This window comes from Sipha flava, unplaced genomic scaffold (genome assembly GCF_003268045.1).
Source record: "Sipha flava isolate LNK unplaced genomic scaffold, YSA_version1 64_pilon_pilon, whole genome shotgun sequence".
Classification (NCBI taxonomy): domain Eukaryota; kingdom Metazoa; phylum Arthropoda; class Insecta; order Hemiptera; family Aphididae; genus Sipha; species Sipha flava.
In genome coordinates this window covers 376158-478831 of record NW_020273604.1, presented here as the reverse complement: position 1 = coordinate 478831, position 102674 = coordinate 376158, and the positions used below count along the sequence as shown (strand labels likewise).

The following is a 102674-nucleotide window of genomic DNA, read 5'->3' as shown; positions in this document are numbered from 1 at the left end:
AAAAACCATGGATTAGTTCCAGCTAATGCGTACCTCCCGTATCAATTAATATCCCGTTTTTATTCAAATATTTGTCTATTTATTTCTGTACATTATAGTTTCATGTTTATCTGTTGTGTTTGAAAAAAAAAAAACGGGCACTTTTTTTTCTAATAAAAAAAAATTAAATAAAAAATAATTGGACGCTCAATTTTTTTTCGTTTTATAGTCACGTCCTATAAATTCGTACACGGTGTTCTTAGTATGGCTTCGAATCAAAAAAACACAATCATCGCGAAGAACACGAAAACATTAGCATTTAGCATTGCGTTTGGTTAAATAATATATATTATAAGATATTTTTACTTTCAGCAATCACATTTAAAGTTCACGTTATTACATCTCACGCATAGCTCTTCGATTCGTTATTCGGAACAGATAATAAATTGAAAATAATTACTTGCAATTTACATACTTGATACTTACAACCAACGCGTATGTAGACGTATTTTATGCGTTCGTGCATAATGATAACATACATTATCGTAACTAATAACGACAACTTTGATTATTTTAAAAACATTTATGTTAACCGGGATTAAAATGTTTTTTACATACTTGTATATTATACCCACGCAAGAAAATAGGAATGGTTTTGGTTGATAAAATTATAAAACCAGTATATCTTCTTCTAGCTATAAATTCCAGCGAAGAAGAAGATAGTGAAATTATAAATTAATTTATAATTTATTACTTAACCTCCAAAACGAAATTAATTGTTTCAATTTTTAAAACCCATTAGATACCACGTGCACATCGATAACATTATAGAATTAGTTGGATTTCTATAATTTCACAACTATATAATCATTCCAACGGTATCAATTAGTTTTTAGAACCCGGACAAAGGGTTTTTCTTTATTTCGGAAATTAAACACAAATCCATGTTATACTTTTCAATTTTCTCGGTACTTCAATACGTGAAACACTTTAATTACGATATTCATATTAATATTATTAATATATATATTGGGTACCCGATGGTTTTTGATATACGTAAATGGTTTAACTAAGTTTTAACTGCTAAGAGATAATCAGTATTAAAATATACATTACACAATTATTCGAATAAAAAATATTAAAATATTTCCTCATTTAAATTAACAAAATTACTTTTTAAAAATAAAATCTTAAATATTTTATGTGAGTGTTATTAGTAATATTATATTTCAATAATTAGTTTATTCAAGTTTAATGTCGAATAACATGTTAAAAGTTATTATATTATAAAGCCTATATTTAAATCTTGGAGATAACGGATATAGTGGCCTTATTCGTTACCTTTTATTTGTATAGTTACGCAGATAATAATAAGTAATCAAAATCAGTGGAATACATATGGGGGGGGGGGGGGGGAGGAAATAAAGAAATATGCACATAACTCGGGCTTTTATTATACATTGTAACACATCTACAGTCAATTAGAAATTACCTCAAGGGAGACGAATGGAGCAGAAGTCCCCTCTCCAGGGTTTTATTTCGTCAAATGTTTGCCATTTATTAGTTATACTTGCAAAATACATAAATGTAAATGCATATATATGAAGTTCACCCCAACCGCTATAAAAGGGTCTAGGGATGCCCCTGCAGTCAGTCAGGTACGCTTTTGGTGTGTACAGTGTTATTCGACTATCGGTTCTTCCTCTAAATCTTAAGAATTGTGTTCGTTTTATGCGGATATGTTCTAGAAAAAAAAAAAAGAAGTGCTGGATAAATATAAAACGTCTAGTGGCGATATTTACCTTTACAACAACATTATTTTTTCTTCACTTCGAAGCAGCGATACACGGAAAACGTGCACGAAAAATTTATCGACACGCGACTAAAATACTGTACACGTATTGACACCGCGTATTGTGAATGATACACAACATTATGTCGGATCAATTGTTCAAGTCGAAAAGCGAAAATAATAGTACACAACACGCATCTACGACGATCGTCCGGTGAAATTTTGAAAAGTAAACAAATTTTTACCGTGTTCTCAAAAGGCGAAAAATTACCTTGAAGACATCCTTCGGAGAACAATTTTGCACGTACAATGCATCGTACGGAGCGTAATAATAACGTTTGGGATCACGGGACAGACATATGGGGATACATTATACATTATTAATTTATGACTTTCAAATTCTTTTAAAAACGTTATATGGCTACAGGTACACAGCCGCATTATTGTATATCACATCCTGTCAATCGTAAAACGCCAGAAGTGCTCTTGTCTGTATGGCTACGATATTTGGGTCAACCATAATGGATTAAAGTGCGTAAAATTGTGCCTTTCTTTGGACCGTACAAGACGAGACGAGATGGGAGTGAAGAGAGAAAGAAAGAGAGAGAGAGAGAAATAACAAAAAAAACCATGTGCGATTTCATAACGAATTTTATTATTCGGCTACTGCGCAGTTATCCGAAATCCTTGAACGCGCATACGATTATTCAGTTTATACACTTATATAGTTGTATAGTTTACATACTGTTATATCGACTAGGAAATCGATCGATATTATAATGTCATGCTACCCTCGGTAATTGTTATTGTTGGTCTACGGACAGTTTTTATTTTTTTTTCGTTTTCGTCGCTTTCGAAGAATTCCGTATTTTTTTCTTTCCTCCGACCATTTCACGTGCGTAATAGAATTCATTATTTACAGATTATCGATTAATAGTTAATCATATCTGAATAAATTAATATTTTAAATTGATATGTCTAGAAAATTCTTAAGCCTTGTATAGAGCGTATACAAATTGTTTATGAAAGTAAGAAAGTTTTGATTTTTTTTTTTGTTTTTTATTATAAAACAAAACAAGACATTCCTAGCCATAGGCTATCTATATCTATAGATATTTAGACAATTTAACAATAGTTTTAGCAGATGAACATGATAATTACAAATATTTCTATGTGAGTACTATAAGATAAATTTATATTTTAACTTAAACAAAAGGATCAATAAATTTACAGTAATCTATGTAATCTAATAACTACAAGTAACAACAGAGTGATTAATGTGTAAGAGTACATTATTAGAAGTGTTTGTGTGGTATGAAGATTTAAAGTTTATAAGTGGCTTAGCGTAGAAGGTCGTGAGGACGACCTCGTTTTAATCGACGTTCAGTTGGGTGAGTGAGGGAGATTATAGTGAATTGCAACTGATGAGATTGGAGAACAGCAATGGAAATTTTATGTTAAGGTTTTTATATGATTATATTTTCGATTTAATGTATTTAGAAGTCTTTGTGGAGATTTGCAATAATTCTAAGGGCTTAGTTTTGGAAAATTCACATTTTTTTTTATGTGTGAGGATGTTCAATTACCACATATCGGACAAGCGTAGTTGAAAAGTGGACGTATAATTTGTTTTTGTAATTTAGGAAAGAGTATTTTTTTTTTTTTTATTTTTTATATAGTTGAATTTTTATATAGTTGAATTTTTGTTCAGAATAGAATAAACCATTAAGATGCGCTGATATGCTCGTTGGATTTTGATTGAAATTTGAGGTCATCACGTGAGTCGTTTGTTGAGAATTATTCCAAGATATTTAACCTTCGTTTGCCAGGATATATTTTCGTTGTCGAAATTTAGTTGTGGGGAAGTACTGTTAAAACGTAGACTAAAAATAAATCTAATTCTCTTTGAGGTGTTGATTTAGATCCTCCAGTTTTGACACCAAAGTGAGAGGGTATTTAAGTGATCATGCAGATTAGTAGTTATTCCTTTGTTGTTGCGTAATTCTGTAAAGATAGTATCATCAGCGAAGTGAGCAATATGTGTATGCGGTGATCGAGAAGTGTCGGAAATGTATAAGTTAAATAATATAGAGCCAAGTTTGGATTCTTGGGATATACCAGCAGAGATAGACTTGAGGTTAGAGGAACTGTCGTTTATTCTGACCAAGTATTGTCTACTCGACAGGAATGAGCGAATAATATTAAAAAAGATATGGTGGAGTATTTATATTTCGTAGTTTAAAAAGAAGATCTTCGTGCAACACCATCGAAAGCCTTTGATATGTCAATAAAAATAGCGTCAGTGTGATAGTGCATTTCAAATGCTGAGTTGATGTGTTCCGTGATTGGTAAAATTTGTTGAACGGTAGAGTGGTTAGATCTGAAACCAAACAGAAATAGTGTCCGTGATGTTCAAATAGACAAGAAGATTTGTGAGTATGATTTTTTCAAACATTTTGAATAAGGATGTTCAGGAGGCTAATAGGCCTGTAGCTATTGGGGTTGGTGTTTTTTTTCACAGGTTTCTTGATGAGAATTATCGTTGCTATTTTCCATTTAACGAGAAAATAACCATGACGCAGCAGAGAATTAAATAAGGTAGTTAGAAGGATGAATCTTTTAGATGGTAATTTTTTGATCATGAGATTCGTGATTTTATCGTTAGAAGAATTTTTGGTAATTTGCTTAACTTCATTTGGAATTGCATGTCCAATAGGCTTTTTGACTGAGTAGTAAGGTAGGCCCAGTGTACGCTTAAGTCTTAAATCGTTGTTGAGATTATCTATATGATTAGGCGAGAAAGTGTGCTGTAGAATTTCTGAGAAAACGTTACTTACATTTATCTATGTCAGATATTACTAGATTTGAGTCTGTGTGGAGAGGAGCGATAATTTTAATTTCTTGATTAAATAATATTTTTGTTTCTTTCCATAAGTTTGACTGACCGGGGTGTATGTTTGACAAAAATGTATCATAAGATGACACTCTGTACTCTTTTAGACCCATTTGATCTTCTTTAGTGAGTTTATTTAGAAACTTTTTATCTGTTGGATTTCTTTGATTTGGCCAAATGTACCTAATATTATGTTTGCGTCGTATAAGTGAAGAAATGGATGGTGGTAAGATACCGAAACTAGTGTGTTGGATGATACAGCGTTTGAACAAGTAAGCGCTACATCCGTTAAGACGTTCATGAAGTGATTTGTTCAGCGGTTTGAATCAGAGAAATAATTTTAGCTATTTTTAGATTTTAGTGCACACTGTTAGAAAATTTGATCCAATCTTTATTCCAAGCCTTTAATTAGTGGGATGTTATACTGGTTAGGATTATATTTGAGGAGATGAATTTACAGTTATTTTTACCGGGACATGATCTGAGTCGAGTTCTGCAAAGGGTTTTTACATGACGGTATATCCGAGCGTGCGCATGCACCCAAAACCAATGTAGAATACGAGAGTACCTATCACTGCCAATGCATTGGGCATTTCAGTATTTTTTTTTTTTTTTTGTTTATCCACATAAACACGTAAATTTTATCACGTTAGAGGGTTCTAAAAATCTATATTAATCACCGTAAGTACACTAAATTGTATCCGCTCGGCTAATACAAGCACTCGCGACAATTTACAATCGATTATTCGATGGTTACTATACACCCTAAAAGGAAAGCCGTTGCGTACAAAATTGTTTGAAACGTTCCACCACGGTAAAATAATACATACATGTTTTCTAATCATAAATTGAACTTGAATCAGGCAAAACCGGTTTGAAACAGATACTGGTTGTCTATGTCGGCGCGTATCGCTAATATATTCACACAAATACGTACAATACGCCAATATATATACACACACACACACACACACACACACACACACACACGTGTAGTTGTACGTTTTGAAAGTGATCTATATTGATAGGTTATAATATATTCTACAGGCCGTCCGCGCCGATAGACAGAAGGTCGACCGTATAGTGTTTATGGTGACCGGAAGCGACAACTAGTTAATGTATATTTTATTGACCTATGGAAGTGAAAAGTTTTTGTTATTTCGTGTTCGCGGTAAAAGAAATGAACAACGTACGTTTTGTTGCCTAACACGTTAATCCTTAAGCACGTTGTGAGAGTCAAGTTCATGTTGTCCGGCCGCCGTTGGTACACTGCAGTATGCATAATACATATTATTGTAGTGCGTTTATTATGGTCAGGGATGGATAGACCAATAGGGAAAAAGGGATTTTCCCTGTGGGCCCTCGCTCTACATCACGTCGGTGGCCCCCTCGATACCATTAATTTTTTCATGGAAATTTAAAATCAAATATAAAGTAAATGTAATACATTTTTTAAAAGCAAATTTTTTTTTTTTCATTTTGGGTGGACCCGTTAAAATATTTCCCTGTAACAAAAAAACTACCTATCCACCTCTGATGATGGTTTACGATAACGTTTCATTAATTTTTAGCGGGTTTCGTGTTTTTTTTTAAAATTTTTTTTTTTATTCGCGCGCATTAACCGTTATATTACTACACCACGTGTGTTATGGACGTTGTTTGAAAATAAAACGCCGTATCGGAGAGAACGCTAACACCGCGTCGTAACAGTGTCCGGTGCGCGATTAATAATAATCTCATGGCGATTATGATACTCTTAGCGGTGGTAGGGGTGGGCAGGTGCGCTACAAAGGAGACATGGGTAAATTCAACGGTGTTAGGCGATACTAATTTTCCGCATCGAGCCGGGCGAGTTCGAATCCGTCCAGATAATAACTAACGTTCGGTGGTAATTGTCGCCCGACTGTTGGTCTCTCTTTTTACGCCGTCGTCGAAAGCCGCCGACGTTTTGCGGCTGAACGCCACGGTTCAAAAACAGCGTATAAAATTTCAATTTTCACCTCGGCAGAAGTTTTCATCGACGACCGTCGCGGGAACTGGGACCCACGCGCGCGGTTTTCCACGAAAATCGCAAAATCCGTTTCCCGCAAACGAGCGATTGGTTTTTAGCGTCGGAACCCGTCAACTGTGCGCTGCGACGTGTTTCGTCCGCTACTCGCATCCCTCGATTCCAACGCAGCTGTAGGTACCGACAGTTTGCCGGCATTCGTTCGCCAGGAACTATCATTACGCGCGCGGTCGCTATATCGGTTGCGCAATAAAGTATAAAAAACGGCACCGCGGAACGAAAACCTTACGGCGGTGTTAACATTTACCTACGTCGTTTTTGACAAAGGGTTCCTAAGGGGTCTCCCGCAAACGTCGAATCATCGATGTTTACTCCGCTCGTCATTGCAAACGTATAACGACGTTTGCCTTACACTCGACCGATGCCTGGTAAATCTTTTCGATTTCAGACAATTATCATACTGTTACGAGTGTCGTTGAAAGTGTAAATACGTGCACACATACGCGCGCGCACGCACACGTCGGAGCTCGGTCACACGAGTACCTATACGTTATGCGTATAGTATAGCAACGAAACGTTTCGGTGCGCGCAAGTGCGAAACAGTACCGGTCGACCTACATTTCGGACCGATACGCGTTGAACTTTTTAAGAGAAGAGAGGCGAAAATTCGCACGTCGTCGTCGTCGGAGACAAGACGACAAGACGGAACGACCCACTTAATTAGTGAACGACGAACTTAAAAAAAAAAAAAAAAATGATAAAAGGTGCGCTAGCGTGTATCGGGCGCATATGTGCGCGCACGGTACGTTTATAATAGATTCTGATTGACATTGTGAAACTGTTGCATTTTGTATATTATTATCATCGTTTTTATTAATATTATTGTGCTAAGAGATCATTCACCTTGACCAGAGAGGCGGTGCCCTGTATATGTATGTACGTGTATTTATATACGTATATGCACCTGTGTCGCGTGTAATGTGCGGTTCACTCACGCAAGACGGGTCCGGAGGAAAAAAAAAAAAAATCGAATTCGCACAATCACGTTAAAACGCAATTAGTATCTCGTGAATATTATATGTGCTCGAGCGCTATTATTCTTATACATCAAATAACCTATTCGTATATTACTGGTTTCGACCTATCGCGCGCACTTCGTTACACACACACGCACACGCACACACTTGTGCGCGAACAGATATTACATTGTTTTAGTTTTGTTTTTAATCGCCCGGTTGTAATGCGTAAACTATTATAATTAATTATTTTTTTTCCGCACACGTTTCACGACTTCTGTGCCATCGTGTGCCCCGCGTATTAGTTTGTATTCATCTCGGGACGATCGTTGACGTCAGTATTTTTCCTCCTCTCGAACTGGTATTTTTCCACCGTCATTAACATAATGCTCCGTACTCGTAGCTCTTTACTCGAGGGGTCGGGGGGTACCTTATATCGCGATATCAGTGCACGTAGGCCTGACGAGAAGGGAGAAAAGGGATGACCCTCCCGGGTCTAGAATTTTTGAGAGTGCCCGGAAATTAGGGACTACAAAACCATTAAAAATTAATTTAATGAACACTGCAGAAAAATTAAGATATACCCCTGGGCCCGAGTTTCTCTATCCACGACCCTGGGTGCACGTCGGCCGACCACTTGTTGCGCAGAAATTTCCGCGTACGGTAATGATAATAATATTTTTTACGTAACATCGCGTATCGACCGCTCATCGGATTGCGTAGAGTAATAATTCAATTTAACGTTACCACCACGAACCGAACGACCGAGTGTACACGTCCTCGAGAAATGATTCAACGATGAAAATGTGTAACGCGTAGTGCAGTGATTTTATCGTGAACACGAGAAGAGGCTCCGGGCGGTAATCTTTGTGTTATATCATTTAAATATCTCGACTGTTGGATGCTCAGGAACGCGCTCGACGATGGACCGACCGATTTCGTATGGCAAACAAAACGAGTTCACTACGTCGTACGTTCATGCATAAAACCGAACAGTCGGTTGAACGTGAACGAACGGTTTTTGCGGAAACATCACACGTTCTGACGAAAATGAATTCGACCGGTCTGTTATCAAAAAAATATTGTACGGCAAACAGATAACGTTTTACGCGGACACACGTGCTTACCTGAAGACCCGCGGTGAAAACGATATGGAAATCGACCGACGAAGCGGGAACAACCCTAAACGCTTAACAGAGGGTAAAAGCTCCTTACGGACGCACACGGATGGTTTTGCACACGACCACATACGGTGTCATTGGTTGACTTTGCCGCAGAACGTCTAAAAGTCGCGGTTCTCGTGACAGAACGTGTTTTTAGATCGGGGTATCACACGCGACTGCAATCGCACGACTATATTTGTAGCTCGTTGGTGGTGCGATTAATCCGTGTTAACGAGTTGTTCAATTGTTATCATTTTAATTTCAGTCTTTATTAATCAGTAATTCGTAGCGCAACTGACGCGCGCTGCTAAGGAGCTACACGTGAAGGGACCCTAACAACCGTTCCGCATAGGATGTTTGGGCCGGGGCAGACGGGGCAGGTACGAAACGTGACGTATAATATATTGAACCGGAGTGTACGCGAGCGACCAGTGTAGGCGACTATAATATTATCGCGACCATTGTTGTTGACACGCGTACTGCGCGCAAGGGACTTGGACGTGGAAAACAATCGATGCGACGCGAAGAGTGTGTTAAGAATAAATTAGAATTATTTTTCGTGAAACCGCCGCGCGACGTCAGCGTCAGCATAACGTTGGGCCGTTGGACGCAGGCATGTTGATTTCGCACGATCAGGGGCGGCTCGTCAGTGGAGACTTTGAGACTGCGTCTCCCCTTAAGAAAAAAAAACAGCTACTTGTAAATAATTACTATTTAAAAATGTGTAGAAATATTTTTATTTTTATTGAAAACATGCTATAGCGTTTTCTAAATTTATTATTATAAATCTAAGGCCGCGAAATATAAAACCTATGAATAGTTATTTCGATGACGGTCTCCGTTTCAGTGAAACTGACGTGCGACAGGTTCAATCGTAACGTGTAATGGTTTGGATTGTGAGACGGGGAGAATTATCCGTGTATTATAGACACGCTATTGAAACTTGTTCGCGACATTAATTTCCGAAACCATCGCGCCGTCATTAGTCGCTGTACACCGCCATCTGCGAATTCGCAGATAAAAAAAATTGCAGAATTGAATTGGTTCATAAAACAATTTATAATTGAATTGAGTTAAAAATACTTACTAAATATTAAATTAAGTATTCAAGTATAATTAATTTTCCAATAAAAGGGTTTTTCTTGTTCGTTGTTGTATGGAGTCTATGTTATATAATTTAAGTCACCCCAGAACATTTACTTACGAGACGGCTGCTGCGCATGATACGCGCACCGTTTACCGTGTAGGATATTTCGTTTGGGTTTCAAGGATTTCGCGTGAACTACTTAGTGCGATTTGACAAAATGCCAGAGAAATAGATTGTCATATTTTTCAACCTTGACCGTCATTCGAGGAAACGTCGGTTTTACATGCAAATTTAACACCTTGTTTTCGATTCGACCCTGTGCATATTTGCGCGTGTTCTTCTGATGGGATCGCAGAACGAAATCGGCGAGCCAATATCGTTGATGACCATGGTTGTTCGCGAATAAAAACAATATTTTTCATTGAAAATATGCACACTTCCGACGTAAAGGCGTCCTCGCCACCTTAGGTACGGTACGGTTTTTTCTGGTCCGTGCTGGGGAATGTACGCTTTATGACTCATGGTTGTCGGACCGCCGGAATAACGATCTATTATGCACTTGGTAGTGTACAATAATATTCGACGATTCCGATTCTGTTCCGATCGGTAATAAACGACGTATTTATCCCGTATTGTTTTCACGCATCGCACAGGGACCATCTGAGTTGACTTACTAACACTAATGTTCTTTTGCGAGCGAACAATAATATGATTGTATATAAAATGTATTTTAATTATTAATGACACAACAGATTTTTAAAAAATCACCTGTATAATGTTCAGTGTTGAGACTCCTTAACGTTCGGTTTAGCGTTCGTATATGATACGGTACGCACACATATCATACTGTTAGAACAAGTTCATGATTATGCGGAAAAACCAGTCAAAGACGGATTATTCGAAGACTTGCTTAAGGATATTTGGACACTGTGTTTGGCCTCGAAATCGATTTGGTTTTCTCTATGTAAGTATAATAAGCACATTTAAAAATAATTTTTCATTCTTTTATTCGGTTTTAAACGCATTCTAGTTACAGTCTTACTACAGTAAAATCTCGATAAGACGGAACTTCGGTAAGACGGAAACCACGGTATAACGGAACATTATTTTGGTCGCATTTCAAATTACATACATTTAACTAACCCCGTCAAGACGGAAAAATATGGTCCCAAACGATTTCGTCTTATCGAGGTTTTACTGTACTAATATTTTTTTATTTTTTTTTTATGAAATCGAACATATTGTACGTAAAATAATCTGCTGCCTAGGGTCATTAGTTTTTTATGTTCCCCTTGTTCTTCCAGTACGAACAATATGGAGGAAGAGCTATGGAGTCGGATCGGATCAAAGCGCTGCGCCCCGAGCCTTACCTAACAGCCCGGATCGGGGCAGGAAGACTGGACGGTCGTGGAAACTATTACGATCCGTACTCACGGATCTATATTTTCGAGACTCTTGAGTTGGTCCCGAGATATTTAAGTGCTTAAAAAAAAAACACGAGTTGAGTCCGCGTTGTTAATTAATAATACTCGAATTGGATCCATGGTCACATTTGATAATACATGAATTGGGTCCACGTTTGATTTTATCTGGTTGTGATCTTAATTACCCAACTCATGTTTTCCCGATGGAAGATGTGTGTCTTAAATTTCTTCCGTAATTTAATCTATATAATTATAAATAAACTACTAGTGATAAAAGTAAAAATAAATTAAAATTTTATCTAAAATCAAGCCAACTCAATCATTTTTCACACAAAAACAATTCTAATTGACTAATAATTTTAATATTTTAATAATGTTTACGTCATACCGTTACCATTGTATAATATAAACCAAATTTTTTGAAAGATTTTCTAGCTAACCTCCACATGATGTCTTCTGGGTATCGCTAATAGGCCCAACTCATGTAGTCGATAAAATATATGAGGGCCCAACCCATGTACTCAATAAAATACGTTCGGACTCAATACATACTATTTTTGAAATTTAGGACCCGACTCGAGGTTATCCATATTTTCACACAAATTAAAACTCTTATAAATATGTGCCTCTATTTCCTTGACAGTCACCTATTTCGTCTTCCTCTAGTCACGGCACTGAATACGCACAACAGCACTGTGAAAAAATGGTGCAACACCTGGCGGCCAGTTGCTGCGAAGTCCACTGGTCAAATCGTTAAACGCGAAAATCACGATCGTTGCATGAATCTTCTATGTAAATCTATATATCTTCTACGTAATGCATCGTGATTGCCTACTTATTCGTTACATTGAATTGTGATATTTTTACTGTCGATCAGGTCTAGCGAAGCGATCCATTGTCGGAAATAGATCCGAATAGTATGTTCTACTTGCGTTTGTTTATAATAATAAACAGTTTGTTATTTTTATTTTGAATACTGTATTATTTTACGGAACAAAACTTTTTTTTTTTTTTTTAATATTGTCACATTATATAATTCTATATATATATATTGTCAATAACACACTGTTCGAGGTCTGATAGTACAATTTGTCATCAAGCCCGGAACAATGACCGGATTTGAATACTCTTGGCGAAGGGCCAATTAATTAAATTTTCTCGTACATGCATATTGAATTGAAAAAAAATAATTATTTTTTGGTTATTACCTATGCTATTTATATCATTTGAAATGCTTATCATTTTCATTAACCGAGCAATATTCGCGTGCGTATTAATTATTTTACAATTAATTATGATTCGTGAGGTTTTTTTTTTTTTTTTTTTTTTTAATCTTATATAGTTAGTTTATTACGTGCATCATTAAAAATAATATTTTCAATGGTTCGAAAATTCTTGAACCACGGTATACGAACCTTATACTTTTGGTTAAGTTATGACAATACGTAACCAATACAGTGGCACGCAGAAATGCCTAGAAAAATATTCTTATTAAACGCTGCCGAACACCGTACGGATACATCTATATAGGCACGTCTATAAACAAACAAAAATAATGAATAGAAATGCTAAGTAGTAATCAACCTGCTAGTTTTAACTCCTTGTCGCACTTCAGACGTGTTAAATTCATCGGCTCGACATATTATATACACTTATATTTGACCAAAACGGAACCGTATTAGTTTTATTATATTATCATGAGCGGTCGGAATAAGTTTGTAACTTCTATTCGTTCTATTGTTTTACATACTCGAAAACATATTTTGTGCCTTTGATTTTAAATCGATAGAGACGAGAGGCTTCTTTGAAACGTTTTCAAAATGAATTAGACGTATATATATATATATAACAGGCATATCCGAAGTACGCGGTAATCCGAACGGACTTGAGAATTATTGCATAGAGATGTACGACGTACATCATACGTGTGTTAAAAAATAACTCAATGTTTTAAAAGAATATGTATGCGTGTAATTTTATAATATACATACATAATAATTTCAATTGTATTCGTTGTCTTTATCAATTATTTATGAATAAAAATTAATTTCAAAATTTAAATTAGAAGAAAATTGATTTTTCCGAGTTATCCGAACAACCTTTATTCCTAATTTCGTACGGATTTCGTTCGGAAAAAACAATAAATTGTTATTATCCATGTATTTTTTTAACCGTTCAAAATGGACATAATTTTTTTATTAACATTTTAACATTAAATTATTATATTTCAACGGTTATTCTTATATCTATAACTATTATTATTATCATGGCATTTACATATTTATCCTACATTTGAATTATAAAGCCCATATTCCTTATATTTTGAAGTCGGAATGGAAAATGAAATTATTCAGTGTTATAACAGCGGATTGTGTGTGTCTATTTCGATTTTTTATGACACGGTCCGTTATTTTTGGGATTTACTTATTAACAGTTGTTTTATGATAGTATAAAAATATATTTGTACATTGCTTTGTCTGAAATGATTTGTATGAATGAACAAATATTAAATCCATAACAACAAGCTACGAAAATGAAAAAATTTTATCAAATCGGTTAGAAATATCTAAAATTATAATTAAGTTTGTACTCATACAGCCGGAATAGGCAATATACTGTAAAAATTGATTATTAATTTAGGTTACTTTCTTAAACTTGTTTTTTTTGCACTTGTTAATTTAATTTCGTTATAATGTAATTATTAGTTACATATAATCACAATAATGAATAGAATGCCTTCAGGTTGCATGGATTTTTAATTTCATTTAGAAAGTATTCAAGTATATCAAGCACGCTTACAAATGATACGTGTAAGTCATGTGTTTCATACAGGGGTTTGTATTTATATTTTAATAAGCAAAAATAAGTTTATATTGAATTTTAATACGTAGTTTCAAAACTTTTTTTTTTTTTTTTTTACAAAGCAAAATCAATTTTTGCCAATATTTGGCGATAAATCCAAGTATAATTCTCGAATCATTCATAACGTACATTTATGTGAAAAAAGCTTTCTTACTAAGACAATAAAATGGCACTAAATAATTTTGCCGCAAATTTTTTGAGTTATTTTCATTGAGACAATAAAATACACTGTGTGTACTCAAAAACTTGAAACACAATTACTACGTTTTGTGTATATTATTTTTGTTTTCTTTGTACAGTAGATGATTATTATTATATCTGCATTATACACAAACAAAAATTAAAATAGGAATGCGTAATCGGTGATTTTGTTGTTTCCATAATAAACGAACTTCACAAAATAAATATATATTTAAAAAAAATCGCCGTGGTCCTGTTTGCTGGCAAAAAAAAAAAATACTTATGCTTTGTTCGGAATCGTATTATCAATGCATCGGTTTCACTGTATTTTATTTCATTAATATTTTACGTGTAAATCGGAAATAATATCAGTACAATTTTTTTGTGTATTTTAAAACACCAAACGAAGAATTTGACGTTAAAGAATGTATACACATTAGGTTTTGGTATTGTTACAACATTTTCAGAATTAAAACATACAATCGCAACTTTTCGAGTGATCATCCGATTTTTCGGTCGTGCGGACAAGATTTTTGTTCGGAGTGTGACGGATTTATTATTTCTATCGTACATATTTTAGTATTTTTAATATTGTTTTCAATATCTTATTAAAGTATAATAATTGTAATAATTGGTTTACCGAAATGCCAAAAACTATTATTATTTTTTGGCATTTCGGTTAACCGATGATTTTTTATGTACTACACAATATATACAAAAAACAATTTCCGTTGGTAAATTACAATTTTTATCGTTACACGAGTATAACTAATGTTTAAGCGAATAATTTTTAGAGTTACTTTTTGAACCATTGTCGGTGCTCTCGGGGACTATTTTCAATTATCAAACTTTTGGCGGATGATAGGCAATAATGAATATGTCGTTCTGAACTTTTCATCCGGGAAACAATTGTTTTCGCGAGCTGGACACCAAAAAGTGCGATGACATCGTAGCGTTAAAGTCTTCTGTGCTACTCGTACACGGATAATATTGAAATTGGTAAATATTTGAAATAACAATTCTGCTCTTATTTTGTCAATCGTAAAAATCAATCAAATCAATCGTAATGAATGTTATTGTTACAAGCATTTAGTATAATATTTAAGTGCTCACGTGGCTGTATATGATTTCAAATATTATTCCAAGAAAATTGGCGTATAAATATAATGATAATTATCACTTTGATTTATGCCAGTAAGTAATTAACGATTATTTAAAATCGTATTTCTTAGACCGCAGTAATGGGCACTTATTGTTTCCGGACGTATAATATATTATTCTGACAATTTAAGCAAACGATTTCATGCGAATACTACGCGTTACGTTCTTAACATAATTTTACCAATCGCTACTGTTGAAATAATGTGGAGTCACGAGAGGCCCGGCTATCACGCGTATGTTTTTTTATCGGTTTATTTATTTATTCATTTTTTTTATTTTTTTTTTATCGATGTAACTCTGCCCGATCGATCTCCTTGATAGTCGGAGAAGAATAAAAGAAAACTCGTGAAAAAGATTTGAACACGCATCTTTGACCTTCTGGAATAGATGTTAGAAAAAAATCTCAAGGTACTGAATTTTTTTTTTTTTTTTTTTTTTGTACACACGTGTCCTTGGTAGCAGATTTCGAAAAATATTTTCTGGGCGGATGGGAAAAAATAATACGAAGAGCTCATGTGTTCTTTACGTCTTATGAACGGATTGTGTAGTATCTGACATCATATCCATTTTGAGTTTCCGGCAAACTTCGGATACTGTTGAACAATAATTAATACAATTACAATTTTGAATTTACCATTGTTTTTTTTTTTTTTTTTTTTTTTCACGCCGACAAGCGGAACAATCTTACTAAATGCATTATTTATGTACTATTTAGCATCACTTGAGTGTTATTCATTCGCAGATTTCTACGCAGTTATAAGAAGATGGTTCAAAACACGTCTTTTAAAAAAAATGACGATTCATGCATAATAGACGATAATACACGAGCCGAAAACACAATAGTCGCCGATTTTCGCACAATTAAAACTTGGAGTAAATATAAATCACATCGCAAGTGTTGATTGTTCATGAACGAAGTGATAGATAACCGGAACGTGTTACATGATTAACTCTTCAGGCGTAGTGTTATATCGGATGCGCGTGCGGTTCGAAAATTCACCGTCGAGAATAATCGTTGTGATTTTCGACCACACGAATAATGCGCCTACCGGTTCATCACGTCGCGTACTTACACGCGTACACGTCTATTTTTTCATAGGACAAACATTTGACCGAACCACTCGAACAATCGGTTCGTTAACTCGTTGTTATTGTTGTTGGATTATATTTCGAAACAACCAAAGGACCAAGATCCCTTCGTAACGTCGAACATCCAAACCGGATTGCACCGCAATCAGATTGTTACAGTCAGATTGAAAAGATAACTGAATTCATACATTTTATGTAATTTTTTTTTTTTTTATATTTTAAAATTTATTTCAAATTTTTTTATTAAATATAAACAACACACAGATTGGTCTTTCGGTGCGCGTGTATTGGCGTGCGGATGAATGATACACGACGATGACTGTGTAGCTTATGGAAAAGAAACCCAATTGTTCGCCAGACGCGGTAGTGTTAATTTTCCATCGGAACGGTGACACGAAATTAATTAATTGGATTCCGACACCATTGTCGTATCGAACGTCTATTATTATGGAGGCCCCGAACCTACCGATAAGAAAGTGTTGGGAATATTGTTGGGCAGAGTTCGGCATTCCGGGCACAGGTGATTTTCGCCGTTTTTGTTACTGCTGTTGGTCCACATCTTCGTACGAGATTTCAAACGCTACTTAGGAGGGGGTTCCGATCATACTGCAGTGTTTGAAGGTTTTTTTTTTAAAATTTTTTTTAATTTTTATCGTTGAATCCGGATACGTTTTGCGTTACGTTCCTTCGGCCGTTCTTCTCCGTAGTCGAATACAATCAGTGGCGGTTAGGTTAGATGATGTTCAAGGGGGTTCAATGATGTTTAACAATGTTCAATGATTCAGAGTGGTATAATAGCCGACCGTGTGTTTTTGTTGTGTTCTCTACGATACGGCCTGTTACTTTTGGAATCTATTTATCGTTTTTCAATAATCATTGGGTATAATAATTATGTAATTCTATTTATACGAATTATATTTTACTCTCAATATTTGTTTCGCGCATGTGATCGCGACTGCGTTCACAATTATTCGAAAAATAAGTTTCCATTTGTACTACTTATTGCCGTAATATAATTAATTTTAATACTTATATCTCTATTGTTCTAAGGCCTACACAAATACGTGTAATTAAAAGTTATTAATGTTAATTATTGACATTTTCTTCCAGTAAATGTTTAACTCCTTAATGTTTGGTTAACAATATTTTCTATAGTATTCTAGTTCGTGACACGAAACAAATATGTAATCTTGTAAATTATTTTGTTTTTTCTCAGTTTGAATAAAATTGGCTCAAGGTTACTAATTATAACTTATGCTAAATTTATTTAAATAGCAATTTAAATAATATTAATACCAATTTCATAACGTATGTTTTAAAATATTATGGATACCGTACAGTAATTTTCAGTTAAATACTTGACGAAATACATTAATGCATTATTTCTCAATTTATTCTGTTCTTCGCATTGTCAGTTACTAGGCACAAGCGTTTTACCGTTTAAAATCGGTTGGTTTTTTTTCTGGACAAAAATCATTAGTATTTATTAACTCTAAGATTGTGTTTGAAAAAACCACGGATTGAATAAAACCCCTATAATATTACTCTTCGCACACTTGGTTCGGGCGTATAAAGCACAGGTTTGTAAAAATGAACCGTTTGAAAAATGTCCTAAAGTGTACGCATTCGTTAACTTGTCGGATAGTAAAATTTTTTCGCTCTTGAGAAATTCACTAATGTATAATTGCTTAGACGCACAAAGTGTTGTATAATTTGTTTGAACTTGATATACGCTATGAGCATCCAGGATTACATAACTTAACGTCATATACTTACGGAGTGCATCATATTGGATACAATTCGTACGGTTGGACTACCGGAAAGAGCACGTGTAATTGGTCTCATTGATTGCACTGCGCAGGACGGACGGTGAACGATTTTCCTTCGACTCGCGGAGTCGTAATTAGTATTTTGTACGAGTTCCGGGAGAATATAAAATTTCATTTTTATTCACTTGCGAATGTAAGCAAAATGAACGCGTTATTCGTTAAACGTTTGCATTGTAATAAGTGTTACATGTGGTGTATAATTAGCGAATACGATGAATATACTAAATGTTGAATGTGTAAACGAAAAACGTTTTTTTTTTTTTCAGTGTCAATTATTTTCTATTGTTTCCGTGTAGAATAACACCTTGGAATAAGACACGAAATTTGGAAACAATGATCAAAAAATAAGTTATATATATATATTGTCTCGTACGTACGAGTGGTGAAGTCGATGATAATATTAGATAATTATTCGTGTATATATTTCGTTCTTTTGTCGACTAATTCGGAAAATGTACTGTCGGCACCGGTGCGTGGACAACTGACGTGCGTTTTCGTTTAAAGGAAACCCGGTATCCATCTGCCGCGCGGAATAAATGTGCGTGGATCGATCATTTTCTTCGCGATCCACCGAACTGAAATTGTACGTGCGCCGTTCGTCGAGTCGAAATCGTTTCGTCGTGAAAAAAAAAACCATTTTTATATCGATTGGTGCACCGACCGGTAAACGTATTCCAATAAATCGTTGGAACACATCGGACGGTCATTGCATCACAATCGATGCACCCTTAGGCACGGGCGGATCCATGGATGAGCACTGGGAACGAGTACGGCCCCCGTTGGAAAAAATTGTAATATGTAATATGAAAAATATTTGGAAGAACTATATAGCAGATTACAAAAACAAATGTTGAAAGTTTTAATATACTACTGTCACATTATTTTAGGCGGAGGAGGGTCTAAGCCCCCCCCCCCCCAGATATCTTTACATACGCTTATGATCATCTACGTTATATAACCTCTTCAATAAAGTGTCCCGACCGTAAACAGATGTCCGTAGGACGAACCGTTGGACACCCTTCGGCAACCGAAAAGTGCCGACTATAATGTTTTAAGCTTAAGAAAACATGATGTCTAAATATAATATAATGTATTGAATAATTTTGTTTTCGATTCTAAACACAGTAGTGTGTAACGACGTACGACCACACCGGTTTGTGATCCATATGTTGTGTTGCAGGGCCGGGGTAAGGTTAAATGACGCCCGAGGTCAAAATGCCAACTGGCGCCTTTTTCGTACAACAACCCGTAATGTCATTTCGTTTAGAAAAAAATGTTGTTCGTGAACAGAAATACGGAAAAACGATATATTATGTTTACCTTGTACGTAATTTGTTATCGTCTAATTTTTTAGTCACGAGTGACGACGGCTCGACGCGATAGAACCGGTAGAACGATAGCAAATATTTGAAAATTATAACAACATAATACGATTAAACGTTTTACGTTAAACCATAGTAAATATACTTAAAATACACTTGTATTATTTTGAAATACGGCTAAACGAAATAACCATAATTATTATCAATAATTTAGTACAAAGTTATTGGTATTTTACATTAAAAAAAAAATTAATAATAATATTATTGACATAATATGACATTATATGCAAAATTGTAAAAAGCGATTTCGGCGACCGCCTAAGCGGCCTTACCCTCACGCCGACCCCGTTCACTTGTATTTTTCAACAAACTAATGTGCTCAAAGAGTAATTCGGCTTTGTACTTGCGGTACGCGTTTGGTAATAAAACAAAAAAAAAAAAAAACGGACCGGTACCGGTATCTTTAAGTCCGAACGGTAGAAATCGAGCGACGGTTACGTTTCGAACAGCAAACATTTCAACCACCGGTGGTCACGGAAACGTTTGCTGAGAACTAAGTGTTTTGCACAGGGGACGGTTTTTGGAAAAATTAATTTGCGGTCAGCATAGGTCTTGACGAACAACAATCGTCTAGCACGTCGTCACAACAGCGTATTATTTCCCGACGACTCCCCATCCCCATTTTCCATACCGCGCCCGGGTGTCACGGTGTTGCTGAGGGGCGTGGCTATTCCGGTATTATCGTGGGCGCGCGGCGACGTAAACCTTGACATAATACGGAAAACAATATTACCGGGAAATGACTAATTTTAACGACCAGATACGCGGTCAGTAATGCCTTGCGTTTTAATAATCCCGTGTGCGCTCGGACGTGTGTGTAATTAAAACAAAAAAAAAAAAAAACTATACCGATTGGTCCTTGGTCCGCTGTTGTCTTCGCGCTTGCGTGACAACCGAGCGGACGCGTTTCCCGAACGGAAAACCGCTCGTGTGCGGCGCATCGCGCGCCGACTCGATTCCGATTCAACCGCATATCGCACCGCGCCGAGTTGTGCGAGTTTACGGCGCGGTTGAAATCGGAAAATCGTACAACAACAACGGTGTTGATCGCACGACCAACGTTCCGCGCGCGTTAGGTTCCGTCGGCTGCGAGACAATTGGCGCGTGGGCGGAGGACGTCGCAACGTTAAATTTAGCGCGTTGAATTCTATTTAAACGTCGCGTTATACGTTCGGGCCGCTGAAACGAATCCGCGCGGAAAAATCACGTATGAACGACGCGATATGCATTAGATATCGTTCGAACCGAAACGGAAACGTGTCTGCAAAATTAGCCGGGATATGTTTACGCATGTTTCTGCGTGCGCGGAAAATAAAATAGAAAAAAGACGAATAAATTGTAAAACTGTGTGCATGAATATAAATAACAGTATGAATCTTGTTAGCGCGACAGCGATGCTAATTACTGCTCTATCGCAGAAAAAAAATTAAAACCTTGTGTAATAATTAACGTAGTATTTACAAATATGAACATTTAACAGAGTATGACAACATCGTAACTAGAGCCGTAACACTATAAATTATACTTTACATTAATTTGTAAAATAGTTAATATTCTGAATAAGAGACAACTTTGAGTTAAGTGAACTAAACGAAATAATGTAAGTTGATTTTGAAGTTATTTTTGTTTTTTTAATAACTTGTTACAAAGAAAAAAATTAACTAACTGAATAACATGGTATATTGAAATCTAGGAAAAGTACATTCGCCGCTTCCGTACTTTCGATTACTTGTACAATAAATTGTATTTTGACATTCGAATTAAAAGAAAAATTAACTTGACAGGACTATAAAAAAAATAATTAACTGATGATTAGCTGCCAATCGTGAAAAAAAAAAACATAACCCATCGATTCAGTAGAAATGACTTTGAGAAAATAAAAATAGTCTCTCGTTAAGTAACTTAAGGGTTTTCAACTGGTCTACGCCCAGTCGAATATCAAAAAGACAAAGTATTGTAACGCAACGAAATGGAAACGAAAACAGAAAAAGCAAAAGAAAAATATGCGTAGGTGCCCCCATGGTCGTAAGTGTTCTTTCGGATTCAAATCGGTAGCATCATTCGGGGAGAGGGCGACTCGTGCATTTGCCATGTGTTGTGAATGAGTAAAATGACATGTTTACTGATACGGGTACTTGTGAACGAAGTACAAATAATTATATTTTTGGACTGGTTCGACGTCTCCATCCATCTCTTCGCGTTAATCGGCCGGTGATAGATATAAGCGCCAAAATGAGATAAGAAAAAAATAAAGTCGTATCGTACAAAAGCGCCAAAATCCTAGGTACGCACAGTGTGTAATAAACGTAGTAGAAATGTATAAAAGTAAAGATATGTGAAAAAAGTGGGATTGAAAAAAAATCAACCGATTTATTAAATTTATATTTGTTTGTATGTATAGTTAGTGTATATCATAGTTTATTATTGATATTCTTTTATAAAATCGCAATTTTCAAATAACTACTAACATAAAATTTTAATTTTGACGCAAATCGTATGTATTTTTTGCACCTTTGGCGCTTATGTCACGTAGCCTAATCGGCAATCGGATAAGACGAGCCGTCGAGTGGGAAAAAATCAACAAGTGAGCCGATGCCGATGCTCCGACCGAGAAAAAAATCTCGAAACAACGCCATCGGTTCAAACGTCTTCGGTCGCGCGTCGACTCGGCCGATGGACATACTTACGTGTCCACGCGGTGCATGTCGCACGTGGACATGGTACGGATTAGCCGCACGCAATAACAATAGCGTTAGCGTGTTCCGCAAAAATAGGGCAATGATTCGCGAGCAACGGTCAGCCGCGTCACGACCCGATCGTTGTCGCCGATCGTGTTTCGACCGACCGGATCGATCTGGTCGGTGCACGAGGTGCCCGCGACCAACCGTGCGCGTTTCGAGGCTAAAGTGTATGCACGATGCGTCCGAAACACCTACAAACGTTGGCCACGCGATAGTTCGCCCTACATCGTGTACCGATGATCCGTGCAATACATTACGTGTCGAGTGACGAATGTTTTTCGTCGGACGTCGGAACGATCCCGGTCGATGTTTTCGATGGAGTAATCCAACGTCGAAAGCGATTCCCAACTAGTGCGTGGCTACGCGATGCGACCTGTGTATAGTCCCGTGTCCAGTCCTGACTTATCGTTTCTCTTTGCGCGCCTTTTTTCCCCCGTTTCTTTCTGCATCAATAACGATATTTTTTAACTAAATTTTTAACTTTATACAACGTGAAATCAATCAACTTAACTTGACCGAGTTAAAAAATATCATAAACTTGCCCGGCATCGATAACAACAATAATAACAATGATTGAAAGTAGCGTCCTGTCTGCGAAAAAGTTCGATTTTTTACTCTCCGACCGACGTACAATTCAACCGTACCATTTTTACGAGATGAACGAACAATACAACGTACAACCGTGCTGCGCAAAAATTGTTTAACGTAAATTTAATTTTTCCCTTTCGGCCGACGACGGCCCTGCGCACGCGTGTACGTCGCGCGGCAATCGTCAGGACGTGCAGAGATGGTATTAAATTGCCTACTTGCAATGCCGTGCGATTCCGCGCGTTAACGGCACCACAGAAAGACGTAATCATCCGTCGCGTTATTACCATCGTTACCGTTATTACGCTATCCACCGTCGTAATCATCACTATCATTATCGGCCATTCATTTTACTGGTCGCGCAGCCCCTCGGTACCGATCGGCGTCGGCGCTGTCGAAACGCGTACGCACAAGTCCGAGGCCAATTATCGCAGTTCGACGCGGAGCTTTAAATACAATCGTGTAATCGAACATTCGAATCTCGGCCGAGGGCAAACGAACGCGATACACACGGTACATTGTTGTCGCACTCGCATTTCGTACGGACACAATGGCACATTCGTAATATTACGATTGCATTTACACTCGTAGGTTGTAACACACCAGTGTTTCCCAATCGTTTTCGTTCACGCATGTCACGTGCCGCCGACGACTTGAACTTACGAGACTCGTGAATGTCGTCGTCGTGATCTACAGGTCCTGCGGTCCGTGATCGAACTTGTTCGCAACGTATTGCGTTTTGTAAACGTATTTCGGGTGTAGGGTAATTGTACGCGATTCCCGACACTTTTCATAATTATTGCGAAAAACTTACGAAAAGTAAATAAAAAAAAACAAAAAATTAAAAAAATACCATACCGGTTTTCGACTAAACCGATTTATTCGTCGCCAATCAAAAAATAATAAGCGTAGATAAAACTTGAAAACATAAGGTTTTCGAGTACGTTGCGATAATCCGCAAGACGCGGTACACTTCGCGTGTACATCGCCACCGTTCTATCAATGTACTTGTGTAAAACAATAATCGTAACGATTATGACGACCGCACATCACGCGCGTACGTCGTCAATAATCCAATAATAATAATAATAATAATTGTAATTGATAAAAAATGTGATCGATTACTTTATTTTTTTGTACTCGAATATTTTTTACGCAGATTAATAGAAGAAAAAAAAGGTTAAGTTTTTTATTGCAGGACAATTTTTCGACAGATTCGTAGACGATCCGAACGAGCACCGCCGATCGCCTTCGGATTACCGGGACGCTACTGCGGTGGTTTCGCGCGCGGTGACGTCGACTGCTATCGTGCCGTCCGACTGGAAAACGTCGGACCGACCCGGGGCTCGCGTCAACGGAGAACGGGACGCGCAAAAGACGCGCGCGCGGAGAAAAATGCGCGGCGTTCGCGGGCCGGCCGATCGGCGTCGGTTGGACGGTCTCGCCCGTCGTCCGGAAATCTCTTACGACAACGACGTCGCGGCTACCGGGGCGCGCGGGCGAGGGGCAAGGCGAAATCAAACGCTTAAAACCGCGCGGCCGATCTCGCGGCGTACGCGCTCTCGTATGCATTACGCGCGCTCATTAGTCGTTTTCACGCGTGTACGCGTCGTCGAACCGGTAACGCCGAAACGCGGCACAATCGTTTTCGCACGTACGATTATTGTAATAATAATAATAATAATAAAAACAACAATAACGTATAAATCGTATATTAACAGCTCCGAGGACCGGGACCGCGTCAGTGCTACGTCGCGTCCCGATCGCAATCGTCACGCGCGCGCACCACCGAGGCCGTGTTCGCAGGCCAACCAAAAAAAAAAAAAAAGAACCCGGAGCAAACCTGGTGGCCGGGAGCCGAAAATTTTTCCGGGTTCGCGGCGAGTCCCGAGACGGAGTTCTGGAACGCCGTGGTCAGGTAATCTTCTTCGTATTATTATCGCGTACCATGCGCTGGAATTGATTGATCGCGGTCGAAATAAAAACTATCGATACACGTCGAACGGTCTTCGAGAACGATTGGGTTGAAACATTTTCGCTTCGGCCCGGTGGGGGCGGCTACCGATGTCATCGGCGAGCGGACCAAGTCGTCAGCTGTGCATCCTGGCGGGGCGAGGACGCATTCCGTAAGGTTAGTTCATCTCGCCGCGTTCGTACGTGTTGGCGGGTCTTCCTTGGTGTCCCCGTTTCGCCGCGTTCACTCTCGTCTCAGGTGCTCCGGTCGGCTAATGCGTTCTATTAGTTCTCGGCCGACGTACGGATCAGTCGATTTCGCCCGTCCGTTGTCGCACGGTAGAACAATCGCGTTTTTCCCGCGCGCAACGACGACCGCAAACACCGTTCGACGCGGGCATTTTCGTGCGGGCAACGTCACGCGCACTCGTCGCGATACCGATGTCTCGGAAATTAATTGTATCGAAATAGAATTATGTCGGCCGAACAGAAAAACCGAGCGAAGACTATTGTTTTACATTTTTCACCGTATCAGTGTTTGTCGACCGCCATCGCTGCGTGCGCACGGCGCACCGCGTTAAAACATTGCCATCGTCGAGTTCCGAAATATGTATTATAATTATTAACGATATTTTACTCCCGGTGAACGCGATCTCTTTCCCCGGTTGAATAACACGTGCTTGCACGTTCAGCAGATCACCAAACGTAGGCGCATCGCCGTGTAACGATTCGTATTTTGCACTTTTCCGGTAAATAGCAGAACAAGCACAGGCAAAACGTGTAGGTTTAATAAATTACAATGTATGAGTAATTAATGAAACATACTTATAATTTTTTTATTCAGTATTGTGGCATATCAGGGTTAGGTTAGGTTAGGGTCCCAATGAATATGTTTTCCTTGAATATCGTATATTTTTTCGTATAAGAGTAGCTTCGATTATTTATCACTTGTACTTTCGTAGTCAATTGTACCAGTCATAATAGGGTTTTGCATAAAAAATTTAGAAAATTTAATAGTTCTATTACGAAATATCATTAATTTTTTACCAAATACTTTAGAATAAATTACATTTAATTTCAGCAACATCAGTTAAAATATAAGTCCTTACTCTTAGAGTTAAATTCTAGGGCTCCTTTTACAATATTTTGAGGGTTGTCTTGTCACATCCCGCACCCTCCGGACACACGTCTATAAGAACGAGGTAGAAGTAATAAATGTACATATATAAATTGTATTATAATTGCATCGCTTATGCGATATAAGCGCAGTCATATACTTATAATAGATACGTAAAATTGTATTTTTCATTTAATCTGGAACATTTGAATATTAATATTGAACACGCGTGCGCGTGACGGAAGATTACGGTGGTTACAATCTACAAAAATCGCATCCGACCAACTGCGCGATTCGTACGACGAGAAAGAATTGAATATCGTTTGTAATATACGACACCTACGATTTGGGATTTTTACCGAAAACAATCATACTTTATACGCTCTGGTACAATTTACAGGTGCGCCTGTATATAGTCGCTCTTTTAAATATTCATTACAATTTTTGTTCAAAATGATGTATTGCAATATACATATAACAGTAAAATCTCGTTTAAAACGTCGTGGGAAACATATGTCTTAAACGGGATCACGTGTTATGTACATTTATCAAGGGACCAGTAATAATAATCGTTCAACGGCGTTGTATACGAGTGTTTGACCGTATTTAGCGTGCTGCTAACGGTTAAACAACGTTATACAACACCGGTAAAGTAATGTATTGCTATACCGTAAACCAGGTACGCATATAATATGTTATATACTCGAATTAATCTTGTGCTGAACTACGACTAATTTATGCAATTGCGCCTCTATTAAAATGTAGTCATCCGGTACCGATCTAATCTATAATGTAATTTCAAACGCGATTCGAGTGAAATCAGTACAGAATAAACGAAACATTTTTAGTTTTCGCTCCATTTTAAGTGATTTTATGTATGCGAATACTCGATGTTGCCGGGAACCTGTTGCTGCAGTAACGTTATATATATACATACATATCTCTACGATATATTGCGGTTTATTAAGAAGCGATGGGAAAATAATAGAAATAAAATAAAAGCCGATTTTTGTAAATAAATACGATAAAATGTATGATCAGATATTTTATTGTAAGCCAAATCACCAAAAAAATTAATTTGTAATGTAGGTACGTAAGTAAAAAAAAAAAAAAAAAAAAACATAACTAGTTATAAAAGATTTACTTTTATTTAAACGCTTATATTATTTAATAACGATAAATGTCGTCTTTTCTTACGCGACAATTATTATTATTATTATTCTTTCATCCGTTTCATCGGAATGCACGCAGCACGTACCTACCTATTTACGTTATTAAGTATTCAAATAACGTATGTATTTGTTTTCGTAATGCGTTGTCAATAAAGTTGACGTATAATTTTGCATACCGACCGACGAGTCCATTACATTCGAATGTTGAGTTATGGTGTCTGGCGTTCAATACTCGAGGAAACGCTAAGCAAATGAAAAAAAAAAAAACCGAGTGGACATATTATAATATACCGTTATGTTCAAGGTTATTTTCGTGAACTAGTTTCGCGCAGTGTTTTTATTTCGTTTTCTGCACTAAACATGTGACATAATTTACAATTTTTTAGTTATAGGTATGATATTATTAATAGACTTTGCAAACATTCATTTCGTAGACGCGTACTTCCGAAGTATAATAAATTAAAAAAATTCCACTAGAGCGAAATACGTTCAAAACGATTATGGTTTACTTTAAAATATTAATCCTGTTCGTTATACTCTGACCAACGGTAGTGATTTAAGTATCATACACTGTAGTTTCTGTGATTAGTAATACCGCAGCGTTATTAATATATATATATATATATATATTATAATTTGTGTACTACTACAAGACATTTATCATTATTCTGGTTCGATATAATATATACTTTGTTTATGGTACACGATAGTAATTATACTTTGGCACGGTCGTTTAAAAAATTATAATTTACCGTAAACAATGCACATCACGTATAACATAGTATAATGTGCGGGGAAAAAATAAAATACATTTCTACTTTTCAATATTTGACCTTTTTTTTCTCTATACGTAATACTGTACGTTTTGCATAATATTCTTCGGTTAATCTAAAATAATAACAACGACCTTGAGTTCGATACAAAATACCATCATTTTTTTTGGTAGACGCGATCGCAATTATTTTTCTACGTGCACGAGCGAACACAAAAAATGCTACTCTGGATGCGTAAACGTACACACACACGCGGACAACAAACGCATATCATCACAACAATGTGTATACCTTCAAATCGACGTATACACACACAGGTTTCAGCAAATACTAATATTTTTATCGTACGAAAAAATGTATTATAGAGATGTCCACCACGGTTTCGACGAACGACTTGCGTTCGGTGTGAACGTTTGTATGAAAATCTGACCGCGTCTTATGCAATACTATACTGTACACTGTCGCCGGTGCGACCAACTAAAACGCTATAAACACATTCCTACGATTTCGATCACGTCGATCGAGATGGTACAGATACCGTCTGGACGTATGATCAACTATCGGGGGGTTATAGTTGTTTTCTTACGTTTTACGCAGTTCAGCGACAACGTTTTTCTGTAATACTTGTTTTGTGGTTTTCTTCTACGTTATTGTCGTAGATTACGTCATTTTTACCGTTTCATACGTTGAGTGGAATATAAAATAAACATTGTAGTCGTGTTACTATTCCATGCCATATGTTTATAGATAACAATTAAGACTTTTCGTTGTCTCTAAAAATATCCAAACGAAACGTTCCTCGATTTACAATAAATGTATTATTATTATTATTATTATTATTATTGGTGAAAAAAATACAAAACTAACGTTTTAATTGTATCGCTAAAACTGTACAAGAGATGGCTTAAAAGATTTTTAACGATAAACCAAATAAAACGTATAAGAAAAGTTTTTAAACATTGACTTGCGGCTGTGAAATCGGCAATGACTTTCCAATCGTACCAATAATCTTGTGCCGGTGTACACTATACCAGAGGCGCCCGTAAACTGCAAAAAAACTATTCACAGTGGAGGTATATTTGCTTAACTTTCACCCACCCCAGTGTAAGCGTTATCAGTCAACCGATCGTTTTTCTACTTCCAATGAACAAACAACTATTATGGTTAAATTATTGCTTATATATCACGTATTAAAGTCTTAATGATTAATTAGAGCTTATTAAATCAACGACGGCTAAAACCGTGTGACGTTTCGTGTTTTCAAATTATAAAATAACAAACAATCGATCTGCATTTTTTTTTTTTCAATACATTAGTACTGGTGCATATTAATACAGCCATTACATCAAGTGATTGGACCGCGAGAATATGCTAATTTTGATGTGACGGTAATCGATAATTAGTTAAATATAATCGTTATGTTAAACTTTATATGTAGAAACATAACTGTTATAATATTAAATGTATTGTATTACGATAACACAGTATTGAAACGAACTAAAATGTTTTACGATTTCGTAATATCATGTACATTATGATTTTAACGTATATGAATACTAAATTTTAATAATGAAAAAAAAAAAACGAGAAACGCACCGCTATATGTATTATAATTTAATTTATTATTTACCTTATAGGTTTTTTTAGTATTTTTTTCTTTTTTATTGTTGTACAATAATAATACGTTAAAACAATACTCGTGCTCTGTTTATTCGTACATTATTAAGGTCATTTAAATTATAAATAATAGTGTCAGCGTTAAAAAACAATTATTTTATAAAATAAACTATTGAAACGAACCATACATTGTTTATAATATAGATTGATAATAATTGGTATAAGTATTATGCATGTGATATATGTTTTAAATGCACTAGAAAGCAATCCGTTGAATTACTTTTCCTTACCAACAAACCTATCTTGTATAGGCACTCCAATATTTTATGCGATTTTTCATTTACCAAGTAACGGTTGTGACTTCTAAACCACAAAGTTCGTATTATTTTCATTTTTTCGTCAATTATAATCAAATTAACGTTATTATATTTATTAAATTACTGATTATTAGATCCAACAATGTGTGTAATAATACTCAGTGAAAAATAAGCAATAGGGTTTCACATATTTTTCTAAGATAATGTATGAATAATTTTTTTTCTTTAATTACCCATATTTTCTTGGTCGGTGTTATTTTACAACGTAACAAATATAAAAAATAATTCATCAACCTCAATTCACGCGTCACTTATTTTAATATCACACATAAATCAGTTCGCAACAATTATCTAAATCTAAAAAAAAAAAAACATATTCAACGTTTCAATACAATAAATAAAAATATCATAGAGCGAAAAAAAAAGAGTGATTTGTATAATTCGTTAACTTTCTTTTTTTAATATGAGCACGAAAGACAACCGTCATCCGCGAAACATCATGTTACTAAATCTAAGTGTTCAACAATAATTATAAAAACCTAAACTTTTATTAAAACAGAAATGTAATTGTTCATTTATGAATCTAATATTTAGATTATTATTGCAGAGTTATCAGTTTATTTACTATGTATAGCGGTAGCATTATATGTCACCGGCAATAATTCAGGTATTTTTCAAAATGCATTGGCATTATGAAAATTGCCGACCCATTTTAGGCAATGTAAATAAAACATATGGTTTTCAATATTATTTTACATATAATCTAGGTATTTTATAAAATACCTAGGCATTATGCAAAATGCCAAATTTTTTTTATGCAAGTACAAGACATTTTGTTATGCTCTATTACGTTAAGATTCTTATAATTATTATATATATTATTACTCATTTTAATATCAGACAAAATCAAATTTTTATCTTTTATTATATTATTACTATAAATATTTTACAAAGTGTATTGACGCACGCGGAGATCGTACAACGGCACGTACCGCACGTTGCGCCGTTTGGCGGTGGGTTCCGGGCCTTCGTCATCGGTACCATCACCGCAGCCTTTGCCTCCGCTGATCCTGCCGTCCCGGCCACCGGATCCGGACGTGCACGTGATCGCTCCGGGCTGGATCACCACGCCACGCGCGGACGAGCTGATGTGGCCCGTAAACCCGTGGCCGCGCACCGGTTCTCTGGTGCGCGGGTGCTCCCCGGCCACGAGTCCGTACGACACCGAACGGTCGGATGACGGGCGGCTGCGCAGCGCACCGGTCCAAGCGACGCACGTAGAGATCGTACGGCACGTATCGGACGTCCCGTCCACTGATGCGTTCAGGGCCACCGCCTCCGCCGGCCCTGGTCTTGCGCCGACGACCACCGGATGCCGACGGGCGCGCGACAGATCCGAGCGAGATCGGCGAGCCGTATTCGGGCCGGTCGATGCGATCCTTGGTACGGCAATGTGCCTCATCTATACCGCGCGGTTGATCCCCGGCCGCGTGCCCGTTCGACGTCCAACGGTCGGGCAACGGGTTGTTCCCGCGAGCGCAGTCGGAATCATCGTGGAATCGGTACGAAGCGTAACGCACGTCGTCCGGCACGTCCCGGGCCGCCGCCACCGCTGCCTCCGTTTCTGGTGGGATTGCGCTGGCCACCGGTTCCCGTGGTGCGCGTGATCGCTCCAGGACGAGTACGCGCAGGACGACCGTGTGGCTTGCGGAAAGAGAGGTTCAAGCCGAAGAAGTCCTTCTGCGAATAACAACACCGCCAGTTATAGCGTTACGCCTCGTGGGAAAGGCACGTCCCAAAACAATTTTCAATAGAGGGGGGGGGGCGAACCTATTTTAATTCGTTAATTATCTCTAATACAATACGAATAACGAACGAGTAGATACGAATAATTATATAATAAAATCGATCAACAACATTATCTACATTTAAGCGGATATTTATGTTACACGTATAAATGCCAGTCCCGTTTGTCTATTTGAACCCATTTGGTTCCTTGACCAAGTTGTTAATTTAAAAAGTATGAAGTAATAAACAACAAATTAGATAAAAGTTAAACTAATATCTATCATTCCCAGTGTGCACTGGATGTTTCAACACATCCCAGAAACAAACATATTACGTAGTACAATCAACGTAACTTTTTAATATGTATACAATGTATCTATTCTGTCTAAATAAAACAAACATTTAACACTCATCCCGGCGATATAACTAGGCATTATATGATAGTACAGACCTACAATGTTATAAATTATATGTCACAGGGTTGTTACATTATTGTGATTTGTAATACGTACCAGCAAAATAATATCGATGTTTCAGTTTTTCACAAAAAAAAAAAATATACTATTTTAAAATAAATAGTTTTGCACTCTATAAAAATATACTCTATTGGTTTTACCCATAAGCTAATATATTTAAATATACAAGGGGTATCAAATCAATTATTTATAAGAGTAATGTCCGTATGCATACTATTTGATGTGTCACGTCATAAGACAGTTTTAGACTACATATCTTATGTTGATTAAAAAATAAAAGTAACTAAACTTAGTTAAAAATCAGTTACTTATTTTGTCATACATAATGTGCTCGTATGGTAGTAAAGACAGAAAACCATCGATTTCCATTCACTTTAAATATCGTCCATTATAAACTTAATGTCAATATGATTAGGATAGCCGATAGGTAGTAACGCGTAGGATTTAGAGATCCGTCTAGGTAGATATGTCGGTGTTCGGAGTTCGATACCCGCATACGAGTTGTGGTATTTTATTATAATTGTTTTCCAATTATTAGTAGGTTTCATTGTTTGAATATGACGTTCTAACTATGTTTACAATGTAACCCAAATATAACTTTTTGTTATAAACATTATATTGCAGTTGCAGGTATGTTAGAAATTAACAGATTTAAAACGTTGATGATTAGGTTGCAAACACCGGACATTAGCAGTATCAGGGACATCACATTAACGCAAATTCAATATTCAAATTAATGTTGCATATTATATGGAAACATACCTTGTATGTTTATAGTACACATTATTGCACAGGGGGTTATTAAGCATTATCCGAATACAGAAAATATACTTTCAAACATTTGAATAATAAAATTGTTATCACTGATCATTATTATTTTATTCAGAAAGGCTCCTTCGCCCCCTCCCCCCACCCATCGGTGACATGGCTGCCTTGTGGTCGGGTTAAGCGCAGGGAGCGTGTGTTGTTTAACGAGCACTATTAGTTAATAATACATGATGAACTTAAATAAATATTTATAAATATTAAAATATTGAGTATTGTTAAGCATATTGCCATGTATGATATGTTTGACAGTATTATGCAATCGGTATGTTATAAATGAAACTTCAATTCGAATTTATTGCGAGGAACTTGATGTTGTCTCAAAAGAGTATTGATGGGTTTTGAATATTTTTTGTATAAATTATTTTATAACAGAATTTGTTCATTACCAACGATATAAATAAATATCTATTCATTTAATAGTAGCCACGAAATTCTGCATAACGACCGGCTACTATATAAATTATAATGCGAACATTAACATAACCAAACAAGGTAAGTAGTAATACCTTGATTTAATGCATACGATACAACTGCAATGGATCAAAAGGATGTGCTTGTTAAAGAACTTGGAAGTCATCATAGAACTTTCTGGTCGTGTCAATCTAAGATTTGGTTTATTTTTCTTAGTTTTCTCAGTTTATCGCTCAGACTTGATGTTTTACGTGATTAACTGCACAATTAAACTGATCATGTATGGATCCCTTTATCATAGGACACTGAGTATTTTCTCATTAAGATTAGTTTTAGTATAGATTCGTAACATAAATATTGACCTATTCCTTTTTTTTTTTTTTTTACATTAATTCTTATATTAGAGTAGTATCAAATATCATAATCAACGAAGTAAATAATATAAGTAAATTGTTAAGCAGTATTAGATTTATCCAGAGTTAAAATAATAGATGTCGATTTGGGTAGTACGACCCGCAAGAGTTTCTTCACGGATATAAAAGTTTTATAAATTAAAAATGTATGTTTCAGATATATATTATATATTCCACATATTCGAATATCTATATTTATATATTATTAAAACGTGAGGCGATTTCTAATGACAGTTATATCTGAAGTTTTACTGGGCCGATTTTCATGATTTTTTTTTCCTAACGAAAGTAATCGGTGTGTAGATAAGCCATCAAAAGAGAAAAGTTCAAAAAAATTATTATTTAAATAGATATTAGAAGTATAAAGTTTGCCGTATTGTTAAACGACGACTACGACTGCCATCGGTATAACCCCCACTATTCCTATGTCTGATGCAGTATTGTAGTTCTGTAGATTTGTCGTCGTCGGCGGCGATGTACATTTATCTTTATATATTATATTATTAAAACGAGAGGCGATTTCTTATGACAGTTATATCTAAAGTTATATCTACTGCATCGATTTTCATGATTTCCTTTTTTAACGCAAGTACTCAGTGTGCAGATGAGTCATCAAAAAAGAAAAGTCCAAAAAATGAATTACTTAAATAGTTATTAAAAGAATTAAGTTTACCGTATTGTTACACAGCGGCATTCGTTGACGACGCCGATATAAACCCACACTACTACGTCTACTGCAGTACTGTAACTTTGTGAAAGAAAAATTAATAAAACTGCGCGAAAAATTAGAAAATTTAAGAATATTTAACTACCATATAAAACTATTTCTAATCTAACCATAGCGCTTTGGATAATATAAACTTTTTAATGTAGCCTTTTAACGTTTGACATAGAATTAACAGAATGCATGCTGCAAATATCGTCAAAGATGATGTAAAAAAACTAAATATCGTTTAAGACAGATGTTTTGGTTGTAGTTATTATTATTATTATTATTTATTAGTAATATATCTGATTAATATATCAATTAATATATCTATGTAGGATAACTGAATTTCTAAGTGAACGTTCAGTTAGTTCAGAACCATCGAATCTAATAGTTCAAGTTTCAAGTTCAATTTTATATCGAGTTTTGGTAAGTTTGGATAGACTAACCATACACTTTGTTTGGACTTTTTCCATTAATTCACTACCAATAATTTTTTCTGCCGCCTGTATAACCTCCATTATTCCTACGTCTGCTGCAGTACTGCAGGTCGTCGGTGACGATATACATTTATTATATTTTGCATTGTGCACCGTTTCGTTATCGTCGTCGTGTCGTCGTCTGAACCGTTGTCGAAAAAAACAACAAGAAAAATACTATTTTCAATTTACGCATTGTCTTTTCGCGTACAGCATAGAACAAATTACAAATTTTACTATACACATTGTTTCGCTTTTGTTTAAAATGGAATATCAATTAATTCCCATAGTAGGCGATAGAAATTGTTTACTTCGTTTCGTGTCATATTTAATCGAATTGAAATGTTCGATTAAGAGTTGTTAACTTGGTGATAAATATTTGGGATATGTATAATTTGTCATAAGTGATATTTCGTATAGATTAACTATTTATACAGTAAAACCTCGATAAGACGGAATCGCTTGGGACCATGAAATTTTTCTGTGTTAACGGGGTTTCCATCTTAGCGGGGTTAGTTAGTTATACGTAATTTAAAACGGGACCAAAAAAATGTTCCATAATACCGGGGTTTCCGTCTTACTGAAGTTCCGTTTTATCGAGGTTTTACTGTAATTATAATGATTACGAACATTTGATGAGCATAAATGGCGAGTATGCTGGTCACGTCGTACTTGAATACATTAGTCGACTTTATCCAAATCATACATTTCGTGTGTATAGATCTACTGATCTTAGTGCATTTGTAGATTATAGTTGGGTGCAATAATGTGTAATTTATTATTTTCTGGCTATGGTGACACAGGACATTATAGTGTTTTAGTTTTTATTAATAATATGAATATTCAAAATCTACCTAAAGAAATATATGCTAACACCAATAGTAAGCATAAAACTCATTATTTAACTGGAAGACGTGAAAGAAAAAAAAGTAAAGAAAACCAGAATCAGAGAGTAATATTTTATATATGCGCTTTATCGCATAATATAGTTCAAGTTACTCCCTATAATTTGGATAGTTTAAAATTTAAATGCAAGCATTGTCATTAGTTACACTTTGAGTGTGAAAAAACGACTAGAGGGTATTTTAGTTTATGTTGTGGTAATGGAAAAATATCTTTATTAGAGTGCCGTTTGCTCAATGAAATATTTGATTTATTTGTTGGTGAAAATTATGAGTCCAAACATTTTAGAGAATATATACGTCAATATAATAGTGCGATGTTATTCGTCTCTTTTGGTTCTCACATAACATTGCCATCGGGGTATGGACCTTATTGTTTTAAAATACATGGTGATATATATTATCGTATTAGCTCTCTTTATCCTAGCTCTGGCCAAAATCCATAGTATGGTCAATTATGTATTTTAGACTTTGCCGAAGCAAACAAAGTTAGATTAAAAAAAATCACATAATATATTACTAAAAAATTATATACTTGATAAATTACACAATGTATTATCTAACATAAATCCATATGCTAAATTTTACTAACAAATGCATGAACTGACGGTTCATGATGAAAGTTCAACTCCTATTAATTTGGTTATGCAATTTTATCATGAACCTAGAGAAGATATCCGTAGGTACAATCCAACAGTTTCTGAAATCGTAGAAGTATTTGAATCTTCAGATGGCGCACATATTTCACATAGACATATATCAGTTCATCAAAAAAAAAGGAGATGTACAAAAAATTGATTACGATAGTATGCACTGTGACCCTATGTCTTACACTTTAATATAGGTGTACGGAGAACCAAGCAGGCATATAAATATGCAATATAATGATAAACGTAAAACTGCCGTAAGATGCAATATTTCCATGCGTGAATATGTTTGTTTTCGAATGTCAATAAAAGGTACTTCCTCGTGTGGTAATTTTAATCCAGTACTGAGCTCAGGCAAACCAACTCAACAAATTATCGTTGATTATTATTGTCATATTGAAGGTGATAGATTGAAATATATTAGAAGTCAGCAATAAAAATTAAGAATAGACACATATTCTGGCTTAGCAGATGCTTTACGAGCAATGGCAAACGAAGCCAATATTAGAGTAGAAAAAAAAATAGTTGTATTGCCTTCTTCGTTTATTGGAAGTTCTCGAAATATGGTACAGAATTATTAAGACGCCATGGCAATAGTAAGGAAATTCGGAAAACCAGATTTACTCATTACATTTACCTGTTGCTTTGTGACCAGAGATTATTACAAGTATTCATTCATATGAAACTATAAATAAAAGACCCGATATTTTTGTACGGGTATTTCATGCGAAAATTGAACACTTATTAAAAATAATAAAAACAAAAAAAATATTTACTGATGAAAAACTTACATCATTGTGATAAAATGAATAATTCAATTGTCAATATGTTGCCAAGGCCAGAAAAAAACGTATTTAAGTTTAAATACAGTGTCAAAATAATGTGACGATTTTTTGTTTCCTACAGAATTTCTAAACAGTTTACATTTAAGCGGTTTACCTCCGCATACTGTGGTACTAAAGAAAGGTACTATTATAATAATTTTGAGAAATTTAAATGTCATCTCCAATCTGATGAATGGCACAAGATATATTGTACGAAATATGTATGATCATTCTTTAGACTTGGAATCTATAACTGGTCAAAGAACTGGTCAGCGTATTTTATTGCCTAGAATTGATTTGACCCCGTCAGATTCAACTATTCCCTTTTCATTTACCAAACGTCAATTTTCTATAAGAATAGCTTTTGCAATGATAGCGCAGGGTCAAACATTGGATAAAGTAGGATTGTATTTACTCCATCCTGTATTTAGTCATGGTCAACTTTATGTTGCCATGTCCAGAGTTAGATTTTTTGAAAAGTTAAAAATACAAATAATATCAAACAACAAAAAAGATACAATGAATATAGTTTATAAAGAAATTCTACAATACACAAATTCATTGAACTTCATTTGTTTATCAATTTTTTTGTATATTTTTTTGTTATATTTTTTATACCTTTTATAGTGTTTATAAATGTAATTAAAGCTTAATAAATTTAATTATTTTCCATTTTATGTTTTTCCTATACATTAATTGCACATTATTCTAACGGTGTATACATGATACATTCTTTATATTTATTTATTATTTATAGTTATTCAACTATTTGATTATTTTTTTACCGTAACCCGGCAGCGACGGGTAATTCAGCTAGTCTCAAATAATAGTCGTATTTGCCAACAAGGACCGAACGAGAAAACGGTACACACTTTTGAGTTAGAGATCTTAGTGGTTCGAATATCACAAAAGGTAGGGTTATGTTATAGATTTATACGGGGTTGTTTCTTGGGGTTGTCATCCGAGATGTCGCAGATGCGTAAATCTCTGTATATTTATTGTCTTTGTATATAAGTGTTATATAAAATTATACCTATGCCTTAAAATTATTGTATATCTTACAAAATAAAAGATACATTTGGGGGGGTTATAACCCTTAAAATATCCCCCTAGATAAGCCACTAGGTATACAGAGTAATTCAATAATTCATTATTGTTTCAATAAAAATACAATAATTTAAAAACAACGAAAAACTAATATTCGAAATTAATATTTTCATCGACATTTCAACGGACAGCTTATTTAATTAAAATTTTAAACTCTCCGAACAACTGTTATGAATACAATTGTATAATTTTTAAAGTACATTTAAAAAAAAAAATAAAGACCAAAATTCACAACGTGTAATTAAGCCTTTAATATAATAGAGTATACGTTTTTTCTGTCTGTGCTTAAAAACAATCGTGAATACAGTATATTATATGAAATTACACTATATACCACGTATCATGTATCATGTTTCACTACACACAACTATACTTAAAATCGGGAACTAATTCAATATTGAACTATGAAAGTCTGGAATGTAAAGCATTTATTATATTTGAATAAACTGTTTACAACACAATTCTTTTACTTTATCTCCGACCGCTCAAGTCCCTTTTTGTACCTTATAACAAATATTTTTTGTAGCCATAGATAACGTAGTTAATAATGTCAAGATTCTATGTGAATTATATATTTTACAGTTTAAATTATTGATTATTCTAGTTCTAAGTAGTTTTCATATTTTACTTTATGACATTGTACGGGTCGTGGCACTAGAATGACCAAAATTAAGTAATTTTTGTTGTTGTGCAATCGAAAATAAAATTCTGCTAAACATTGTCGTTACCTACTATAGTAATAGCAAATGTTTAAATGTTTTTTATTTGTAGTCTGAACTATTTGGGTAGCATGCGTATATCATGCACAGACCCTCGTAATCGAACAAATCATAACATTACATTTTACTTTTACACCGTTTGTCGATATTGTCAAATGTCGTAATTCGAACTTTTAAACAAAAACAAGAACAAACAATTTATGTTATTCTTAATTTAAGGATTTTTTACTTTTTTTTTGTTCATCGTACTATTAAAATGAAACAATACGAATTTTGTAGAATACATGCTACGTGAAAACATTTTGTTGAAGGTGACCGCCTATGGTTCAGGTTAACGTTTCTCGAAATATACCCGATTATCTGGACTTCGTATAACTGTTCAATACCGTACTACACGGGTGTATAACATTATAATGTATTTTCCTATCGATGAGTCGACGATGCCATTACGACAAACCGGTCTCTGAGTAAAACATACAATATTATAATATTTGTATCGCATTCACCAAAATAGAAACCGTAATCGTGCAATCGTTATTTAAGGTTATGATCGTGTAGGTTTTCGACGGAGCCGTGTATAAATTTTTGGCCAAAGACCGCAGTGAAATAGTGTCGGTAAATTATTATCTAACTTAACTCTATCTTAACTCGTAGCCGCCGCTCGTGTATCATACTTAGATTTGTATCTGTTCGAATTATAAAACGGATCATCGGCCGTCTAAATAGAATTACGTAGGACGGGGGAGCTTTTTTCTTGGAAAGCGTATTTTCCGGCCAAACCGATCCGTTTGGGTTAGGGATCGTTAAACGCCTACGTATACTCATAGAATGACATCGGTATAAATATACGCATATGTATCATAAATGTTTCATCGCCATCGATGGGTAATTCATCGAGACCGACAATTGTCCGATCGCGATGCCCCGACGAGTTTTACTTTTAACCGTACCGTCATCATAATCGATAAGAATTGCGCATAGACGGATACCACACGCATTGTTGTTTGCGATCTCAGCCGGAAAATCGCGTTCTGCACAGTAACGCACGATAAACGATAATGCGTGAGAACCACCACCACGGTCGCCGCCGTCTCGCGTAGGGTCGAATAATGTCCGGAAAACCGAACGCGTTACCAGCCTTCGTGTACCCTTGGTAGACGGAACGATCATTCCGATATGTTTACGTCCTCGTCTACGTCCTTAAAGTCCTTCAATTCGATATTGCAACGTGCACCTTTTGATCGATGTATAATCGTTTTTATCGATAAATTATTATTATTGTGATACGATTCGCGCAGCGCATGCGTCGGATCGTTTTTAAAACGTTTGCGCTTAAAACACGATAAAATTGTTTGTAATCCATTGTGCACGATAAAAAAATCAGTTGGTTTTCAATTTCAACGCGTAACGATGACGACGTACACGTGTCCCGATTAAGTATAAGTATGACGACCGCAACGGAGTTCATGAAAACAGTCCCGGCGCGTGTTCTGCGTGCACTGTAATACGAGTTAAGGTTCCTAGCTCATTGTTTCTACGACGACTACCGGTCGTCTGCGCCTCGCGGGTGTCGTGAAATTTCGACATTTCCGTGACGGGAAATTGAAAAAATAACCATAAAACTAAAACTTAATGCGTGAGATCATGTGTATTAGACAAATCTGTTCGGGCCGTTTTTTTCGGCCTGATCCGGCCTGAAACTTAAGTTTAAAAAATGCGATCAACGCGTGATTTAACAGCTTTTTATCGGTCGTCCCGATCGTATGATAAAATATGTGAATCGGAACCCGCGCTATTTACCGATTCAGGATTTTCAAACTGTCTATACCGGATCGTGTGCGACACCGTACAATCGATACAGGTATGCGCTGAATATGCACTGCCTGTTACGAAGGAATTACGTACGTACACGATGTGCAGATGAATCGACGCGCGTTGGACACACGTTAGGTGCGTTGCGTACTTAATGCGCCAGACCGTGAAAATCGAACACTTTCCCCGGTACAACAACGGAATGGTCATCACGTGGCGGTAACGACCGCGGATTTTACGGCTGGAAAACGGCATCGCGTTTGTTAATTTTATCGATGTGTCTCCGACCGTTTGTCCGCATTTCCGTCGAGTGTCGCGTCGTTTCGCGACCTCGACCGAGTGCAAAGTTCCAGTCGCACCTCCCCTGTTACGTGCGTTGATGGCCGGTCCAAGCTAGCTAGCGCCCCGGACAAACTTCGAGAAAAACGCCTTGTTACCGATGAAAAAAATGAACGCGACGATATTTATTTATTTATTAAATACGTTTCATGTTTATCGGTGTGAATTGTTACGATTTAAAAATCTGTTTTTCTCGTTTCGAGACGAGTTCATCGACAATACGCGAATGCATATGAACTCCCTCGTGCACTTTTCGTAATTTCATCGTCAACCAGACAAAACCTATATATATATAGTATACATAAGTATAATGGAAAAATTTCGTTTCGGAGGTAGAATATATGAATACGATGTATAGTCACGGGTCACGGGGAGCGATCGCGAAATCCGAACTCTGTGCCCGTCGTCGGATCCAAGTGCATCCGACGGCACCGCGTGTGCCGCGCGAACAAGACGGAGCCGCCCGCGTACGCCGACGGACGGTAGACAGGTGGACGCGACTGCGATCGTCGAATGGGGGGGGGGGGGAAAGAAAAAAAATAATAATAACAAAAAACGTATGCGCGCCGGTCGGCGCGAGTTCTCGTAAACGTGTGTCAGTACAACAGTTTGCGATGGGTTTGCGGAACACACGTCGGTGGTGGTGGTGGTGGTGGTGGTGGTGGTGGTGATGGTGGTAGGTCCGGCCGACCTTCTCCTCGGCGGCCGTCGCGTCGCTTCGTGCGCGAACGGCTACGGTGGTGGTGGTCGAGGGGCGGCCGGCGCGGAGAGAGAGAGCTCGGGTATGACTGGCGGCGGAGGGGGAGGACGGCGGATATTAGCGCGCGAAATAAAAAAAAATAAAAATAGAAAAAAAAAAAAAAACGGGGGTACGACGGACGGAGAGACGGTGTCCGTCGATCTTTCGCGGCGGTCGGCGGCTAAGTCTCCGCGCTCAGTCGTGTCGATCACTCCGTACGGCGCGAACCACACCGCGGTCGCGAGACCATAACGAACGACGCGCGATATTCGCACCGTTTCACGCAGTACAACACGTACGCGGTTTTCATTTGGATCGCGATAACGCGTTCGTCCGTCGCGCGCGTTCCCCGTCGGCCCGTTCGCGTAATACATTTTATTCCACGCGTCCGTGCGTGCGCGCGCGCCCGTGCGTGTGCCCCCGCTGCATGTGTGCACGCGCGTCGCCGTCGCCGTCGCAGTCCGGTGCGCCGCCGCTGCTGCCTGTTGTCGTCGTTGTACGACGACGTCTGCCGTGCTGCGTGCGTCGTTGTCGTTCGCGTGCGCCTCCACCCGGTTGACCTGGAATCGCGCGCGGTAAAAAAAAAAAAATTTTTTTTTTAAAAAAAAAAAAATCGCGTCGCACACACGGAGAGTACACGGACGACGCGGTGCGTGTGTACGCGGATAAACAAATACACCCGCAGGCACGCGATCAACGCCGGAGAGAGTATCACGTAATATTTTATAGGTAAATATGATAGCAATGTACAAAATATCGTAGCCGTACGACAGTGCGCGCCCGTCATTCGTCTCTCGTCCGTCGCCCGCAGCGTTTCGCGAATCGCGTCCGTAAACCGTGTTGGTACGTTCGCGGTGCGCCATCGTGTCTCGCCCGTAGATCGCGACGGCACTGCCGCGCCTACGATTCGGCGTGCCGCACGACCGAGGAGAAAAATCGACCGCGGTATTTTTATTTGCTCATTTCAATTCCTCCCCCGTTCGCGAAACTTCTTCGCGTGGTTCACCTTTTCGGCGAATCATCGCGTTCGACTCGCAGCCGTTTTGTACCGTCGTCGCACATCCCCTTACCCGTACGCGAACCGGTTTCCCAGGTACATTTTCTTCATCTTCTCGTGTCCGCAAACGGAAACGTTCCGTACGGTTCTCATTCTTTTATTTCATTTTTATTGCAAAACAGTCTTTCAGCGTATGCGTGCGCGCGTTTGACGGATACAAAATTGTTTTTTTTTTTCCGTCAAGTCGATTGGCCGTAACAGCGCACTCATCTCGACCGTTCCCATATGTTTCAATAAAGCAGCTGTTTTCTACGCGAATTTTTTTTTTTCCCCCCCGATACCGAATAATTTGTTGCACGGACCAGTCGTTCGCCAACGTGATTCGACCGACGATTTTTCGGTAAGTACGCGTGGTCCATACACTCGTAATCGTGTTCGCATTGTCACCTCGGAACGATTATTTTTATTTTTTTTTTATTTCACTTTATCAATTTTTTAAATATTCCGCCAAATTATGATTAAATATCACCAGTTTTCCTAAATTATTGAGTATATAGACTGCGCACAAGGTAAAAACATTTGAAAACCAAACATCTTAAAAATGTGTTCAATTCCACTGCTCGTAAACGACATTCTCGTACACATAGATTGTGTTTTAACTTAACTGCACCATTTCTACGTCATCTGTTCACGAGTAGATTAGTTCGCAATTATATATTATTATATTAATATTCGCGATATCTCTTACAATTGTATGAATCAATAATACGTAAACAACGCGAAAAAAAGTTACTTTTAAATTCGATACCACAACTATAATTGATATACCGGTTAATGTCGTCCGACGTAGGAGGTAAAAATTAATTCGCACCGAAAAAAACGTTTGTGTGTAATGCATGTATTATATGTAGTCCATGGAAATATAAATGTAAAAAATATTCTAAATTATAAAAGCAGTCCACCGAGTATACGCGCAATAATATTGTAAACGTATGAACTCAAGCGATTATCCGCGGATAAAGCATCAGTATCGTCATCGTCATCACCGAAACCCGTTGAAATTCGATGTATTTTTTTTTTTTTCCAAACATTTGTCATCCGGTTTCCGCTCATTACGTACAACGCCACTTGTATAATCGATGTTTATAGTTTCGATTGCGTACACTTTTCGCGACAGTACTGCCGCGGTCCCGCGCGCATCGATGTATACCGAATAAACCGAATATTTCACGTGCACAATACGGTGTACCGTAGATGTAATCGGACCAGACGTACCCGCGACGTAGTGTTATTGCTGCTTGCCTTGCGCACCGCATTCGATATTATTGTACGCGCGTCAGCACCGACGCGGGGTCTCGTCGTCAAGTTCAAGGCGCTAATAAAATGTGTAGAGAAAATACATATTATTCTACATTTATAATACTGTTACGCGAAACGGATGCTGTTTATTCGGTTGGTGTCGGCTAGTGCAGGGGACGACGGCGTTGGAAAAAAAAAAAAAAAACCGTCGATCGAACGCCACGGCATCGCGTCGTAAAACAACTATGTGTACAACCCGTAATGGTTGTGCACTACAATGTTTAATAAATATTTAATAAATTATTCGCGTCGACGGCAACGGCAACCTTGAGGTCGGTTCAAGTTTATTGTTACGGATCCGGCGGTGCAGCCACACGTACGCACAGGCCGGCGGCGTAAAAATCTTTTTTTTACGCGTGCGCGGCGCCGAAATTCAAGTCTGGCCGACGCCCGCGGGGCGCGTCCGTACGTTTAAAAACGTTTCGCGGAGAAAACAGAAACGAACGCCAAAGCCGTTTGTTCGGCACCGCGATAATAATGCGTTTTGCCCGCCGATATTCTATTTCCGTACGGCGTTGGAAAACGCGTGTTGCCCGTGTACGCGGCACGAAGAATCGAATTCTGAAATCGATTTCGTCGGGTTTGTGCTCGACTGCCGGCGAAGGAACCGAAACATCGAGCTCCGCTCGAACGGTCAACTTTCACGCGCTCAAACTTCCGATCGGAACGCGTAACATTATTCCGTTTCGTTTACCCGTCGAACACGCAGCGTCCGGACGCACTCGTGTTTTCGCTGGGCCGTCGAGCAATACGTATACACGCCGGATTACCTTTAATTTTCCGATCAGCAATGAACATCTTCGCATTTACACGTGACTACGTCCGGATCAACGGGCGCGTTACGGTTTCGGGTCCTCAGACAGGGTGACCATATTAAGAAAATAAAAAAAAACGGGACAGCCGTTACTTCCCCCCTCCCCGAATAAAGAAACTCATCCATATACATTCACGCGCATGCACACAAATCTCGAGAGTTCAAGTCCAAACCTCTGTCGTATCGTAAACAATTATTTTCTTTTAATTATTATTAAATTATCAAATCGGCAATGTTATAGTTCGTCGGCATCGGGACTTGACGCTCGTTCCACGAACATTTTTATCTGTTATTATTAACTTTGGTTTCACGTTTTAAATGTACGGGTGAAAAGTTTTATGTTTTTTCATACATAGATATTTTATTTGCAAGCATTAATAACTTATATAACAAATACTATGGCGATAACGGGATTAAAACGAGACAATCTTCTAAAAAACGGGATAAAAAGCGTCCCATTCGAAGTTTGTCGGGACAACGGGACCGTGATGATCAAAAAATTGACAATCCCGTTTTAAACGGGACGTCTGGTCACCCTATTCTAAGATTCGGTTTTCGTCGTTTTAACCGGGCGTCGACGTTCGTTCGGTCCGCGTGCCTCGAATCCGCTGCAACTTATTTCGCGGTGCTCGCTGTCGCCTCCACGTTTCGATTTCGTTTCGTTTGAAGAGAGAAAAAAATTTCACGATAAAATCAACAATAAGCGATAAAACGTTCACGAACACCGCGTTGTAGAGCGCATCTCCGAGGTTCCTCGAGATTGCAATGGTAATGTCCCGCATACTCGCGTGACCGCATACCGCTAATATGGTACCGTAACAACACCACCGGACGTCGGTTAACGAGTGATTATCGCCGACATTGCTATTATCACCCGGTAGCAAGTAATAACCGTCGTTATTACCGTCGTACGCTGGTAACGTATCCGTTATGCAATCGTTTCAGTGAAATATTTACGATACCATAGCGGTTCGACGTGTTTTTCATTTTCATTTTCCCACCCCTCTCCAACGGTGGAACGTGCGTTTTTTGGAAAATTTGGATCTCATGCATATTAACGTATTATTATTTAGGTACCATCACTTCGCGGACGCTGCTGTAGATTTTTTTTTTTTATTCGATTCTTGTTTCAACGCTAGTTATCCTTGATATTTTTCATTTTTCATTTTTTTTTTCTGTTCGCCAGTGTATTATTATTTTACTAAATATTTTGTTTTATTTTTTTACGATATTTTATATTACAACGCATGGAATTTAAATACATTTGTACCTGCGCACGGTTCGCACAGAAGCTCGATTAGATAATATAACTCACTGCAGTGCGTACACGTTATTAACATTTCAAATTGCCATTTTTCGTTATTGTTCTTCGATTCTCATCGTTAGGGTATGGATGGTTCAATGTTAATTTTATCGCAACGCTTTTAAATTAGCATAGTTTTGTGATTTTTTTTTTTTATTCTAAAAACACGTTTAATTTAATATACCGAGTGCATATACGAGCCGTATTATTTTTTAACGCTCCGTGTTATTGATTTTTATATTATTGTATTGTGTTTCGTGTTCTAGAATAATCAACTTACCGGTCGTTGTGTTCGAGCTGAAATCACAATAAAATAATACAGTCGTATATCAATATTTTATTATTCCGTGAGCGTTGTTTAGATTTTCTAAACGAATTTTTGTGTACAGCTCATCAATGTTAACATTCAGTTTTATGCGCTGTGTTCGATAGTAAAATATAAAAAAAAAAATTCACCACGAAAACGTAGATACTTCATACAGATATTTTGTACTTGCCAAAAATGTTTTGTATTTAATTTTGTTGGAATATAAAAATGTCATTTTTTAAATTGTTTTATTGTTAACGTCTGCATAATCCGCTTTTATGTTAAATATTTTATCGATTGATTTTCATACTTTGTCACCGAAATCATATTGTATGCACTCAGTCACGTGATCAAATGATATATTCAATGAACAATATTTTATTCTATAAGAATACACTGTTGTATTACGAAACCGGCAGTCTCTTTATTTAGTGTGACATATTTATTAGATGTACATTTACACGCGTCTATATTATACAGCTACGACGATTATTTTAGAAAGCAGTTTTCATAGCCGTCGGGTTCAATTTCTTAACCTTGTTTCACATAAATTATTCGAAAGATATACCGTGTTTGCAAACAAATGATCAAAACCGATGATGGTTTTGAATTGCGTTTTTACAGGAATATAAAAAAAATATTAATAACAAATTCATTTTTCGCTTAGAAATATTTAGGTCGGAAGTTAAACTTCTCAACTAGGCACGACCAACGGTAGTATGTAATTGGTAACAAGCCATACGGTTTAGCGAACGTCGCATTGCCGTTCATAAATCGCAACTACGGTTGTGCTGCACACCTTTAAAGCGCTGGTTTATTTATTGTTGTACACACACGGTATGCGTTTCAACGTTTCGATATTTTACAGCGCGCGCGCGCGGAATTCTATACAACCCGTCTTTTTTTCTGCCTATCATTATCGTTATTATTATTCATAAAAACATCAGTAATTATTTATAAAATAATATTATATACCTATACTTGCCACAAGAATGCGGCACGCGGCGTACTTGTATAGGCTCTGTCCGCGTACACGACGACAAAGAATCGATGTAGTAAAACTGCGTTTCTATACAATGGCGATTGGCTTGGATGGGGGATGAGGAGTCGGACGAAAAACGATTTGTTTGAATCTTGCACCGACCAACAGAATTTTACACGCAAGAGACAGTCTGCGTTACGAAGACGTATAATACAGATAGGTAGGCACAAGCGTATTACATTGTCGAGACATTTTCGCGGTTTTCTACACACTTTTTCCGCAGCAAATATGCGTATAGTATACAAAATGTAGTGTTCATCGACGTCAATACGGTGTCCTCCGCTTGATCTCAATCAATTATTAGTAATAATAATTACTTCACTTACAGTTGAAAATGATACACACCATTCGATTAGTTAAATATTTTGGCCAATATAAGTAACAGTACACCCACTTAACAGTGGCGCTCGTAAAAATGCTTTCAACTCGAAAGTGAATTTAAAAAAAAAAAAATTTCAAAAAAAAAAAACACTTACAACCTAAAACAGTTAAAACACGATATTTTCGATTTTTTTAACGTTTTATTTTCGCGGTTACCCCGCCGATAAATTGCATCTGAACTCGACTTGTGCTTGAGCTAGATGGACAAAAATTATTCCCTTTCCGTTGTGCTTCAAAAAAAAAAAAAAAAAAAACATATAACCGCCACTCTCGAACGCAAACAGATACGTTTACACAAGCATAGTCGTAATGTATAATTTAAGCGGGTTTGTTCGTGTAGTGCGGACGAAATTGAATAATATGTGAAATTACCATATATTTGTTTAGCGGAATGTTTATAATAAGAACAAATGACATGTAAATACGCGTAAATCATTAACTACTCGCTATTGGAACCGTTCGGCTCGTCGCAGTATGTATAAAAAGGTACATATATGTACATAGATCATAGGCGTGTTTAGACCTTTTTAACAGGTCGTGCGCAAGACAAGTATTCAAATGCGATACTGAGTTACCAATAGGGAAAGTAAATACGATCTTCAAATTTTGAAATAATCATCATCACTTATAGAAATATAATTGCAAAATATTTTTGATTCCTATTGTTATTCTAAACGTCGTTTAGTCGGAATCAAAAATTTTAACTAGCATTAATCGATAATACAATTAATGTCAAATTTTGCAGGTCGTGAACGGGAGGAGGTACGACCCGTGTAGACACGCCCATGATATATACAAACATACGAATATACATATATTCGTATTAACATATACATATTATTCATATACACGTATTAAGTGTAGGTTATAGGTACGGGTTACGGCCGGCCGGGCACTTTTCTGTCGGACTCGACTCGTCGGGGGCTTACTGCACCACGGCAAACACTGCGATCAGTTCGAGATTGGTTTTATTTTTTTCGAAATTTTTTTTTCATCGCGTAAACAATTACACACTCGTACGCGTACGGAAAATAGCACCCGATTTTGTTACGCGTGCGGCGGCTACGCCGAACTGTGCAAAACACGCGTGCGCGATTCCTCGACGGGAGTTGGCTACCGCGGTTGGACTTTCACGTGCCGGAACGGTTCTCGTAGGATTTTCGAAATTCCGTACGTAAACGGCGATTGGCGCCGAAAGAGACCGAGAAAAATAAATAAATATGCAATCCGCGACACGTCCAAAAAGGTATACGTGTGATTTGGGTCACGATAGCAAACAGTATTGCAAAACGGATTGTAAATATTAGACGGGACAGAATAGTTTTAGTACGCGTACAACACTTGTTGGCATTACAAGCTATGCGCGTTAACGTGTTTATCGATCGATTCGAAAATTATAATACGATTTGATCGTGATTGGACGTGCGGGGGAGATATAACATTACGGGAAGATACGAAGTGACGCGAAACGCATAACATCGGACGCTTGGGTAGGTGGCGCAAATGACCCGTGCGCGCGTTTATGCGAACGATCGGGTTAGATTAGGGTGGTGGTGGTGGTGTTCCGGGGCGCGACGGCGTGCACGCGAACGGGTTGTGTGCACCGCGGCTGTTCTTCGCGGGTTTTTGTTCGCGAGAACGGTTTCATGCACGGGGGCACCGACCTTCGGCATATTACAATATTATCATTGTGATTACTATTATTCGTTCGTACGTGGATCGATGACGTGACAGAAATCCGATGTGCAGGTATTTCGCGCGCCGATATCGTCGCACCGGTCGTACGCGCCATTATTATTCACGATCGGCTCACGGTTGTACGCGTGCGAACATCGCAACATCGTTGTGACCTACATTTTGCCACCGGTGGGCGAGACGGATTTTGGAAATTTCAAAGTCAAAATTGACGCGCACGCAAGTATATAATATTATTCACCTTGACTCCGATTCGTAACGAGGTGCACCCGATCGTCTGCCGCGTCGGGTCGGAGAATAAATCAGTTCCCGGAATGTACAACGGGAGAAAGTAACCTTGTCCAGCGCAATTTTTCCGCTACGCAGTTTTTAATTTCGCACGTTCGCACTACGCGGGTATGACGTGCGCGCGCCTACGTCTGTTTGTGTGTTCAAAAGTTTTGTGCGCTTCGACAATACGGAAAAGCGTTTTTTTTTGCACGTATCGACCGTAGAAATGGCAGAGAGAGAGAGAGAGAGAGAGAGAGATTATCCCATTTATATCATGTTATTGTCAGAACACTACCAAAGTTACTCATCTTATGTCATAGAAATAATTGTCAACGCAACGGTAAAATCGTTCAAATACCAGCCCTTGCAACAGAGAGCACTTGGTGTGCTTAAACCTTTTTCGTTTAGAACAAATAAGTAAAAAGAGAGAAATAATAATAAATAAACACTCCGTAAGCTTTATGAACGCGTATTGTACTCGACACCATCAAGGATGTTGTGTGTTCGTCCGATTACCGGAAACCCGGACTCGTAAATATGTATACATATATTGATATTGACACGGTTTGATAAAAACGTGTGGTAGCAGTATTGTTCGAGCGAATACGTTAACTGCGGGCAGAAGAAAAACGTTGAGTTCTCGTGGGGAGAAAGGCATGTGTCCGAATGCAGTTCAAAAGTCGACAATGGTAACGAGTCGGACTGACCAACGGCTAACACACGCGTATACGTGATAAATACACGTTTTTGGTTCTCTCGACTCGCAGTCATGTGGACACAGTGTTTGCAGTTTTCGAACAGTCGAACGCACCGAAAACTTAGAATTCGATTATGTTTTACGTCCAACCTCGGCTGGGTTCAATTTCGATATTTATCTATGTCGTGGTCACGTATGCAAGTATAAAGCAACGCGTCGTAACCGATTGATTTTAAAAGCGCGTCACGATCCACGGCACAGGCACGTCACATTCGGTATTCGGTACCGATACAATATTTTTTTATTGATTTTGTGCCGCGGTGACGACGGGATCTTATGGCTCGGGAGACTTCGACGGTATAAGGATTTATTCCCCTCGATTTTTTGACATCGCTCGCCGAGCCCGAAATAAAAACGTGTGATACGGGGTGATTTTTTTTTTAATAATAATAACAGTTGTGCAGTATGTCGGCTAGACCGGGAGGACGCGTAATGTCCGTAATGATCGCGTGGAACGAATTTTCTTATTTTTTCGTATGTCGTCGTCGACCTACATCGTTAATTAAATCTCGCGGCGAGTTTAACTTCGGCATTGTATAATCGCGCATAATAATAAAACATTTTTTCATTTTTTTTTTTTTTTCTATTCCTTTGTAAGTACAACGTGGCCCGTCAATTATAAGTATAAAATATACGATATTGGGATGACATAGAACTGTTATCTCACATTATTTAGTATCGTATCGTACTGTACAGGTTTTCCAACGCGATGTATGTATTATTGTTATGTACATACATAATATGGGTTCGTTGTTCGGGTTTCGGCGACCGTCCGAGGCGAGTGGGACGGTATCTTACACTCCTCCCACTCAATACGCGACGTACACTTGTTATTATTATTATTTTATTTTTTATTTTTAGGAGAAGGATATTATATACAAGCCGGGTTCGGATGTATTTAATTTACGTGTATGCGCGCAAGATAATAGTGTATATGTACGTATAACTCCGGTAGTATGATAATGGGTATGTATAGTTTTTTCGCAAAAAACCGGTTCGCGGACGTCGTCGTTCGCTGGCAGGACGATGAAGGAGAGAGGGCGGTACGGGTGGCTGAGTTGAAACGACCTTTCGCCTTATCCCATCGCTATATATACTTAGCGTGTACTTATATGTTCGAGTATATTTTGCATATATATATATATATGTATACACGCAGTCGGCGATGGCGTCGTGGAAGAGTTCGAAAAATTACGCATAATCGTACATTTTTCTGCCGTACGGGCTAGGTCGTGATTTTACCGCTATACGGACCAGTACACTCGTAATATTACCATCGTAACGCGCGTTAATGATAATTATACGATCGTAAACACTATAATAAATTGTACACGTGTATTTAAACATTATTCGACGCTCCAGTCAGATTCGGTGGTTTGACCCGCTCGAAATATTTCCTAAACCCCAGAAAAAAAATGTCTTGAGTGCGGTACTATATGCTCTAAACCATTTCTATCTGGTAACGCGCAAAACCTTGGTCAAATATGTGAATTACAGCCATTGGCATACATTCTGAAATACGATCAGGGGTGGTTCTTAATACCAACCAACGACATACGTTTTTCTCGTGACAATGCAATATCTAATTATTAATTTCGATCAATGTCTATTGGTCAATATCCTGTTGCAAGTCTTGGGTGAAAATGTTGTATTCTCATCAGAGGTATCATTATTTGGAAAAATTTCCGAAAATAACCGAAATTCCACCGCTATAGTACAATTATTAACTAAAGTTTCAGCGCACTTATTACTTAAATGCCAAGGGAGGTAGAATATTTCTTACGTTCGAACGCTATTGCTTGCGTCACTGTTAGATCTCATCCCCGATGAAACGTGATTTGATCTCCGTGTGAACTGCGTGTTTGGCATGGTGCAAAAGTTAAAAATAATTCACGAACGTAACGAAATAAGCGGTGAGATTAATTTTTTTTCGAGTCATAAAAGCCACGGCAATGAGCGCTACTATCAAAAACGTAATATAACAAAATATTGTATTATTATTCCGTAAAGATATACTTTGGGCCATCATTCAACATAAGTTTACATATATATAAATAAGGAATAAGTTTTTCAAATAAAATTCCGTTTTCGTTCGTATATTAATTTAATAAAAAAAATTGTAAACGCGATAGTACTAAAACCGACTGACTACAGATCGACATCGTATAATGTATTGGCATAGCATATAAAATTTTAATAAAACCATCGTCTAACCATGATACTATATAGTCTAATTGTAAGTCTTAGTGTTTTTCTTTTAACTGTACGTAAATCGTTACCTCAAATGTTATATGTTAAAAAAGTGCCCGGGCCGTATAATTGTAATGGACAAATAAATAAAATACCACATCTACTTAAAGAAGAACACTTTTATTTTTCACTTAATCGTTAAGATAAATCGTAAGTTAGGATAAGATATTATTTTTTACGTTCCGGCAGTCCGCCGCTTTATTATCGGTGACAGTACGTGGCTGAGTGCTAACAAAAACTCTTTAATTTAATTATTTTTTAACATTATCCGGATAGAGTCGTTGATTCGTGTTCGTGCATACGATCGTTTACGCATCAGTCAATAATATGTGCTCGGATAGTGTCGACTTTAAGCCGGTACAACACAACTCGTTCACTTGACTAGTACACTTGACGATCAACAAACGCGATTATTTTTAATTCCTTTGATTCGTGTCGCGTTTACCGACAGCCGATGGGAAACCACGAGTGACTCGACGAGTAAAAATAATCGTCCGACTTGACGATTAAACACCTTTTACTCGACTCGTAGAGCATAAGAATCGACGATTATTCGCCAAGTGCTTTAGCCAAACGTAAACGTTATCCGTAACACATAAATACTATACGTGTTCATTCGATACTCGTAAGCTGTGACTTCCCCAGGCTAACCTCCCTTTGAGCGTTTACGGATCGCTTCCCATGGTCCTCGTAATCATCCCTTCCCTCGTGCACAAGTAACGTCCTGATTTTAATCCCCGTTGTCTTTTTCCAGGAGGTTTCCGTCTCGTGCGTGGTCAGCGCAATCCGTCGGCCGCAGCAGCAGCGTAGCGGACGGCCGTTATGGTGGCGTCCGCGGACCGCCGCGAGAGCTTCGGCGTGGACAGCAGTATGTTCCACCACCGGAAGCCGGCGAACGGAGCGAACAAAGACAAGTCGTCGGACGTGGCCGTGTACACGATCTCGGTGGTGGGCGGCTATGAGAACCAGGGCTTCAAACAGGATGAACAATCGGGCGACGGCGGCCTGGCCAAGCCGCCGCCAATGGGCGACGACGACGGTAGCGACGACCACCTGCCCAAGGGAAAGTTCAAGATGTCGCCCAAGGAGAAGTGGCGGATCCTGAAGAACGTGTCGACCATCAGCCTGGCGTTCATGGTGCAGTTCACCGCGTTCCAGGGCACGGCCAACCTGCAGAGCTCGATCAACGCGCGTGAGGGCCTGGGAACCGTGTCGCTGTCCGCCATCTATGCCGCGCTCGTGCTCAGTTGTATATTCGTGCCCACGTTCCTCATCAAACGGCTGACCGTCAAGTGGACGCTGTGCCTGTCCATGCTGTGCTACATACCGTACATCGGCGCGCAATTCTACCCGCGATTCTACACGCTCGTGCCCGCCGGCGTGCTGGTCGGCCTGGGCGCCGCGCCCATGTGGGCCGCTAAGGCCACGTACCTTACGCAGACCGGCGCCGTGTACGCCAAGCTCACCGACCAGCAGGTGGACGGCATCGTCGTCCGTTTCTTCGGGTTCTTCTTCCTCGCCTGGCAGACCGCCGAGCTCTGGGGAAACCTCATCTCGTCCCTGGGTGAGTCGTCGTCGTCGACGTGTTTATGTTTGAATTTTAAAATTAAATCATTTGATCGTTTGATTCATTTCGATTGTTACAATGAATGTTGTACTTTATCATAACATGATTGGAAACCGAAAAGCATCGACTCTTGTGTAGGGACCTCGTCTTTGTCGTTCGTACGACACGCGTGAGCTAACCGTAACGTTCGTGTTACGTTCAGGCGTTTCAAAGTGTTTTTAAACGTTTGTTTTTTCAAAGTGTTTTTAAACCGCCAGCTCTCCGGTGCATCTCTCTCGCGGAATGTTTACTGACAGATAATTTACAGTTGTAGATTGTACAACGAACGTAAACCATAACTTTTCCGTCGGTCATCGTTGTCGACTTCGCTCTTCTCTTCGAACTCCGACCTACGGCTAAATAGTTCTAAACCCGACACGAACATGGCGTTAAATGTTCTAATCGACGTACTTTTTCCACGCTGCGTGTGCACGTTAGACGGACGAACGCAATCAAACACAAACCGATGTCCTAATGTGGTCCACGCTAATCCATCACCGTACACTATATTATTGTGTTCGTATTTTTCGTCGTTAAAAATGTTAGCCGCTGCCTTACAACGAGCAATGCATAGAACGCTAAACGATGTTCGTATAGCACTCGGATATTCGTTGATGATTTTTTAGACTATCCCGGAATCGAACAATGGGCGGAGGAGGCTGCGGCATCTGTATGCATTAAAGGGTGCAGCGAATTGTTCTCTAACATTCTAATATCAAGATCTCATAGTTATCCTTGTGGGAATATAGTAATAAAAATAAAACATTAACACGTTGTAACACGTTTAATAATGGTCAATGCGCATTTAAGTATGATATTAAATTCTTCTACCTATACATGATTCACTCGAGGGAATCTGATGAGATTCAATTCTGCCTCCCCCCTGATCGTTGACGTATAAACTTTTGATCATGCTACTTTTAAATATCGAAAAATCCGTCTAAAGTTTTAGTAGTTTTGAGTCCCATCACAATTTCACACCGCTGGCGTAGGCACGGTTCATTATTCTCTTGCTACGTCACTAAAAGCGGAGGATCAGTTTTGACAACTGTTCCTCTCTCTCTCTCTCTCTCTCTCTCTCTCTTTCTCTCTCTTTTAATTTTAATGTCAATGTTCTATTTTCCCAGGGAAAATATCCGATGAAAAATATTTGAACACAAAATAGGTAACATATGAATCTACTCCTTTGTCGTTCGTACTAGCGGCGCACGATGAAATCGTTTCGAGTCGGACCCTTATCGGTAGTATTTCGGAATTTTTATTCAACGTCGCGACTTTTAAGGACACACATTAACACAAATCAGATACTTAGAAATACGTTGTCACTCATATGTAAGAAAAATAATTCTTATTATCTACACGATCGATTTATAATTGTTTGTACGGTGCCAAATTAAATGTCTTTAAATGTCTTTACAGGGCCCGTCTAAGGTCGTATACATAACTTTTGTATGGGAGTTCAGTTGTATACAAATCACTATGAAAGGATAAAATCTATAGATTTTTATTTCCAAATTCTACAAATAAACATATAATGTACAACGTAATTTTTTTCTTTTTTTTTTTTATTAAACAATTTATCAATTACTTACTTCATCACTGATGGAAATATTCCTATGCGTTGTCATTGTTTACAAAAATCATAGCTTTTTTTTTAATTACATTCATCCACAGTGGCGTAGCCAGGGGATGGTTAACGGGTTATAAACCTCCCTTCCTCGAAATGTCTCTCTTATTTAGTAAAATATACAATAATTTTTAGACAAACGTATAATGTAATATCATGTCATCATTAAACAATTTTCACAATTTCAATAAACTAAATAATAACACATTTTATATTTCAACTTATGTTTAATCGATATATTAAAATTAAAAAAAAACTGGTAATTAATGTAGGAGAGAATTAGAAATTTAAAACCCTCACAAAATATTCTTCTGGTCACGCCAGAATAGGTACGTATAAGTATGTACGCTGATGTGTTATTGTATCTACCCAGTCGCACTCTTAACGATCATAAAATTACAACGGTTCGTATTAATTTATTGTTATATATTTGTACAGGCACTCGTTACGACCAACGGATACGATTTTATCCGATCGTATTCGCAGCTGTAAATCGCAATCAATAAACAATAGTTACCGAAAACGCATTAAATTACAGTTTTATGGCGAATCGTTTTCAAACCGTTACCTACGTGTACTGTGTATGCATTTTTCGCCTTTGTTATAACACTCCCGTCGCGCCACGCATCCCGTTCACAAATGTCAAGGTGAAATAGGTAATAATATTTACTGTCGTTAGGTCTCGACATAATTTTCCCTTCTCCCCTTTTGCAATTATTGGCCGTCGCGTTAACGACCGTTAATAGCGCTGCGCTGCTCAAATCTTTTTATTTTTTTTTTGCGCCCATCTTGCGAAACATGTATGTACCTGTTTGTGTCCACCTACCTGTGTGCGCGCGTGTGTGCTCCTATGAATTGGTAGACGTTCGGCCAACGAAACAATAGACCTTATGAATTATCCTGTACGACTTCAGTATCTATTTCGCAAACGGTACAGTTCCACTGTTGATTGTAAACGTAATTCGAAATCAATTAACTTTAGTGTTTACGTTAAAATTTTGCAATAACCCTCTCTCCCCAATAAACCCCGCTGCAGTTTCTAGTCATCCCAAATTGCTATCGGCTAGAAAATATTATAATACATTCCGCGTTAGAGTTGTGAAACGATTTTCGATCCCGATCGAAATATTCACGACATTTCAATGATCAGTATCAAATAGTTTTAACTTCAATTTTTTCTCAAGTTTATATAATGTTTGAAAAAATTTATCTAAAATATTCGTTGTTCCCAGTACCGTATCAACCAAATATGGCGCGTGGAGCGAAACTTTAAAATGTACCCTTATGTATTTTTAGTTTAAAAATATCATAATTTTTATATAATATTTTCAACAATTGTTTCGATTAATATAAAAGACGTTAAAGTTTTTGTAAATAAAGTATACAACATTTATAGTTGCAATTCTCAACATAATATGCAAGTTTTTCATTTTTGCGCTCTACCAGGAATCACACCCGGATAGTAGACACTTTGCGCCCCCCCCCCTTGCTACGGTCCTGGTGCCCGCACGTGTATACATATACAATTCAAATTACTGTCACCTTTTGATCACTACTGTTTAAAAACGACAAAACGAATGAACTCGAAACTTAACATGGTGGTTCCTCTAATGCTCTTGTTGCGCAACAAGAAGGGATATTTCATAAATCACACCTTTAACGGCCGAAACAAGTTTGTGCTGAGTATTTATATTACTTAGCTTTTCGGTCACCCAGGGAATATTTTATTTCGTTTAACACTTTGATTTTAATAATCACCGATTAAGGTGTAAATGTATATCAATATAGTATGAATAAATAAAAATAATTATTATAAGAACGAACGATGATCGTGTGTTTTTCCCAATCTAACATTTTATATTTTTACCGAAACAGCAATAGCTCTAATTTAAAATAATGAAATATCTCGCGGGCGAGGCCAGGTAATTTAGCCGGTGTATACACATAATAATATAGTGTACACGTTTTTAAAAGCGGTTCGACACGTCGAGACGAAAATTAAATAATACGTGTGTATTATACGAGTATATGTGTGTGCGCGTGTGTAGTGTATACGTTGTCGAGTATAATATAACCGAGCGCGTATATGGACAAAAAGAAAAAAAAAAAAGAAATCGGAATGTACAAATGCGGAATATTATAGCTGCAAGGGGGTCTTGCATAAAATAAAACGCGTATAATGTAACGGGACTTTCCGTTTTGTGCGCAGTATTGTCTAGCGGTGCCCATGGTGGCGGCAGCGGTGACAACAGCACGATGCTGTCAGAAGAAGAATTGCGGCTGTGCGGTTCCAATTTTTGCGTAATGGGAAACCACGCCCTTGACAATTTGGAAAGGCCGCCGGACTCGGAGATATTCGAGATAAGCACCATATACCTCACGTGCATCGTACTGGCCACCATCATCATAGCCTTGTTCTTGGACCCGTTATCCAGGTAAACATTAATCAATTTTTTTTTTAATTTTTTGCTTTCCCGCGAGTCGTTCGAAAAATTTCAATTTTTCGATACGATTCGGAAAATGAAAGCGAATATGTTGTTTTTAGACTGTCCCGCTGCAACGATTTGAAAAGAAAACCGCGGCTGATAAGTACTTACGATGCAGTACGCCCGTTTTCTTCAGAAAGAAATTTTATCGCTCACTCGTTTCAGACGTTTTTCGAATACAACCGTTTATCATCATCATTTAGTACAGCTTATCTGTAACACTGTTTCACGTATTACGTTTATATTTGTCTAAATTTAATATTATCAAGACGTTAAACTCTGCACAGCCTTAGATATAGACTATAGTTACTGTCCACGGTAATCTCTTGCGGACGTATTGAGATAAATTTAAAATTTCTTGCCGTCCGAGATTAATTGTATTTTCTTTCCAATCAAATCTTATCCAAGTGCTGTTATAACGATAACAGCACTTGGATAAGATTTAACAACGATTTCTGATGAAACCGATCGGTAGAAAAGTCGAGAACGAACGTTAAATCGAATCACTTTAGCGACGTGTTATCGGCGTATATCATGTAAAATATTTATTGTTCGACGTTGTGTTTAGAAATCGTCGTACGCGCACGTCGCTTTTATAGCGGAAATGTAATCGATGGTCGACGTTAGTCAATATTATTATAAGTGTAGTACTAATAAACCGGTGGAAGCCGGTGTTGGAACTAGGGGGGAGGGAGAAGACGGGAATTTGGGAATCGTTGTAGTAATAATCTACTATTGACTGCTAGTTTGATATTTTTAATTTTGCTACTGATAATGTGTTTTACACTCAACAAGTACGGTTGTATGGTAATTATTAGGAAACAATTGTTAGGGTTGAGTATTCGATTCATGGTCCGTGATAGAAAATTATTTCAACATTTTCTCAGGGCGCAAAAACGTTCCTACTTCCGCCTCTGGTGGGAACTAACGGATTATTGTTATCGGGTAGCCGATGAGCTCGATCGCTCATAAGTCATAACGATGCACAGACGATCTCTCAGTTTTATGCAAACGGTATTCGAAATGAAAGTTTTTAACCACACGCGAATACGAATCGGGGGAAATATGTTCTGCTGGCACTTAATAATAGTTCATGTTACGTGAACTCGAATCGTTTGTTGCGAACAAATCGCGCTGTCCCCGTAGTTCGGTTAAACGGTAATAACTCGAAGTTAGGTTAGTGTCGTGATTTTTAAAATACTCCTCGCACAGGTCACAATGGCCTCGAAAAAACATCCGTATTCGATCAACATCTGCTGCTCGAACAGTAGGTGTGTTATAAACGGTAATAGAAAATTGCAGCCGATACGATAGGTACAGTAATCGACTCTGCGGTAATGGATTTGAATTGTATCGTTAAACACGTTCGTCATCGGTATTGCGTTTGGTCGGACGAAAAGTTATTCTTCTAGTTCTTCGATTTTTTTTTTTTTTTTTTTTGGTTTTCACGCCGATTCAGGTGTTCGACGTGAGCGCTGCTGGTGTTTAGTCGTACCACTCGAACGTCATTACCGATCGGTAAAAAGTCCTGGAGCCCGAATCAAAGACGACCGCTCGAGTAGTAAATGTACGCTTGTTACACGCGCGTTATAGACGCACCACCGCGGCCGATACGTGGAGATATTATTTTTTTTTTCGCTATAAAATACGTCTCCGGAACCGGATAGAAGGATGTGCGCAGCGATTTTACAAGCGGATTTGACCTCAGCGTGAACGAGGCGAAACACGTACTTATCTCGCGCATTGTAAAGACTCGTTTCCATCGCGTTCTTTATGTTGCCGTAAAACAATATATCTTTGTGTGGTGCGGCACTATATCGTAGCGTATTTCAGACACCGAACGCACGCCAGACTGAAAAGGTATTTGACCTTGACGGCGGTACACATGGTTTTTCGACACCAGTCGACTTGTAAATGCCCATCGTCTCCACCGCCGCGGCACTAGTCTGCGCGCGTACCGTTATCGGAACGAACTCGAAATGCAACACATCGTCGTCGAATTTAAGGAACGCGCATCGATATCGTTTTCGCGTCTTAAGGCCGTTGACGAATATTTGTTTTCGAAAAGTTCGGACCCGTCGAAACGCGTGTACATGTCCCCGTTTCGTTTTTGACGAACGCTCGATGAGCATTTATTTTTTCGATTCCGGTGTCCGTCTCGTTTTGGTCGGAAAATAAAGATTGTAATTTTTCTGCTGGGAGCGAGACATTGTCCTTTCCCGCGTGGTACAAACCCGATTCAGTGTTTACACCACCGTTAATAAAAACATGGCTTTTAAAAATAACTCATACCTACTCGAATCAACGTCTTTTTACATGAAATTAATCGCGAAAACGTTCCGTCCTTTTTGTTTTATTTTTTTAGCGTTTTATATTGTTGTACTACAATATTTTGAAACGCCAAAGGACGTTTTTCATTATAATAACTTATTAATTGTTTTCTATTAACGCATTATAAACAACGTTTTGTTTACTTTTTCAATCCGATAAAAACTACTGGGCGTTTAATCAAAATCTAAATATTTTGAAGTTTGCTGTAGATAACAATGACGTTAACGGATTCATCATAATACGTTGAAACAGAGAGAGAGTTTTAACGCGTGATGTAGATACATTTAATGTTTACTTCAATATATTGAAGTAATTAAGTATACTTAGAAAATAAATCCTTGTGGACCGTGGGAATCGGTGTGCAATATGTGTATTAATACTTTGCAAATCAATTCATAACATTATGTAATATTATAATAATAATTATAACGTTATTATAATTCGATGAAATACTGCGCATGCTATATTTATATTTAAAAAAATGTATAACCGTTTTTCGAAAAACCACTAGATAGATTATTATTATTATTATTGCCTAAACCAATTTATACTATTTTTTTTGCATACAGGTTTGAGAAAATCACTGATAAATATTAATAATAATAAGAGCACCTTGACGGGGTGATTAAAGTTGTGTAAAGAACACGACTTTTAGGTCTACTGTTAAATAATTAATTGGATTCCTTCGAGTTACACGTTTTCTCGAATAAATGTCTCGCCTCCGGTACATTATACAGGTATACCATTTAAAGTGTTTACTGTGTTTCATTAAAATTATTATTATTATTTATTTACTTTTTTTCGCTCCGAGGCGTGCGTGTACGCTAAATTAAATCCGCTACATATTCTTCTAATTACGTGTGTATGCGAATTCAGAGTCTAGAGGCGATTCGGGTGTAGCAAAATTAAAAAAATACCCAGAAACGGAAGGTTGGAAAAAAATAACATTGTGCGAGTGGTTTTTTTTTTTTTTTTTTTGACACACTACCGAAAGCGGTCCGAGGAAACGACACGAATTCGGGTTGCTTTATTACAGATTGAACTGTGTGCGAGGGCAGCACACACACATTTCAATGATAGACAAAGTCAAATAATAACTATAACAAAATCAATAATAATAATAATAAACATACATTTTTACTCGCGCATACCGGTGTCCGGGTGTTTTTTTGCGCCGACCACACTACGATTATTACGTTGTTGTCGTACGGAGAAAGTTTTAAAGGTAGCCGCCGTGCACGTCGACTGAAACAACAACAGTAACATCAACGGTAATATTATAATATGATCGGAAATGTCCATTGTTCACCACCGTGGGGGAAGCGGGGGTTCACGCTGATTCGAAATCGATCGGGCTCACGTGGTTTTGGCACCTGTTGCCCCTCGGCGACGTGTAGAAACGTCCGGGAGGCCGTGCTGTTGACGGTGCAGGATTCCGAAACGTCCGGAAAACGGCGACGGCGTTGCTTGATCAAAACGAATCGGCCGTAGGCACGGAGATCGTGTGAAGGTGCGAGTAAAACGATCCCGTGTTACAGTTTTCAACACCGCGACCGTGGTCAAAGTGGCTTTGAACAAGTGCAAAGGCATGTGAAAATATCGCAATACCGTGCGCGTTATCTTATATTCGAAATATTACGTTTTCCTCTCTTTCGACTTGTCTGATAATACAAAACAAACGCGCATCGCGTAAAATTACAATTTTTCGGTAACGAGAAAAAAAAAATCGGACGGAAACTGTAAATTAAAATAAGTAGTAGAGTACATCCGTTTCACTTTGTTCACTGGATATAGTTGGCTATTTATCTACGCAATAGATTGTGTTCGTACCATTACGCATGAAAAATGTACGTATACACGGTCAGTCACGCCTAAAGAGACCGGCAAACCCTGAGGGGGTGCGCCCTCCAGCATTACCCTCATCGGTATCCCGCGGGAGCAGTCCGAATGCATCCTCCGCACAAGGAATAGGAACTAACCTTACCTTTACGGGACCGGACGTGGGTTCGGTCACCCGATTGACTCCTGTCTTTTTTTCCGCCAACACCGTTAGCCCTGTCGAACCAACCTCGGTCGAACCGGCGCGGGAAGTTAGTCGGAAAGTCCATTTCTAACCTAACCTTGGGCACTCGTCGTTACCGTATTTGATCACCAGATGGGATAAGTGGCCACGTAAGGACGGCGGACCCGAGTCCGAGGGACGGTCGCATCTTGAGCCCACCAGTCTTCGTCGATGAATTCGGGTTAAACTATACTCGCCGAAAGGCCTCGAGGCATCGTCAGCATTTTACGCAGTTTACACGCATCGATAGAAGTCGCTGCCCCGTGCAGCCTAAACGCAAGTTCGCTGTTCGGGGCGACGTGTTCAATTTATTCTGTCTTTCTACCTACCACGAGAAAGTGTTCAAATACCGCAATCTGCGGACCCGCTCTAGTCGCGCAAACCTAACCTAACCTAACGGCTACAGCGTGTACGTATACAGTAGTACTGCCGCAGCTTCCACGAATTTTTTTTTTTTGAAAGAGTCGAATTACAATGACACACGATAAAAGTCGGTGATATGGCAAGAGTTAATCTTCAAAAAAAAAAAAACAGTTGACAGCAATCAGACTTGACAAAGGGAAAGTACGGATGATTATGTGATCGGGAAGTTGACGAGGAGTTTCGCGGATGCGATCGAAGTGTGTGCACAAGGAGAAAGATGAACGGTTAAGTCGTCGGAGAACTTCAAAAGGAGAGTCCGTTTACCGGAGAGACAAAAGGAAAGATAAATTGTTGGCAAACAAAATATATGATACACATACCGTACGCATTGACGAATTCTATGCATCTGTAAAAGACTCGTCGGTCGGCCGAACCTGGTCGCGGGGAAAAGAAAGGCGCGGTATTATCGTAACGTCATTATGATTTGTTTACTCTGTACGTTTTGAGAAAGAGTCGTGCGACGTGTAACGGTTCACGATTTGCACAGGTGGCACTCGAGCGGTTGCGGCGCGTTTCTCGGCGTCGTTATGCGTATGCGTCCGTGAGTTTGACAAGTCGAACAACAACAGTGCACATCGTAATACGACGCACCGAGGAGATAAAACGTATTTTCGGTCCTCGCCAAGTCCGGTCAAGTCCTACGTTGCCACCACCTTTCCATTTTTATCCGTGCAAAATCAATTCGGTTTTTTGCATTTCCTCCGACACGTGCGCCACATCCTTTTACTCCGCAGCGTCTTTCCGTCGGCAGACTCTTGATGCTGATCGCCGCTGAGCCGTCGATGATTTCTCGTGCCCGGTGCAAAAATATCAAAATCGGAATATCGTCTGAACATTACTATACGCACGCGGTTTTCGATCGGCGTTTTCGCACGGTCAGATACGCAAGATATCTCTCAGGCGAAAAACAATTCTTTATCTCGCATTCCTTGCCGTACGGTTTACCGGTTTTAGAAAAATATAAAAAATCCGTACGTATTGAAATCGCGCACACGTGCCGACACTAACTCGTTGCGTGTGTTTCGCCCGATGTTCTATTTAACACCTTGCCAGTTGCCGTGCACGACGTCTCGAGCGTATCCACGTCATTTTTCTAAACCGTACTTATCTGTTTTGTAACAGAAATTGTGAAATGTTCGCTGACCGTTTCCGTACAAACACTGCATCCACTGGTATATCGTGTGCACCGTTCGTTTCACAACGATCCGACGCCGCGAGTACGCGCTAACAACATGTGTGAGCCGCACGCGCTGCGATGCGTCATGCTTACCATCAAAACGCGACATTTTTTTTAAAAAAAATTTCTATAAATACATTCTTCCGAGTCTGGACAAGTTTACTAATATCTTCTTTTTTTTTTTTTTTTTTTGAAACTAAATTGATCTAGAGAAATGCGAACTAAGTTAAAAATTACTTCTCTTAGTAAAAACAAAGTAACTATTAATTTGGTAATAAATAAGTTCATTTTATTTTTTTTTTTTGTAACTGAATAATACTACGGTATTCATATAGGGCTATATTTTTTACATTGTTTTGATACCATTTGAAACTGAGGTGGAATAGTGCATTGAATACTTTCACAATTGTTTAAGTCACAATTACATTTATTAAAAAAAAAAAAAAAAATATTTATAATATTTCGTCCGTCATTATAGTGACTTAGTTGAAAATATTTTTGTTACACGTTAATGTCCAGCTTCGGGTATACATGTTATTGTATTTCTATACATGATGCGTATTATACATCACTTAGTCAATGTAAACGCGAAAGTTACCGAAATGTACATGCGCGTGTTCTATTTGTCTTTATATTAGCATATTAGTCATATATTAGACCGGCACGCAATAAAACCGACACGCCAATCGGTATTTTTTTTTAAAATTTTTTTTTTTTTAGTGTTATCCGTACTTCTAAATATAATACACGATATTAATTATACCACATGTGTACACCTAATTCCACATTTAACACGAGACGAACGAATTGGTGTATTTCTGTAGTTTTATCTCACGAAATCGAGTACGTGGAGAAATATGTATATATTATTATTATACCGATACGCGTTTTCTCTGTATTCCGTACTTACCGATACCGTTATTACACATAATATGTACTGCAAAGAAAAAACATACTTGCGTATTATTTGCGATAGTATTACGTCCACATGATTTTACAGCAGTGAACTTCACTATTTAATAATAAATAATAATAATACAGAATGTTTGTTTTGACCGACTAATTATACAAAATTAATATGATATAATAATAAAGTAATGATACTAGGTTTAGACAGCTCAGCTCACCACTGGAAATTAACCTCTTATCGGTCACGGTAATGTAGTACCTACTAATAAAAATATATAAAAAATATTTATGTAGACATATTTTTATCTTGTATTCTATTTAAAAAAAAAAAAAACAGTTTTTTAGTGTTGTTTAATTTTACTTTTTGCATCTCGAAAAACTTTGCTATTTATTTTTTAGAACTTTTTTTGGTAACGACATATTATCACGTACGCTTAATATATCTTATTAGTAACCCATTGATCATAAATAATAGTATTTATAATCAGTGGTAAAAACCATAACGCAATTGACTTTCGACGGCTATAACCACGATTCACATAATCTAGATCTGTCAAAATGTTGCTTAATCGAAATAAGATAACAATACCCTGTCGACGTCTATTAGACAATAATAAAATAGTAAAAAGTGAAATAAAAATTAAAAAATAATAAATGTTAGATATATAGTTAATTAATAAATATTTTATGTCTATTAGATATATAATTTTTTTTTAAACACAAAACTAAAGAGATTACCGTGAACAATTTAATTATACAATAAACTTTAAATGCTTGTATAAATCGTATTTAAAAAATGCCATCAATTAATTATCATCATTCAATTCTCTTTTTTTCGATTTTCTAATCACTCGTTTATTATTACAGTAAATAGAACTGATGTATGATTTTATCTTTTTAATTGTTGGACATACAATAATGCTATATACTGAAACGTACAACTCCTCACTTTTCACCATAAAACAATTCAAACTATTTTTAAATTTTTCATATACGTTGCATCTTTTCATTTACTGAAATTATGAAATGGATTGATTGATTTTTTTGATTTTTTTATTAAATGCACATTAACCATGGTTTAGAAACGATCTATGATATTTTCTTTCAAACAACAGTACACGTTTGTACTTGTAATTAGTATACATGTTGAAAACGACTACGTTTCAATTAATACTGAGTATTCATTTAAAAATATCGATTCATCAATAATTCGTAAATATAATTATTTACGAGTATATTATTTCGTATGGTTTTCATACAACATTCATAATTTAGTTAATACAATATAAAGGTGAACTGTTATAAATGAACAGAATTTGATTTAATAAAAATATATGAATATGTTGAATAGTACTGGGGGTGTGGTGGGCGGAGAGGTTTGAGCTAGTTCTTCAAATATGTATGTCCGGCGATTTCAATAATTGTAAGTAAAATAAATCCATTCGACGGGTATCTTAATGTGTATGCTTTTGTTTGTACCGGACTCTACACGCGTAACATTACAACCGTACTACGTTCATTTTTAACGTACTAATACAACAATGGTCTAATCGTTTAACGATAAAATATTAGATTTTTGTTGTTTTACTCAATCGTGAGAACAGAGAATCGCAATCTAAAAGTGCATAATCACATTTGTTTATCATACATCTTAATCGTCGTGCATCCATGTAAAAATAACAATTATAACAATCGGATCACGTAAAAAGATATCAGTTCCAATGACATACATACCGGTTCAGTTGCTCACGGGTAACGTACCATTGTGTATTTGCGTGCCAAGAAGGCTTATTAGATATCATACATTACGGAACAATGGTTGATTCGGCTAATCTGATACGTTAACTACACAAATGTGCGCTGTTTTGTAAAAACGGTACTGCTAAAAACGCAGCATCGGTTCAAAAGTATTTCAAGTATTTCCGTAAATTATTAATATTATTATTTGGATAATGCGATGTTACCGGTTAAAAAATAATAAAACAAAACAAATTATTTATGACATACGGTTAAGCGCAGTACAGGTTACGTTACCAGTGTACATGTGCGGACTGCCGGGGGGGGGGGGGAGCAAAAGGGCAATCGCCTCCTGGGCCCTCGATAGTGTCGTATCAATCACCCGTATACAAAATGTAATATTAAATTATAACGGTAAAACACCAATCATTTACTATTAGAATATCCGAATTTGGATGAATTGAGCACAGTTAACTAAAAATAATTATTAATTAAAATGTAATAAGGATAGATACAAATGACCCCCCCCCCCGTAGCCCTTCGATACCCAGTCTGTCTCTAGCCGCTTCTCTAGCTAAGAAGTTAATATTTAAACATTGACGCGCGTTTTGCATCGATCCTAGTCTAATATTAGTGCGAGCACATCGTGTACGTACACGTTACGCGACGACAGCGTTAATAAATATAACACAATGTAATGGGTCTTCTGGGATCTTAGTATTTCGAACGTTCCGTGTAGGGCATATATTTCCCACCAACAAATCGCAACGATCAGAACGCAATGTCGTTGCAACACGTGTAACAGATGACGAATTAATTTATTCAACAGTGAAGTAGTACCTATGCGGAGGATAGAAAAAAAAAAACTTATTGTGTTTTCGTCCTCTTCTCCGTGGCATCCAAAGAATGTTTTTCATACAACATGATGTCTTTCTGGAAGTCAATTCATTGGTACTGTTCATTATTTCATACGGTGCGTCGAACGCGCATAGAAATAAGACGTATACGTACGCGTACAGTGGCCAGGTACCAGATCGAGTGGTGTTGGGTAACTGTTCTGTTACGGGCCCGGAACGTCGGTAGACTTCGTAACTCGCTGCAATTGGTCGTTGCCGTGTTTCCGATTTGTATTCACAACGTTCGCGACGAGCACCCGAAAACAATATACGAAATCGAATGTTTCGACATTCCTCCCGTACCTACTGCACACATATCCACGTAATATCGTAACCCGAACTCGAGTTACGTACACCTGGAGTGAATAACACAATTGTTGCTATTCGTTTTCCGTAAAAAATCCGAAACATCTTACGGGAAGTGTTGTTGCTCACGTGAAACACGATTTTTCCGACTGAACGCAAAACGACGACGAACTGCACGTACAATGAAATAGGGCCAGATAATTGACAGTGATCCGCCGTATAATTATTAACATATCAAGAACACCTTGCAGCTTATATTTTCGACTCTTAGAAATCGGAAAGGTCCGTAAAAACGTGATTGCGACTTTAAAAATTTAAAGAATTTAAAAACGTGAACTGTCGTTTAGAAAAATATTCCCTGAGGGTGTGATTAAACAATTGATTGATAAAAAAAAATCAAGTATCTCTTCAAAATATAACATACACTATATCAAGGTGATCCGACATTGAGTTTTCTATTTTGGTCTCCCTTGAAATTTATGTAGTAAATATATTAAATGATTCGACATTGGTTGAGAGCACTTATATTTTACGTATTTTAATATTTTCTACTACAAATTTAATAAGATCTTAATTTAGAAATCATATCGACGATTTATCATTAGAAACGTGTATCAGAATGACCATCACAAGGTGGTTTGGTTGATACTAAAAAATAAGCTCTAGAAAAATAAACTGTCGGACGGAAGACCATTGGCTATTCTTGGGACAGGGTTTTTCGGGTAAGCTATTCACATTCACTCAAGGACGAGAAATTAATTATTTGATCACTAATATTCCATCGCATTCGAAAAACGATCCCGAATATAGAAAAGAATAAATATCCGTAAAAGAAAAATTGTACGTTTTCATGTATTGAACAATAATCAGTTTGTTTGAAAAATTTGAAATCGTTAAATTCATAGACATCTTATATTATTAATAACAAAACGTATTGAAGAAATTCAACACATTTTGTAGTTACACTCTTAGAAAACAGTTTCAGTATTTCAGTATACAAAAAAAAAAAAAAAAATGTTAAACAGCCAATAGACATGTATAATATACATATATGAAGAGGTTTTAAGACAGTTGACTGCGATTCACTCGTATAACAACATAAAAAACGAAAAGTTGTGGCTCGTGAATGTTAACGAACATTTTAATAATATAATAAGTTCTTATCCTTTTAATCATACATGGCATGAACATTGGGTCCTTGCTTCGAAGTACAAACTGGTTGTGCTGAGACTATTGCAGTCTAACATCAGCATCTCACACCGACTGCTCATTTACAAAAGTCACCCCTGACTAATATATGGTCATATGGAATTATTCTTTGAGGCCCAAACAAAGAATCCAACATCCTAAACTCTACAAGTTTTCCAATAAATTTATTTTCATACCATTGCCAAAGTTCCATATGGTATGTAACCAACTATGTCCTTCACGTGGACTTCCAAACAAAGACCATTACAAAAACGATCATTATTGAAAGATATCATGGTAAATTTGCATTCAAACGGCAACATCTTCGGTTTTCGCTTAGGGTCTCAAACGTACCTGGTATAGGGACTCGTCCTGTAATTGTATACTATTCATGTGATTACGATTCATTTGTGCGAGTCTACCTCCAATACTTTTTTCATCGTCTTTTTGTCTTTGTCAACTAATTTACTTATTGTTCAAACGGTGTATATAGATTGTAAATATTCAATGAATGCTTTTTCCAAAAAAAAAAAAAAAAAATGACATAAACGATTTTTTACTCGACACGCTAGTGCGTGTCTAAAGGTCAAGTACAGCAAACCTCCTGCTTCACCCCCACCCATCACAATCATCACACGCATCGATATTAAAATTACTGTACGTTATAACAAATTAATACTTTTCAATACAAATAAATTATAATTTGATGTAATGTATAATATATATATACTAATGTTTTGTTTTATTATGTGCTCACAGATATGGAGAGAAACAGAGGCGCGCCGATAGTCAAGAACTGTCTGGTATTCAGTTGCTGTCGGCCACTGCTTATCAGTTGAAAAAACCGTACCAACAACTTCTCATACCGATCACTGTTTGGATTGGAATGGAACAGGCATTCATCGGAGCCGATTTCACGCAGGTTGGTCATCGCATACGTAATTCCGTACACTGGTATTGTTCCATTGCCTATCATTAATATGCAGGGCCGGTACGTTAGCTCTTTCAGCGCCTAGTGCAAGAATTATTTTGGCACTTCTTCTTAAACGACTTAAGTATATAACTTAAACAGGTAGAATTAGGAGAGAGTTGGAAGTGCTAAACCCTATTTATAGTGAAAAATGCTCAAAATAATTTTTCAAACTCGCATACTTGCCAAAAATTTGTAAATCACACAGAGAACAATAACTGTAATTCTGCTTACAAGAGCGGTCATCACTTGCATGTCGATAAAATAATAAATAATAACAATAGTAATCAAATTTGTTGTTAAATCACATGGCGAACATTTTTTTTCTGCCTATAATAGGTCATTTTCGTGGTCAACGTTTGATCAAATTTAATTCCGATTTTGGCGCCCCCCCAACGATAGTATATAAAGCCGGTCCTGATTTTACGTTAGTTTTTATCGTTGTTATTCCATTTTCTGTTGCTATCATAATTTTCACCTAATTTGTCGAAATCCAATAATATCGCCATCAGCTGCTATGTGCACCGACATCATCGTGGTCCGCTGTACAATATTATTGTGTTATTTTAATACGACCATCCTATTTGCTGAGCCCCGATGTCAAGCAACGTTTTCTCAAACGTTGCACTTGAAACCAATGAGAGATACGCCAGCTTAGGTATTATACCTACACGTACTTACCGCCACAACCGCACGTGTAGCTTCATTATTCGGCATTTTTATGCGTCGCGACGTACGCGAAAATCGTCGTACACAGTATTTTTATCCACGATTATCCGACATTTCGACGACTTTCAGCCGCGGTTTAATCCACGTTTTTCCTTGTACCGTGTTTATATTATAATGCGTATTATTTTTCGTCATTAATTACCATTAACCAGTGCCGCAAAAACCGGGTATGGAGAGTGTGCCGCGCATACGGGCCCTAAGGCTTATATAAATTTGGGGGAACCCCCTAGTCCCAGTCTGAAATAAACTACACTTTAACACACAATAATTTAATAATAAAAAGAAAATTTTTGAAAATTCAGGTAAGGTTGTTATAATATTTTAAAATAATATAATATTTATTTAACAATGAGTCCATTGAGTATTTGAGTAGGCATACAACATACCTACCTAAAATACTTAAATAAATTTACTACATAAATATGTAATGAAGTATAATATAAAACAGTTATAGGTATATATATATACATATATCATACACTAACTGATGTGAAATGTGTTTTAAAATCTAAAAAAATTGATACTTAAATTGAAAAATAAATCCTAGGAAGGGGCGCAATATAATTACCGCACACGGGCCTACTATTTTGTAGTTGCGGCACTGCCATAACTGTTATTAATTGTGAATACGTTTACGGATCTGAGAGAAAATCGGTAAAAAATTCCAACTACAGCCAAATACTAAATCGACCGGATAGAAACGATTATATTTTCATTTTCATTTTTTCATCTTCAAATATATTTATAAAAATTCCAAATGAAGCCAAATCGACCGGATAGAAACGTTTATTTTTCATTTAATTCCTTCATGGTTTCATCGTCATCCGAATAATTTTGTAATCATATCAGCGATGAGGTGTGCTTGGCGCTGGTGCGATCGTCGTCGAACGAAAATACATAGGTACGTTGACGCGTGCGCGCGCGTCAATAATGTATTGAATATTCATTTGAGCCGAGGTGTAATAGTAGTGCGCTAAGTGAGACATCGGCTCGCGAGGTAAGAACCGCGTGAAACTAAAACTCTGGTACTCGAATTGTTTACTTTTCAAGGTGAGTACGAACGTGTACAATGCACTTTCTGTAACAGGACGAAGAACGACGACACGTAATATTATATAAGCGCGCGGACGGAACAATGTCCACGTAATTTTTTCGTAACTTTACATTACGACCGGTACATGCGTGTACTAACCTAAATAATTTCTAGTCGACGCATAACCGTGTTGTCCCGGTCGTACACGTTTCGTGAAGGATCGTACGTATTTACACTGATCACTCGTCTTTCAGGCTTACGTATCCTGCGCCCTGGGCATCCCTTCCGTCGGATACGTGATGATCTGCTTCGGCGTGGTGAACGCGATTTGCTCGCTGCTGTTCGGCACCATCATGAAGTATATCGGACGGATGCCGCTGATGGCGCTGGGCTTCATCGTCCACTCTACGCTCATATGGATCCTGATCGTGTGGCGGCCTCATCCCAACAACCCCAAGCTGTTCTTCACCATATCGGGACTCTGGGGTGTCGGCGATGCCGTTTGGCAGACCCAGATGAGCGGTAAGTCCGACTACGTCGTTTTAACCATAATTCTGATATTGCAACGTCGTTGAAAATATTCCGTACGCCTATAATGTAAAGTACAGGTACGTCCATGGTTTCATGCGCGACGCACGTGATCGCGGTACGAACCATATCGACAACCATAATTCATGACCTGACTCCCTCGATCTCTGAGAGTAATAGTTTTCAAATCATATGAACACGACGTACGTAGACAAAAATTGTTCAGTTCCGTAAGAAAAGAATGCAAACCGTACGTTTTGGTTACAGCCAAAACTTGGTGAAATATTCGGCCCGGCAAAGCGTTTGTTACCAACAAGACGAAATCGTGATACAACCGGTTAGAAATTTTGTCATTCAGACACTTGTTAACGCTCAAGTACTTTCCGATACAGTTTATTTCATTACTCCGTACGTAATATTGATTAATATGATAACTAATGAGTAGTTCTTCTTGCAATACGTCGGGGGGGGGGGGGGAAGAGTACCACGGTGATAGATTAGTGGAGATCGATAAAACGTACACCACATCGTATACGTAAATTCCGGTACCTACACTTGTGTAAATTGTGTTCGTTTAAAGTCTGAACACCCCGGAGGGGTGAAAAGAGTGCAGTTGTTTGTAGTCACAAACCGGAAAGAAAAAAAACAAACGCCTAACGTACAACGATCACTTGTGGGTTTCAACCGATGTTCATCGTAACGTTTTGTTTAGTTTGAGCGACGAATCGAGACGAAAAATGAACCAAAGTGTACGGCATATTGGATCGGTAGTCTTAGAGAACACCGCATGGATCGGCCTCGATCTGGCCGCGCGAACGTTTTGTTCTCCGGTGACCGTGTGCGGCGGTACCGTTCGCCGACACGCCGCACGTCGCCGATCGGACGCGGGCGTGCGCGATTTAAACGTATGCCGTTCGGCGGTCGACGGCGAGATAACGATTGAACACGCACGCGAATAATCGAAAACAAACACGACGTCGTGCACCAGTAGCGAACGAAACCGGTAGAAGTCACCCGGTGTGGGGGGCAGGGAGCACTTGAAAAAGGTTTAGAAATCTAACCTTCGGCCGAGAACAATGGAGCGCATCGCGCCTTGTACGGACGTAACGCCTCTGCGCACCACGACGATAAGGTTAGGTTCCGCTCGCATTTACCTCCCCGTGTTACGGACGAACAGGTGATCGAGTGCGCACCCACACGCGTCGCCCGGCATTCGGTCTGTTATCGAGACCGGCAGCTAAATATTTTGAATATTTTACGAGCCGAGGTCGTACGAATTCACACCGACTACGTATACCAGTTAGAGCGGTGTCGGTATCGTTTCGCTACGACGTCCGGCCATTTTTCCGCGCACCGTTTTTCCGACACCCGACCGCCCGTCGGTCAGCCGCACGAGCAACGGCGGTGCGTTCACGACCCGTTTGGGAACGGGGTGTTCGGTCTGCCCCGGGGTTACCACTTGGTGCGAGGCCGATCGCGATCAACGGCCGTCGGAATCGAGCATTCATGTGGTCAGATAATTCCAAACGGAGGAGGGCAGCGATTTTCGGCCCTTGTATCGTTTTCCATAACGTCTTTCCCACGAGAAACTAGTAGAGCCTATGGAGGGTAAAACTACTGTTTGACACTGGTTCCAATCTAATATCACGTCTACTGTAATGAATAGACAAACCCTATGTTTAACGCATTTTACGATTGTGAAATTGAATTACACATTAACAATATATCTGTGCGTATAATGTTTATAATAATTGAAACCGTAATGAACTGTAATATCGAATACTGTTACGGCGATCGATTTGTTCAACGTGCATAAGCCATCAGCAAACTCAACCCCCTGTGGCTGTAATCGAGTCCGCAGCGATTTCACAAGCTTTTCGAGGGTACACCGAGAGAGTGGGCCGATTGTAGCGTTCAAAACTTTCGCCCCTATCACCACACACACACACACACACACACACACTGGTCGAGAAAATTCGGACAACACTGTGTTATGCCCGCCGACCGGACGACGAACGAGAGCGACGATTTTCTTGCGCGCGGTGACCATAAAATAGTCGCGGAAGAAAGATAACATCTAGAGATAACGAGAGCATGATGATACGGATGCACGGAGAGTTCGGCGACTTTCCGTTGAGATGACGTACGGATTGTCGGGACCAGTTGACGAAACGACAGTGCACAGTTCGAAACGATGACCGCGACCATGTGCGGGTCCAATAGTGTTTGCGATGCACGCGTATTACATCAAACGTCCAAGCGGTCGATGTCAAATTATATTATTATTGTTATTATCATCATCATCATCTTTGTCGTTAACATTATTTTTACCTCCGATGTGCGCCTAACGGTGTCGTCCTTGGGGAGGGGAACATCACGATATCAACTGCGGTTTATTCATATTACTATTATCACATGGTTGTCCTCTTTTGAAGTCGACCATTACGAAACGAATATACGATAAATGACAGTTGGACAGTTTAATTTATCCTTTGACCTCTGAAAAACGGATAGATAATCGAGGTTGTTGCGGAAATGACGCACACACGTAGCATTGGACGAATTTCCTCTGAAACCCTGAGCTCATCGACACACCGGCCTATTAGTACGTTGAACATTTCCTTCGGTAAAACAACCGTATTATAATCACACACACACACACGTATGGTTTTTAACAATAATAATAACGATAATAATAATAACAGCAACAGCACCAACAACAATCGTTAACAAGGATAATTAAACAAAAAATAGTTAATTACCACTACGACGATATTATACCCCATTATCGAGATAAACATCGTTTTATATTTACTGCGGATTTTTTTTCGTTTCCATCCGACTTCAACATAACAACATTACGCGCGTAGCGCATACATCGTATGTAATTTAAAACGTGCGGCGGTCGCGAACACCTCTCGTGTGAACCACCTGTACAATGGAGACGACGCGCGAAGACGTCGGAAAAAAGATTGGATTCATCACCTGCTGACACCGGGCCGATTGTCTTGGCGTAGTGTTTAATTTTTTTTTTTGTCAAGGACCAACTTTAGAGGTCGCGGCGACGGCGGTGATGATTATGATGACAACGAGCGGTACGAAAAAAACCGCGTAGCTCAAGAGTAGGGGAAAACAAAAACCGAACGGAATGAATCGACGTGAACCATACGCGCCTGTAATGTACATACGTACAAGTATTTACACGTCTACGCCTATGTGCATTGCCATTGTACCTAATACAACGTTTCCGACAAATACATATTTTACTTGGACTTTCACCGAGTCGCCGTCGAGCACATATTATTATTATTATTATTGTTAATCGGCGATAAACCGTGAATGAAAAGCGCTGCTCGGCTATTGTTGGGCGCGTGCCGTTTGAATGCATGCAATTATTGTATATTCGATCGCTGCCAAGTCGTCGCGCGTGTAAAATATTCATCCGAACGCAGCTGGTTAGGTTAGCGAATTGGTTCACAGCGGTCGCGCGCACGCGGGAGAAAAAAAAAACTTTACCGATCGCGGGGACCGAAAAAGTTCGAGAGACAGAACGCGATACGCTCGCGCAACACTAAGGACTATGTTGAAGGACTCGACTAAAGTGACGTAGTTAGTATCACGCAATCGTACGCAAGAGATTTATCCAAACGGCTATTGCGGCCGGTTCATTAAATTTAAATTCGTATTCATTGTAATCTACGCATATTTGACCGTTTCTGCTGGGCGTTTGCCGTTCGTTCCGAGAAAACGATCGAGCGCGCGCGTAAAAAATGTGTCCGTCAACGGTAACTAATTCGCGCGGGCAGCGAGTGTCAATTATGCGATGTAACGTGTATATTGAAAAAAAAAAAAAAAAGAAGAAAATATACGTCAACGCGTTAAATAAAACATTTGTTCGAGAATGCCTGTGACTGGTAGATGTATAGGGTGGTGTAGGGGGCACGTACACTCGACGCTAAAAACGTTTGTCTTTGAAGAATAATAATAAAAAAAAAAAAAACTAAAAACTAAACGTACAGATATTCCACGTTACGCGGCGTGTATTATTATCCTCATTACTGTTCTAGTACATTCACATTCGTTGGCCGCGGTATAATTGTTTTATTAATTCGTTTCACACAACATTTTTCAACTGCAGCGGCAACTACTGGTATGTTTTTTTCGTGTTGCGATCTTACGCGCGGGCGTCAATATTATAATAATTTCAATGCCCTACAACGAAAAGAGCGTATACGATCGCGCTAAAAACAACGCGTACTTTTCAGAAGACAAAAGTTACTTACACGGTTTCGCATTGTTCTATTCCTTAGTTTCAAAACCAATGTGTGTGTGCGCGTGTCTACTTTTTCCCATTCATAGTTTTTAATGACTCCGGCGGTGGCCAAGTTGAATACAACCTCATAATAATTAGGTCGACTGATATTATAATTAATAATTGTATGTAAATAGATTCGCTGCACAACGTAGGTATACACGATCGCAAATACGTATAATAATAATAGAGGTACTAAACATGTGTACGCGTCGCTCTCGGTCCGGTTAGAAAATAATTTTCAGTCTATTTTTTAATTTCTTCTTTACTTTTCGCCGACCCGCATATATTTTGTCCACGTACTATGAACACGTAATCAACTCCTATGTACCAGTGTTAAACTATGAATTCATTTAGTGTTTCGACCATTAAAAATTTAACATTAAAAAATAATGCAATAAAACCGTTGAATCTTTTTTTATTTTTCTAATGGTTTACGTTTACTCTCTCGCTCTCTGTATCTGTAGATTTTGATGAACCTACTAAAACTTTGGATATTTAGAATTCAACTTAGATTTAATTTTGAAATTTTTATTTTCTACAATCGAAAGTACTAAATGTCTGCTAATATACATTTACAAAACGTCCCATGAAGAAATACTCATTGTGATGTCTCCTAAATTAATGTAGATAATCAAATTTTGTTTTCTTATGTAACTCGCAGGATTAAAGAATACAAATATTCATGTTATCATGGTAAGCAATTTAAAAATTATTATTTTTGATATTATTATTTTCGAAAACATTAAAGACAGCCATTATACACCATGGCATCTTGACCTGTATGCCTTTCGTAACTTCATCCATTACCACAGAGAACGAATAGGGGTTTAAAGTCGACCCCTGATGCACATCAACTCCTACGTTAAAATTTTGTTACTCCACACAAACTCTTTACACTAGTTCTCGAGCCTTCGTACATATTCGGAATCAAGTTATCTATATTTATGGGACCTATTTTCTCATTAATACCTATTCTTTCGGTACTCTATCATAGACCTTTTCTAAATCTATAAACACCATGCACCAAATAATAAAATTGAATTTATAATTTTAATATAATAGCCTATCTATATGATCATATTGAAATATAACTTTATTATGATTCATTATCTCAGGAGATTTCGAAATAGGTATAGTTCTTCGTCGTGAGACATCCTATATATATAACGTATATTATACTTTTATTCTATAACTAATCAACTGTTCTATAACGTATCAAAAAAACCTTAAAGTTAATTGAGTTTGAATCGAATCAGCTAATCTAATTTTCTGAATGAACTCGATAATAAATATTATTTAATCGATGTTTTGCTAGAGTTGAAGACCTGTACGTGTTATTGAAATGTATCGTCCTAATGTTTCTACGATGACCACATTGTGTTGGTAATATAACTTTGACATTACTTTCATAATATTTTTAAGACGATACTTCATTGAAGTAACATAAATTTTATAGGTCTACATTGATTTAATTTGTCTATTTATTGTTTTAAACGAAACGGATTGTGTGCAATTTCTCGGAGCGGTAGTCATAAAAAAAAAACACTATTAATAATCAATAAACCGATTGATGAAAGTCGCAAGTACCGTATACGTTTTTGTTACCGATTGATTTTTTAATCGCATTCTCTTTATTCTGAACAGAAACCCGTCCTTTTATAATTGTTTGTCTCCATACTATACAGATAGAACATTTACTTTGTAAAACGGGTGTGAATTTCAGTTTTTTTTTCAACATTTTTTGTGCAGTTTCAACAAAGTTTTCAATATTCCACTCCATTGTCCCGGATAAAATCATAAAATGAAAATTGATCGCGATTTATCGAAAAAATCTAAAATTCGAGGACATAAAATTCGATTTATAGTGTACGCATTTTCAAAAATATTTCACCGTTACTACATCATGTGCCTAATTCTTTTACGAATTACCAAAAACGCTGACGACGCTCTCTGTGTCGCCGATGGAATACAATTCTAATGCTTAATCCGCATAACTTTATTGCGAATTATCGAGTCATCGACACGTGCGTCCTCGGGACGACTCGGGCGCGATTGAACGAAAACCGACTTAACCGTATACCATACATTATATACCTTACCTTATACCAACCTACGACCGTCTTCAACTCTGCATCGCAACGGTGTTCGTAATGAGAACGATAACGAGATAATGCAGTGTCGTTTGCTCTCAGTTTCCTGGTGACGGCTCAACGCCGTCATCCAATTCCGTCCGAAAGGCTGACGACGGGCTACAAGTTATTACATATTTTTGATTATGATTTTTCGTCGACGATAATACGGCTTGCTCGAGCGCGCAACAGTAAATTTACATCGTTTGACGATTCGAACAGCGTTTCGCAAGAGCGGAAAAAAGGTTTTTTTTGTTCTTTTAAACGTTTTGATCGGTACAAACGGTTTTTCGTTTTCGCTATAACCTTGCGCAAAGGCAAGACAGATATTATACGAGAGAACACATATTAGTGTATCGCGTACGCGTACATAGCCACATAGTCCATCCCGTCGATTATCCACACACGCGCGGACACACGGACAAAAGGACTACCACGCTCGTCAGTGTCTAATTAAAACGCAACCGTGTTTTACTTATATTGTTCCGTCGATTCTCGTGATCGTATCGATGTTTCCGGGTACGGTTTTACGATACGAACGTGTTTCGCAGTTCTGCTTACTATTTGTCTTGCGCGTTTTTTTTTTTTTTTTTAATATATCTTCGTGATTCAACAACCGTACGCGCGATCGTTGTGCCGACTACGATCCTTCGGATTCCTCGAACCGGCGGTCGATCGTCGACGTTTTCCGCTGCGTCGATTCCGTGTCGCCGAGGCGGTATAACGTGCGGTCGGTCCGCACAGTCAACTCGTGGATGAAAATCGCGGCGGTGGTGTTCCTCCGGGACCGTAGAATACAAATCGTGAATAATTCCAATAAGCGTCGGTGGCGCGTAATGTGTTACCGCGCAACACGTTCACCGGTAGTTCTTTAACCCTTTCGAAATTCGATTCCTGCGGTCGTCATCCGTTTTCTCGGTGAGAAGTCGAATAGGACGGGACAACAACAACACGGTACCGCGTAGCGTTTAAGATCGTCCGCGTCGATAACGATATCACCATAATAGTATTGTGGCATTGTACGGCGGCGTTTTGGTCGATGAACTTTATGGCTCGCGCAAGTGCAATATTTCAATACCGGCGAACACGCTGAAAAAAAAAAAAAAAAACTCCCGCCAAACATTTCCGATGCTGGTCCGATTAGAAACGCAATTACGTATCGTAACGCGTGTTGTGATGAACATTTTAATTTTATTTTTCCGATTTCGATCTATTGGTTTTCACAATGGAATAATTCCTCGTCATCAATAATACACCGCGTATTTCACTGCGGTCGTGCGGCGGCGCTGTTCACGCGCACAACAACGTTATTATCAACGGGGAACGGATTTAAATATTCAAAAATCAAAAAAAAAAAAAAAAAACTTAAAAACACAAGAACGCTCGCTAAAAACGTTAAAAATGTGAAAGGTAAATTTTTTTCGTTTTCCCGATGTATGAAATGTGAACTTTGTGCAACGTTTTCGGGTGTTCAGAAACAATTGCGAGTCGCGTTCAAACCCGTTCTCTAATTATAAACGACGCTGTTTGAAACATGTACAATACTCGACGACGAACGAGCGCCGAAACGTATTCGTTTAGCTCGTGAAAATCGGGTACGCATTATGTTCCGAGTGCGTTTCGCGTACGGCGTCGAATCGCGGGCAGGGACGGCGCGGGGGGGGGCAACAGGAGCAGTTTCCCAGGGCCCGGCGCCTTGAATTATATTTAAGGCCCCGCGGTTCCGATTCAACTAAACTTAAAATATTTTATTAATATAAATCATAAGACTCAAAACGTATTTCGCCCAGGGCCTCGCAAGCTCTAGCACCGTCACTGATCGCGGGAGTGTTGCATTACAATGTTACAACACGTTTTCGGACAAGGCGACGTTCGTCATTCGACGTTCGTCGATTTTCGTATTCGGTCGTTTTTTTTTTTTTTTTTTTCCCAACTTTTTTCTTCGAAAACCGTAAACGCATTCCAAGGTCGACGCCGACGAGAAATGTACGCGTGTATTGTGCGCGCGCGTATAAGTGCACGAGACACAAATAATTAATAATTGCCGAGGATTGTTATTAAGTAGAAAAAAAAATCCGTTGGTGACGTACAATGGACCATTAGGTCTGATGACTTGCCGAACAGTACTCCTCGCGCGCGCCCGTTTGCGCGCGTATTATGCGCACTAGAAAACCATTGTGACCGACCCAAAGTGTTCCGCGTGTGCGCGTGTCCCACCGCGTTAATCTTTGACCTCCTCTCCGCCTCTCGTACGATCAACAACCTCTCCGGCCGCTTCGAGTGTCTTCGGAACGTTATGATATTATTCACTTTACCGTATCGTCGCAGCCACCATTAATTATTTCAGCCAGCGCGATCTTTCGCCGCGCACGCCGTACCTGCCGCGCGCATCTGAACCGTGCGCGCCGGGCGGCGAACAAAATCACAATAATAATCCACGATTATCCCGAGTGTTTATTGTTTTTGCGTTTCGTCCGACGTCGTCGACAAGACGGTTGCGGTCGGGCACCAGAACCGTAACCGAGAACAACCGGTTAACATTTGGGAACCGTCATTAAAACCGGAACCTTTGTTTCCAAAAATGAAAAACCGTAACCTTAATTGTAAAAGGGTTGATTTAGATCGGTTGCTTGGACTAGTGAAACTTTGGCGATGTCTATTTTGTCCGTCCGTTTGTCGGTTCAGATTTTCTGATGTGAACTGTAATAGCGTAATGCGTACAATAAGTAAATTTGTAATATTATTATCATTATTATTTTTGTATATTTATATTAATATATTACAATTTGCATTTAGTATATCATCTATTTCGTCTATTAAGTGTTATATATAACTAACGTTTATACGAATGTGTAGCTACAGTAGACAGTATTAACTTTGATGCCTAATTAAAATTAAATTTTGAAATAAAGATATTTATTTCATAAAATCATAATATTTCACAATATTACAAAATATTTTACAAATTCTGAATACGAGTTGGAATAAAATAACCTAACTCAAAGAAATATCATATATGTTTAATATAACTATAGTTATTTTTTTTTAACTATTCATAATGCCTTATATTTTCATGAAATGAAACAATTAAAATTTAAACAGCAATAAATAAATAATTTCATATTATTTTTTAATAAATCTCTAATAATCAGAATTAGCCGAAATTAACCGGTTCTATAACCCTTACTCTTTTAGAAAACCTTAATTCGGAACCGAAAAAATCAATAGGTTCCAGTCCCTGGTCGCAATACAACCGGAATCATCGTAAATAAAAAAAATTCAATTAAATTTTAAATCGAATTCCGGAATTCAAACGGCGTCCGATGCTGAGTTTATCGCGCAAATGTTTGCGTACGCGCGGTGTCCACGAGCAAAAAACTGTACCGGATCGACGTGTTCGTATTGTTCGTGTCGTCGCGTGTTACTCGCTATTCTTACATCGTTCGCGTCGGATGTCACGAAATCGAACACGTAAATCGCAAAAACGTGCTCGGTCTTGCGTTCAAGTACATACTGTCCAGTGTCCAGTCGAATCCACTTCGGTTGACCGCTTTGTTTAGACAAATTTACGTGACGTTCGGGGACGTGCAACGTTTCGCAACAAATTCCTTTTTTTTTTTTTTTTTTTTTCGTGGAAGTCTTACACCGCCGAATGCGATTGTCGATAAAAATCACGCGATACACGAACGAAAACTGGTCTACGGGGTTTTTTTTCAAACGGTCGAATTTGCTCGCGCAAACATGTTTATGTAATACGACGTGGTATGATTGATTGAGATTTCAAGTTTAACAACAATATAACGCAAAACTGGGTCATATGTGCGCGAAAACGAAAAACGTGTGACCACGGCACAACGTTTAAAACACAATTGCAATGCTGTTTCGTCGGTTACATCCCGTCACGAAGACGACCAAACAGATAATACCCCATTTAATTCCATTCTAATATACGTGCGCGGCCCTATCTACGCGTACCGAGCAACGTTAATAATACGTGTACGTCCATGCGAATCATAGGAAGCTCCAATTCGCAGAAACAATGAAAACGTTGCGCAACAAATAATTTATGGAACAGAAGCGCGTTTTTATATTATATTATTATTTTTTTAATCGTACGGAACAAATTACATAAACGTTATGATGTTGAAAACGTCATAGCGATATCAAAACAGTCGGGCGCATTGCCGACGAATATTAATAATCGAGCTAATCCGAGTCGAACGATTTCGCAACGGTTCGCAAAACCACTCGGTGATAATGTATTTCTTCGATCGCGTTAATCGTCCGCACGATTACGTTCGATAAATACGTTCGTCTTCCCGTCCGCGACGCGATCGCGATACCGTGTAGTGCAGGTGCTAGAGTTTGCGAGGCCCTGGGAAAAATACGTTTTGAGTCTTATCGTTTCTATTAATAGAATTGTTCAAGTTCAGTCAAACGAGAACCGCGGGGCCTTAATTATGATTTAAGGCGCGGGGCCCCGGGCAACTGCCCCTATTTCCCTCCCCTCGCGCCGTCCCTGATACCGAGTGTGCGTGTTTGACTTTTGTGCGACGAATTTTTCGGTCGATCCTTTCCGCGACGACGGGTCCAGCCGTCTCGGTCGCACCAGCTAGTTCGGCGAGCCGCAGCCGACGCACCTCGTACCCGTACGTACAATATTGTTGCCGCGCGTTCGACCACGGTCTTTTTAGGTCCTCAGCACGCCGGTAAGCACCGCGTTTTGATAACCGATCACGGTCAGTTTTCATAACCAGCCGAGACGACAAATAATGGTAAAAGTATACGACGGCGACACGGATACGGGCATATCGATTGTGTACAACTACTGCAGCCGTGTGACGGCGGTGGTGTGCTGCGCAGTGATTTCTCGTTTGAATACCCACAGAAGCGGAATAATTATCGTTACGCAATTGTTCTCTCTTTAAGTATACTCGCACACACTCACATCGGTCGTGTTTTAAGTAATATCGTAGAACGCAAGCTACGGACCAGAAACCTAACCTATGCCGCCGCACTGTTTGTTTATCGAACTTTTAATTTCGCAGCGTAATGCGCGAATGACGCGTATTGATGCATGCAATATTTCATTATGACCTACACGCACACACACACACACACACACACACACACACACACACACACACACACACGCTTACACACAACGCACTTTACCTATATAATGGTATACTTACCTAACCTATCCACCTACATCTACAATACCGCATTTATTCTTGTAATACGCGTGTACACTTTAATATCAATTTACGTATGCGAATAACAATCGTATACACGCGAACACGATTTGCCAACAATACGCTATTATTATTATTATTATTATTATTATTATTATGTGTACACACCATAGACCTTATACTTGAGTATATGGTCTATGGTACACACTACGGGTATATATATATGTATATATATATTACGTATATTTTATCGTATAAGCTATCCCGATAAGAACACGAATAATAACAAATACCCCTTTCAAAAATAATTGTTAATCCCGTCGCTTCGCGTGTCCCATGTGTTATAAACAGTTATAAAATCTTTTTTCTTCGGCCACGCGTCAAATCGTAATTGGTGATACATAACTGCTGCACCCGTGTATCGAAATAAAATTCGTTTATTCCGTACAGAGTCATGTACCTATTATGATAAGCACTCAGTGATTCGTGTCCCTTTTGAACAAAATCGTATTAATCACTTTTATGCTTATTCGGTACTCTTCCAGAATTGTTCCGCCACAAACATTACACTCACCACGATCGTGCACCGTCTTATCAATCCATTGCATCTAACTTCTTCGGTTAGACCTTCAAAAATGTATATTTACTTATACCGTGTTTATCTCCTACGGTTGTTTGTGACTCTTCACCTTTATCGTGCCATTACGTACTCGTCCGGTACAGTTTCTCGTCTTACCGCATATACCGTTAATATAACCTTTTCTTCTGGTCCGGAAATTTTGAAAAGTACTTCTGAATCCGTGTCCTTTTGAAAATCGCCCGTCATCTCTCACGCATCGTCCGCTCTAGTATTACATTAAAACCGTGCACGCGTACTTTCGTGTATTTTTCTTATGACAATTTCTGTGCTACACGGCGACCTATTTGGTTCGATCATACTGTGATGTTTTAATTTTTTTTTCGTTAGCTCCTCGTCAACACTAATCCGTATTAATCTCGTGGTCGACACACGTGTGACAATAACTATTTATTAATATTCAGTTAATCCCGTGTGGTCTAGTTTCGGCGATTATATCCATGAAATCTAATATTACATGAATCGTATTGGCCAATTAGAAAACGCTTTTTTTTTCTATTCCGTTTTTATTGTACTCAGATCTATGATATCATTCATGAGTCATGTTTAAACAATACGCGTTTGTATACGATTTAAATTTTTTATTTTTTAAATGGTGAAAAAAAACTTGAACGGTTAAAAACATATTTGTTCTTAAAGCTACTCCGTTGTTATTTGAAATAAACATGGTTGCGTGCAAGCCTTTGTTTTTTTTTTGAAATTTTAGCTGATGTATATGGGTAATATTTGAAAATGTGTCTTTTACAAATATATATACAAGTATACAGCAAATCATTTTTTATGCAACTCGAATTATATTTATTAGAAATGTATATTTTACATTCTTTCGATATAAAACATTTGTTCGATGTACAAGTATTATATATATTAAAATGATTATAAGAACATGATATTAAAATAATGTTGCAGGAGAAAAAAAATGTTGGTGAATTTAACTGTACAAATTATGTACTTTACATAGCTGATAATTTTAAATTTCATTAAAACATGCGATTACTATATACGATTGCTATCATTACTCGCATGCACACAGTGTTAATTATATTATTCTTTCGCGATCCAGCTATTGTGTAAGCCGGAAAAACAATAGAATTTTTTTATTTGCAAATAATCCTATTATTATTAAACGGAAATTAACGAACGCGTATTGCTGTTTTTAGTTGTAACATTTTAACAGAAATCACATGCTATGAGAATTTTTCGCGTCACTTAAAATTAAATTATATCTATGTATCCACTCGTACACAGATACAAGGTAATATAAAATCTACCGACGAAATTACCACAAATTAAAAACGGCATTGAAAAATTTATATATACTTGATAAAAAGTTAAAAACACATTTTTCACATGGACAAAGTATTATATGATTTTAAATTACAAAATGACAACACCTTCGATATCAATATAACCCGATCAGAGCGTACACTTTATCGTGGTTAACTGCTATCGTACCTACCAGTGATGCACTCAAAACTTAAAGGGTTGTACGATAACTATATAAGTTAAATCTGCCTAGAATCTAAAGAGTTGATAACAAACGTGATTAAATGGTTTTTAGAATATTTCGTCGACATCGGTTATAAGATTCACGGTATGCGGAGTGACAAATATAAACCTACATATAGGTATAATAGTAAAAATGTTAAAATTAAACAGATTATTTGTCCGTATTCTGTTCACGTTCATTCATACATTGAAGTGAAATAATTTTGGTTCTTAATGACCAATAACGTTGTCGTGATCATTAATTGTAAAAAAGCCAAGTAGTAAATTCGAAATATTTATCTTAGAATGATAAAAGATTGACAGTTTTCCATGTACACAGTCATAATATTTTTAATAACCAACACTATTGTCCTCCTAATTTCTGAATCATGGAATTATCTTAATCTGGACCTGATACGGCATATCATGGTACATACGAGTAAACCAGTAAAGAACGAGCGCCCTGTATAGGAGCAAACATTTTTTGTAAACAATAAACAGTTTTGACATAAAATTATCGCCAAAATGATTTTTAATAAACAGTTTTTCCATTCATATTTTTAGTTTTTACACGGTTCAAGGGGTCCATCTATCGCCAACATTGTAAAACCGTCACTGTTGTATATATAACACGTATGTGTTACGTTAGGATGTATTATTTTGTAACCCAATACATAATAGCGAAGCAACTGATATATGAATGGGTGGCATGGCATACTCCGATTGCAAAAATAAAATAATCTTTTTATCTCATGATGTAAAATATACATCTGAGCAATTATGAGATTTAAGTTGAATATATGAATACCTATTTTATTGTGTCTAGAATATAACACCTTAAATTGAGATGTTTAAATTGTTCATTTAAATACAACTTGTAGATATAGATTCCTCATCCTTCACAGAATCGGGATATCAAATTAAAAAGCAACAATATTATTTGTGAAACGTTGAAGTATTTATTTTAAACGGAATAACTGACACAGTTTCATAAATAAAAATAATATGAAATATGAAATAGAATCATCACATTTAAAAAAAAAAAAAAAAAAAAAAACCACTGCTGTAAATATTAGATTGACCGTAAATTGTAATTTACAGCATATTGAGAAGTACCCTGTACTTCATTTTACCACCGATGGTAGACCAACCTTTTTTTTCAGACCCGGGGTGATCGCTCCGAGTAATCTTTCAACAAACCGTCCCCGGGGGGGCGTTCAAACACCCAATGCAAACCAAGCGCTCACGGTAACAGTATAAACTTTATAGATCCCTGCGTGTCCCTGGTGCTTCGGTAGTAACACGTAGTCGTCAGACGTTCGAAATTATGTACATACCGAACGAACACACAAGTATTGAAATAATAATAATAATAATAATAATAATAATAACGTTAATATTTTATAAGTGCAATCCGTTTGTCCGCAGGTATCTACGGCACGCTGTTCAGACGCAACAAGGAGGCGGCGTTCAGCAACTACCGGCTGTGGGAGTCGGCGGGCTTCGTGGTGGCGTACGCGTACAGCACGCACCTGTGCGCCAGGAAGAAGCTGTACGTGATGGGCGTGGTGCTGTGCATCGGGTTCGTGGGCTACATAATCGTGGAGATCCGTCACAGCATCAAAGCCAGACGGCTGAGGCGACTGGCGGAGGACCCGAAGTCGGAGCCGCTTCCCGACGAGACCGTGAACGAGACGGACGACGAGAAGGACGACATCGACGACGAGATCATAGTGACGCACTTGTGAGGGCGGACGAAGAACGGAGAACGACACGGGTGATTGATCGAGTGGAAGAAGAAGTGAAAAACGTAAACAACGACCGCAACAACAACAAAAAAAAAAAAAAAAAAAATTAAGGAAAGAAGGAAAAGGAACACCGGTGAGCGACTCGCATTCGTGCGCGAGGATTTTTATGTTTTATTTTTTATCTCCCTCACTTTTACGTCTCGCCTTTTCCTGCGGCGCGCGAATTACACTCGTCCGGCTCTCTTGCGTCTGGAACGTTTGGATTCCCATTCGTCCGCCAGTAAAATTTTACCGCAACATTTGTCCTTCTACGGTGCAGACCACTGTGTACACATAACCGCAACAGTGCACTAACTCAGCTCCATCTTTTCAGCTCCGATCCCACCGCTTAGCGTTTTTACTATCGATCTGGTGCAGAGTTATACGTATAAAATTAGAACATTTTACGTGTAACGCGAACATTTTCATGTATTACATGTTGTTCGACTTTTTCGGGGGGTCTAAGTTAACATATTTAATTTCCTCGTCGCTTCCCCTCGCGTTTAAGTCCTCCCCCACCATTTCAACCGCAGCACGTGCGGTGATCTATCGGTACTTATTACACTCATATACGAGCCGCGCGCTATCATTAATATGTACTGTTATTAATGCATTAATAATAGTAACAATAATAGCTGATCAACTTTCAGCCTCTTCGAGCCATTAAAATCTACGTCCGTTCATTGTGTTCGCGCGACGGATTACTCGTTACGGACACCGTCGGCGATTCTCGAACTATGATCCGACAAAATAATTTAAAGGCTCCGTGGCCACAATTAAAATTCAAACATTGTTATTTTATTGATTGCCACGTATTTTACATCGATTGTGTATAATTATACTGTCTAGGGTTAGACTCTAAGCGTGTTGGTTTTCTTCCGTCAAACCGAGTATTGAAGTGCTAGTAATAAAAAAAAAAAAAAAAATAAATAAACAATATAATTGTTCACATTGAAACTCGTGCATTACTTAATAGTATTTGTGTATTATGTTTCTTGTATAGAAAAAAATATAAAAAATTTAAACATTTTATATTTACATAAAATTTGCCAACGAAATATGAAGGAACATTTTTGCACATCATTTTCAACGAGTCTTAGTTCAATATTGGCATTTCTGATTTTCAGGGGTACGAAATTTTTTTATTGTTTTTAATACTTCGAACATTAAACTTTAAAAACCGCTGTTCGTCATACGAGATAGTTTTTCACCATATTATTTTCACGCACTCAAGACCGACAACGGTTTTATAATTGTTACTATTAAGTGTTATGATCGCAACGCGCTGCGTACATACATCGTATGAAATTAAAATGAATGCCTTTGTGTTTTACAGACTTAAACGGTGCGCTAAAGAGAATAAAAACTCAATACGAGAGCTCGGTCGTTGCTATGTGTGTTTAGAACGTCTTCATCACTTTGAAAAGTTATTTATTTTTATTGTATATTATCATATTTTCAATAGTACATAATTCTATTATATGTATATAATTATTTATAATCATATTGTAACGCTTTAAAGACGTGGAAATCGGTGTATACGAATCCACTGGTTACTAACGGTTTTTAATTTATTGCCGCATTTTGTACATATAATATTTAAATACCATATCATTATTTTCATAATAATAAAAAAAAATTAAAAAAATATATTATAGTAGAACTTTGTATATTATTTTTATTAGAAGTAGTAGTAGTAATAGTATTTTAATGAGTATTATATATCGTATTTTTCCCTCCCCCCTTTTTTTTTTTGTAGTGAAAGTGATCTAGTTTTAACATATTTTATTACTAACTATCAGTTGTATATTGTAGATATAGTTTTACGTTATACTTTTATGTATATATATAAAAGTAATATGAGTTAATTTGTGTTAATTATTTATACGCCTATATAGACCGTACGCATATAAGTAGGTAGGCATATTATACTTAGTTGTGTAGTCTTAAACATATTTTATTTTCCTTTCGATAAGACAATACACGTCCACAAGAGTATTTTTAACACGTTTTGTTTCGATAAATTATTATACCTTGTAAGTGTACGATTTAATGTTGACATTATTGATGTTACTTATTATTATTATTATTATTATTTTTTTTTTTGTGCATTTCGTGTTTGATGCATTTACATTGTAATTAATTCGATAAAATACTTAGGTACTAAACAATATATATTATACATGATTATGTAGACAATAAAAGTATTTATATATATATATATATATATATAATGGTATATCCTCATCAGCGACTACTGTGATGCGATTTATCTCGTAGGAATTTGTATAAATGTTATAGATTGTGTAATAAAAAAAAATATATACATATATAAAATGAAATAAAAAAATACATTACGAGATCGTATGTACAGTATTCATTATTAGTTATTATTATCGTTGCGTGTGTTCCTATTCCTAAACGAATGAATGCGATACGTACTATCGTCATATCCATCGTCCTCTGTTGTGTCGTTCGAAAAACCGGACGAAATAATAAGACGAACGACAATGGCGACGATGACCAGAAGGCATATTGCGATACTGGATGACGAAAAATACGAGTTCGTGATTGAAAACGGCCAGCGTGTGTGACGCGAGTATGACGAGATGTGTGCTCGTGCGTACGTGTGTATAGGACTTCGCAAAATAGTTCACTGCTGCGTTGTATAATCGGTGTTTTCGACCATCCGATTCGAAACGGTTTTATTTTATTTTTTTAATTGCAATCAAGCCAGTACAGTGTGTGAATTATAGGAGAGGAACGAATTTCGAGGAGAAGAAGATTTGAGCTCAGAGTAAGATGACCTGGGTAAGATGGAAACGAAAAATACCTGTTGAGGAAGCGAAGGGGAGTACGAATGGAAATTAAATTGTTTGAATCGTAAATCGTGCCGATTACGCAGTGAGCAAGAACCGAGAAAAAGCTTGAGTGAATGGCGGGGAAGCAAACAGTATCGTAATCGAAGGCGGACGAAGACAGTGATCGGGCGCCTTCGTGTTACTGAACTATAGGTGTCGAAGGATTGCAAGGACATTGTATTAGCCGTGCCTTGCGGCCAAGTAAACGATTAACAGAACCGTTTGGATTGCTAAGCGCCACGCAAAAGTACCGCGATGGACAGGTAGGAGATCGGAACCTGGTGTTTTATAGGTGGAAAGCCGGTAAGAAAATCTAGCTGAAAATCCCAGCAAGTTGGCTCGAAACGTTCACGTGTGCTATACATCGCACCAGTTCCGCAATAACCGGGTGTGTTGCGTGTGTCAAACACACGGGCCCATGACCCCAGCTTATAATAGGGCCCAATGGTAATGTTTTAAAAATATGTAGAAAGCAAGAGAATTAAACCATTTTGTAATAATAATTATTTATGGAGATTGAAAAATAAATGATTGATTTTGTTTTGTACACATTATCGTACATCAACGTTTTTTTTTACAGCCCGTTTAATCGGAATTGAAAATAGATTGGTTAAAAATACGGTACGGTTTCTCTGCAGAATCCGGATGCGGGGGAGGGTGTTCATTTTACTTAGACACGGGCCCATAGTTGCGGCACTGCATCGCACATACTCGAAAAAACGGATAACCGCTTCGGGTCACGTAGTCAAAGGGTGTGTAGGGGTTTTTCAGTGTTATTTCGTTTTCGCAGACACAACATTGTTTTGTTCGTAAACAACGCCACCGGCGATAACGTCGATTTTCGTAGTCGTTTTTCGTCCGAAAAGACGATTAATTCTAATATTCTAGAAAATAACGGTCGATATGCAATTGAAATATTTTTTCAACTCTAATAATGTAATTCGATGCATGTGACGTAATTGAAAATCCGTTTCGTACATACTTACACCGACCTAAGCTCCCCGCACACACACATGACCAACAATGGATATGAACGTGACTGACCGCGGTGGACTTTGTCCGCGTGAATGGTTTTAATATGTTGATCGATTTTTTCGTAAAAAGCTACGAATATGGTGCACCACAGGTTTAGCACATGATTTTTTTGCCTTACGAAACGGAGCCGCTGGGTATGCGCTACAGGGAAGTGTTGAAAGAGATCGTCAAAACGGGTGGTGGTCGTTTAGGCGAAGGTAATGATTTTGACCAAAAAAATAATAGTCCGTTTGGGTAACTATCATGTGTACCGTTTGGGCGAATTAAATTATTTTTACCTGTGCGAAGTAAAAATCTGATAACAAATACGGATGATATTATTGATATAAAAAATAAAGAGTTAATACAAGAAACATGAAATACAAATAAAAGAGATATTAACCAATTAGAATTCATAAAATGTTTAGGTTTAAAATATCAGGCCAATAGTTTGTTTTAAAAACTACTAATAATTATATTATATCATATAATTATAGTTATATTATATATATATAACTATAATATATAATTATATAACATTATAACCTAACCTATCTGTAATTTTATTTTATTATTTTAATTTTTTGACTATAAATTATTTCCTACTTATAAATAACAATATTATTAATATCCATATCAATATTTTTTTTTTAAACAGAACTTATTATTAATTATTTATATTTTATATAATTTTGTTTAATTAATTCTTGAGTGTATATTATAAGCATTTTTATACCATCCAAACGGTATTTTTAGTTAAATAATCCTAGCCCAAACGGTATATATTTATTCGCCCAAACAGACTATATTTTGGGTCGATTCGCCCAAATGATGTACGCCGTCAAAACGATACCATTTTACTGTATACCTCTATTTAAGGGCTCAGCCTGTAAATTCGTAATAAATAAATAAATAAATACTAATAGCGAAAAATCGCACTCGCTAACCGACGCGACGCGCACGATTAGGTATTCGACATTATTTGTTTTTGCATTCCTTTCGAACCGATGTAAATATATGCGTGGAGAGAGAAAGAGTGTCGCAATAGCGTCTCGACGACGACGATGCTGCCGATGAAATTTTCAACACGATTCCATAAGTCACGATCACAAGTTTGTGTACCAAGTGGTTACCGCGAGTTCGCGTTTACTTAGCGCGCTAAAATCATACGAAAAACCGACCGCGACAGGCATACGCAATTTGGAGGAGGACGGTATGAAGCAATCATTCCCCCTACCCGACGACCTATTGTAATAACCTCGAATCAAGATATATGGTAATACCACTTTGTTGCACATTATTTTGATAATTTTGCACAAGGCTCCCTCACCACCCTTCCAATACGAACACCTATTTACGTGCCGCAAATTATATTACTCGTAAAAACAGTACCGATCGCTTTATACGCGACAGAAGACTGGACTTTGCACTCCGTCGGCCATGGGCTTAGCAGTATGATATTGTATGACTGTCGTGATCGCGTACCGTTGTTATTCGACCTGCGCAGTGGCGTTTTTAAGTGGGCGGCAGATGTCCCTATTGCCCCAGACTAATTTTTTTTTTGTCTTACCGTCTTACGGAAGCAGTAGTGTTTACAAGTTAAATTCTATTGTTACTTATTGCTCGCTTATCGTTCCCGCCAAAACGGTATCCAGTTTTGTGATTAAAATGGAAATCGTTCATTCTAACAACAATACCACTTACTGTGCTGCAAGTACGGGCACTAAGAGAAAATCTATTATCTGTAGATATAATCAACATTCTTGATTCATTTGAATTGCACTTCGTCGTTTATAGTCGATTCTATTGTTTGAGCTTCGTGTTGATTCATAAATATTTCATGTTTTCAGAACAGCGAACGGTTCGGCGTCAAAATCAAACGTACATGATTCGTCCTTCCTCCCCTTGAAATATTATCCCGAACGCGACGTTGTAGCTCTGTGCATACTTTGTCGCCGACCGTTTGTCGCCCTGTCTCGAACGCGAGTTGTACCACCCGGTGTTACGATGCACTGTTCAACGACGTAAAAGTAAAACAACTTATTATAACGATGACGGTGGACCGCGCGCGCGCGTTCGATCGTGTCCAGGTCATGAAAACGAAAATCAGAAAACGGCGAAAGAAAACCAGGTTAGGTTAACCGGTGACCAGTTTTCCGGTCTCTCACCGTCGGTCGACGTCGCTGCGAATATGTTCTAACCCGCGCTCGTGCACCTGGTCGGCAGGAGCATCCGAGTTGGATCCCAAATACTAGGGACTAATCGCAGGTAGTGTACTAGTTGGGTTTCGGATTTTTATAGGCACTACACTAGTTGGATCCTGAATTATTTTAGGTATTACATTAGTTCCTTAATATTTATTGGTAAGTACTACATTGTACTAACATTTTCCTTCCCATTTTAACAGACTTAGGACTGTTTATGATCTACTTAGACCATAGGTATGGTTAAAAAAATTTTTTGTTTTTTAATTTCTTTTCCATTAAAATATAAATTATAAGAATTGTGTTGATAAAAATATTTAAAATGTTAAAAAAAAAAACTATAAAAAACATTTTTAACCGTACCTGTGGTCTAAATAGATCATAGACAGTCCTAAGTCTGTTAAAATAAGACGGAAAATGTTAGTATAACATAGTAATTACCAAAAAAATATTCAGGAACTAGCCTAGTACTTATAAAAATCCAGGACCCAACTAGCGTAGTACCTATAAAAATCCGGGACCCGACTAGCGTAGTACCTATACAAATCCGGGACCTGACTAGTGTAGTACTTAAAATAATTCGGGACTAAATTCGGATTCAGCCCGGTCGGCGAATCGGTTCACCCGAGGCCGTCGCAGGCCACCGCGCGATCCCATTTTCAACACCGTCCCCGTGCAACATATTGAGTCAACGTACGCCGACGACGGCAATGCACGTAATATATTCGCACGGTGCCCCGGCGTACGTTTACTGTCGAACACGTGTGAGCGGATTCCGCGTGAAATTCCTGCATAAATTAACGTCGGATGTTCGAACGCGGTTGCGTGCGCGCGCGACGAGATAACTCGTGCGAAAAACGTTCTCGCGCGGCGTGCCCACACACTTCGAGTATAATATTATCCAAACGTATTCCTCACGAATCGTATACGGATCATATTATGCGCGTCTCCCGTTATGTTTATTTTTGTTTCAATTTTTTTTTATTTTTTTTTTTATTTACCTTTTACCGTACAACCCGCTCAGGACACGCTCCGGGCGGCCGTGAACCTCTCCCCGTCGGATCAGGTATTACGTACGTACGATCGATCTGTACAGTAATACGCAGTTGAGGTGTACGCGCGGTTTCGATTTTTGTACATTTATTTTTTTTTCGCTCCGTTACCCGAATCGTGTGTATCATTATAGAGCCTCCGTGCACGCGATTTTACGCACGCGTCGACGTAACGAAGTACAGGCGCAGCACGTATGCAACGTAAGAGGGCCGGTTAACCGATGAACTCTTGATAGCTGTCCGAAGCGAACGTTCGGCACGTTTTCATCGATAATTTGAAGCTAAAAAAAAAAAAAAAACGTAAAACTATGATATTGTCTTTTGCGACCACGAAGAAGGTGAGAATCCACGGTGCCGTAATAATGCAATGTTCGCTGTAATCGAAATCCGTCGGAATCGATTTGAAAACGTTTCAATATTGATTTTTTTATTTTCAGAAATTCTACGTCAACAAGTGTTTGCGCCCGTACCGTGTGATAAATTAGTTATCCTAACGCGTACGACCCGGCAGTTGCGGCGCCTAAGGCGAGCCCGAGCGGGTCACGGCTCGCTTTGGAAACCTCTGATCCACCCGTTGGCCCGCCTAAAAGTTTTGATGAAATTTAATTGTTGAAATTATAATTTTTAACCCTTCACAGGCAAGGCTACAATGAATTATAGAGGGTTAACCATAACCAAGAACAATTTAACTTCTTCGAAAGCTGGAAGCGTACTTACGTATAGGAAATAATATTTCAGGCGAACGGTGAGCTAATCTATCAAAGGGTATGGGATAAACCGATATTTAATAGTTAATGATAAAATCTTATTAGTAGTGTTTTATATCACTCCAGTCACCCATGACCGGGCGTTGCCTGTAGAGAGTGAACTAGTGTTACGGAAATAGTATACCTGTAACTTCGTGGTCTTGTTTTCCTAAGTCATACGCACGTCGATTATGTACGTCTTATATTTGGTGGAGTTGTTCGCGGAAACGGCTTATTGCTTATTAGGGGGCATGGCCGTTTTCGATCAAAAACGTACCTTTCCTTTTTCAGCCAATTCACTTTTCGACCAAATTTAAAATAGGCTGATTCCCTTTCCGACTAAAACAAAAATGTATATAATAAATTTAAAACAATGATGTACAATTGTTGTCAATAGTTATTAAAATATTAATATAAAAAATGACGATATTTTGTATCTAGATTTGATCTCTTATCGTAATGAAAATTGTTTGCATTTTTTTTTCGAAAAATCGGAACTTTAATTTTAAAAATGTTAAGACTTTGCTCTTTACGTCTGCCGACTCCATTCACAAACTCGAGTGCCACTACGTGACACTTTTCGAGAGGATGAGGTTTCGACCCAAGGGGATTTATAGTCTAAACCTAACCTAATTTTTTTACAAACCTTGATACTGTTGCAAATGGGATTAAGCTCTGTATGTGTACCTAAAACCTCGCTACGCGAGTAAAACCCTGAATCGTCATTTATATACTATAGTAGTTTCCATCATAATCAAACATTGTACATCATTATTTTATTATTTTAAATGTATTATATAAATTTTTGTTTTAGTCGAAAAGGGAATCGGCCTATTTTAAATTTGGTCGAAAAGTGAATCGGCCGAAAAGGGAAGGGTACGGTTTTGGTCAAAAACGGACTTGCCATTATTAGACGGGATTGTGACAATATTATCGAATAAATCTAATTTTAGTTAATCCTGAAATATGACCGTAAAGTCTAGATTACAATCATCGGTACATAATACCTACACTCCGATATCCAATCTATCTGTAATGTGGACATGTAGCAGTTAGAAACTAGTGAACAGTGAAACTTTATACTGTCGTCGTAGCACAGTTTTTGTTTATTTAGTCGCGTACTCTTCTATTATTCTTTTAATTTTTATTCTTTTTTCTTATTTTCAAGTTACATTATTAATCAAAGTATCTAAACGAAGTATAAACGATTTTCTTAACGTAACTTATTAAAAAAGAGTTTCTCTTGAATTACTTGATATTATAAATTCAATATCAACCAACAGGTAATTAAATATTTTGTTATATATTAACTATTTTATACTTGTACAAAAATGATAATTAAATAACAATTAAATAATTAAATAATTCACTAAAATGTCTAAAAATAATGTACTTATAACTCACAATTTAAATTTGTCGATAACATTAGTGAATCATTTTTACCCGATACGGAGTAAAAAAAAAGACACTCAGGGCAGTCCAGCATTTGTCAACCCCCCCCCCCCCCACCGTTTATTTAACTATCATACAACTGTGCCAGCCCTAATATATATTGGCTTCCTTTTGGCTCGCCCTAGGAAAAATTTCTGGTGCCCCCACTGACGACCCGTGTTCGATTTCCACGGTTGTCTTAAGGAAAAAAATAAAATGCAATTAGTATAATTATTTCATTTTTCTTTTTGCTTCACTTAACCGACCATTATAACGTTCGATATTTTAAAATGTTAATGTCGTCGTCGTCACCTGTACGTGCGATATGTGCATACACGCTACGTTTTTTATTGTACGCCTTGTATAATATAATATACAAGTCTGTCCGCGACGCGAACGGAAAACGACGTTAAAACGAATATTATCGTTTTACAAAATTTTTCGACGTTTCTTAACTGCCGCCGTGCAAGTTGGTATGATGATAATATTAATAGTACTAAATTGTGTACTATGGCTTTGGTGGGAAGGAAAAAAATTTTATTTTTGTTTCCAGCTAAAAAAAATTTATGATTTTCATCATATTAATATAATGCATAACGATTATTATTATTATTATTTTTCTGCCAAATGTTTAATTTTTGAAACAATGTAAATCTGGACCGTTTGTTTCGACTGAAACGTAATGCGGCGAGTTCTTATTGTTTTAGAGTTAAATAGCTTTCTGACGTCCTCGAATAATTTAAATTATTTAAATACATGTTGTAATTTGCCTGTTCACAAAATATTATAATTTTTAAGATCGAAGCATAATATGTACGCGCAACCGTTACAGTTAAATAGCGTTCTGACGTCCTCGGATAATTTAAATCAGTTAAATACACATTATAATTTGCCTGCTCACAAAATATTAAAATTTTTAAGATCGATATATAATATGTACGCGGAACCGTTACAGTTTATTGTGATATGGAAATGTACTAAACGACACTCCGTGCTTGAAATAGATATTGTTACGGTTTATTTGAAAAAGTCGAACGCCACCTCGTACCGTTTCGAATCTGCCGACGGTGTAATAAGTGAAAACGCACATCCGTTTTGGCCCGTATCCGTTATGATTACATACGAGGATTGTGCTCGCCGCGTATTCTATTGTTTCCCGGGCATTCGACGGAGACGAGGAGAATTCATACTCCGCAGTCGCGACGTTTATCTAACGCGTGCGAGCAAAAAAAAAAAAAAAAAATGTGTCATTATTATACGAGTGCACAACGTCGTTTGTAGTAAATAACACGACAAATAACCACTCATTATTCACCAAAATGAAATGGAATAGCGTTTCGAGTACCTAAATATACAAGTGTACAGAAGTTGACCGGGTTAAAACGCTAGTCTGAACATTAATGTTTTTATTTATTTTAATTTTTTACATTATGTAGATAAATGTTTATCACGTTTTTAAGAATCGTATTGCCATTTCGCTGTCACAAAGTGCAATTTTTTTCATGTTTTCAGGAATTAATCAAAAGCTCATAGGCAACATTATATTTGACAGCGTAAGAAAAACAATCTATTCGTGATGCAAATAATTTATAACTTTTTTGAAAACTCTTTAATCTGTACGCGACATTTACCTAACCATAACGATAACAGTTTAGGATGCAAGTTACAGTCGATCGATAAAACTATAAAATATTAGATATGTTTTTGTGTGATTGCATCAAAAAAAATATATATATATATGTTACAGTTAAAACCCGAAATCCGTCAAAACTAGTTTTAACTAGTTTCCACAAATCCCTTTAGTCAATTCTGGTTTTAACTGGTTAAAACTAGAATTTACAAAGACCATCATCGTCAAAACTAGTTTAAACTTATTATTATTTAGTTACAATTAGTTGTGTCTAAAATATAGTAGTGAAAACTAGAATTATCTAGTGAAAATTCATATTGTTTTATTGATAGGTAAAACTAGTTTTAACTAGGGAAATGTAGAAATATAAGTACATATTATATATAAATTTATATTATAAATATATATTATATATATATATATACATATTTATATATAAACATTTATTGTATTATTTATTTTGACATGACAAACTATCGTGGCATTTAGAGTTACATAGAATTTTATTTTTTTTACATAAACAACGATTTGTTCTGCAGGATGTTTTACATGTGCATTTTACAAATCCTTGCCCTGACCCCGTTGATGCTTTTGTTGCAGCTGCACGGAGGGAAATATGATTTTTTGGAACTTGATTATATGTGATGAATTTTTCTTTACATGTTATAAATTCAGACCTGAAACAATTTTTACTGATTACTCATTATTATCTAATTTTATTTTATTTATTAAATAAAAAGTTGATAATGGACGCACCTACAATAAAGTTTTTCTAGAATTCCATCCTTACATCCGATTCTATATAGATCGTACTCTGTTTTTTCCAACACTATTCCGATGAGATTTGGATGATCGGTTTTGCCTTTGTCAACATCTGGAATGCGGATTACTACGTTGACACCAACTTCAACCGCAGGAAATTTGTTTTCGGTTCGAGTCATCATTCGAGTTGCCTGTTTTTCCAAATTTGCATGAGCTTTTTTTCTAATTGCATTTATGGTATCTGAAACTTATCAAAGAAATATACTGTGTTTATGTATTTATTGGATTTGTTGGTTACAGTATGAACTATTAATAAGAATCTTTGTTTTAAGTTTTCAATCCTTAACTATAAAAGTTAAAATTTTTATAATTTTTGTACTAAAAAATAATTTGAAAGTTTTCGAAAAATATAGGCAGTATTTATATTATAAAATACGTAAATAAAACATTTATTTTAACAGCAATAAAAAAATTTACTGTGAAATAACATGAATATTACCTAAACTTAATAACTATAATTTAAAAAATAAAAATAAAAATTTTTACCTGCAGCTTTTTGTCTAATCATATTTTCACTTGTAGTTTCAGTACTTATGATACTTTCAAGTTCATCCTCGACGTTTATTGTAGCAATCAATTCATTGGGCAGGTTAGAGGTTACAAGTCCCACTCTTGGATCAACCCCAAACATTGCTTTATAAGGCGTCATATTTATCCCGGCGTGGTGTGCTCTATTTTTCATAAATTGGACAAACTTTAATCCGATAGACCAATTAGTTGATTTATTGTCTGTCATCCAGAAAGCGAGCATTCGCTCTACGTCTTGGTTAGCACGCTCTATGGAGCCTTGGCTTTGTGAATGCCTAGGCTTTCCGTGCACAATTTTTAACTCTGGCCATAGCGCTGTCAGCTCTAAAATCACATTGTTAACAAATTCTTTTCCATTATCTGAATGCAGAAGAACCGGAGCACCAAAGGTTAAAAAAATATCTAATACATGGCTTGCAACTTCTTCTGCACGCTTGGTTTGCAAGGGGCGGAGCAGAACGAATTTTGTCAGATGATCCTGATAGTTAAGTATAAACCTAAACTGTGCATCGGGTTGCGACTGCATATCTATTAAATCTATTTGACATCTACTATTAAATTCAGTGTGCAAAGTTGTTTTCGAAACGAGTCCTTCTTTCCTAGCTTTTCTTTTTTTGGCACGTTTCACAGAGGAACAAAAAAATATTTATCATGTCAGTAGTGATGTTGGCGTACTTTCTTGAAGTTTCAACCTTCAGACGATCTCTTCCTCCATGTCCTACAGCGACGTGTGACAATTCAATGACATTAAAAATGTCTTCCACCAGCAAATAAAATTTAACTGGATCTCCGAGGGGTTATCAGCTTTTTTGTACCGCCAAATTCTATAACATTAAACCGTTTCATCCTTCTATACTGAGTAGATGTTTTTTTAGTTGCTAATATCGCATCCTCGACCTCTTTTAGAAGTAAATTATATGCATCTTTTGTAATGATATTATAATGATTGTCCTTTCCTTTCGCCAATTCCATAAGCTTCTTTAAGAATCGTTCTTGGGTACTAATTTCTGTCTCAGTTTCTGACATGATACGAAAGTATACAGTGACCCGACGATGATGTTCAATACTGGTGAACGTCATTGAGAGCGCAAAAAAGAACTTAGAATAAAAAACGGACAAATTCGCAACAAAAACACATAGGTACAACGACTACAACGAACACAATCGTACTGACGAAACACGGCATCACCGACAATATACGCTGACATCTATATCAATAACATATTATTGTAGGTATAATATGTCAAAGTTATCATATCTGCGTGATGGAAGACTAGTTAAAGTTATCTTAATTGATTTGATAATCGGCCGGTCGAATT

General features: G+C 37.6%; 2 protein-coding genes across 4 annotated transcripts; one reads left to right on the top strand and one right to left on the bottom strand.

Moving 5' to 3' along the window:
* The first annotated feature begins 24936 nt into the window (after nucleotides 1–24936).
* Nucleotides 24937–89113, top strand: LOC112691529 (UNC93-like protein). Of its 3 annotated transcripts, none has more exons than XM_025565803.1 (6): nucleotides 24937–25112; nucleotides 54263–55072; nucleotides 58951–59176; nucleotides 71016–71178; nucleotides 73243–73510; nucleotides 88709–89113. In XM_025565803.1, the coding sequence occupies exons 2-6, from the start codon at nucleotides 54331–54333 to the stop codon at nucleotides 89026–89028; spliced, it is 1719 nt and encodes a 572-aa protein (XP_025421588.1). In that variant the 5' UTR covers nucleotides 24937–25112; nucleotides 54263–54330; the 3' UTR covers nucleotides 89029–89113. The 3 variants fall into 3 exon arrangements, with proteins under 3 accessions (XP_025421588.1, XP_025421586.1, XP_025421589.1); XM_025565801.1 differs by lacking the exon at nucleotides 24937–25112 and adding an exon at nucleotides 42519–43062; XM_025565804.1 differs by lacking the exon at nucleotides 24937–25112 and adding an exon at nucleotides 43147–43730.
* Nucleotides 89114–100456: 11343 nt separating this feature from the next.
* On the bottom strand, nucleotides 100457–101912 carry LOC112691542 (KRAB-A domain-containing protein 2-like). Its single transcript, XM_025565824.1, has 3 exons — nucleotides 101314–101912; nucleotides 100762–101014; nucleotides 100457–100682 (listed from the first exon to the last, which is right to left on the bottom strand). The coding sequence occupies exons 1-3, from the start codon at nucleotides 101879–101881 to the stop codon at nucleotides 100457–100459; spliced, it is 1047 nt and encodes a 348-aa protein (XP_025421609.1). The 5' UTR covers nucleotides 101882–101912.
* Between the last annotated feature and the right edge of the window lie 762 nt (nucleotides 101913–102674).

What these genes read in the sequence shown, in the direction of transcription:
- LOC112691529 (XM_025565803.1), top strand. Translation starts at nt 54,331, where the DNA reads ATGGTGGCGTCCGCGGACCGCCGCGAGAGCTTCGGCGTGGACAGCAGT. An exon ending in AAACCTCATCTCGTCCCTGG is followed by an intron (nt 55,073 to 58,950) that starts GTGAGTCGTCGT and finishes TTTTGTGCGCAG; the next exon opens with TATTGTCTAGCGGTGCCCAT. An exon ending in TTGGCAGACCCAGATGAGCG is followed by an intron (nt 73,511 to 88,708) that starts GTAAGTCCGACT and finishes GTTTGTCCGCAG; the next exon opens with GTATCTACGGCACGCTGTTC.
- LOC112691542 (XM_025565824.1), bottom strand. Translation starts at nt 101,881, where the DNA reads ATGCAGTCGCAACCCGATGCACAGTTTAGGTTTATACTTAACTATCAG. An exon ending in GATTAGACAAAAAGCTGCAG is followed by an intron (nt 101,015 to 101,313) that starts GTAAAAATTTTT and finishes TTCTTTGATAAG; the next exon opens with TTTCAGATACCATAAATGCA. An exon ending in CTAGAAAAACTTTATTGTAG is followed by an intron (nt 100,683 to 100,761) that starts GTGCGTCCATTA and finishes AAATTGTTTCAG; the next exon opens with GTCTGAATTTATAACATGTA.